General features: G+C 39.8%; 1 protein-coding gene across 2 annotated transcripts; it reads right to left on the bottom strand.

Moving 5' to 3' along the window:
• Nucleotides 1–15129: 15129 nt before the first annotated feature.
• TMEM45A (transmembrane protein 45A) lies at nt 15130–131223 on the bottom strand. 2 transcript variants are annotated; one of them, XM_061382524.1, is made up of 6 exons: nt 130877–131223; nt 42925–43116; nt 41441–41653; nt 39432–39616; nt 28976–29121; nt 15130–15556 (listed from the first exon to the last, which is right to left on the bottom strand). In XM_061382524.1, exons 2-6 carry the CDS (start codon nt 43112–43114, stop codon nt 15463–15465), a joined length of 828 nt encoding a protein of 275 aa, XP_061238508.1. In that variant the 5' UTR covers nt 43115–43116; nt 130877–131223; the 3' UTR covers nt 15130–15462. The 2 variants fall into 2 exon arrangements, with proteins under 2 accessions (XP_061238508.1, XP_061238588.1); XM_061382604.1 differs by lacking the exon at nt 130877–131223 and adding an exon at nt 99949–100027.
• Between the last annotated feature and the right edge of the window lie 3549 nt (nt 131224–134772).

Below are 134772 nucleotides of genomic sequence, written 5' to 3'. Positions count from 1 at the left end.
GACTGAGCGACTGATCTGATCTGATTATAATAATAAATATATCTATTATTTCTTCAATAATAAAGGGAATAATTTTCAATAAATAAGAAACATAAAAAAAAGAATACCAAGCATGGTGCTATGCACTTTACATAGTTTATCTAATTTATAAATATGTACAACAATCCCATGGAATGGATACTTTTGCCCATTGCATGAATGAAGAAATGAGACTTGGGCAGGTACTACTCTGAATAGGAGCTCTGTGGTTAAGGACATGGGTGACATTAGGTTACCCAAAGGTAACAGTTTTCTTCAATTATAGATTTCTCAGAGTCTATCATATGCTTGTCTGGAACCCCATGGACTATAGCACACCAGGCCTCCCTGTCTATCACCAACTCCCAGAGTCCACTCAAACCCATGTCCATCAAGTCAGTGATGCCATCCAACCATCTCATCCTCCGATGTCCCCTTCGACTCCTGCCCTCAATCTTTCCCAGCATCAGGGTCTTTCCCAATGAGTCAGCTCTTCACATCAGGTGGCCCAAGTATTGGAGTTTCAGTTTCAACATCAGTCCTACCAATGAACACCCAGGACTGATCTCCTTTAGGATGGATTGGTTGGACCTTCTTGCAGTCCAAGGGACTCTCAAGAGTCTCCTCCAACACCACTGTCAAAAAGCATCAATTCTTCAGTGCTCAATTTCTTTACATTCAAACTCTCACATCCATAAATGACCACTGGAAAAAACATAGCCTTGATTAGATGGACCTTTGTTGGCAAAGTAATATCTCTGCTTTTTAATATGATGTCTAGGTTGGTCATAACTTTCCTTCCAAGGAGTAAGTGTCTTTTAATTTCATGGCTGCAATTACCATCTACAGTGATTTTGGAGCCCAGAAAAATAAAGTCAGCCACTGTTTCCAGTGTTTCCCCATCTATTTGCTATGAAGTGATGGGACTGGATGCCATGATCTTAGTTTTCTGAATGTTGACCTATTAAGCCAACTTTTTCACTCTCTTCTTTCACTTTCATCAAGAGGCTCTTTAGTTCTTCTTCACTTTCTGCCATAAGGGTGGTGTCATCTGCATATCTGAGGTTATTGATATTTCTCCCGGAAATCTTGATTCCAGCTTGTGCTTCTTCCAGCCCAGCATTTCTCATGATGTACTCTGCATACAAGTTCAATAAGCAGGGTGACAATACACAGCCTTGACGTCCTCGTTTTCCTATTTGGAACCAGATAGGTTTTCTGTTGTTCCATGTCCAGTTCTAACTGTTGCTTCCTGACCTGCACACAGATTTCTCCAGAGGCAAGTCAGGTGGTCTGGTATTCCCATCTCTTTCAGAATTTTCCACAGCTTATTGTGATCCACATAGTCAAAGGCTTTGGCATAGTCAATAAAGCAGAAATAGATGCTTTTCTGGAACTCTCTTGTTTTTTTCGATGATCCAGCAGATGTTGGCAATTTGATCTCTGGTTCCTCTGCCTTTTCTAAAACCAGCTCAAACATCTGGAAGTTCACAGTTCAGGTATTACTGAAGCCTGGCTTGGAGAATTTTGAGCATTACTTTACTAGCATGTGAGATGAGTGCAATTGTGTGGTAGTCTGAGCATTCTTTGGTATTGCCTTTCTTTGGGATTGGAATGAAAACTGACCTTTTCCCGTCCTGTGGCCACTGCTCAGTTTTCCAATTTGCTGGCATATTGAGTGCCACACTTTGACAGCATCATCTTTCGGGACTTGAAATAGCTCAACTGGAATTCCATCACCTCCACTAGCTTTGTTCGTAGTGATGCTTTCTAAGGCCCATTTGACTTCACATTCCAGGATGTCTGGCTCTAGGTCAGTGATCACACCATCGTGATTATCTGGGTCGTGAAGATCTTTTTTGTACAGTTCTTCTGTGTATTCTTGCCACCTCTTCTTAATATCTTCTCCTTCTGTTAAGTCCATACCATTTCTATTCTTTATTGAGCCCATCTTTGCATGAAATGTTCCCTTGGTATCTCTAATTTTCTTGAAGAGATCTCTAGTCTTTCCTATTCTATTATTTTCCTCTATTTCTTTACACTGACCACTGAGGAAGGCTTTCTTATCTCTCCTTGCTATTCTTTGTAACTCTGCATTCAGATGGTTATATCTTTCCTTTTCTCCTTTGCTTTTTGCTTCTTTCTTTTCTCAGCTATTTGTAAGGCCTCCTCAGACAACCATTTTGCTTTTTTGCATTTCTTTTCCATGGGGATGGTCTTGATCCCTGTCTCCTGTACAATGTCATGAACCTCCATCCATATTCATCAGCCACTCTATCAGATCTAGTTCCTTAAATCTATTTCTCACTTCCACTGTATAATCATAAGGGATTAGATTTAGGTCATACCTGAAGGGTCTAGTGGTTTTCCCCACTTTCTTCAATTTAAGTCTGAATTTTGCAATAACGAGTTAATGATCTGAGCCACAGTCAGCTCCATGTTGTCTTTGCTCACCGTATAGAGCTTCTCTATATAATCAGTCTGATTTCTGTATTGACCATCTGGTGACATCCATGTATAGAGTCATCTCTTAGGTTGTTGGAAGAGGGTGTTTGCTATGACCAGTGCATTCTCTTGGCAAAACTCTGTTAGCCTTGCCCTGCTTCATATGCTCACATACCTTGTAAATTATCATGTTCGTCAGATTCTTTGACCACAGAATCCTCTTCCTGAGAAGAACCTTTCAGAGGTAGCATTCTTAGGAGTGTGCTTTGGAAGCACTGCCCTGCATTAACATCAGCAGAATGGTCTTAGTTGATCAGTGTGACTGTAGGCACTGGTCATGTGTATGGAATGCCACGTGTTAAAGGCATTCATCTTGTGTCCATTCCAGCTATTTTGAAGGGGTTGTACTTTGGTGGTTGAAAACCAGTTTTGGTGGTGCTCACTTTCTTTTCCATACCTGACAGAAGTGCTGGAATCCTGGGATCTTACAATAACCATAGCTTTTTAGTGTCTCCATGTTTTCATCTTTCCTAGTGCCTCAGATGGTAAGAATCTGCCTGCAGTGCAGGAGATGAGGATTCAATCCCTGGGTTTGGAAGATCTCCTGGAGATGGAAATGGCAACCTACTCTAGTATTCTTGCCTGGAGCATCCCATGGACAGAGGGCCTGACCAGCTACAGTCCAGGGGGTCACAAGGAGTCAGACACAACTGAGTGACTAACCCTTTCACTTTTATCCTATCTATAGGTCAACTATCCAGATGGGCACTCTAGAAATTCATGAAGAAATCCCAAGGCACAGAAATTTACATGTTAACATTTTCATAAGAGCATTTATTTCTATTGGTTATTGACAAATATTAATATAAAAAGTCATTATTTTATACCATATTAGGGTGAAAAAGGGGAGAAGGCAATGGCACCCCACTCCAGTACTCTGGCATGGAAAATCCCATGGATGGAGGAGCCTGGTAGGCTGCAGTCCATGGGCTCGCTAAGAGTCGGACACAACTGAGTGACTTCACTTTCACTTTTCACTTTCGTGCATTGGAGAAGAAATGGCAACCCACTCCAGTGTTCTTGCCTGGAGAATCCCAGGGACGGGGGAGCCTGGTGGGCTGCCGTCTATGGGGTCGCACAGAGTCGGACACGACTGAAGCGACGGCGGCAGCAGCAGCAGCAGCAGCAGCAAGGTGACAAAGAAGGAAAGGAAAAGAACTACACAGGGATCGATTCATTCATTCATTGTATTCATGCAGACTTCACTCTAGGTTCTGGGGATAAACCAGTGAACAAGAGAGGCAGGTTCTCTGCTCTCCCAGCTGCCAGGAAGACCTGGATTTGTACTGACTTTGTCTCTGTCTTGCTCTGTGACTAGGGACAAGCTACATTAGCTTCTGAATCTCTGTTTCTTCACACTTTTTTTTTAAGTAAGATTTTTCTCTCTATGTTTTAAAATGCATTTATTTGTGGCTGTGCTGGGTCTTCATTTCTGAATGCAGGCTTTCTCTCATTGCAGCCTGCAGGGGCCACTCTCCAGTTGTGATGCTTGGGTTTCTCTTTGCATGGCTTCTCTTGTTGCTGAGCATGGGCTCTAGACACAGGGGCTTCGGCAGTTGCAGCACATGGGCCCATTAGTTGTGGCACACAGGGCCACATTTTAAACAGCCTACTTGAGGCCTTTCCTTCCTGAAAATTTCTGTCCTAAGTCATGGGGATATAGAGGACCAGTAGCCCAGAGCAGATATTAGAATTCAACTGAATAAGGAGGGGATTTACAGTGGGGGAGTGCAAAGGATGGGGAGAGCCTGGCATGAGATGTCAGACCCCAAACAGCATGAATAAAGCATCGATGTGATAGGAAGAGGCAGCCTGGCATGAGGTATCAGAAGCAGGTGAGGAAGGTGTCCAGGTGAGAGACAGTCCCTTGTGGGAAATCAAAGCTAGAACAGAGAGAGGAGGGCAGTCCTTCAGAGATCAAGACGGGTCAGGAAGACATCTTCATGGTGGGCTGACTGATATGGGAACTCAGACCCATGGTTAGTGAGAAGGGTATCCATGCAGAGTGGCAGCCTAGAATAGGGAGTCAGACCCCAAGCAAGAATAAAAGAGTGTCTACACATGGGTGGAGGTGGGGATGAAAATCAAAGGTTAGTTACATATAGGATGATCAAACTTGGGAATGTTTAAGAATAATCAGAGCCAGTTTCCTTACTCAAGAGAGTAACAACAATGCAAAGGAAGAAAACTTGAATTCCATGAGAATTTCAAAACAAGTAATCAGAAACATGGAGAAAAAAAACAAAAACTGCATGCAATCAATTCTGAAGGAAGCAATATGCTCCAGGGAAAGTAGATGTCAGACAAATGCATAAACACAGTCATGAACTTCTCATCCAAAAGCTGAAAACTTATGGCTACAACAAAGACAAGTATTCAAAGAAAGTATGTGATATTCTCTTTACATTCTCAGTCGTTTCCAACTCTTTGTAACCCCATGGACTGTAGTTAACCAGGCTCCTCTGTCTATGGCATTTTCCAGGCAAGGATGATATTACTTATTTCTAATACTTGAACTAAATAATTTCCATTGTGTCTTAAACAGAACTATAGCACCAAGTTTGAATTGGATTGTATGTCAATACAAATTGATGGTTTTTAATATATATTTTAATAATATGTTTCAATATATATTTAATAAATATATTTATATATAAATAACAGAATTAAACATAAAAGTAAAGTCTGTTATACAAAAAAATGCATATATTGCACATTTATGATATATATTACACATTTACATACATATATCCTCTAGCTCCAGCCACTCATGGGGCCTAGAAGCAGTTATATCCCATTAGCAATAAGCACACCTAAAGCCCAGGTCCTGATTTCTAAACACAGTTTTCCACTAAAAGGAATACAGCTCCTTAGGAAAATGGCTAATTACAAGACTGGGGCATGAAAAGTCCAAGATGAGCCTAGAATATCTTAGACCAGAAAGAAAAAAGGTGTGCAAGGAATGATGGATACATATTAAATGGATACAAACTCCAGCATGAAGAGACTCCCTATTACCAAATTGGGGATAATTTGAGCATCAAAATGAATGATATTTATAACATATTATAATCCATTAAATAAAATAGGAAATCTACTGAATCTGAAACTCTGGTTGAGGCCCAGCAATCTGTGTTTTGACTTGTCCTCCAACTTGATGCTCACAGATGTTTGATAATCACCGTTTAGGGAGATTCTCCCAAAGCGGGAATCAAGTTGTGGTAAACTAGCAAATGGAGCCTATATTTTTGTCACATGTAAAACTACCATTCTGTTTTATCTTATTCATTTATTCAACTAGATTTTTAATGAGTTGATACCCAGAAGTGGCAAGCAGTTCTGAAATCCCTTTTATTTCCTTACCATCTGGACTGTGACCTCAACGAAGAGTTAAGTACATAGAAACCTGTTAACCTTACCTCCCATGGCACTGATGACAAAGGCCAATCTCAACTTCCCCACCTGTTATAATTTAGAGCTGAGCCTCTAAATTGTAAAATCTCCCAGTGGCATTAGCTACCCCTTAATTACTGAAGTCTGAGCTATTGCTAACAGAGAAACCTTGAACTTGTATATCTACTCAACCCTACCATCCTCTGTTTCTAACTGGTGGTCAATGAAGACAGGAAAAAAAGGTATAAAAAAAATTTTCTGGGCCAAGAGAAAGTTACCCAGTCATTCCCCTTGTTTACTTTGTGCTTTCCTGTCTTTCCTTGCTCTGTCTTTACTCATTAGGTGCCTCCTAGGCTCCCCAGAGCAAGGTGTCTCAGACAGGATCTCAAGGACTGATCGCTTCATAGAGGGAAGTACTTCGCTTACGACTAGTAGAAGTTTGTTGCTTATGAAACTCAAATGTATGTGGAAGATGCTGTACTCTGATTAATGTAACTCTGAGCTAACCTCTTCATGCCCCAGAAGATGCAAGAAAAGTCACCCTTGAACTCTTTTTAGTTTTAAATTCACTTCTTCGTCTTGCTCCACAGAACCTCAATTTCTCCATTTATTCTGACCTGTTCCTTTTAAATTTCTTTCCTGTTTTCTCCTCTTTTATTTCTTCTCTTTTTCATCCCCTACGTGTGAGCTGATACAGGTACGTGGTCAAGATTCAAAGCAGAGAGAAACGGTCCGTTATGGGTTAGGTTAAGAAACAATGTGGGAAAATAGTGTGGGAATAATTTTATTCTTTTCCTTCTAGAAACTCTGATGCAGGTGAAAGGCAAATCCAAAATTTATAGCAACTAGACAAGAGCTTCAGCCAGATAACACTAGTCCCATGTAAATGCTAGTCCTCAAAAGTAATAGTATGAATAGTTTAAAGTGTTAAGCTTAGTTGAGACAAGATGAGTTAATATTTTTAATGTCCTGTGTCAAATGATACTATAATTTATACCTTAACAATGTTCTAGATCCTAAATCTTGCCATTAGTATAATTATTTTACAGAAATCATTGGCACAAACATCAGTTTCCATTGTTGTGTAACTGGACGTTCCAAAGCTTAGCGATTTAAAACACAACCAACATTTCAGTTCAGTTCAGTTCAGTCCAGTCTCTCAGTAGTGTCTGACTTTTTGTGACCCCTTGAACCACAGCACGCCAGGCCTCCCTGTCCATCACCAACTCCCAGAATCCACCCAAACCCATGTCCATCGAGTCGATGATGCCATCCAGCCATCTCATCCTCTGTTGTCACCTTCTCCTCCTATCCTCAATCTTTCCCAGCATCAGGGTCTTTATCATTTACTTGCTTATAATCAGGTAATTTGGGCAGGACTCAGCAACGATGGCTTTGCTCCACATGATCATGTAGCTGAGTCATCTGGAAGTTTCACAGCACCTTCAAGGATCCAGGTTGACCTTTCTCATGTGTCTGGGATCTCGGCTGAAATAACCAGGGAGGCCAACTGCCTGGGATTGTCTCTACCTCGTGGTCTGTTTGATCCAGGGCCTCCTCCTTGAAGACTTCCCAACAGAATAGCCTTGTCTTCTTCACATTCAGGCTGGGTTCTAAGACATCAACAGGGTAAATTGCAAGGCCTGGTAAAGTGTAAGACCATAATTTACCACATATGCTCTTACCACATTCTGTTGGTCAGAGAAAATCATGAGGCCTGTCCAGATTCACTGTTGGAGGGAGCCACAAAAAGGCATGAATACAAGGAGACAGAATTCCCTGGTGACTATAAAGTTTCATTTTACGTGTAAACAAAGCTAGGTCTTGGCACCCTCTTGTTGGTCAAACGTTATTCTAGATGTTTCTGTGAAGGTATTTTTAGATGACATTAATGCTTTCGGCTGTAAACTTTGAGTAAAGTGGATTACCTTCATCCAAGTAGTTGAAGACCTCAATGAAAAACAGTGACTTCCACTGAAGAGGGAATTCTGCCATCAGACTACCTTTGAACTCAAACTGCATCATCATCTCTTTCGAGGTGGCCTTTCCAGCTTGCATTCTTAAAATCTTAGGAACTCAACCTGCAGATTTTGGGCTTGACAACCTTCATAATGAGTCAGTCTTTTAAAATATATAAATTATATATATATGCACATGTGCACACATAAGCACATATATATGGATAAATTAGGAGCCTGGGATTAAAATATATACACTATTATATATAAAATAGACAACTGACAAGGACCTACTATGTAGCACATGAATATATACTCAATATCTTGTAATAAACTATTATTAAAGACAATGTGAAAAAAGAATATATCTATTTATATATGTATACTGAATCACTTTGCTGTATACCTGATACTAACACAACATTGTAAATAACTATATTTCAATAGAAATTTATTTAATTATATACATATATATCTTATTGGTTCTGCTTCTGGAGAACTTTGGCTAATACAGAAGTATTTTGCAACAAACACCATGGATTTTCAGGATAGGGACTGTAATCCCCAGATAGCTTAATAATAGTGCATGGTATTCAAGGGGTTTGTGATCTAGTTAGACAACAGGCATATAAAAAATTAGAGAATACAAAAGATAATAATGCAGAAGTTACTTGCTGATAAATGATTTACTCTACAAGTGTAAACTCCACATACCAGAGGAATGTTGAACAAAAAGACTAAAGAAACCTGCCAACCTGAATAAGGCCATTAAAAAAAGCATAAATGTATAACCAAGCCAACTTGTCAGCAGTTTTCCCAATAAGGACAACGTATTTTATGGCTGGTAATAAAACGTAGATCATACTTTCACGTCTGGGATTGCCGTATAACCTTCAGCATGCCATTTCCCAGCTCAAACGCATGTCTTATTTTGAAGTCTAAAACATTAAACTTAAAAGTAATGTTAGAGTCCAGTATTCTAACATTAACATGTATTAGTTTTCTATGGCTGCTGTAACAAAGTACCACAAATAGAGTGGCTTAACAGAAATTTATTGTCTCATAGGTCAGGTAGCTTAGAAGTCCAAGATCAACTTTTTGGTGGGGTCATGCTCCCTCCCTCTGAATGTGCTGGGAAAGAATCTGTTCCAACCCTCTCTCCTTGTTTCTGGTGGTTTGCTGGCATCTTTGGCAGTCCTTGACTATGGATACATCACCTCGGTCTGTGCCTTCCTGTTCACATGGTATTCTCCCTGTGTATCTTTGTCCAAATTCCTTTCTATATGGACATCAGTCTATTGGGGTTGGGGGTTACCCTACTCCAGTATGACCTCATCTTAACTAAACTAATTATATCAACAACTGTATTTCCAAATAAGGTCACATTCTGAGGTGTGGAGGTTAGGACTTCAACATATGAAGTTGGGGAGATACAATTCAACCCATCACAATGGGTTAGAGTACTAATAAATTAAAATCTAAGATATTTTTAAATAACTCAAACTCTTCTAACAATGCTTGTGGTCTCATTTGTTACTTTGGTAAAGGAAGACCTCTTTTCAGATGTGAAAAATGGTATTTGGGCTTATGAGTTGTTTCCATGCTTTGTCACTAGAGGGTAGCATCATTGCTATTTTTTTCTGCTGCTAAGTACTCCCCATTCATCCACAATGGGGACACATCAGATAAGAAGTAAATGGAGACACATTTCTCCAAGGGGTTAGGAGTAGGGAAGGTTATCAGCTGGGAAGAATAGAGTGTTCTGGTCATCCTTGTATTGGTGATTCCTCTCCTGGATTTTTGCTATGGACTGAATGTTTGTGTACCCTCAAAATTCATGTGTTGAAACTCTAATCCCAGTGTGATGGTATTCGGTGGTGAGGCCTTTGGGAGGCAATTAGGTCATCAGGGTGGAGCCCTCACAATGAGATTAATGCCCATTTAAGAAAGAAACTGGAGAGAGAGGCTCTGCCTCCCACCAGGAAGTGGGCCATTTCCAGACACCAGATCTTCTGGTACCACGATCTTGGACTTCCCAGACTCCAGAATTGTGAGAAATAAACACTTGTTGTTTAAGTTACCCAGTTTATGGTGCTCTGTAATAGCAACCCACACTAAGATAATTCTGACCAGAATCAAATCACCAGTCATATTAGAACAGAAGCCAAAGTCTTTTCCCATGAATGGACATTTGTGTGGAAAGCAGGGCTGGGGGACAACAGGTCTTATGAATGAAGCAGGTCCCTTGAGGAAGGACCTGAGCCATTCACTGTGCAGTCATGAAGCCTCTTCAGTGGACAGAGCCCTCTGTCCCGGGGTCAGGAGATTTAAATCCCATCATGGGCTTAGCCACTAATTGACAGCACAGTCAGACAAATCACTAGATCTGGTCTCAGAATCTTCACCTATAGACAAACTTTGGGGGCCTGTTTCCTTTAAACCATATTTTCGTTTGATTTTTCTTTCTCCTTCCTACTCCTCTAGCTCACCTTTCAATGCTACCCATTGAGAAACATTCCTTAGGTGCTACAATAGGGACAAAAAACAAACAAACAAAAGAGTGTGGCTGCCTTTAGGGAAGTACAACATAGTAAAAGGAAAGCATTTCAGTGCAGAGATAATTAGAGGACTGAACAGCCTATGATCTTGTACTGCTCCGGGCTCCATACTGTAGGAATTTATAAACAGAAAAGGGTGGTATGAAGCAGCAGAAAAGAAAAGCTCTGAACTGGACCTTAAAGAATCTCCAGAAGTTAAGCTGCAAAGAGGAAGAGGGAAGAGGCAGCAGTTAATACAACATAGACATGGAAATTAAAACAAACAAGTTTTAGGGGCCCTCAACCCCTGTTTGGAGAAGGAAATGGCAACCCACTCCAGTGTTCTTGCCTGGAGAATCCCAAGGACGAGGGAACCTGGTGGGCTGCCATCTATGGGGTCGCACAGAGTTGGACACGACTGAAGCGACTTAGCAGCAACCCCTGTTATCAGTCTATGGTACGTTAGGAACCAGGCAGCGCAGGAAGGCTTCATCTGTATTTACAGCCACTCCCCATCACTCACATTACCACCTGAGCTGAGGGAAACAAGCTCAGGGCTCCCCCTGATTTTTCATTTATGGTGAGCAGCATAATTATTTCATTATATATCACAGCATAATAATAACAGAAATAAAGTGCACAATAAATGTAATGACTTGAGTCATCCCAAACCAACTCCCATTCCCTCAGGTCCATGGAAAAACTGTTCCACAAAACCAGACCCTGGTGCCAAAAAAAGTTGGGGATCACTGCTACAGGGGTTGTGTTGGATAATATGAAGTTCTATAACTACATACTGAAATAGATTCAAGCTGATTTTATTTAATTTAGGTGCAATTTTAGGCTATTTAAAATTGACCTGAGGCACCGAGGGAACCTGAGTCAGTTTCTGAGCAGATGAGAGAATTGTTCCAACTTAAATTGCTAAGCCCCTTGGTTACTTGGCTGAGCTTATTTCCGTGTTTTAGAGTCTATATGTATTTTGGCTTCACACACAAATTATTAGGTGGGGATTATATTGAGCTCCATCCCATAGTTTCTTATTAAAAATCTTTAATTCTCCCTTTTGGACATTTGAAAACAGGCAGAACAACTCAAGTTCATGAGAGGAACCAGGTAAGAGATTCCTCCATTTTAACCTTTTGCATTAATCATACCAATTCCTCCCAAAATTTATACAAGCACTGAACAGAGAAGGGTTGTCCTTGCTTTGAAAGTATTAAAAGCTAAGAAATACTGACATCCAAGCTTAGAGCTACTGAATTATCATTAAAAGAGGGTGACCTAGAATTCATTAGAATATCAACCTTAACATCTGTTAAAAAAAAAAAAAGTGGTCTCATCAGATAGGAAATATATGGGTTAAAAAGTGCAGGATTACATCAAATTCAGAAATTTTTACACTTAGAAAGAAATACAGTTAATATCTTAAGAGCTAAAGAATAATGAAATCCTGTCAAATGACATGACAATCTGGGCAGGGGTTGCAGGTTTTCATGAATAAGCAGAAAAGACAGGTAATTAAGTATGACTCCAGTTGGGCAAGTGCCTTCCCAGTGCTGTGCAAGTCTTGGAGACAGCCTGTGTGAAGAGCTTGATGTAAGGATTGTAAATAACAGGAATCAGCATGTGTCATTAGGGTCACTGTCAAGAATACTGCCCTCTTCAGGGCAGGATAGATCAGGTTTGATCAATCCTTAGTTGAGGAGCTAAGAGCTCACATGCCTCACAGCCAAAAACCTAAAACATAAAAGAGAAGCAATATTGTACCAAATTCAATAAATACTTAAAAAATGGTCCACATCCAAAAAAATATCTTTAATAAAAAGAACCACATCTCATTCAGTATCTGGATCCTTTATCTCAACAAGCAGACTAGATGTTCCTGGTATCATTTGTCATAAACAAATCATCTCCTTAACAGTAAGTCTATTTTAACATGTAAAGAGTCGAGCTAAGTACAGAATTGAGAGGAATCATAATGTTGATATTTGTGCCCTAAGGAACTATGAATGTGCAGCATTTTAGGTATTTATAATTTTATAAATAATTTTATCCATGCAGATTAGTCTAAGTGCAATTCATAAGTGTGCAACTGACCAACAAATTTACGCTTTTGAGTTTCAGTTACAATCTCATTAAGTTTATACAGAATTGGAATATTTAAGAAAACAAGTTTCACCACATTAATAAGCTTAACAAATTAGATTTGTAGTAATAACAACTTGAGGATATTTGTTGGTTAATTGAAGTGCTGAAAAATATAAAAATATTTAATTCATAAAAACAGTGAAGAAGTGTAAAGGGAAATCTAAGTAAGTTTAAAATTGTGCCCCAAACATTAAAGTCTTCTTAAAACTGAGTGTTAAAATTTTCTAGACTTAAAAATAGAATAATAATATTTATAAAATGAACTTAAAGTTATAAGAATGGCTTATCTTTTTTCATTTTTATTGGTTTGGTCCAGGAATCCAATCACTATTCTCTGTACATCTCTTGAAGCACCTCTCCAAACTTAAAGCAAACATCTCCCTTTATTGCCATTTATTTAGGAGAAGTTTTTTTTTTTTTTTTTTATTTCATTCATGTCCTCTATTCTCTCAATCTTCTCAATCTGGAAATCACATTAGATACAATATAGAATTTCTGGATTTATTCTCCCTGTATATGAACTTCTTTTTCATGCTTTTAAATCTGTTGACTCCTTGTACTGGGAGAGCTTGTCATTTCTCAGCTTTTATTTTGGCTGCTCCTGCAGTCCCCCATGACTCTTGCATCACCTTCTTAATCCACATCCGAGATATGATTACTACAACCTTAACTAATGAGCCCTGAGTTACATGATGAGGAGGACACCAAGATGGTCATAACCTGATCTCCTGCTTCACCAATGAGCTGGCAGTTGCTGCCATGCAAGGCTGCAGTTTCATAAGAAAAGGCAGTTACAAGTCACAAAAATAGCTGAGGAGGTATTACCACATCCACAGCCATGTTGATATTGCACTGAGTTATTTAGAGTCTCTTTCCGTTGGTTATGGCATGTCAAGCATGGGATACCTATGAATAGGTTTGGCAAAAGCTCAGGCATTGAGGCTGGTTTTTTGGAAGAGTCAAGATAAAATACAAACAAAAGTAATGGAGGATGCTCTTCCTTTATCCCTTCTTTGGTAAAGGTTCCATAAAATTATAATAATGGTGTTTAATTTATTGCTCATTGCAGGGACTAGAGGCAGATAGCTCCAAACTATGAACTTAGACCTAAACTAGAAGTTCTTCCTCTGAGAACTCACTTGTGTTCTCTCTGTGCAGAAACTGCAGGAATGGATATTTCTGCTCTCTCATAAAGACTCGTAGTATATTTACACTTAGTTTTCAAAATTCCAGCCTTAATCTCACTCATGCTAATCATCCTAGAGTTCCTGCTCCAGGCTAGGTACCAGGGATGCCATTTTCATGCAACTGCAGTTGACAGCTTACTCTTCTGAAATAAAAAGTTGCCAAAATCATAGAAACTTGCTGGGCTAGGGGAAGAAATCCAAGATATAAGACACACGTGGGGAAGAATGCCATGATCATCTGGGACCACAGTGTGTGAGCATTTCGCATGTCAGAGTGGTACTAGGGTCTACTGCATTGGTCAAGATAAACCTTTAGGCAATCACATCGGCTTTTTATTATTATCCTTTTCTTCCTTCCTTCCTCTCTTTGTTTCACTCTTATTTGCAGTATTCAGGACCACTGTGGCACGCAGGATCTTTAGTTGCAGCATGTGAACTCCTAGTTGTGACACGTGGGATCTAGTTCCCTGACCAGGAATCGAACACAAGCCCTGTGCATTGGGAGCATGGCGTCTTAGCCACTGGACCACCAAAGAAGTCCCCAGCTCTTTTCAGCCCTTACATGAAAAAAATAAATATATCTAGTTCTTTGACCTAAAGAATCCACTCACCTCCCTCCTTAGTGTCATTTGATAAGACCAGACTGAGGTGACTTTCAAGATTTGTCAGTGCTTGTGGAATGCCAGGGAGCTTTGGGTTGTAATTGCCCATGTGTCACCTCCAGCTATCTGCTAGACTGTCTCTTTTCCTTCATATTCAAGTTAACCGTCACAGACTCCTGCGGTGCTCCTTATCTTTTCTGTCACAGCACAGACTGGCCTTTCTAATACGTACTAAATTAGCTTTGATTTTGTCTGAGAGCCTCTAGATTCATAAAATATGCCAGCTGGAAACTGACTCATGCAATTCAATTCCCTAACTTCAGAGAGTTATGGTAACTGTTAAAACCCTACAGGCTGGTGAATGGTAAAGCTAGAATGGGAAAGGATTTCTGACTCTCCGCTGGGGGCTACTTAGTCTACTGACGAGGGAGGGGCACTGACTGTTTACCCTTGTATTCCATAAAAGGCTTCTCCTTGTTTTAACCCTTCAGTTATTTCAGCAGAGTGGATGGCGTGGTGGCCATACAAAGGCATGTGATGATTTTTTCCCTGCTGTGGATAACATCCTAACTCTCCTTTCCTAGATTTCCATGGCTTCTTCACCATGTGCCCTTCTGTAACCGTGGATCAGCCCTTTTCTCTTTAAGAGAGTGCACCACAGGATGACTTCCAGCTTGCTTTTTCCAGGGGAGAACACAGGTGCTACAAAAAGAGATGTCTCATGAAAAGGAATCATAACATAAGGGTGGAATACAGTTGAATGACAAAAACAAATATCTAAGGTGTTTGAATCAAGGTCCATGCATTCATTTATTTCTCAAGGTAGCAAGAAGATAAAACAATTGAAATTCCATCTATAATGAGTTACAAATGATAGTAAGCCCAGGAACCTTGAGCATATATATCTATAAGGCAAATAAAACAAATATTTTTCAGAATGTGGGCATCACACTTTAGCTAACCTGAGGAGAGCCACTCCAAGCCCCCAACACCGTGACACCAAGAATCATTCTCAACCGATCATTTTCCAAACAAAACGTGAAAAGGCAAATCTGTGACTAATAATAATAGAAGAAAATTTTCATCCAGAAAGACTGGATGCCCATCAAAGTCACATCTCTTCTTCTGATTCTTGTTCTCGTTCAGCATTTTTCAGGAGTCCAACTTCTGAGGGGCAGAACCTTGTAAATCGAGATTTAACCAACCTGAAGACAGAATGAAAATCATCTCATATTATGCTGTTTAAAATTAAACCCCCAAATTATCTGTATCTATAATACAACAAACTCCAAATTATCTGTGCAAATGGAAGAGGTACCCCCAAAAAGAAAAATCACTTTTATTTGTCTTTGGAGCTACCTGTGAACATTTTGTGGATTAAAGCTGCATAGGAGCAAACAGACACAATAAAGCTCTAATATGTAATGATTGTTTGCATCATATTCAAAATTTATAACTTTAATAATTTCTAAAACAAGCAAGAGAATCTCTGAAGTAAGCCCAGACAAAAGAGCTCAGGTGTGTGTTAAAGAAGCCCTCTCTAAGAAGGAAGCACACAAAGGCATCTCCTTCCCCACGTCGAGCCCCATGTCAAGTCTGGGCTGTACTGCAGCCCTTACTGCAGCCCTTACAGCTCTCTGAAGACTGCAGCAGTCTTCAGAGAGCTGCTTCTGTGCTGGCCCCAAGCTGCTCTATTGCATGTGATGGGCCTGGATGCATTCAGAAGTTGAAAGAAGTGACCTCTATTCTTCTAACTATTTGCATAGATTAAGAGAATCTGTAGGTGTGGTTGGGAAATTATCATTTTGGCACTGGAAGATATGAAACTTCTTGGTAGCAGAAACTCAGCAGGCTCTTTTGTTCTCTGATATAATAAAAACTAGGTAAAGCTTTTCCTGTACAGGATTATTTGTGAAGACATTTCGCTGTGACTATGTCAATAAAACATAGCTAACTTTCAGAAATATACAATATGGAAACAAACTCATAAATAAAATCATTCTCATTTTTTGAAAAAATGTCACTAGCCTATCTGTATCTATACACTTGTTTCCTGCCTTTCTTCTCCCACTGAAGGTCTGGCCCACCCCTCACAATATACCTAGTTTTTACTTGTGCTCTGGATCTCACTGGAGTATGAACTTCCTAAGAACAGAGACTTCATCTTATTTACTGCCCTAACTCTTGTCAGTGTCTAGAACGATGTCTGGTACACAGTGCCTCACCACATATTTAATGATTTAATGGGCTTGTGGAACAGTCTTCCAGGAGTTTATATTACTCATCTTGCTGTTGTTGTTCAGTCACTCAGTCGTGTCAGACTCTTTGGGACATCATGCACTACAGCATGCCATGCTTCCCTGTCCTTCACTATCTCCAGAGTTTTCTCAAACTCAGTCCATTAAGTCGATGATGCCATCCAGCCATCTCATCCTCTATCACCCACTTCTCCTCCTGCCCTCAACCTTTCCCAGCATCAAGGTCTTCTCTAATGAGTTGGCTCTTGGCACCAGGTGGCCACCAGAGGTAATTCTTCAGTCACTTGCAACTCACCATTAATTCCTCCAACACACAACGGAGCTGTATCAGTAACATCTATTGACTTATCAAGAGCCAAGAAAAACTACTCAAAATCACTTGGCTTGATAATTAGTTAACTATTGACCTTGCTCCCAATGTCCTCAACTCTTCAATGCACTATTATCATGAAAGGCTAATACTTCTAACTAAGGTGACAACTGGGACAGTGTGTCATTTTTAATCCCACACAGTCACCTCCATATTGCAGAACCTGAATATGCATTAAATGAAAGGAATTAATTAGTTACTTCATTCACTAGATTTATTCCTGATGACTCCTAGAAAATAAATAACTGTCTACTTATTACCAACTAATTGTTAACACAGAATCTAAGGACTCCTGCTGTTCCCCACATCTGCTCTCTGAGCTGTATCTGTTGCTGCTGTTGTTCAGTCATAAGTCGTATCCAACTCTTCGCAACTCCATGGACTACAGCATGCCAGGCTCTCCTGTCCTTCACTGTATCAGGGAGTTTGCTCAAACTCATATCCATTGAGTTGGTGATGCCATCCAACCATCTCATTCTCTGTCACCCCCTTCTCCTCCTGCACTTAATCTTTCCCAGCATCAGGGTCTTTTCCAATGAGTTAGCTCTTCATATCAAGTGGCCAATGTATTGGAGGTTCAGCTTCAACATCAGTCCTTCCAATGAATATTCAGGACTGATTTCCTTTAGGATTGATTGGTTTGATCTCCTTGCTGTCCAAGGGACTCTCAAGAGTCTTCTCCAGCACCACAGTTCGAAAGCATCAATTCTTCAGCATTCAGCTTCCTTTATGGACCAACTCTCACATCCATACATGACTACTGCAAAAACCATAGCTTTGACTCTACAGACCTTTGTTGGCAAAGTAATGTCTTTGCTTTTTAATATGCTGTCTAGGTTGGTCATAGCTTTTCTTCCAAGGAGCAAGCATCTTTTAATCTCATGGCTTTTAATCTCATTTTTTAATCTCATGTCACCATCCACAGTGATTTTGGAACCTAAGAAAGTAAATCTTCCATTTTTTCCATTTTTTCCCCATCTATTTGCCATGAAGTGATGGGACCAGATGCCATGACCTTAGGCTTTTGAATGTTAAGTTTTAAGCCAGCTTTTTGGGTCTCCTCTTTAACCTTTATCAAAAGGTTCTTTAGTTCCTCTTCACTTTCTGCCATTAGGGTGGTATCAGATTGGGGGATAGAGTAATAAAAGGAAATGCAAATAATTTTTAGTTCCTAGAATCATGCAAGTGCAGAAAATTAAGGTCAGGGTATGTCTGGGCTTTTGCTCCCACATGTTCTCTTCAGTTAATATAAGAGCAGAGCTGAGACTCTGGGTATACTTCCAGAGTCGATCTGGAAATCAAACTTTCAAAAGGCAAAGGTACAATCTGATATGAATTTTGTCATTTCTATTTTGTTCTTCAATATGGCTCACAAGAGTCGTCTCCTTGAAGACCAACCTGAAAATGGGTAATATTTCTCCATCCATCCAGAGGGGCTTTTGAAATAGTTCTGTACCACAGTGGTATTATATATGAAATACAACAAAGATTTCATAAAGATAGGTCTGTCCTATGAGCTGTCATGAGGACAACAGCAGGCATGGGACTAGATGAGGCAATCCTTAAATCATTATTCTGGAAGGCTGAAAAGCATGCCTTCATTTTTCAGAGATGTGGGAGGTAGGAGTTTCATAACCCAGTTTTGTTTCCATGGTGATCTTTGTGCTCTGTCAAATAAATTCTGATAGAATATCCTCAAAACCCATCAGCTGTGACTGAGTTACAATCCAATTCACAGTCAAACCATGATGAACAGATTTTCAAAACTCTTCATGACCACAGGAACTACATATGACCTCACTGAAAGTTAGTGTATATTCTTCATGATATTCTTTAAGCTACTGCTTAATGTTATATAAAAATACATTAGAACACAAGTTCTTGGCCTAATATTTCAAGAGCAATATGAGAGTGAAACTTAAAAGCACATAAAACGTGATTTCCAAACAACTGAACACTATTTGAGTAGTTCTGAAACAGATCTGTTAAAACAGAAATAAGTGTCTATTGAGTACCTATATAATTTTGACAGTATGACAAAAGCTGTGAGAGATATGAAAAAAGGTCTTTTCCTGCAGGTGAACAATCTAGTTAGCAGATAAGACTAACCTGAGCTAATAGTAAATATCACAAGATAGATCACAACTGTTAAAATGTGTATTAGAGACTAAAGTACTGCAAAACTCTTGAAGGGAGATAAGCAAAGACTAAAACAATCACAGAAGTTTTCACAGGAGAGATGAGCATTTAATCAGGATATGCCAGGTAGAGCTAACTATGTGGTCAATAAGTCAAAGGTTCTGGGTAAGGAGAGGCAACTGAAACAGTAAACATGGAGCTTCTGGTTTCTAGAAAACTATAGGTGGATAAGAGATTCATTAGTGGTCTGAAGGTTTTTGAAACAGGAAGAGACAATAGTCTTCTTTTGGCTCTGGATGGGAGCTGACATGGGGTAGAGAGATTGCTTGAATGCTGGCTTTATTCTTGGAGGCTGCACAGCCCCTAAGGAGATGAAGCCCAGAAGTCAGCCTAAAACAACAGACGAAGAAGTCAAGTTTCACTCAATGACAGAGTGAGTCTTAACCACCAGCACATACACATGCTTTGAGGGAACTGAAAAGGACTAATAGAAATCACTCAGGGAGAAGGTAGAATTTGCCAGCACCCATGGCACTTAGACCTCTGTACTATGCTGTGCTTAGTTGTTCAGTTGTGTCTGACTCTTTGTGATGCTATGGACTGTAGCCTGCCAGTCTCCTCTGTCCATGGGGATTCTCCCAGCAAGAATACTGGAGTGGGTTGCCATGCCCTCCTCCAGGGGATCTTCCCAACCCAGGGATCGAACCCCATGCCTCCAGCACTGCAGGTGGATTATTTACCATGTTAGCCATAAAGGAAACTTAGACCTCAAGTAGGGGGTAACTACAGATCAAGGTAGGCTGACCCAAAATATACAAGAGACATAATGGAAGCTAGACCAGGAAAAGATTTCCTCACCCAGAGACACAACACCAAAGCTCTTTAGAAGTGAAGCTCAAAGAAGCACAGAGCAGGAGAGATAACCTGGGTAAATGTCTAGAGAAAGGACTAGAAAGCTAGTTCAGGCAGAGTCTGAGACCCCTCTGGTCTAGAATCAGCTACTGTAATTTAGGGATTTAGAGAACATGCTAGATGTGTACTGTCCAATATGGTATCACTATGCATATATGAATATTTAAATTAATTAAAATTAACGTGGCAGTAGGCACATGTCCACCTGCAATGCAAGAGACCTGGGTTCGATCCCTGGTTGGGAAGATCCCCTGGAGAAGGGCATGGCAACCCATTCCAGTGTTCTTGCCTGGAGATTCCCCATGGACAGAGGAGCCTGGTGGACTACAATCCATGGGGTTGCAAAGAGTTGGACAGGACTGAGCGACTAAGTACAGCACAGGCACATGTCAAGTGCTCAATAATCACACACAGCTCATGTCTATACGATGACCATAGATATAGAACAATCTTCAATCAATGCTAAAGTCTGAAGGATTGGAGCCTGCATGATTAATAGTTGGAATCAGCCAGGCCAACTGTGGTTTGGCATTACCTACCATGCTAATAGAAATAATAATGAACCATACTCGCTTCTTTCATTCCAACAATCCTTCAGTTTAATTCTCAATTGTGAGGAGGCCTCCTCTGTGTTTCAATAGTGCTTTATTCTTACACTATTTCCATTTATCGTACTATATTTAAACTGTCTCTCTCTCCCCATAGGGTCTATACCTTATACACTTTTTGGTACAGAAGAAGGAGAACAAGAACTAGAGGAATAATAAAAAGAACAAGAGTGAGTGGGGGAGGTGGTTCAAGATAGCAGCCTAGGAAGGTCTTGAATTCACTTCCTCCCATGGACACAGCAAATCTACAGCTACATAAAGAACAATTCCCTATTTAAAAAAAAAAAAAAAACCTGAAAACTAGCGAAAAAGCTCCTCTACAACACAGGACAAGGTTCACAATGAGATGGGTAAAAGAGGCAAGACATGGTCCCGTCAAAGACCCCATCCCCAGTGTGAAGACTCACAATCAAAGAGATCTCACAGATACAGAGCTTCTTCCTGAGGAGCAAGAATTTGTGCCCTATATCAGGCACCCAAACGCTTGGGACTTGCATTGGTGAGATGAGCCCCAAAACATCTGGCTTTGAAAGACCAACAGGGCTGATGTCGAGAAGAACCAAAGGGGTGAAAGGAATAGAGATTCCATTGTGAAAGGGCTTGCATACAGCCTCACCCACTTGGCCATACAACATAATAGCCACAGTTGGAAAAGTGTCTAGACCATACATGAATGGAATTCATTTCCTAACCCTAGAGCATCTACTAGCAAGGAAGAAATCTGTTAGGATTCTCTCCAGGGATGGAAGCACTGGCAGGTTCCATTTTTGCTTTCTTCGGCCTCTACTTTGCTAGTGCCAGCACTAGCAGCCACCATTTTTGCACTCTTTTTCTAACTTTCTAGCACCAGTGTTAGAAATCAAAGGAGAAATTAAAAATTACCCAGAGATAAGTGTAAGTGGAAATACAACATACCAAAACCTAGACAGCAAAAGCAGTTCTAAGATGAAATTTATTTATAGCAACACAGGTCTACCTCAAGAAATAAGAAAAAATTCAAATAAACAGCCTAAATTTTACATCTAAGGGAACTAGAAAAAATGAACAAAGAAAGCCCAAAGTTATTATGAGGAAGGAAATAATAAAGATCAGAGCAGAAGTAAATGAAATAGAGACTAAAAAAGCAATAGAAAAGATCAATGAAACAAAACGCTGGTTCTTTGAAAAGATAAAATTGGCAAACTTTTAGCCTTACTCCCTAAGAAAAAAAGAGAAGGCTTAAATAAGTGAAATCAGAAATATAAGAGGAGAAATTGCAACTGATACCAAAAAAAAGGTACGAAGGATTAAGAAAGTATTATGAACTGTTAAATACCAACAGATTGAATAACCTGGAAGTAATGAATGGTGACTGCAGCCATGAAATTAAAAGACGCTTACTCCTTGGAAGGAAAGTTATGACCAACCTAGATAGCATATTCAAAAGCAGAGACATTACTCTGCCAACAAAGGTCCGTCTAGTCAAGGCTATGGTTTTTCCTGTGGTCATGTATGGATGTGAGAGTTGGACTGTGAAGAAGGCTGAGTGCCGAAGAATTGATGCTTTTGAACTGTGGTGTTGGAGAAGACTCTTGAGAGTCCCTTGGACTGCAAGGAGATCCAACCAGTCCATTCTGAAGGAGATCAGCCCTGGGATTTCTTTGGAAGGAATGATGCTAAAGCTGAAACTCCAGTACTTTGGCCACCTCATGCGAAGAGCTGACTCATTGGAAAAGACTCTGATGCTGGGAGGGATTGGGGGCAGGAGGAGAAGGGGACGACAGAGGATGAGATGGCTGGATGGCATCACTGACTCAACGGACATGAGTTTGAGTGAACTCCAGGAGTTGGTGATGGACAGGGAGGCCTGGCGTGCTGTGATTCATGGGGTCGCAAAGAGTTGGACACAACTGAGCAACTGAACTGAACTGAATGAATAAATTCCTAGGAACATACATCTTCCAAGATTGAACCATCATGAAATAAAATATCTGAATAGGTCAATTACTATGAAAAAGACTGAAACGGTAATCTCAAACAAAAACTCTCAATGAAGAAAAGTCCAAGACCAGGTGGTTTCACTGGTAAACAGTACAAATATTAAAAAAAGATTTAAATACCTTTCCTTCTCAAACTTTCAAAAAATGTAAGAGAAGAGAATGCTCCCAAACTCATTTCACAAGGCCAACATTACCCTGATGCCAAAATCAGACAGATATCACACAGGAAAATAAAATTATAGGCTAATATCACTGATGAACATAGGTGCTAAAATCTTCAACAAAAGATTAGCAGACTGAATTTAAGAATGCATTAAAAGGATCATGTACCCTGATCAAGTGGGATTTATTCCAAGGATGCAAGGATGATTCAACATCCACAAATCAATAATATGATACATCACATTAACAAAAAATAATTAAAATCATATGAATAGATGCATTTATGATTTAAAAAACCTCTCAACAAGTGGGTATAAAGAGAAAATACTTAACCTAATAAAGGCCATATATGACATGCTCACAGGTAACATCATACTCTGTGATGAAATCATGAAGGTTTTTTCCTTTAAATCAGGACCAAGACAATGATGCTTACTCTCGCCACTTTTAGTCAAAATAGCATTGTAACTCAGAGCATTTAGGCAAGGGGAAGAAAAGCATATAAATTGAAAGGGAAGAAGTAAAACTGTTACTATTTGCAGATGACATGATACTATATATATATATATATATATATGACTTCCCTTATAGCTCAGTTGGTAAAGAATCTGCCTGCAATGCAGGAGACCTGAGTTCAATTCCTGGGCAGGAGGATCCCCTGGAGAAGGAAATGGCAACCCACTCCATTTATTCTTGCCTAGAGAATCCCCATGGACAGAGGAGCCTGACAGGCTACAGTCCATGGGGTTGCAAGAGTTGGACACAACTTAGAGACTAAACCACTATATATATATATATATATACACACACACACACATTATATATATATAATGTAAAACTCTAAATACTCCACCAAAAAAAACAGAACCAATAAATTCAGTAAAGTTGCAGGGTTAAAAATTAATATGCAAACTCATGGTTTTATATACCAACAATGAACTATCAGAAAGAAAAGTTCAGAAAAAAATCCCATTTAAAATGGCATCAAAAAGAATAAAATATAAAATACATGCAAACAAATTTAACTAAGGAGATGAAAGATCTACGTACTGAAAACTATAAGACACTGATGAAAGTAATTGAAGAAGACACAAATAAGTGGAAAGATATTCCATACTTATGGATTGGAAGAATATCATTAAAATGTCCATATTACCCCAAACGATCTATAGATTCAATGCAATCCCTACCAAATTACCAAAGGTATTTTTCATAGACATAGAACAAACAGTCCTAAAATATGTATGGAATCACAAAAGATCCTGAATAGCCTAAGCACTCTTGCAAAGGAGAACAAGGCTGGAGGAATCATGCTTTCTGATTTCAGCCTATACTATGAAGTTGCAAAATCAAAACAGTACGATATTGGCATAAAAAGATCGATGTCACAGAACAGATAGCCTAGAAACAGACCCACACATAATATGGGCAGTCAATTTACAATAAAGAAGGCACAAATACAAAGTAGGGAAAGGCCAGTCTCTTCAAAAATAGTGCTGGGAAAACTGGATAGCCACATGCAAAAGAGTAAAACTGGACCACTGTCTCACATCATACACAAAAATTAGCTCAACTAAGATATTTATATAAGTTTATAATATTTTATGCTTTATGTAATAGAATATTACTCAGCCATAAAAAAGAATGGACTGGACCTTAAGGGTATTATGTTAAGTGAAATAAGGCATAGAGGAAGAAAAATTCCATATGATTTTAGTTATCTGTGAGATGGGAAAAACAAATGAACAAACAAAACACATAGATACAGGGAACAGACTGGTGGTTGCCAGAATGTGGAGAGGTGGGCATAAATAGATGCAGAGTATCAGGAGGCACAAACTTCCCAGTTATGAAATAAATAAGTCTTATAGTTTTCAAAGTATAGGTCTTGTGTCTCCTTCAGTAGGTTTATTCCTAAGTATTTTATTCTTCTTAATAAGATGGTAAATGGGGTTGTTTCTTGAATTTCTCTTTCTGATCTTTCATTGTTAGTGTATAGAAATGCAACAGATTTATGTGTACTAATTTTGTGACCTGCAACAACCAAATTCATTGATGAGCTCCAGTAGTTTTCTTTAGGATTTTCTATGTATAGCATCTTTAGGATTTTTTGTATATAGCATCATGTCATCTGCAAACAATGACAGTTTCACATCATCTTTTTCCAATTCGGATTCTGTTTGTTTTTCTTCTCTGATTGCCATAGCTAGGACTTCCAAAACTATGTTGAATAGAAGTGGCAAAAATGGACATCCTTCTCTTGTTCCTGATCTTAAAGAAAATGCCTTTACCCTTTCACTGTTGAGTATAATGTTAGCTGTAGGTTTGTCATATATGACCTTTGAGGTATGTACTCAAATTATGTTGAAGTATGTACCCAAATCCCAAAGAAAGGCAATGCTAAAGAATGCTCAAACTACCACACAATTGTATTTATCTCACATGCTAGTAAAGTAATGCTCAAAATTCTCCAGGCCAGGCTTCAGTAATATGTGAACCGTGAAGTTTCAGATGTTCAATCTGGTTTTAGAAAAGGCAGAGGAACCAGATATCAAATTGCCAACATCTGCTGGATCATCAAAAAAAGCAAGAGAGTTCCAGAAAAACATCTATTTCTGCTTTATTGACTATGCCAAAGCCTTTGACTGTGTGGATCACAATAAACTGTGGAAAATTCTGAAAGAGATGGGAATACCAGACCACCTGACCTGCCTCTTGAGAAACCTATATGCAGGTCAGGAAGCAATAGTTAGAATTGGACATGGAACAACAGACTGGTTCCAAATAGGAAAAGGAATATGTCAAGGCTGTATATTGTCACCCTGCTTATTTAACTTGTATGCACAGGACATCATGAGAAACGCTGGGCTGGATGAAGCACAAGCTGGAATCAAGATTGCCGGGAGAAATATCAATAACCTCAGATATGCAGATGACACCACCCTTATGGTTGAAAGTGAAGAGGAACTAAAGACCCTCTTGATGAAAGTGAAAGAGGAGAGTGAAAAAGTTGGCCTAAAGCTCAACATTCAGCAAACGAAGATCATGGCATCCGGTCCCATCACTTCATGGCAAATAGATGGGGAAATAGTGGAAACAGTGTCAGACTTTATTTTCTTGGGCTCCAAAATCACTGCAGATGGTGATTGCAGCCATGAAATTAAAAGACGCTTACTCCTTGGAAGGAAAGTTATGACCAACCTAGACAGCATATTAAAAAGCAGAGACATTACTTTGCCAACAAATGTCCATCTAGTCAAGGCTATGGTTTTTCCAGTGGTCATGTATGGATGTGAGAGTTGGACTGTGAAGAAAGCTGAGCACTGAAGAATTGTTGCTTTTGAACTGTGGTGTTGGAGAAGACTCTTGAGAGTCCCTTGGACTGCAAGGAGATCCAACCAGTCCATCCTAAGGGAGATCAGTCATGGGTGTTCATTGGAAGGACTGACGCTAAAGGTGAAACTCCAATACTTTGGCCACCTCATGCGAAGACTTGATTCATTGGAAAAGACCCTGATGCTGGGAGGGATTGGGGGCAGGAGGAGAAGGGGACGACAGAGGATGAGATGGCTGGATGGCATCACTGACTCAACGGACATGAGTTTGAGTGAACTCCAGGAGTTGGTGATGGACTGGGAGGCCTGGCGTGCTGTGATTCATGGGGTCGCAAAGAGTTGGACACAACTGAGCGACTGAACTGAACTGAACTGATGTACCCAAATTATGTTGAGGAATGTACTCTCTATGTACACTTTCTGAAGAGTTTTTTAATCATAAACAGGTGTTGAATTCTGTCAAAAGATTTTTCTGCTTCTTGAAATGATCCTGTCACCTCACACCAGTCAGAATGGCCATCATCAAAAAAATCCCCAAACAATAAATGCCGGAGAGGGTGTTGAGAGAAGGGAACCCTCCCAGACTGTCAGTGGGAATATGAATTGGTGCAGCCACTATGGAGAACAGTATGAAGGTTCCTTAAGAAGCTAAAAATAGAGCTACCATATGATTCTACAATCCCACTCCTGGGCATATACCCAGAGAAAAACACGGTCCGAAAGGATACATGTACCTCAATGTTCATTGCAGCACTATTTACAACAACCAAGACATTTAGGAAGCAACCTAAATGTCCATAGACAGAAGAATGGATTAAAAAATTTGTGGTAAGTATATATAAAGGAATATTACTCAACCATGCAAAAGAATGAAATAATGCCTTGTGCAGCATCATGAATGAACCTAGAGATTGTCATACTGAGTGAAGTAAGTCAGAGAAAGCAATATCATATAATATTGCTTATACATGGAATCTAAAAAGAAAGGACATAAATGAACTAATTTACAAAACAGACATAGACTCACAACAGACTTAGAGAAGGAACTTACAGTTATGGGGGGAGGAATGGGGGATATTTAGAGAGTTTGGGGTTGACATGTACACACTATTACGTTTAAAATGGATAACCAACAAAGTCCTACTATATAGCACAGGGAACTCTGCTCAATTTCCTGTAACAACCTAATGGGGAAAAGAATTTGAAAAAGAATAGATACATGTATATGTAGAATGGAATTACCTTGTTGTACACCTGAGAATAACACAGCCTTGTTAACCAACTGTACTCTGATATGAAATGAAAAGTTAAAACATGAAAATAAAAGAAATAAATCATGGGAATGTTATATATAGCATGGTGACTATAATCAATAATATTGTATTGTAGATTTGAAAGTTGCTAAGAAAGTAAATCTTAAAAGTTCTCATCACAAGAAAAAAAGTGTTTGTAAATTTGTATGGTGACAAATGGTATGCTGCTGCTGCTGCTAAGTTGCTTCAGTCATGTCTGACTCTGTGTGACCCCATAGACGGCAGCCCACCAGGCTCCCCCGTCCCTGGGATTCTCCAGGCAAGAACACTGGAGTGGGTTGCCATTTCCTTCTCCAATGCATGAAAGTGAATGGTATAACTAGACTTATTGTGGTGGTCATTTTGCAATGTATATAAAAGTTGAATCATTATGTTGAACACCTGAAACTTGTATAATGTTGTGGGTCAATTGTGCTGTATTTAGTTGCTCAGTCGTGTTCAACTCTTTGGAACCCCATGGACTGTAGCCCATCAGGCTTCTCTGTCTATGGGGATTCTCCAGGGAAGAATACTGGAGTGGGTTGCCATGCCCTCCTCCAGGGGATCCTCCCAATCCAGGGGTCGAACCCAGGTCTCCCACATTGCAGGCAGATTCTTTACCACCTAAGCCACCAGGGAATCCCCAAGAAATACTGGAGGGGGTAGTCTATGCCTTCTCCAGGGATCTTCCTGACCTAGGAATTGAACCAGGGTCTCCTGCATTGAAGGAGGATTCTTTCCCAGCTGAGCTACCAGAGAAGCCCCATGTCAACTGAACTTCAATTTAAAAAGAAATCTACCATAGGAACCAGAAAAAAAAAAAAAAAAAAACAAAGACAAGAAAAAGAAGAATCTTCATTGAGTTCTTATTATGTTGTAGGCAGTTTAAATACATGATTTTCATTTAGGTCTCCATTTTTTAAACAACAAAACTGATATTTAAGGTGATTAAATAATCTACCCTAATATAGCTGACAAGCAGCAAAGCTAGAATATGGGTTCTTAGCAATCTGTATATTGCTCCTCATCCATCATGAAACATTGTATCAAAGTCCTTGTAAAAACATGGATCATTTAACTGAATCTTACTGTTAGAGGTATTGCAGTAAATGTCAAATTAATCAGATACTCAAACTTAATGGGAGACATACATGTTTGTCAAGAATGACCACAAGCTTGGGAAATTCCGTAACTGAGGTATGCATGGGGAAATGGAGGGGGCTCACTGCAAGTATGGGGAGGACCATGTGGAAAAGAAAACAGCATATGCAAAGACATGGAGGCACAGAAGAGTGTGTTGAAGGGTGATGCATAGGTTAGGAGCACAGCAGAGACACTTTTTAGCTATTCCAACTTTAAACCAAATTTATTCTTTTTATTGGAAATGTCTGTGCTTATAGACAATTTTCTGCTATATTACTCTGTTTTGTGGAATGCTAAGGAGTGAAATACCTCTTTGAACTTAAATTTCAGTACTGTTGAATCTTTTTTTTTTTTTTCAGTACTGTTGAATATTAATGATCATATCCCAAAAAATAGAACTTCCACAAACAAAAAGCACTAACTTACCAGGTGACAAAGACATAAATTGCTCCAACGATGCTAATGGCTGTTGCATAATGCCAACAAAAGCATATGGAGAGAAACATAACGTTGTCATGATCCATTAAATCCCATGCAGGACCTCCACTGGGAGGATAAAGGATAAACCCAATCTGTAATTTAAAAAAAGAGCACACATTAAGAAGTACCAGCCATATTCCCAAAGATGGTGCAGTTCAAAATGTTTCATTTCAAGATTAATGGTAACATAACTCCCATTATCTGAGATGCTACAGATAAGAAACTCTACCTGTTTTACTAAAATGGACAATATCTACTAGTTAATTCTTTTGGAAAAATGTTAAGGATATTTATAGATCAATTTTCAAGATATGAATAGTAATCATCTCTGGATATTGGTGGACTTTCAGAGAATATACTAGGATTCCAAGTTGCTCAGCTTCACTAAATTATTTCAAAGTCAGAGTTTTGAAAAACAGGTTTTAAAATAAACAAAGCCTTTAATCCATTTGAGTTTATTTTTGTGTATGGTGTTAGAAAGTGTTCTAGTTTCATTCTTTTACAAGTGGTTGACCACTTTTCCCAGTACCACTTGTCAAAGAGATTGTCTTTTCTCCATTGTATATTCTTGCCTCCTTTGTCAAAGATATGACCCAGAGGGATGGTATGGGAGGGAGGTGGGAGTGGGGTTCAGGATTGGTAACATGTGTACACCCATGGCGGATTCATGTTGATGTGTGGCAAAACCAATACAATATTGTAAAGTAATTAGCCTCTAATTAAAATAAATAAATTTAAATTTAAAAAAATAATAAAAAAATAAAATAAACAAAGCCCATGGGTAACATTATATTCATACTGAAAGCTTATCTCCTAAGATCAGGAACAAGACAAGGGTTTCTTATTTTACCAATTCTACTTAACACTGTACTAGAAATTCTAGCCAGTGCAATTAGTCAAGAAAAATTGATAAAGCACATCCACATTATAAAGGAAGAAGTAAAACTATCTATATTCACAAATGACATGATCTTATATACATATAATTATAAAGAATCCACACAAAAAAAAACCTATTAGAGCTAATAAATAAATTTAGCACACTTGCAGGATACAAAATCAACACACAAAAGATGCAATGAACAATCCAGAAAAATTGTTAGGAAAACAATTCCACTAATAATAGCATTGAAAAGAATAAAATACTTGGGAATAAATTTAAGCAAGGAGGCTCAAGATTTGTACCTTGCAAACTACAAAACATTGTTGAAAGAGATCAAAGAAGATCTAAATAAATGGAGTATAGCCAGGGGTCGTAAGAGTCAGACACAACTTAGCAAATAAACCATCATTACACCATATATAAAAATAAACTCAAAATGAATCAAAAACCTAAATATGAGAACTAAAATCATAACTCTTAGAAGAAAACACAAGGAAAAAGCTTCATGTCCTGGGATTTGGTACTGATTTCTTAGACATGACACCAAAACACACCAAAATTTAAAACTTATGCACATCAAAGGACAGTATCAGGAAAATGAAAAGACAACCCTTAGCATAGGAGGAAATTTTGCAAATCATATATCTGATAAGGAATTGATATCTAGAATATATTAAGAACTCCTAAATCTCAACAAAAAGCCAAAAAAAAAAAAAAAGCCAAACAAAATTTTAATGGGCAAAGGACTTGAAGACTCATTGCCCCAAAGGTGTTTAAATCCTCAATAAGCTCAAGAAAAAAATTATAAACATCATTAGTTATTAGAGAAATGCAAATCAAAACCACTATGAAATATCACTTCACACCCCCTAGAATGGTATTAATAATAGTAAGTAACAAGTGTCGGTAAGGATATGGAGAAATTGGAATCCTTACACGTTGCTATTGAGAATGTAAAATGATACATATATGCGTGCCCAGTCTTGTCTGACTCTTTGTGACCCCATGGACTGTAGCCCTCCAGGCTCCTCTCTCCATGGGATTTTCCAGGCAAGAATACTGGAACGGGTTGCCATTTCTTACTCTAGAAGATCTTTCCAACCCAGGGACCAAACCCATGTCTCTTGCATCTCCTGCATTGACAGGCAGATTCTTTTCCACCGTACCACCTGGGAAGCCCATAAAAATGATACAGCCATGTGGAAAACAATTTGACAGTTTCTCAAAAAGTTAAAGTAGAATATCATTTTAGATACTGTATTTACCCAAAATAACTGAAAACAGGTATCCAAACATCTACACAAATGTTCAAAGCAGCATCATTCACAAGGGCCACAGTTGAAAACATTCCAATTGTCCATCAACTGATAATGAACAAGCAAAATGTGGTATTTCCATACCACAGAATATTATTCAGCCATAAAAATGACATTAACTTATAATGCAACATGGATGAACCTTGAAAACATTATGTTAGAGAAAGAAGATAGGCACAAAAGGTAATATATTGTATAGTTCTGTTTGTCTGAAATAACCAGGATAGGTAAACCATAGAGAAACAAAGCAAATTAGTGGTAACCAGGGACTGGAAGGAAAAGAAAAGGGAATGACTGGTTAATGGATCTGGGGTTTCCTTTCAGGGTGATGAAAATATTTTAGAACTAAACAGAGGTGAGAGTTGCACAACACTGTGACTGTACTAAATGTTGCCGAATTATACACTTTAAAAAGCATAAAATGTTGCTAGAGGGGAGAAGGTTCCGGGGATGAGAGAACTGGTGAGGGAGATTAAGAGGTACAAATTTCCAATCACAGAACAAATGAGTTCCAAGTATGAAATGTATACTGTTGGAAATATAGTCAATAATTATGTAATATCTTTGTATAGTGGCAGATAATAGATCCAGATACTACATGGATATTAGATCTGAGGGATCATGTTGAAATGTATAGAAATATCAAATCACTATGTTGGGCATGAGGAACTAACATAGTGCTCTAGGTCAGTTACATTTCAGAAACAAACTTGTAGAAAAAGAGATCAGATTTGTGGTTACCAGAGGTGGGAGGTGGGGGAAAGGGAATTGGATGAAGGCAGCCAATGGGTACAAACTTCCAGTTATAAGATAAATAAGTGATATAATGTACAATGTGATCAATATAATTAACACTGCTGTATGTTATGGAAGTTAAGAGAGTAAATCCTGAGATTTCTTATCACAGGAAACAATTTTTTTCAATGTCTTTAATTTTGTTTCTACATGAGATAATGGATAGTCACTAAACTTATTTTGGTAATCATTTCATTAAGTAAATGACATCATTGTGCTGTACATCATAAACTCATACAGTGTTGTATGTCAATTATTCTTTAATAAAACTGAAAAAGCAAGGAAGGAAGAGAGGGAGGGAGGAATTTAATTCTGTTATGTGAATTTTACTCCAATAAGAAAAGTAAGATAAATAAATGATACGTAGATAGACAGAGGAACAGATGTCAGGTTTGAGATCTAAATGAAATACAAAATCAAGATAATTACATGGATAATTGTACAAAAGTCTACCATATATTAGCTAACTATGTGTCAGTTACTGTGCTTAGGAGATTTCTCTACTATGGCCCTTCAATAATATATTATTATCCCAAGTTAATGTAATGTTATCCTCATTAACAAGACTGGAAAATTGGGTGGTTTAGTAATTTGCTTCTGATCATAAATCTAATAAATGTAATCTTACTGGGGGAAAAAAAAGCATTTTAGTTTATAATATTGAGTGAAACCATTTCTGTTGGAAATTTCCAGTAATATGAATAAATCAGGGAAAAGTAAGAGTTATGCCTTAATCACATGTTCCTATTTCCCATTTGAAAGGTTTCCCTTTAGGGAATTCCCTGGTGATCCAGCAGCTAAGATTCTGTGCTCCCAATGCGGGGGGTCTGGGTTCTATCCCTGGTCACAGAACTAGATCTCATGTGTCACAACTAAGAGTTTGCATGCTGAAACTCAGGATCCTGAATGCCCAACAAAGATCAAAGATCCTGTGTGCTGCAACTAAGACTCAGCACAGCCAAATAGATAAATATTTAAAAAATAAAGGATTCCCTTTAGTTGGAAGGAGAACTGCCACTGGTACTTCCTGGAAGATGTACCACCGTGTGTCAGGCACTGTAACCTCACTCAGGCACATAAACTTCACCCTAATTCTCATCCTCACAACCACCCCAAGAAGAGGGTGTCATCATCCCCATATCACAGAGGGTAGAACTGCAACTCAGAGACTTTGGTCATGTCCCCAGTATTACAAAACAGCTGATTGACTAACAGGGTTCCAAGCCAGGAGGGCCTGCCTCCAGAACTCTGTGTGCTCCTTCTTCTACCCAACATGCTCTTTCATCATTTAGCCTTTCTCCATGGGGCAATGTGGCTTGGACACAGTGGCTTGGAAGGACAGTGGCTTGGACACCAGGGTCTGAGTGAGTCATCTCAGCAGTTTGATACAGTTTGAACAATCGGTACTGAGACATAGTTGGTCCCATGAAGACATGGTACTGTCTCTCCCTTAAAACACAGATTATAGACTGGCAGATCCTGAGCCACATCTATATCACAGATGTGCTTTGCCTGCCCTGCACATTTTAAAAAATAAGTTGAATTAATTCACAATGCTTGAAAAATTAGGGAACTTCACGCAGAAGTCCATAGTCTCAGCTTACTTCTAAAAATAGAAATATCTGGCCACACCAGACCTGTATTTCAAAGCATGAACAGCAACATGTATTCTCCATTGATTCATCATTCAGGTTGGTAGCTGCCTGACCAAGTGGAGCAGTCCAGAGGCCTTCATTTTTACACTGGTGCTATGTACTTTATTTATTAACCAATGTCACATTCATAAATTTTTCTAAAATATCAAAGCTGACAGACTCCTTTTGTTGTGTCTATTTTATAGATAAGAAATCTAAGTAAGGTGCAAACCTGCCTCTGGGTCTCCAAACAGTCACAAAGGCACTTGCATCATTGCAAGAGCTCAGGACTCTGCATAAGGGCAGGGCTCCATTCTAAAGGGTTGAGTAATTAACAAAAGAGAGATCAATCATCAAATTAGAAATCTGAGCCTACAGTACCCATAAACTCCAGGAGGAGAATGCCACCCAGCTGCTTTGCCTGCTGTTTGGACATATCTGTGTTTTGTAATACCCCTTTATAATACTTCAAGGAAAGCTCACAGTGGAAACCAAAGTGATCAGAGCCCAGGTCCCTGAAGGCCCTGGAAGAAAAAGAGACTTTCTAGCTCCTCTGTGCTCACTGTTTGGAAATGACAATAAGGAAACTCAAACCATGTAGTCAATTCTCAGTTTAAGGGGCCCAGCCATTTCAACCAGGGTGTCAGAACTGCTTCTCATGTTTTCCTCTCACATCAATACATGGAGGTTGACAGAGAAATCTGTGTCAACCAAAGGCCTTTTGAGAGGTTGAGTTTAATGACCTAGTTAGTTTAAGGACTAGCTCTCCAGTTCCCACCCATCAGTCTCACTTGTGTTCCTTCAATGCCATTCACATTACTCACCTATCCCAGCCTGGGGAGTGATCAACTCCAGCTCCCAGAGGGAAGACGTAACAGTTGTTGTGGGTTAAATCATTCCTTCTAAAAGGGCGTGTTGAAGTCCTAACCCCTGATACCTGTGAATGTAACCTCATTTGGAAATAAGGTCTTTGTAGATAACATCCAGATGAGGTCATATTGGATCAGAATTGACCATAAATCCAGTGGTGAGTGGGGCTTCCGTGATAGCTCAGTTGGTAAAGAATCTGCCTGCAATGCAGGAGACCCTGGTTTGATTCCTGGGTCGGGAAGATCTGCTGGAGAAGGGGTAGGCTACCCACTCCAGTATTCTTGGGCTTCCCTTGTGGCTCAGCTGGTAAAGAATTCACCTACAATGTGGGAGACCTAGGTTCGATCCCTGGGTTGGGAAGAAGGCTGCCCACTCCAGGATTCTGGCCTAGAGAATTTCATGAACTGTATAGTCCATGGGGTCACAAAGAGTTGGACACAACTGAGCGACTTTCACTTTCCAGTGATGAGTGCCCTTATAAGAGGTCCATGTAAAGACACAGGTATACAGAAATACACAGGTGTGACTCTGGAGGCAGAGATTGGAATTATGCTACCAACAGGCCAAGGAAAGTCAAGGATTGCTGGCAACTGACAAATTCTCCCTTGGGGCCCCCAAGAAAGAACCAACCTGCTGACAACTTGATTTTTAGTTCTATCTCCCAGAACAGTGAAGTCTTCCTGCTTGTTGGAATTTGTTATTGCAGCCCTTGTACACTAATACAGGGGCTAAGGCTGAAATAAGCAGAAGAGTATCACCTGTCCTAAAGCTCAAACCTGGACACACTGGTGACTCTCACTTATCTTTCAAACCCCAACTAAAGTTCACCTTCTCCTAGAAGATTTCTCAACCCTCTTCCTATGGAATTAATAGTATCTCCTCAAGGCAGAGGCATTTTCAGGTTGGAACATTTCATTCAAGCAACAGTCTCATAAGATATCATTACTATTTTTTAGTTGAGGAATCTTAAGCACACAGAACAGTTAGTCTATGGTCATGTGATTAATATGGTAGATCCAGAATTCAGATCTGGGTCCGCCTGACCTGGACTCACAGACTTCTCCCTTCATGCCACAGTCACAACTGTTTTTTGAGTTTCCAAAATAAAATCCCTCCCACGTGTGTTGTCCTCTTTCCTTGATTCTCTCTGCACTGTGGTCCTCACACTGGGAATGACAAAATGCAAAAGTGAGCTTTAGAAATACTCATTCACAAACAGACTCAGAAAACATGATTCATGGAATAAATAAATGTGCCTGAGAGATTTTTTTTAACCTTTTCTAAATTGCCTTTGATTAGGCTTTTGAGAAAAATATATTTGGCTGTAATGTGGTTCAAGAAACCATTTTGATAGGTGGGGAGGGGAACTCCCTTCAGGTTTGTCTATAACTTAATCATTTATATATGAGCTATTTTAAATAATGGCCACTGTGGGTATTTTCCTCATTCTGTTCACCTCTCCATATTTATGGTTCCAAGAACCCAGGTGTACCTTTTCTCTAATCTGTCTATATATTGTTTATTAATCACATATGGGGAAGTAGTAAGAGAAAAAATATGCTGAAAAGCAAATCACAGTGTAATAGTACTACCTGAGATAGAGTTTGGGGCATAAACATTCATAGCAACAAAACATGGAAGCAAAATAAATTCACCTAAGCCCCTGAAACATTTTTGTTTCAGAGGAAACTAACAGGGAGAGGGCAGGGGAGGAGACGTATTGTTGTTAAACCTGCCTTTCCCGCCAGTGTGTGTGTTTGCATTGGTATCAAATGTTCATTTTCCTTTAAGTCCCAAACTAATCTAGGCATAATGACAGATGGAAAGTTTTTAAATGATCTTGGATTTATGCCCAAAGATTCTAACCTCAAATCTCTTCCTTAGAAAAGCTCTTGGGGAAATATGAAAATATTATTCCTCTGCCAGAAAGAACAATATTAAGCCAACCTATGGCCTGGAGAATCCCAGGGACGGGGGAGCCTGGTGGGCTGCTGTCTATGGGGTCACACAGAGTCAGACACGACTGAAGCGACTTAGCAGCAGCAGCAGCAGCATGGTCAGTTATGAAAGCTCACAGCTTCCTCCCTCAGATATTTAATCAAACATTAATGATTAAAGAAGCACTAAATAGTTTCATTCATTCTGAGCTTATCTTTATTATTCCTTTTTTCAACTCTGGGTTTCCCCCTTTCTCCTTACTTTCTAACTTCTTTATTTGCATATTTAGCTCTTTAAAAACTTGATTTAGTAGATATATGGAGAATCTTCAACCCAACAAAGATGGAATATACTATTTTTTCAAATACATGGAACATTTACTGCCAGTGACATTGGGCTACATTCCAAAGGCAGTCTCAACACATTTTAAAGGGAACACATACAAAGCAATAGAATTGCAAATAAACAATAAAAAAGAAAGAATATTTTGGGGAAACTGAAAAGTATGCTCCTAAATAACTCATAAATTAAAGAGGAAAGCACACAGAAAATGCAACATTCAAAATTTCCCAAGAGTGAAATCTCACAGGAGGTAGCTAAAGTAATATATAGAAAAGGAATTCTTTTTTTTTTTTAATTTTATTTTTTTTGTTTATTTTTTTTAATTTAATTTTATTTTTAAACTTTACATAATTGTATTAGTTTTGCCAAATATCAAAATGAATCCATCACAGGTATACATGGAATTCTATAGAAAGGTATGGGGCTTCCCAGGCAGCTCAGCAATAAAGAATCCACCTGTTGTGCAAGACCTGGGCTCAATCCCTGGGTTGGGAAGATCCCTTGGAGGAGGGCATGGCAACCCAGTACTCTTGCCTGGAGAATCCCATGGACTGAAGAGCCTGGCAGGTTATAGTCCATAGGGTCGCAAAGAATCAGACAGGACTGAAGCAACTGCGGACACATGCAGTCTTAGATGTATTATATGTGAAAATAAGAAAATTAAATATAAGTGAATATTCAACTCAAAAAACTAGAGAGAAAGAGAAGACAACCTTATGACATTAAAGAAAAAACTGAAAATAAGGAGAAATTGACAAATCCATAACTAATATAAAATTTTAACAGATCTCTATCAGAAAGTGAAAGATCAACTGAATGAGAAGCAATTAGAAACAGAGAATACATAAACATACAATTAAAAAGAGTTCCAAGAGCCTGCCTTTACCCCACATTGAGAGGAATTTTTAATTTCCTTTTAGTTTCCCTGGAGCCAAACAACCAGCCATCATATCTACCCCAGACCTGGAGTCCATAGGCCTGCAGTCCACATCTTCTCCAACTATGCATTCCTATTCTGTCTGGCCTGCCGGTGGCTTGCCCTACTTTGGGTTGTTTAATTGCAACTACATATTTTTTACCCTCTTACTTTCATTTAGTTTTCTCTTTTTTAATATCTTTTTAATTTCATAGGTATTTTTGATAGTTTATGTATCATTGTTATATGTTTGAATCAGAGGAGATTTGCTGAAGTATAAACCCACTTGTCATCTTGGTCAGAAGTTACCACTGTTGAATTTTTTTAAATTTATTTTTAGTTTTGATCAGCAATACATGCACAATATACAGTAAAGTATTCCCATCAAGAGATACAGAATGCATAATTATGTTTTACATGCCATTCTATTTAGCTTCCCAACAGATGATAAATAATCTCACAATGCAACTTCTGTATACCAGCTGGTTAAATTTACCGATTATAAATTTTATCACATGATAAGTAATTTTTTACTTTTTCTATATGATTTTTCCTTCAAAATAACCCTTGAATCTAGCTCTTTCTACTCTCCCACAAGCTTAAATATCACATCTTTCCTAGCTACCATTTCGACCATGATATTTCTCTGCCCCTTGCCCACAAGGGCATTGTTATCACTCTTCACTGAAATGCAAATCCCTGGAAGAACCTCATCATCCCATATCCTTGAACTTTAGTGACTAAAAATCTCCTTTAAGAAATCTTCTGTCATTAAACCACATTCACCTTTCATCCCAGACTTTCATTATATCTATATATGTATATTGGATTATGACTTATCAGTCTCTATAAAATAGTAGTCCCCAATCTTTTTGGCAACAGGGACTAAATTCGTGGAAGACAATTTTTCCATGAACTAGGGTGGAGGAAGTGAGAGTTTCAGTTCAATTCAAGTGCATTATATTTATTGTGTACTTCATGTTTTTTCATATTATATCAGCTCCTCCTCAGATCAGACATTAGATCCCGGAAGTTGGGGACCCCTGCTGTATAGTAGATGTTCACTATGTTTTCAACAACACTCCAAGCTTAGGGAGTCAACAGTAAAATGGAAAATGCCTGGGATTTGGAGTCAAACAGACCCACATTTAGAACCTAGCTCCATTATTGAGTGATCCTGGGAAAGTAACTTGCTCTCTCTGAGCCTTCTTTATCAGTCAATTGGGAATGATAATATCTAACTTCCAAGTTGTCGTGAGGACAAAATGAAACACAAGGACAAAATGAGAATGAAATAATGTGTATGTAAAAGTCGCGTCCAGCAGCCAACACACACTTATTCCTCAACACATAATTCCCTCCCTTTCCTGCCTTCCATGTTTCTCAAGCTTATTACTCATTAGGCTTTAAGTGACTTTAACATCAGGAACTGCTTCCAGCTAAGCACCAGCTCAGAGTTCCTACAAAATGGATATTCAGGTGTGTGAAGAAGGTGGACACCTCCCACCTCCTTTCCTGCTGCTCTGTCACTATTCCCACCAGGGTCACTGAGCCCCTCAATTAAGCATCACCTCTCAAAGGCTCACATTCTCACTGCCAGCAGAATATCAGAAGGGAGTCTCTGGGTTTCAGAGCACAACACCTACAATCAAAGAGAGAAGGCCATCAGTGCAGACACCAGGCATGTTGACTGGAGGCCCCAACTCACCTGCCAGAACCAGCTTCCCTGAAGCAGGAAAAGGCTTGTCCGCAGAAGTTCCACAGTTATACTGGTCTGTGCAAAGAGCTCCATGAAGGCAATCACGCCTGTCGAAAATACGACCAAGACCAGAAGCTTGTGCACAAAGATGTCCAACATTTCCCGGCCATGAATGTGATTGTAGAAAACAAAAGCTGTCAGAGGCAGAAAAAATTGTTTGCCTTTTTCAGTGAAACTATCTACTGTTTCCCTCAATACACAACTTTCATAAACACACACATTTATTTGTCCAAAATATCAGATGCTCACTGCTTCCTACAATATTGGAAACCTCTAGCATTTGGGGGGACTTCCCAGGTGGCACAGTGGTAAAGAATCTACCTGCCAATGCAGGAGGTGCAGGAAATGTGGATTCCATCCTTGGGTCTGGAAGATCACCTGGAGTGGGAAATGGCAGCCTACTTCAGTATTCTTGCCTGGAAAATCTCATGGACAAAGGAGCCTGGTGGGCTACAGTTAATGGGGTGGCAATAGAGTCGGACATGACTGAGCACACAGCATTTTTGGAGTCATCACTACCTCTTTAGGATGGAATCTTTGAAATTTCCTTTCCCCTTCCCCAGCTTTTATTCTCTTCTCCACTATATCATGACATTTTCTATAACTATATTTCAAAGCCATGTTTTATGCAAAAATAAGAATAATAAGCATGAAGGGAACAGTGAAACAGGTGTTGAGGTGAACAGACAGATGAATGAGACAAACCTTCACCTTAAGAAATTCAGTCCACTGAAGGCAGTAAATATACACACAAGTCATAAGAGTGGAATTTGATGGGTGTTATAAGATTCTCTGGAAGCTCCCAAGAAGTAGTAACTAACTATATTTTTTAATCCCATGGACAGAGATGCTGGCTTCAGTTTCATCCTTTTCATTTAGATGAGAGGGAAAAGATGTTCACTGAAAATATGGTAACACCCTCAGATAAAGAGAATCATGGCATCATGGCTGGTGCCCAACCAAAGCTCTTACCTTTGGATGTGGGAGGCAAAGTGGACATTAGGAAAGACTATCTCTTGATAATGGGGAGATTTTTCTAGTTTTACAAACAATCTATCCCTTATATATAAAATAAATGAAAACAAATCATTAAATACTTGTTTTCAGTGTTTCTGTACAGAGTAACAGGGAGGCTAATGGAACAAAGAATGTTAGGACTTCATTTTTATGCGACAGGATTTTTTGGACCCTGTTTATCATGTAATGGTGGAGTTTCACTATATCAATATTAGATTTGGAAGCTACTCTACTGTGAGTGGTGGTCTCCTTGTTTGAGGATATTTATGCTTCACTATTCTCAGCTCAATTTTATATGTCAAAAATGGAAATAATGATCATCTCTTGGATAAATCAGAGATAAACAATGGCTGTCATTATTGTTGATTCGTTGCTTAATCATAACAGACAAGTTCTGCAAGCCCCATGGCTGGAGCCCAGTAGGCTCCTCTGTCCATGGAATTCTCCAGGCAAGAATACTGGAGTAGGTGTTTCTTTAAGAAAATGTGAACTATGAATAAAACACATTGAATTTTTTCATGTGTTGTACTAAATGAGTCAGTGTGTGTGTGTGTTAGTATTCAGTCATGTCCAACTCTTTGTCACCCCATGGATTGTAGCCCACCAGCCTCCTCTGTCCATTGAATTCTCCAGGCAAGGATACAGGAGTAGTAGCCATTTCCTTCTCCAGGGGATCTTCCTGACCCAGGGATCAAACCCAGGTCTCTTGCATTGCAGGCAGATTCTTTACGAACTGAGCCACCAGGAAAGCCCAAATGAGTCAGTAGGGAAGGAAAATCTTTGGCATCCTGTCTAGGACATCTCAGTAGCTCACCACGGCCCAAACCAAACAGATGACCTTGTGGGCCAAGGCTATACCAGGACGCAAAAGAAATATTATTGTAAAGGGCTAGACAAATGTCCAAGAATAATGAAAGGTATATGAAAATACTCATACTTACCCTCCACAAATAAGGCATTTGATAACATTAACTTGCTAAAGGAGGCAGGAAGTGAAACGACGGTAGAAGATAAGATATTGGTTACACCCAGCAGCCCAAAGAAGAAGTACATGGTAAAATGCTGCCAGCTCAGGAGCTGGACCCATTGACCCTCTTTGTAGTCATATAAGGTCAGGTGTGGTCCTCCAGGATAAAACTGTTCTCCAAGGATGCCTGCAGAGGGATATATCACACTTTAAGCCATCTTTCCACAATTTTACTGAAAAAGGAAGATGAAGAAGAACCAGGCTACTTCTTATCCCAATATATTATCTTTTTATGGCACTGATTCTTCTATCTGGGCTGTTACCTAACAGCTGAGCACTGGTTCTTTAGGCTGGTTTTGAAGCTTCAAAGATTGGTTTGGATAATCATTCTTAGTCAAAGATAGTGAGTTTCATCAAACAGCTATTTCAGATCTTCAAAGCTAATGGTCTTAGTTCCACAGAGTTCCCTGATTAGTTCCCCTGATGGCCTTAGTTCCTACTTTAATCTAATGACTAGATAAATCCTGAGTAATTTTAGATTTAGATTTGTGAGGTTAATCCTATAGCATCTGATTAATTCTTCTTACATAGTACATCTTTGGGTAGTGAGTTGTGCTTGGTTCAGGATTAAAATGCTAGAGTTCAGCTTCTCCCCAGTTACGGATAACTGAGAAAGCACACACAGATATAGCATACAGTCTAGCCAGTTACACAAATTCTGAAAAACTTTCTTGAAGATGCTGCTTCATTTATTTATCTATAGAATTTGGCAAGGAAATTCCTCTCTTTGAAAAATAGTTGATCCACAGTTGGATGACCATCGCAAAGACCTCTCATCATGAACAAAGTATGAAGAAATCTGAAGGAAAATTAGGAAGTTCTGCCTTCAATAAAGGAGAGGCTGAAGTGGAACTCTAAAAACACAATGTTTTTACAGAATCATAGAACCAATGGAAAGGCTTTACAATCATCTGGCCCAACCTCTGTCTCTAATTTAGTAACCACACAAAAAGGATGAACACAGAAGATAAGGTTTTCTTCAACCTGAACCCTGTGGATAGCCTATCAGCAATAATTTATTATTGACACTTTCCCATAATCACTTGATTACCTTTGTGACATTTTGAAAAATGGTTTTGGATAGAGTTAACTCTTTCAGGCCTCAGAATAACTGACATAAAATTATCTTAAAGGCTCCAACTAAATCTAAAAAGAAAATTCACCTTGACTGGACAGGCAAGTTAATTGCTATGACTAACTCATAAGGAATAGCCCTTTGTATAACATGAAGTATAAGTTCTAATAAATTATACTAGGTAGAAATTACAATTAGAATAGGTATTCAGGTATTTTTAATGAAATATTTATTTTAGCAATTTTTTGTTTTGATATTGAATTATCTCTTTGCATGTGAAAATACCCCAAAAAGCAAACAGAACACAGAAAAGGGTCACTCACCCGTTAAAGTCATTCCAACTATTACAATTCCTTCCAACATTTCAGCTCGATGGAATAATGCTTTGGAATCAAGGTAAGAAGTCCGTTTCTGCTTTTTGAAGGCATATTTCAGAATGTACTTTATAGTCCACCAAATCCCCAAGATAAAGAAGAAGGATCCAGGGAGAGCATGGCCTTTGAAGTTCCCCATAACTACCAAAATAAGAACACAGAGAAGATGAAGGTGTTTCCTTTCCAAAACTTGGCCAAAACATCACTTATTCCCATGTACTATCTTCTGATGATGGTAGATATATACTGCTGGGTCAGAGGATCCAGTACAACTGTCGACAGACATAGACCAATTACAGGATCAACAATACCATCAAGTAGAAAGACAGACATTGGTTGAACAATTAACCTTATTCTAGGCACTGTGTCTACTGGTTTACATGTGATCTCTAACCTAATTTTCACAATATACCAACGAATCAGGGGTTAAATCATATTTTCAATTGGGATACAGGTGTAGAGAAGTGAAATTACTTATCCAAATCTCACAATTATTAAAAAAACTTTGATGGACGTGAGTCTCAGTGAACTCCGGGAGTTGGTGATGGATAGGGAGGCCTGGCGTGCTGCGATTCATGGGGTCGCAAAGAATTGGACACGACTGAGTGACTGATCTGATCTGGGTGTAGAGTGAAAGAGAAAAAGAGAGAAGTCTGGGATGGATGTTTTGGCCTGAGAACCTGGGAGAAGGGACTTGCCACTGTTTTTAACAAGGAGCTCAAAAGATCTCTTAAAAGTGATAGTGTGTACTCAGCCAAAACACTTTAATCATATTTGAAAGATAGTAATAGGAAAGTTCTATCTTTATGTTTAAAACTCAAAGTGATATGAAATTGCCTACAAAAAATTTTAAGTAGGTAATTTCAGAGTATCAAACATCAAGTGTGTGGAAGAGACCACTAGTGCTCATCAAATATCTGTGTATTCTTCCACGCACTTTTCCCAGCCTCCTCTCCATTTTAATCAGAACCATGTTTCTAGTTCTGTCCAGCAGATTGTGGCATTTGTCACTTTCATGTTAAGTCAGTTAAGAGCTTATGTGACTCCTTTAACTTGTTTTTCCCCCGCTTTGGCAACCTAGGCATGGTATAACTACAACATAGAAGATAGTCAACCAGATTGCATTAGATTTTTGCAGGAAACAACTCTTTATTGAGTTAAGTCATTAAAAGTTGACATTTAACAGCCTAATCCAGCAGATTGAGAGGGATACCAAGCCAAATCAAATTTAAATTCTGTAAACATAACTGCTATATGATCGAGCAATAAAAAACAGAAATATCCTCCTTTTTTGGTCAGTGCTATAGAAAACCAGGCTTGAATTGAATTGCTACATGATCAAGCAACAAAAAACAGAAATACTCTTTTTTTTTGGTTTTGACCAAATATGTCTTGAATTCAGTCTTACAGAAATTCAGTCTTGAATTTTTTGAGTTTACATGAGTAGTCCTTTGTTCAAAGCTAATGTACCTTCTACAGAATAACAAAGAGAGAACTCAGAATCATCCCTGTGGATTGGACAGTAGATCAGTGCAGAAGAACTCATGAGAGGGGGATTTCAGGATTCTCCCCAGCCCAGTAGGGCTGAGTGCTGGACCCCTTGGTTTGGGACAGATTCCTTTGAGTTACTTCCACATCCTCCTGACAGAACCGTGAAGTTTCAAAGATGAACTATGAAGCTGACTAAAACACTAAAAGTCTCTTAAATCTCCAGCTGAGATCCCAGACGGACATTCCAGCAGCCCCTGAATCATCCATACACTGGAGTGGGTTGCCATTTCCTTCTCCAATGCACGAAAGTGAAAAGTGAAAGTGAAGTCGCTCAGTCGTGCCGGACTCTTAGCGACCCCATGGACTGCAGCCCACCATGCTCCTCCATCCATGGGATTTTCCAGGCAAGAGTACTGGAGTAGAGTGCCACAAGAGACTAAAAAATACGTCTATATGGGATTGAAAAGTACACCTACACTGTAAATTTTTTTTAACTTTTCTGGAAAAGAATCTGATATATTCTAAAGGAATCTTAAAGATTTTTACGTTCCTTGGTACAGGGATTGCACTTCTAGGAATTAATCCTAAACATCTAACTGGAAATAGAAGTACCAAATAGAAATAATATACATCTTTAAAATTAGGAGATAGGGGATATATTTAGTTAAAATAAATAAATAGGATTTTTTTAAAAACTGAGGAAGATCTGAAGACCTAGAAAACTAGATCTGAATCCCAACTTTACCATTTACCCACTCCATGTCTTTGGGAAAGTTATTTACCCCTTCAGGGCCTCAGATTCCTCTTCTGTTGTGATCATGGGGCTCATGTGCTCAGTGGTATTCAACTTTTTGCAACCTGCTCTACAGTAGCCTGCCAGGCTCCTCTGGCCATGGAATCCTCCAGGCAAAAATACTGGAGTGGGTTGTCATTTCCTTCCCCGGGATCTTTCTGACCAAAGGATTGAACTCTCATCTCTTGCATCTCCTGCACTGGAGGCAAATTCTTTACCACCTGGGAAGCCCCCCTCTTTTCTTAAGTAAGACAAACTTTCTAACTGATAAAATGAGATATTTCAAAGCAAACAAACCACAGTATTATTAAACAAGCTCCTGCTATTCTCAACCCATCTCAAACTATGAAAGAAAAACAAAAGTAAAACCAGATGAGAAATTCTACTTGGATACCAGCTGCAGCAAAGCAAGAAGCACCTATACCATTCACCTAGCAATCATTCATGTATGGCCTGTAACATTGCTCCTGCTGCTGTCTTAGAGGGTTACTAGAATTTTCTGTGGTTATTTAACTCCTTGACTGCAATTAAAGTATAAGCTGCAAGTAGATTGAAAGCAGGAACCAATCTACTCTTCCATTCCCCACTGGACCTATGAAGCTCTAAGTTAACAAGAGTAAATAAGCCCTTCTTATAACACAGGATCACATATTTATTCAACACCTCCATTGAACTAATCATCTTATTTATACCACCCACTACCAGAAAATAATATTTTCTCCAGTTATCACCACTCATCCACTTACTCAAGCCCAAAAATATGAAAGTCACCCTAGAGTCCACCTGTGTCCCTGAAAACTAATTGGTTATTGATACTTACTGCCTCTACTTCCTTTGTCAATCCTCTCCTGCCCCAAACTTGGTTGACTTCCCCTAGCCTCTTGAATTTTATCTACTTGGAAAATCCTCCCTCATGGACAGACAGAAAAGAATCACTCTTACACCTTCTCAGAGTACTCAGTTCTTATTTTAATGAATTCTTTGTGTGATTAGTTACTGGAAATGTGCCTTCTCCATTAGCCTGTATGCTCATCACTATATTGTGAGAGCCTGTAAAGCAGGTAATTGAGGCCTCTCAGTGGTTATGAGCCTGGGTCATCCATTTTTTCTCTTTTTTTAGGTTCTTGGTATATGGGGGATAAAAAAGAAGGAAGTTCCAAACAAGAGTTACCAAAATTGTGGTTGCTTTTAAATATTCAGGTTTTCCTAATATATACTTTGAATACACACATAAAATATATTGCGTATTTTAGAAATGGCATGAAAATATCTGAATTGTAAAACTCTAAGCCAAGTCTACCTCCATGACCAGCTAACAGATTCTTGTACCCCCAAAGGCTGAACAAACCAGTATATCTCAGAACAGTCCCTGGGATGTGATTGGGAGGCAATGGGAATAGTTGAAAGATTTTGAGATGATCAGAGTGGGATAAGAAATGACTCCTTTTCCTATGTCAGTTATAGAACTTCTGTATCGTTAGCCTTTTAATCTGAAACATTCTAATGGTTCCAATCTTTCTGTTTAAAAGACCCAAACAAAATGAAGTCAAAGCAGTCTTGCTATATTTGCCTGGCTAAGGGACTCAACAGACCCAGTTGCTCCTAAAAACAAAAATGGCACTCACTTAATTTCACTTCCATTGTGGAGAGAGAAAACTCACTCAGAACCTCAAACATCACTCAAGTCAACTTCTAGAACACCACCACCTGTACATCTGTCTTTTGTTCCCTGGTTTCCTATTGCCTGCAAGTGCAATTGCTGGTAAAAACCTAGTAATCCAGAGTTTAATTAGATCTCAATCCAAAAGCTGACATGTTGCCTTTGGAAGGAGAACATGGGGCCCTCCTCCACAAAGCAGAGCACTCCCGCCAGACAGCCAGCAGAAGCCCCGGGGAAATCACCAGGCTAGCAAACCAGAACGTCCTTCATCAGCAACCTCCCTGCTTGATTGCACCACTTATAAAGGTTCAGGCGGCCCTAAAGTGGTGAGCTTCACGATTCAATCACTGGTTTCTAGCTTCCAGTCATCCTAAAAATTTATACACTTCCCCATCCAGAAAAAACCCTCTGCTCCTAATGACACCAAATATCACCCCCTAAGCTAAGACAAGAAACAATGCCTGAAACCCCTATTAGCTGTATTTTACTGACCAACACCTGCCATACACGAACACTCACTCACCACCCAAAAGGGAAATATTTTAAAACTCTAGCATTTGGGGATAATACTGAGCAAATCTCAAGTGCAAAATCAGGTGTTAGGTGTTCATTCCCATTAACCAAAGCCACTTAAACAATGACCAGGCCTGTGTACGGAAAGAGGAGAGAACTGAAAATAGTTGCGAGAAACAGGTTCTGAAATTTACTCATTGGATTCTGAACCAGATATAAATGAAAACCATGGAGAAAAATTTAAACTAAAAATTCATCTTCAGCCACCACCAAACTTCAAGTAAAAATTCATCTTGAGCCATGACCAAAATAAAATAGTACTAAATCTTATTTAGTGACTCATATCAAGACATTTATAAATCCAACACAATAAACCAATTTGAGCTATTTCTTGAGCTCACTTTATCATTTGCCTTCATTTTCAAAGCAATGTGTATACAAGCATATGTAGCTTTGATTTTTTTTTTTTTTGATTCTCCATCATTCCATATCAGTTCTTTCTCTCCCAAATTTCAACTGTTGATGTATGGAACAGTCTTATGGACTCTGTGGGAGAGGGAGAGGGTGGGAAGATTTGGGAGAATGGCATTGAAACATGTAAAATATCATATATGAAACGAGATGCAAGTCCAGGTTCAATGCACGATACTGGATGCTTGGGGCTAGTGCACTGGGACGACCCAGAGGGATGGTATGGGGAGGGAGGAGGGAGGAGGGTTCAGGATGGGGAGCACATGTATACCTGTGATGGATTCATTTTGATATTTGGCAAAACTAATACAATTATGTAAAGTTTAAAAATAAAATAAAATTTAAAAAAAAATAAAAGACATTCTTAGTTAAATTATCCTTACCTTCACACTTTCCTCAGTGTCAACTCCCATGCAATTCTCTTCTCCCAGAATAGAATTTACAATGGTCCCAGTCTCAAGAAGGAAAAGCAGATACTGACTGGCCTAAATCTAAAATTGTCCCGTTTTCCTCCTTGGAGACTAAACCAATGTGCTCACATTAAATCAATGTGCCACCTTGAACTTGAGCAGATAAATCTTCCGAATATGTCACAATGCCTGCGTTGTGTGTCTAAGGACCACATCCTTTTAAACACCCTACCTCCAGTTCAAACATTGTGCCACAGAATATTTCCCAATGAGACTCACCTTGACACCCCACCCACATGACCACAGTCCTGTCCCACCTGCTTTGAAAACCAGAGCCAGGAGAACATGTCTGATCTTTGGCCTCTGTCTTCCAGGCTATCAAGATGGACAAGCAACAAAAGGAAAGACCATGGCAGCAGTAATGTAATAAAGCCTGATTTTAAGTCTGATAAAGACAAACCATCTTCTTACAGGGCATCAAGCAAGAGACTGGCACAGGTGCTTAAGTTGGGAGTCACAGCCAAATCAAAGTTATAGGAATAAGAAAGTTCAGTTCAGTCACTCAGTTGTGTCCAACTCTTTGTGACCCATGGACTGCAGCACACCAGGCCTCCCTGTCCATCACCAACTCCCAAAGTTTACCCAAACTCATGTCGGTGATGACATCCAACCATCTCATCCTCCGTCATCCCCTTCTCCTCCTGCCTTCAATCTTTCCCAGCATCAGGGTCTTTTTAAATGAGTCAGTTCGCATCAGGTGGCCAAAGTATTGGAGTTTCAGTTTCAACATCAGTCCTTCAAATGAGTATGCAGGACTTATTTCCTTTAGGATGGACTGGTTTGATCTCCTTGCAGTCCAAGGGACTCTCAAAAGTCTTCTCCAATACCACAGTTCAAAATAAGAAAAGATGATGGGAAAACATTTAAGTAGGTCAACAGTGAAGGTCACTTGCCCTCACAGAACACACAAACTGATGGATAGGTGAATAAATAAGTTAGATTAAATTATTCTAAGCCAATATGAGGCTTGCACAAAGTAAAATGTGGACAAGAAAGAAGCAACAGTCTGACTCTAACCTGGAGAGCCAGCAACTGCTACCTATCTGCATTCAAGTCTTATTTCCTCCTTCAGTGTAAACTCTTGGTGAACAAGTGCCATGTCCCCTAGAATGCTTCACACCTAGTTAGCACTCAATAAATAGCCAATGAATGACGAGCTCCTGCCTGGGACCCCACCTCCCTGAAACACTGGTCTGGGTGGCAAACAGGATCAGAAAGAGTCAGGGTGCCTAATTAAAGGCAGACTGGGCTCACTTCACATCTACTAAATCAATCAGCAGGAGGAAGCCCAGAAGTCTGCATTTTTAAGAAGTACTCACCACTTGATCTTTAGGTACTCTTGAGTTTTGAGGAACAAAGGCTTAGAGTATGTGGGGGACAAGCAAGGTGGCACAAAGACACTCAGATTTAAATGTGGCTTCCCCATCACCATACCCCAGAGGTATTTGTCTTTCATAAGTACCTAAGTCCTGATGTGTTTGCTTACATCACACTTCGTATTAGGCAATGGTGTGTGGCTCAACACCTGCTCTTGAGACCAGACGCTAATCTGGCTCTGTCAGGTGACAATAACCATTCCAGAGTGCTGCCATTCTATTTATTTCACTCTATTTTATCATGCATTATTAAGACATCATTTTACTTTTATCTTTTCTATACCCCTGGTTCTAATTCCCATATCCTTCTCAATGTTCAGATAGCTAAAACCATCCATGTCACATGGATCATTCTTCTTCAAACATCCAGAATCACAAACAGAACACTCAACTTGAAACTATGTGACAGGATAAGGAAATCCAAAGACATCTTGAAAAACAAAACTGACAAATAGAAAGTAAGAATAAATGCCATGTTACATTATGTGCCTGTAGCCAACTCTTCAAATATAGAAGCCTAGATTGTTTCTGTTAGTAGTGTTGCACCTGATATGGGTAGGAAGCTGCTGCTGCTGCTAAGTCACTTCAGTCGTGTCCGACTCTGTGTGACCCCATAGATGGCAGCCCACCAGGCTCCCCCATCCCTGGGATTCTCCAGGCAAGAACACTGGACTGGGGTGCCATTGCCTTCTCTGGGGTAGGAAGCTAGCAGGTACTATAAAGTGCGAATAACTTTTGATGTATCTGCTTATTCTCTCTTTGAGAAAACCGAAGGAAATATTCTTTCCACCACAGTTCAGTTCAGTTAGTTGCTCAGTCGTGTCCAACTATTTGCGACCCATGGACTGCAGCATGCCAGGCCTCCCTGTCCCTCACCAACTTCGAGAGTTTACTCAAACTCATGTCCATTGAGTCAGTGATGCCATCCAACCATCTCAACCTCTGTTGTCCCCTTCTTTCCACCATAGGTATGAGGAAACTGATACTCCAAGAGATTTACTAACCAACACTATGGCACAGAGTTATTAAAGACCAGAGCCAGGATTTCAAGTTCTTTATATATCTGATTCCAAATCCCATTCTGTCCCCCTAGATCAGGGCAAAGACTAGAAAAGGTTTTTGAATAGTCCCATCAGAAAGTCTTCATCAAGTACATTTGCATAGGTTAAACATAGAAGGGAGAGGAATCGTCCCTCTAGGATTATCAATAACTGAATTATCAGCACCAGTGAAGGAGGTGAAGCTTTTAATGTAGCCACAATATTTATTTATCCACTAGGATAGTCAAAGTCAGAATGCACAAGGATGCCAACAAAAAAGAAAACCAGGCTGAGTAGTGTGCAACATCATTTGACAAAGGTCTAGACACTGAGATGAGTATTAGTGATGTGGTAAGAATCTAAAGCAGTCATCTGTATTTCCCGGCTTCATTCAGTTCAGTTCAGTCACTCAATCGTGTCTCATTCTTTGTAACCCCATGAACCGCAGCATGCCAGGCCTCTCTGTCCATCACCTACTCCCAAAGTTTACCCAAACTCATGTCCATTGAGTCAGTGATGTCATCCAACCATCTCATCCTCTGTCATCCCCTTCTCCTCCCACCCTCAATCTTTCCCAGCATCAGGGTCTTTCAAATGAGTCAGCTCTTCACATCAGGTGGCCAAAGTATTGGAGTTTCAGCTTCAATATCATTCCTTCCAATTAACACCCAGGACTGATTTCCTTTAGGATGGACTTGTTGGATCCTCTTGCAGTCCAAAGGACTCTCAAGAGGCTTCTCCAACACCACAGTTGGAAAGCATCAATTCTTCGGCGTTCAGCCTTCTTCACAGTCCAACTCACATCCATAGATGACTACTGGAAAAAACATAGCCTTGACTAGATGGACCTTTGTTGACAAAGTAATGTCTCTGCTTTTTAATATGCTGTCTAGGTTGGTCATAACTTTCCTTCCAAGGAGTAAGCATCTTTTAATTTCATGGCTGCAATCACCATCTGCAGTGATTTTGGAGCCCAGGAAAACAAAGTCAGCCACCATTTCCAGTCTTTCCCTATTGTTTGGCATAAAGTGATGGGGCCAGATGCCATGATCTTCATTTTCTGAATGTTGAGCTTTAAGCCAACTTTTTCACTCTCTTCTTTCACTTTCATCAAGAGGCTCTAAAGTTCTTCACTTTCTGCCATAAGGGTGATGTCATCTGCATATCTGAGGTTATTGATATTTCTCCCAGCAATCTTGATTCCAGCTTGTGCTTCTTCCAGCTCAGTGTTTCTCATGATGTACTCTGCATATAAGTTAAATAAGCAGGGTGACAATATACAGCCTTGATGTACTCCTTTTCCTATTTGAAACCAGCCTGTTGTTGCATGTCTAGTTCTAACTATTGCTTCTTGACCTGCATACAAATTTCCCAAGAGGCAGGTCAGGTGGTCTGGTATTCCCATCTCTTTCAGAATTTTCCACAGTTTATTGTGATCCACATAGTCAAAGGCTTTGGCATAGTCAATAAAGCAGAAATAGATGTTTTTCTGGCACTCTCTTGCTTTTTCGATGATCCAGCAGATGTTGGCAATTTGATCTCTGGTTTCTCTGCCTTTTCTAAATCCAGCTTGTACATCTGGAAGTTCACGGTTCATGTGTTGTTGAAGCCTGGCTTGGAGAATTTTGAGCATTACCTTACTAGCATGTGAGATGAGTGCAATTGTGCGGTAGTTTGAGCATTCTTCGGTATTGCCTTTCTTTGAGATTGGAATGAAAACTGACCTTTTCCAGTCCTGTGGCCACTGCTGAGCTTTCCAAATTTGCTGACATATTGAGTGCAGCACTTTCACAGCAATATCTTTTAGGATCTGAAATAGCTCAACTGGAATTCCATCACCTCCACTAGCTTTGTTCATAGTGATGCTTCCTAAGGCCCACTTGACTTCACATTCCAGGATGTCTGGCTCTAGGTGAGTGATCACACCATCATGATTATCTGGGTCATGAAGATCCTTTTGTACAGTTCTTCTGTTATTCTTGCCACCTCTTCTTAATATCTTCTGCTTCTGTTAGGTCCATACCATTTCTGTCCTTTATTGAACCCATCTTTCCATGAAATGTTGCCTTGCTACTTCTAATTTTCTTGAAGAGATCTCTAGTCTTTCCCATTCTGTTGTTTTCCTCAATTTCTTTACACTGATCTCTAAGGAAGGCTTTCTTATCTCTCCTTGCTATTCTTTTGAACTATGCATTCAAATGGGTATATCTTTCCTTTTCTCCCTTGCTTTTCACTTCTCTTCTCACAGCTATTTGTAAGGCCCCCTCAGATAGCCATTTTGCTTTTTTGCATTTGTTTTTCTTGGGAATGGTCTTGATCCCTGTCTCCTGTACAATATCATGAACCTCCTTCCATAGTTCATCAGGCACTCTGTCTATAAGATCTAGGCCCTTAAATCTATTTCTCACTTCCACTGTATAATCGTAAGGGATTTGATTTAGGTCATACCTGAATGGTCTAGTGGTTTTCCCTGTTTTCTTCAATTTAAGTCTGAATTTGGCAATAAGGAGTTTATGATCTGAGCCACAGTCAGCTCCTGGTCTTGTTTTGCTGACTGTATAGAGCTTCTCCATCTTTGGCTGCAAAGAATATAATCAATCTGATTTTGGTGTTGACCATCTGGTGATGTCCATGTGTAGCGTCTTCTCTTGTGTTGTTGGAAGAGGGTGTTTGCTATGACCAGTGCATTCTCTTGGCGAAACTCTATTAGCCTTTGCCCTGCTTCATTCTGTACTCCAAGGCCAATTTTGTCTGTAACTCCAGGTGTTTCTTGACTTCCTACTTCTGCATTCCAGTCCCCTATAATGAAAAGGACATCTTTTTTGGTTGTTAGTTCTAAAAGGTCTTGTCGGTCTTCATAGAACTGTTCAACTTCAGTTTCTTCAGCGTTACTCGTTGAGGGATAGACTTGGATTACCATGATATTGAATGATTTGCATTGGAAATGAACAGAGATCATTCTGTCGTTTTTGAGATTGCATCCAAGTACTGCATTTCAGACTCTTTTGTTGATTATGATGGCTACTCCATTTCTTCTAAGGGATTCCTGCCCACAGTAGTAGCTATAATGGTCCTCTGACTTAAATTCACCCATTTCAGTCCATCTTAGTTCACTGATTCCTAGAATGTCGATGTTCACTCTTGCCGTCTCCTGTTTGACCACTTCCAATTTGCCTTGATTCATGAACCTAACATTCCAGGTTCCTATGCGATATTGCTCTTTAAAGCACAGGACCTTGCTTCTTCACCAGTTACGTCCACAACTGGGTGTTGTTTCTGCTTTGGCTCCATCCCTTCATTCTTTCTGGAGTTATTTCTCCACTGATCTCTAGTAGCATATTGGGCACCTACCCAGGCTTCATGCTGCTTCACAACTCATGTCAATGAAAACTGTCTAAAATACTTTGTCAAAAATCATAAAATTACACACTTAAAATTTATGGCTAAATTTTATTATATGTAAATTATACTTCAATAAAGCTAATTGAAAAGGGAGAATGAACACTTCTGCACTTACTTCTCTCCTGGCAGTCTGGAACATGATTTTGATGGATAGAACCTTAGCAACTATTTTAGATAATAAGGCCCATGTTGAAGAGACAAAGCAGTGAATCTGAAAGAAACTTAATCTGGACAACTTTGTTAGGATCTATCCCATTCCTGAATACTACATTTCCATGAATATTTTATGCAATATGGAAATGAAATCTATCATGTATAAAAGCCAAAAATATTTAAATCTATTTTGTACAGCAACAATAACCTTAAAAACTATGTTTCATATAATAGCTAACATTTTGTTTGCTTTCTGTATACCAGTCTCCATTCAAGTAAGTGCTTTGCATTTTAACTTATTTAAACTTCAGAAGAAACCTCTTAAGTAGACACCAGTGGATACTCTTGTCACTCTGATTTTATACACAAAGAACTTGAGGCAAAGTTAGAACTAAGATGTCCACAATCACATAGGTGATAAGTAACAGTACTGGGCTTTATATCCAACCCTTGGTCTACAGTACCTTTACCACAATGTACCATAAATACAGTTAAAAAATACATGACCAAGAAGACATTGGCAATTAATGTAACTGACAAAGGCTGAGCAGCCAGAATGTAATTTTTAACCAGGAGTCAGTTAAAAAGAAAAAAAAACATTCTGTTCCCCTATATGCTTCTACCATGGGCAAGAATAAGAACAAACAATTCAACACAAGGCAAAACCTTAGTGACTGATAATCATATGAAAAGATGTTCAATATCACTAGAAATCAAAGAAAACTAAATTTAAAGTAGAGCTATATTTTCACCTATTACTTTGTCAAAATTAAAAACGATCTATTACATCAAGTGTTGAGGAGAGTGTGAGGAAACTGGAATGCTTATACACTGCCAGAAGTGTAAATGAGATTGCTGGCCACAGTCCGGCACTTCCATATGTACTATGTACCCTAAAAATTCATAGACTAGACATGTTCCCTTGAATATAAAAAAAAATTATTGCTTCATTGGTAGTAGTAACATGAAATTAGAAATAACCTGAATATCCATCAACAGAAAAATGGAAAAATAACATGAAGCAACATATATGTAGAATACTAGAGTTAAAAAAGACCTCTTTAAAGATAAAATGCACTAGATCTATATTTAGCAACATGGATGGATTTTTAAAGCATTAAGTTGAATGAAAATTGCAAGTTGCAAAACACAAGTACGGTTTGATGCAACTTACATATTGTTCTTACAAACCATTCATTGCTCACTCACATATATGAATATAAAAATATAAAGGCAAGGATAGTCACTATTTTTTTAAATTTCATTTTATTTTTAACTTTACAATATTGTATTGATTTTGCCATATATCGAAATGAATCCACCACAGGTATACATGTGTTCCCCATCCTGAACCCTCCTCTCTCCTCCCTCCCCATACCATCCCTCTGGGTCGTCCCAGTGCACCAGCCCCAAGCATCCAGTATCGCGCATCGAACCTGGACTGGTGACTCGTTTCATATATGCTATTATACATATTTCAATGCCATTCTCCCAAGTCATCCCACCCTCTCCCTCTCCCACAGAGTCCAAAAGACTGTTCCATACATCAGTGTCTCTTTTGCTGCCTCGTATACAGGGTTACTGTTACCATCTTTCTAAATTCCATATATATGCATTAGTATACTGTATTGGTGTTTTTCTTTCTGGCTTACTTCACTCTGTATAATAGGTTCTAGTTTCATCTACCTCATTAGAACTGATTCAAATGTATTCTTTTTAATGGCTGAGTAATACTCCATTGTGTATATGTACCACAGCTTTCTTATCCATTTATCTGCTGATGGACATCTAGGTTGCTTCCATGTCCTGGCTATTATAAACAGGGCTGTGATGAACATTAGGGTACACGTGTCTCTTTCAATTCTGGTTTCCTCGGTGTGTATGCCCAGCAGTGGGATTGCTGGGTCATAAGGCAATTCTATTTCCAGTTTTTTAAGGAATTTCCACACTGTTCTCCATAGAGGCTGTACTAGTTTGCATTCCCACCAACAGTGTAATAAGAGGGTTCCCTTTTCTCCAAACCCTCTCCAGCACTTATTGGTTGTAGACTTTTGGATCACAGCCATTCTGACTGGCGTGAAATGGTACCCCATAGTGGTTTTGATTTGCATTTCTCTACGAACAAAGCTAGTGGAGATGATGGAATTCCAGTTGAGCTATTCCAAATCCTACAAAATGATGCTGTGAAAGTGCTGCACTCAATATGCCAGCAAACTTGGAAAACTCAGCAGTGGCCACAGGACTGGAAAAGGTCAGTTTTCATTCCAATCCCAAAGAAAGGCAATGCCAAAGAATGTTCAAACTACCGCACAACTGCACTCATCTCACACGCTAGTAAAGTAATGCTCAAAATTCTCCAGGCCAGGCTTCAGCAATACGTGAACTGTGAACTTCCTGATGTTCAAGCTGGTTTTAGAAAAGGCAGAGGAACCAGAGATCAAATTGCCAACATCCGCTGGATCATGGGAAAAGCAAGAGAGTTCCAGAAAAACACCTATTTCTGCTTTATTGACTATGCCAAATCCTTTGACTGTGTGGATCACAATAAACTGTGGAAAATTCTGAAAGAGATGGGAATACCAGACCACCTGATCTGCCTCTTGATAAATTTGTATGCAGGTCAGGAAGCAACAGTTAGAACTGGACATGGAACAACAGACTGGTTCCAAATAGGAAAAGGAGTTCGTCAAGGCTGTATATTGTCACCCTGTTTATTTAACTTATATGCAGAGTACATCATGAGAAAAGCTGGACTGGAAGAAACACAAACTGGACTCAAGATTGCCGGGAGAAATATCAATAATCTCAGATATGCAGATGACACCATTCTTATGGCAAAAAGTGAAGAGGAACTAAAAAGCCTCTTGATGAAAGTGAAAGTGGAGAGTGAAAAAGTTGGCTTAAAGCTCAACATTCAGAAAGCGAAGATCATGGCATCCAGTCTCACCACTTCATGGGAAATAGATGGGGAAACAGTGGAAACAGTGTCAGACTTTATTTTGGGGGGCTCCAAAATCACTACAGATGGTGACTGCAGCCATGAAATTAAAAGATGCTTACTCATTGGAAGGAAAGTTATGACCAACCTAGATAGCATTTTCAAAAGCAGAGACATTACTTTGCCAACAAGGGTTCGTCTAGTCAAGGCTATGGTTTTTCCTGTGGTCATGTATGGATGTGATAGTTGGACTGTGAAGAAGGCTGAGTGCTGAAGAATTGATGCTTTTGAACTGTGGTGTTGGAGAAGACTCTTGAGAGTCCCTTGGACTACAAGGAGATCCAACCAGTCCATTCTGAAGGAGATCAGCCCTGGGATTTCTTTGGAAGGAATGATGCTAAAGCTGAATCTCCAGTACTTTGGCCACCTCATGCGAAGAGTTGACTCATTGGAAAAGACTCTGATGCTGGGAGGGATTGGGGGCAGGAGGAGAAGGGGACGACAGAGGATGAGATGGCTGGATGGCATCACTGACTCGATGGACGTGAGTCTGAGTGAACTCCGGGAGTTGGTGATGGACAGGGAGGCCTGGCGTGCTGTGGTTCATGGGGTCACAAAGAGTCGGACACGACTGAGCGAGTGATCTGATCTGATCTGATAATGAGTGATGTTGAGCATCTTTTCATGCGTTTGTTAGCCATCTGTATGTCTTCTTTGGAGAAATGTCTATTTAGTTCTTTGGCCCATTTTTTGATTGGGTCATTTATTTTTCTGGATTGAGCTGTAGGAGTTGCTTGTGTATTTTTGAGATTAGTTGTTTGTCAGTTGCTTCATTTGCTATTAGGTCCCATTTGTTTATTTTTGCTTTTATTTCCAATATTCTGGGAGGTGGGTCATAGAGGATCCTGCTGTGATGTATGTCGGAGCGTGTTTTGCCTGTGTTCTCCTCTAGGAGTTTTATAGTTTCTGGTCTTACGTTTAGAAGGATAGGCACTATTAATAGTGGTTTCCTTTGGGGAGAGTGAAGGAGACTAGAACTGCGGGATACCAGGGGGTGCTTCATCTGTAGTATTCTCTTTTATTTAAAAGAAAGAAAAACTTGAAACAAATAATACAAAATGTCGGTTTTGCATGGTCAGAAGACTAGAGACTGCCTTATTGTGCACTTTAATTATTTTTTTTAATTAATAGATTTTATTTTTTAGAAACACTTTAGGCTTATAAAAATTAAGCAAAAATTACAGAGTTCCATGTTTTCTCTCCCCAACCCTCACAGTTTCCCAATTAATAACATGATGCATTAATGTGTTACCTTTGTTACAACTGAGGAACCAATCATGATACATTTTTATTAACTGAAGTGCATAATTTACATTAGGGTTCACTCTTTGTGTTTACAGGTCTTGAGTTTGACAAATGCATCATGTCATATATCCACCAGTACAGTATCATACAGAATATCCCTCAAAACTTCCTTTGCTCCACCTATTCATCCCTTCCCTCCTGCCCCTGAGCCCCTGGCAACAACTAGTCTTTTTACTATTTCAATAGTTTTTGTCTTTTCTATAATATTATATAACTGGAATCATACAACATGTAGCCTTTTCAGGCTGAACCCTTTCTCTTAGCAACAGGCATTTAAATTTCCTCTATGTCTTTTTGTGTCTTGATAGTTCATTTCTTTTTAGTGCTGAATAATATTCCTGTAGGTCAAGAAGCAACATTTAGAACCAGACATGGAAAATGGACTGGTTCAAAATTGGGAAAGGAGTATGTCAAGGCTGTATACTGTCACCCTGTCTATATTTAACTTCTATGTAGCATACATCATGCAAAATGCCAAACTGAATGAATCACAAGCTGGAATCAAGATGTCAGGGAGAAATATCAACAACCTGAGACATGCAGATGATACACCACCCTAATGGCAGAAAGCAAAGAGGAACTAAAGAGCCTCTTAATGAAAGTAAAAGAGGAGAGTGAAAAAGCTGGCTTAAAACTCAACTTTCAACAAACTAAGATCATGGCATCTAGTCCCACCACCTCATGGCAAATAGATAGGAAAACAATGGAAACAGTGACAGACTTTATTTTCTTGGGTTCCAAAATCACTGTAGATGGTGACTGCAGTCATGAGGTTAAAAAACATCTGCTCCATGGAAGAAAAGCTATGACAAACCTAGACAGCATATTAAAAAGCAGAGATGTCACTTTGCCAACAAAGGTCTATATAGTCAAAGCTATGGTTTTTTTCAGTAGTCATGTATGGATGTGAGAGTTGGTCCGTAAAGGAAGCTGAGCACCAAAGAAATGATGCTTTCAAACTGTGGTGCTGGAGAAGACTCTTGAGAGTCCCTTGGACAGCAAAGAGATCAAACCAGTCAATTCCAAAGGACATCAACCCTGAATATTCATTAGAAGGACTGATTCTGAAGCTGAAACTCCAATACTTCGGCCATTTGATGTGAAGAGCTGACTCACTGGAAAAGACCCTGATGCTGGGGAAGATTGAAGGAGGGAGGAGAAGGGGATGACAGAAGATGAGATCGTCGGATGGCATCAATTCAATGGACATGAGTTTGAGTGAACTCCGGGAGATGGTGAAGGACAGGGAAGCCTGGCGTGCTGCAGCTCATGGGGTTGCAAAGAGTCGGACATGGCTTATTGACTGAACAAAAACAACAATATTCTATTGTATGACTGTTTCACTGTTTCTTGTTTTTGTTTTTTTAACCCATTCCCCTATTGAAGGACATCTTGATGCTTCCAGTTTAGGATGTTTATATTATACAGTTGCTATACACATTTAAACATTTATGTGCAGGTTTTTGTATGGACATCAGCTTCCAACTCTTTTGAGTAAATATCCAGAAGCACAATCCTGAATCATGTGGTATGAGTATGATTTGTTTTGCAAGAAGCTTCCAAATTGTCTTTTAAAATACCTGTATCATTTTACATCCCCAGGAACAAATAACAAAGAATTGCTCCATATCTATCCATTCTAGAATTTGATGTTGTCAGTGTTCTGGATTTCAGCCATTCTAATAGGTGTGCAATAGTACCTTATTGTTGTTTTCATTTCCATATCAATAAAGACATAATTTGTCATCTGTATATTTTCTTTAATGAAGTGTCTGCTCAGATCTTTCGCTTACTTTTTATTTGTTTTCTTACTGCTGACTTTTAAGAGTTCTTTGTATATCTGGATTTCTCTCCTTTATCAGACACTTGAATTGCAAGTATTTCCTCCCAGTTTGTGGCTTTTTTTTTCATTCTTTTAAAAGTATCATTCACAAATTGGAAGTTTTAAGTTATAGTGTAATATACATGTTTTTCTTTCATGGATTGTGCACTTGATGTTGTAGCTAAAAACTCATCATACCCAAGGTCACCTTGATTTTCTATGTTATATTCTAGAAGTTTTACAGTTTTTTTTTACATTTAGGTCTATGATCCATTTTGAATTAATTTTTGTGAAAAAATATAAGGATTATTTATAGATCTTTGTTTTTTTGAATGTGGGTGGGTATACAGTTGTTCCAGCACCACAAAGATTATTCTTTCTATGCACAGAATCTCAAAGATCACTTGACTATATGTATGTGAGTCTATTTATGGGCAGTCTATTGTGTCTCATCTATGTGTCTTTTCTTTCACCAGTACTACACTGTCTTGATAAGTGTAGCTTTAAACTATTTCTTGAAATCAGGTAGAGTCAGTCCTCTGATTTTGTTCTTCAAGATTGTGTTGGTTATTTTGGGTCTTTTGCCTTTCTATACAATGTTTAAATTTAGTTTGTCAATATCCACAAAAAAATTGCTGGGATTTTAAGTGGTATTGCATACATAGATCAATACAACACTGAATCTAAGAACTGACAACATTGGTTCATTTCACCCATAAACATGGAATATCTTTCCATTTATGTAGATTTTTAATTTCTTTCACTAGAGGTTTATAGTTTTCCTCATATAAATCTTGTACATATTTTCTTAAACTTGTATTTCTTTTCTTTTTTTGGTGCTAAGGTAAATAGTGTCAAGCATTTCTTTTAATTAATCATTGTAATTGAAGAATAGTTACTTTACAATATTGTGATGGTTTTTGCCATACATCAACATGAATTGGCCACACGTATATATGTGTCCCCTCGATCCTGAACACCCCTCTCACCTCCCTCCTTACCCTATCCCTCTGGGTTGTCCCAGAACACTGGCTTTGGGTGCCCTGGTTCATGCATCAAACTTGCACTGATCATCTATTTTACATATGATAATATACATGTTTCAGTGGTATTCTCTCAAATCATCCCACCCTCACCTTCATCCACCGAGTCCAAAAGTCTGTTCTTTACATCTGTGTCTCTTTTGCTGCCCTGCATATAAGATCATTGGTACTGTCTTTCTAAATTCCATATATATGTTTTAATATATAGTATGTGTCATTCTCTTTCTGACTTACTTCACTCTGTATAATAGGCTCCAGGTTCATCCACCTCATTAGAAATGACTCAAATGCATTCCTTTTTATAGCTGAGTAATATTCCATTGTGTATATGTACCACAACATCCCTAACGATTCACCTGTCGATGGACATCTAGGTTGATTCCATGTTCTAGGTATTGTAAATAGTGTGAAATGAGCATTGGGGTACATATGTCTCTTTCAATTTTGGTTTCCTTGGGGTGTATGCCCAGCATTGGGATTGCTGGGTCTACTATATTCCCAGTTTTTTAAGGAATCTCCACACTGTTCTCCATAGTCGCTGTACCAGTTTGCAGTTCAACCAACAGTGTAAGAGGGTTCCCTTTTCTCATGCTCTCCAGCATTTATTGTTTGTAAACTTTGATGGTGACCATTCTGACCAGTCCTTTATCGAGCCCATCTTTGCATGAAATGTTCCTTTGGTATCTCTGATTTTCTTGAAGAGATCTCTAGTCTTTCCCATTCTGTTGTTTTCCTCTATTTCTTTGCATTGATCGCTGAAGAAGGCTTTATTATCTCTTCTTGCTATTCTTTGGAATTCTGCATTCAGATGTTTATATCTTTCCTTTTCTCCTTTGCTTTTCACCTCTCTTCTTTTCACAGCTATTTGCAAGGCCTCCCCAGACAGCCATTTTGCTTTTTTGCATTTCTTTTCCACGGGGATGGTCTTGATCCCTGTCTCCTGTACAATGTCATGAATCTCATTCCATAGTTCATCAGGCATTCTATCAGATCCAGGCCCTTAAATCTATTTCTCACTTCCACTGTATAATCATAAGGGATTTGATTTAGGTCATACCTGAATGGTCCAGTGCTTTTCCCTACTTTCTTCAATTTAAGTCTGAATTTGGCAATAAGGAGTTCATGGTCTGAGCCACAGTCAGCTCCTGGTCTTGTTTTTGCTGACTGTATAGAGCTTCTCCAACTTTGACTGCAAAGAATATAATCAGTCTGATTTCGGTGTTGACCATCTGGTGATGTCCATGTATAGAGTCTTCTGTTGTGTTGTTGGAAGAGGGTGTTTGTTATGACCAGTGCATTTTCTTGGCAAAACTTTATTAGTCTTTGCCTTGCTTCATTCCATATTCCAAGGCCAAATTTGCCTGTTACTCCAGGTGTTTCTTGACTTCCTACTTTTGCATTCCAGTCACCTATAATGAAAAGGACATCTTTTTTGGGTGTTAGTTCTAAAAGGTCTTGTAGGTCTTCATAGAACCGTTCAACTTCAGCTTCTTCAGTGTTACTGGTTGGGGCTCAATAAAGGACAGAAATGGTATGGACCTAACAGAAGCAGAAGATACTAAGAAGAGATGGCAAGAATACACAGAAGAACTGTACAAAAAGATCTTCACGACCCAGATAATCACGATGATGTGATCACTCACCTAGAGCCAGACATCCTGGAATGTGAAGTCAAGTGGGCCTTAGAAAGCATCACTACGAACAAAGCTAGTGGAGGTGATGGAATTCCAGTTGAGCTATTTCAAATCCTGAAAGATGATGCTGTGAAAGTGCTGTACTCAATATGCCAGCAAAATTAGAAAACTCAGCAGTGGCCACAGGACTGGAAAAGGTCAGTTTTCATTCCAATCCCAAAGAAAGGCAATACCGAAGAATGCTCAAACTACCACACAATTGCAGTCATCTCACGCGCTAGTAAAGTAATGCTCAAAATTCTCCAGGCCAGGCTTCAGCAATATGTGAACTGTGAACTTCCTGATGTTCAAGCTGGTTTTAGAAAAGGCAGAGGAACCACAGATCAAATTGCCAACTCAGCAATATGTGAACTGTGAACTTCCTGATGTTCAAGCTGGTTTTAGAAAAGGCAGAGGAACCACAGATCAAATTGCCAACATCTGCTGGATCATCGAAAAAGCAAGAGAGTTCCAGAAAAACATCTATTTCTGCTTTATTGACTACGCCAAAGCCTTTGACTGTGTGGATCACAATAAACCGTGGAAAATTCTGAAAGAGATGGGAATACCAGACCACCTGACCTGCCTCTTGGGAAATTTGTATGCAGGTCAGGAAGCAACAGTTAGAACTGGACATGGAACAGACTGGTTCCAAATAGGAAAAGGAGTTCGTCAAGGCTGTATATTGTCACCCTGTTTATTTAACTTATATCCAGAGTACATCATGAGAAACACTGGACTGGAAAAAACACAAGCTGGAATCAAGATTGCCGGGAGAAATATCAATAACCTCAGATATGCAGATGAGACCACTCTTATGGCAGAAAGTGAAGAGGAACTCAAAAGCCTCTTGATGAAGGTGAAAGTGGAGAGTGAAAAAGTTGGCTTGAAGCTCAACATTCAGAAAACGAAGATCATGGCATCTGGTCCTATCACTTCATGGGAAATAGATGGGGAAACAGTGGAAACAGTGTCAGACTTTATTTTTGGGGGGCTCCAAAATCACTGCAGATGGTGACTGCAGCCATGAAATTAAAAGACACTTACTCCTTGGAAGGAAAGTTATGACCAACCTCAATAGCATTTTCAAAAGCAGAGACATTACTTTGCCAACAAAGGTCCGTCTAGTCAAGGCTATGGTTTTTCCTGTGGTCATGTATGGATGTGAGAGTTGGACTGTGAAGAAGGCTGAGTGCCAAATAATTGATGCTTTTGAACTGTGGTGTTGGAGAAGACTCTTGAGAGTCCCTTGGACTGCAAGGAGTTCCAACCAGTCCATCCTAAGATCAGTCCTGGCTGTTCTTTGGAAGGAATGATGCTAAAGCTGTAACTCCAGTACTTTGGCCACCTCATGTGAAGAGTTGACTCACTGGAAAAGACTCTGATGCTGGGAGGGATTGGCGGCAGGAGAAGGGGATGACAGAGGATGACATGGCTGGATGGCATCACCAACTCCATGGATGTGAGTTTGAGTGAACTCCGGGAGGTGGTGAAGGACAGGGAGGCCTGGCGTGCTGCAGTTCATGGGGTCGCAAAGAGTCGGACACGACTGAGTGACTGAACTGAACTGAACTGAATGTCTTCTTTGTAGGAATGTCTGTTTAGATCTTTTGCCCACTTTTCGACTAGGTTGTTCAATCAACCCAATTTGATTGGATTGTTCAATTTTCTGGTATTGAGCTGCATAAGCTGCTTGCTTTATTTTGGAGATTAATTCTATATCCGTTGTTTCATTTGCTATTATTTTCTCCCATTCTGAGGGCTGTCTTTTCACCTTGCTTACAGTTTCCTTTGTCATACAAAAGTTTTTAAGTTTAATTAGGTACAATTTATTTATTAATTTCCATTACTCTGAGACGTGAGTCATAGAGGATCTTGCTGTGATTTATGTCAGAGAATGTTTCAAACTCCAATTGTTCATTGCTGATATATAGGAGTGCAGTTGACTTCCATATATTAACCTTATATCTTGCAATCATAATCACTTACTAGTTTCAGGAATTTTTGGTTATTGTTGATTCTCTTGGATTTTCTACATAGACAATCATATCATCTGCTTAACAGTTTTATTTATTTCTTCCCAACATGTACACTTTGTATTTCCCAACCTGTGCATTTTGTATTTCCTTTTTTATATTATTGAATTAGCTAGAACTTCTAGTATAATGTTTAATATTGCTGGTAAAAGGGGACAAACTTGCCTTGATACCAGTCTTAGGGAGAAAGCATCCAATCTTTCACCATTAAGTATGACGTGAACTGTAGGTTTTGTGTAGATATTCTGTATCAAATTAAATAAGTTTCCCCTTCTATACCTATGTTGCTACTTTTCAGATTAAAAAAAAAACAAACCTAAGACAGTCTTTGTTGTTGTTGTTCAGTCACTCAGTCATGTCCAACTCTGCTACCCTGTGAACTGCAGCATGCCAGGCTTCCCTGTCCTTCACCATCTCCCGGAGCTTGCTCAAACTCATATCCATTGAGTCGGAGATGCCATCCAACCATCTCATCCTCATCCTCAGTCATCCCCTTCTCCTCCCGCCTTCAACCTTTCCCAGCATCAGGGTCTTTTCTAACGAGTCAGCTCTTCGCATCTAATGAGTCAGCTCTTGTGGTCAAAGTATTGGAGCTTCAGCTTCAGCATCAGTCCTTCCAATGAATATTCAGGACTGATTTCCTTCAGGATTGACTCCTTTGATCTTTCAGTCCAAGGGACTCTCAAAAGTCTTTTCCAACACCACAGTTCAAAAGCACCAATTCTTCGGCGCTCAGCCTTCTCTATGGTCCAACTCTCACATCCATACATGACTATTGGCAAAACCATAGCTTTGACTATATGGACCTTTATCAGCAAAGAAATGGCAAAGTAAGATGGTCTTTAGAACTAGAAAATAGAGAACCTTAAATGCCAAGTTAAGAACTTTGAATTTTATTCCATGGACAATAAGAAGTAACCAAATGTTTCGAGTAGGGGAAAAAAAAAAAAAAGGATGTGACAGAGATACGCATCAGACCCCTTAAAATCTTCCACAATACAAGAATCTAATTTCTATTTAAAGATGTCCAGACAACTCCTCCAACTTCCTTCAATACCTCATTCTGCTGACATTCAAATCTCATGCTCTGTTAGCCCTGCCTCATAGCCAACTTGAATCCCTTAGAGGTCTCAAGGAAGATGCAGAATATTCATCAGTCTTGATAAACTGCTTTCACACAAACCTTACTTGCAAACTCAGTATTTTACTACCTACTCCCTTCCCATAAAAGAAAGTTATGTTACTCTTGTTCAGAGCAGAGACACAGGCAACCCATGGCCCAAACTCACTTATTAAGCAATGTACAGTCAAAATACAGTGACTACACCTGAATCAACAGTGTCGACACAGTCATTTTCATCATACCTTCTAAAGAAGGAGTTGCTATTGTCAAGAGCTCTATTCATAAGGATATCTAGATGCCTGTCTACAGAGAACATCCTGTAACCCAGTTCTATCCACTGGGGACATAAGGTTAAATCAGAATCCTCATTTTAGCCAGATCTCCATGTGACTTACATACACAATAAAAACTAGAAATACTGGTCTGGTCTAGGGCAGAATTTCCCAACAGTGGCACTATTAACATTCCACGCCAAATTATTTGTTTATTGGTTCTCCTGTGCTTTCCAGAATGTTCAGCAACTTCCCTGGCCTCTACCTACTAGATTCTGACAGCAGTTTCCCCCTAACTGTGAAAATCAAAGATATCTATAGATATTGATAAATGTCCCCTGAGGGGCTAACTCATATCCCCTTCCCGAGTAAAAAAAACACTGGTTTAGAAGACCCTTGGTTCAAACCCCTTAACATAAAAATAGGTGGGTTTTTTTTTTTTCTTTCTCTTCAGAAAAAGACAAATATAACAAGTTTAGCTGTTAACTACTGTATCAAAATATGTTCAAACAAGATTATGTGCACCTTTTTCAGAAAGATAAAGTACATGTTATTGCAACTAACAGAACAAAACTTCATTTTGAAAGATAAGACTTGCAAAATTCCCATGACCTTTCATATAAACATTTTTGAAGTGTACTGTTTAATATTACTATTGAAGACAAAGGATTTGGCATTAAATATGACATACACGAGGTCCAAGGACCTATCCTTTCATGTCATCACTGCAAACATATTTGCTCTGCTGCTAAGTCGCCTCAGTCGTGTCCGACTCTGTGTGACCCCATAGACGGCAGCCCACCAGGCTCCCCCGTCCCTGGGATTCTCCAGGCAAGAACACTGGAGTGGGTTGCCATTTCCTTCTCCAATGCATGAAAGTGAAAAGTGAAAGTGAAGTCGCTCAGTCGTGTCCGACTCTTCATGACCCCATGGACTGCAGCCTACCAGGCTCCTCCATCCATGGGATTTTCCAGGCAAGAGTACTGGAGTGGGGTGCCATCGCCTTCTCCAATATTTGCTCTAGATGCCATCATATAAAAGTCTATCTAGAACATCTCCCCATTTTGAAAAAGATCATCTACAAGGCTAATGCTCTGTGTCCACCCTTAAATAGTGTGTGTGGTGACAAAGTAGGGGAAGTCATGTTCAAATTCAGTTTATGAGAAAACAAATAAATTGCAGAAGCTGAAGCTAGCATGGTGATATCTGAACACTGTACGATTTTGCTGGCATAGAGAAGGAAAAGGTTGCATAATAATTCTTTGGTCTCTTAGTCTCTTGGATTCAGGAAATTTAGGTCTCATATTTATTCTAATTAATTTTTTCACAGAAGCCATCTAGGAAATAATGGTTCCTGATTTGGATGAGTGTCTCTGGAAAATATAGAAAGAAACAAGACAATTTCAGCTATTGATAAACTAGCTCAGGGTATCCTAGCAGAAAACAAAGAAGAACTAAAGAGCCTCTTGATGCAAGTTGAAGAGGAGAGGGAAAAAGTTGGCTTAAAACTCAACATTCAGAAAACTAAGATCATGGCGTCTTGTCCCATCACTTCATGGCAAATAGATGGGGAAACAGTGGGAACAGTGACATATTTTATTTTGGGGGGCTCCAAAATCATTGCAGATGGTGACTGTAGCCATGAAATTAAAAAACGCTTGCTCCTTGGAAGAAAAGCTATAACCAAACTAGACAGCATATTAAAAAGCAGGGACATTACTTTGCCAACAAAGGTCCATCTAGTCAAAGCTATGGTTTTTCCAGTAGTCATGTATAGATGTGAGAGTTGGACTATAAAGAAAGCTGAGCACTGAAGAATTGATGCTTTTGAACTGTGGTATTGAAGAAGACTCTTGGAAGTCCCTTGGACTGCAAGGTGACCCAACCAGTCAATCCTAAAGGAAATCAGTCCTGAATATTCATTGGAAGGACTTATGCTGAAGCTGAATCTCCAATACTTTGGCCACCTGATGCAAAGAACTGACTCATTTGAAAAGACCCTGATGCTGGGAAAGATTGAAGGCAGGAAAAGAAGTGGACGACAGAGGATGAGATGGTTGGATGGCATCACCGACTCACTGGACATGAGTTTGAGTAAACTCTGGGAGTTGGTGATGGACAGAGAGGCCTGGTGTGCTGCAGTCCATGGGGTCACAAAGAGTTGGACAGGACTGAGCAACTGAACTGAACTGAACTGATCCTGAGGGGAGGATGGGGACATTGGTTGTGCTTGGAAGTTTTGAGCTGGGCTGAGCTGAGTCGAAGGGGCGAGGCCAAGGCAGGGGAAACATCTATGCAGTGGACGAGACCATCGGCCCAGTACTACCCTCAAATACGTATGGTCTTATTGATTCCATTACACAGAAGAGACAGCTAAGCTTAGAGACATTTGCCACTTGCCTGAATGTCTGTAGTTAGTAAGTGGTAGAGGGCAGAAAAGGAAGCCAAATCTCCCAAGTACTAGTGGACAGTGTTCTTTCTGTTAATACAACACCAAATACCCTTGTTTTAGTTTCTTGTTGCTGCTCTAACAAATCACCATAAATTTCAGCAAAATATTCAATATCTTTCAGCTCTGGAACTCAGAAATCAGAAACGAGTCGCACTCAAATCTCAGTCTCTCTCTCTCTGAAGCTGCTCCACATTCTTCTGTTGCTACGTGTCCTTTTTATTTCTCTGATTATCCTGCCTCCCTCTTGTAAGGACCCTTATGATTACATTGGGCTGACCGGGATAATCCAGAGTATAATCTCCTTATCCCAGATCCTTCACTTAATCAAACCTTCAAAATCCCTTTTACCATGTGAAGAAAAACAGAATACATCACCCCGAAGAATGGCTCTTTGACATAAAAATTATTTTTGAGCTGAAGGCTATTAAGAATGCAGGGAGGAGGCGGTCCTAAGATGGTGGAGGAAAAGGAGAGGGAGATCACTTTCTCCCCAACAAATACATCAAAAGAACATTTGAACACTGAGCAAATTTCACGAAACAACTTCTGAATGCTGGCAGAGAACATCAGGCACCCAGAAAGGCAGCCCATTGTCTTTGAAAGGAGGTAGGGAAAAAAATATAAAAGACAAAAAGAGAGACAAAAGAGGGAGGGATGGAGATCCATCCCAGGAAGGGAGTCTTAAAAAGAGAGAAGTTTCCAAACACCAGGAAACACTGTCACCGGCGAATCTGTAGCAAGCCTTGGAACCTCAGAGGGCAACATAACTGGGAGGAAAAATATATAAATAATTAAAACCCACAGATTACATGCCTAAGGCAACTCCCAGCGGAGAAGCAGTGCAGACATCTGCATCTGCCACTAGCAAGTGGGGACTGGACAGGGAGATGTGGGCTGCATTGCTTAGGGTAAGGACCGGGCCTGAATGCCCTGAGGGCAATCGGAGGAAACTAACTTGAGATAGCAAACCATACTGTGGGATAGCTATCCTGCGAAAAGCCCTAACCTAAAACACTGCCAGGCCCACTCACAGAACAAAGGACTGAGCAGAGCTAGCTGACTGCGGACCGGCCCATCCCCCGCTGGAGACAGGCAGGCGAGGGCAGCCAGAGCCAGAAGGAGGGGGCAATTGCAGCCCCAGAGAGGCATCATCTACCAAACTGCAAGCAGGCTTCATTGCTAACCAAGTCTTCTTGGGATTCTGGATGGTCGACATCTGCCAGGAGGGTCACAGCCAGAGAGAAGCTCCCCAGAAGAGACACACGGCACACCTGAGAAGGTGCGCTGGTTGTACACCCAGAAAACCGAGCAGCAGGGACGGGGGAGACGATAAGTCGCAGCGACCGTACTCGCCAAGCACCTGGTCACCTGAGCTGCTCAGACCTGGGAAGGACACAAAATGCAGGCCCAACTGAGTCTGCGCCTTTGTGGAGTATTTGAGTACCTGAACCTGAGCGGCTTGGACGTGAGAAGTGCATACAACCCAGGGCCGGCCTCAGACAGTCCCGTCAGAGAAACCTAGAGCCTGAGCAGTGTAAACAGGGAAAGCACACACTCCATAAGTGGGGGCAAACCCAGTGTGGCCAAGACAGTGTAAGCACGCCCCACACACGCCAGTGATATTTGTTTACAGTGTTCCTCCCTCCCCACAGCACGACTGAATAAGTGAGCATAAAAAAGCTGACCACCACCACCCCCTTGTGTCAGGGTAGAAATTAGACACAGAAGAGGCCAGCAAACAGAAGCTAAAATAAACAGAGGGAACCACTTTGGAAGTGACAGGTGCAACACATTAAAACTCTACAGTTAGCACCGACTGCATAGGAATGGGACTATAGATCTTGTGAAGTGTAAGCCAGATCAAAGAACTATTTGAAAATGAACTGACCTCACACTGTCCACAACAACACCAGAGAAAGTCCTAGATATATTTTTACTATTATCATTTTTTTAATTAAAAAAAATTTAAGTCCTATATTAACCTTTAATTTTCATTTTTATAACCTATTACTTTGCAAAAAAAAAAAGACCCTATTTTTTAAAGCAAACTTCACATATATATATTTTATAATTTTTGTGACTTTGTTTTTTTCTTTAATATTGTATTTTTCAGAATCTAACCTCTACTTTAGATTTTTAATCTTTGTTTTTTGGTATTTATTATCAATTTTGTACCTTTAAGAACCCAATCTTCAGTACCCATTTTTACTTGGGAGCAAGATTACTGGTTGGATTGCTCTCTCCCCCTTTGGACTTTCCTTTTTCTTCATCAGGTCACTGCTATCTCCTCCCTCCCTCTTCTCTTCTCTACCCAACCCTGTCAATCTCTTTGTGTGTTCCAGGCTGTGGAGAACACTTAGGGAACTGATTACTGGCTAGATCAGTCTCTCTCCTTTTGATTCTCCCTTTTATCCTCCTGGCCACCTCTCTCTCCTTCCTCCCTATTCTCTTTTCTGTGTAACTCCGTAAACATATCTGAGGGCTACAGACTGTGGAGAGCACATAGGGAAGTGATTACTGGTTAGCTTGCTCTCTCCTCTTTCGATTCCCCCTCTTCTCCTCCTGGTCACCTCTATCTCCCTCCTCCCTCTTCTCTTCTCCATGTAACTCTGTGTACCCCTCCGGGTGTCCCTCACTGTGAATAAACTTTACATCATTGACTTAGATGTTTTATCATTGGTGCTGTATAGATGGAGAAGTCTTGAGGCTACTGTAAGAATATGACTGAAAACCAGAGCCAGGAGGCTTAAGTTCAAATCCTGAGAACACCAGAGAACTCCTGACTCCAGGGAACATTAATCAGCTCATCAAACGCCTCCATACCTACACTGAGCCAAGCATCACACAAGGACCAAAAGTTCCAGAGAAAGACATACCACGCAAATTCTCCAGCAACACAGGAACATAGGCCTGAACTTCAATATACAGGCTGCCCAAAGTCACACCAAACCCACTGACATCTCAAAACTCATTACTGGACACTTCAGTGCACTCCAGAGAGAAGAAATCCAGCTCCACCCACCAGAACACTGACACAAGCTTCCCTAACCAGGAAACCTTGACAAGCCACCCATCCAACCACACCCACAGCGAGGAAACTCAACAATAAAGAGAATTCCACAAACTGCCAGAATACGGAAAGGCCGCCCCAACCACAGTAATATAAACAAGGTGAAAAGGCAGAGAAATACCCAGCAGGTAAAGGAACAGGATAAATGCCCACCAAACCAAAGAGGAAGAGATAGGGAATCTACCTGATAAAGAATTCCAAATAATGATACTGAAAATGATCCAAAATCTTGAAAACAAAATGGAGTTACAGATAAATAGCCTGGAGACAAAGATCAAGAAGATGCAAGAAATGTTTAACAAGGACCTAGAAGGAAAAAAAAAAAAAAAGAGTCAATATATAATGAATAATGCAATAAATGAGATCAAAAACTCTGGAGGGAACCAACAGTAGAATAACAGAGGCAGAAGACAGGATTAGTGAGGTAGAAGATAGAATGGTAGAAATAAATGAAACAGAGAGGAAAAAAGAAAAAAGAATTAGAAGAAATGAGGACAACTGCATAGACCTCTGGGACAATGTTAAATGCCCCAACATTTGAATCATAGGAGTCCCAGAAGAAGACAAAAAGAAAGGCCATGAGAAAATACTTGAGGAGATAATAGTTGAAAACTTCCCTAAAATGGGGAAGGAAATAATCACCCTAGTCCAAGAAACCCAGAGAGTCCCAAACAGGATAAACCCAAGGCGAAACACCCCAAGACACATATTAATCAAATTAACAAAGATCAAACACAAAGAACAAATATTAATAGCAGCAAGGGAAAAACAACAAATAACACACAAGGGGATTCCCATAAGGATAACAGCTGATCTTTCAATAGAAACTCTTCAGGCCAGAAGGGAATGGCAAGACATAACTTAAAGTGATTAAAGAAAATAACCTACAGCCTAGATTACTGTACCCAGCAAGGATCTCATTCAAATATGAAGGAGAAAGCAAAAGCTTTACAGACAAGCAAAAGCTGAGAGAATTCAGCACCACCAAACCAGCTCTCCAACAAATGCTAAAGGATCTTCTCTAGACAGGAAACACAGAAAGGGTGTATAAACTCAAACCCAAAACAATAAAGTAAATGGCAATGGGATCATACTTATCAATAATTACCTTAAATGTAAATGGGTTGAATGCCCCAACCAAAAGACAAAGACTGGCTGAATGGATAAAAAAAACAAGACCCCTATATAGGTTGTCTACAAGAGACCCACCTCAAAACAAGGGACACATACAGACTGAAAGTGAAGGGCTGGAAAAAGATATTCCACGAAAATAGAGACCAAAAGAAAGCATGAGTAGCAATACTCATAAAGTAGACTTAGTAGACTGGTCTACTAAGTAGAAAACTAATACAATTATGTAAAGTTTAAAAATAAAATTAAATTAAAAAAAAAAATAAATAAACACACACACACACACACACAAAAGAAATGGAAAGATATCCGGCAATCTTCAAATTTAGTGCAATCCCTATCAAAATACCCATGACATTTTTCACAGAACTAGAACAAATAATCCTAAAATTTACATGGAACCACAAAAGACCCAGAATTACCAAAGCAATCTTGAAGAAAAAAAGAACAAAGCTGGAGGAATAACCCTCCCAGACTTCAGACTCTACTATAAAGCTATAGTAATCAAAATATACTCATACTACTATGTAGAGGGCTTCCCTGGTGGCTTAGCTGGTAAAGAATCTGCCTGCAATGTGGGAAACCCAGATTCGATCCCTGGGTAAGATCCTCTGGAGAAGGGAACGGCTGTCCACTCCAGTATTCTTGCCTAGAGAATTTCATGGACAGAGGAGCCTGGCAGGCTTCAGTGCATGGGGCCACAAAGAGTCAGATATGCAAAGAGTCTGACTGAGGGACTAACATTTTCACTATGTATAAAATAGATAACCAACAAGAACTTACTGTATAGCACAAGAAACTTACACTCAATGCTTTGTAAAACCTATAAAGGAAAATAATCTGAAAAAATAGATATATGTGTATGTATAATGAATCACTTTGCTATACATATGAAACACAAAATCAAATATATACTTCAATAAAAAATTTTTAATAAAAAATTTAAGTTGCACAAAAAAACAACAACAACAAAAAAGATAAAGTAGACTTTAAAACAAAGGCTGTGAAAAGAGACAAAGAAGGACGCTACATAATGATTAAAGGATCAATCCAAGAAGAAGATATAACAATTATAAATATATATGCTCCAACATGGGAGCACTGCAATATGTAAGACTAATGCTAACAAGCATAAAAGGGGAAATTAATAATAACACAATAATAGTGGGAGACTTTTTAATACCCCACTAATACCTATGGATAGATCAACTAAACAGAAAATTAACAAGGAAACACAAACTTTAAATGATACAATAGACCAGTTAGACCTAATTGATATCTATAGGTAATTTCACACCCAAACAATGAATTTCACCTTTTTCTCAAGTGCACATGGAACCTTTTCCAGGATAGATCACATCCTGGGCCATAAATCTAGCATTGGTAAATTAAAAAAAAATTTTTTTAATCATACCAAGTATCTTTTCTGACCACAATGCAGTAAGATTAGATGTCAATTACAGGAGAAAAACTATTAAAAATTCCAACATATGGAGGCTGAACAACACGCTGCTGAATAACCAACAAATCACAGAAGAAATCAAAAAAGAAATCAAAATATGCGTAGAAACGGATGAAAATGAAACACAACAACCCAAAATCTATGGGACATTGTAAAAGCAATGCTAAGGGGAAGGTTTATAGCAATACCGGCTTATCTCAAGAAACAAGAAAAAGGTCAAATAACTAACCTAACTCTACGCCTACAGCAACTAGAAAAGGAAGAAATGAAGAATCCCAAGGTCAGTAGAAGGAAAGAAATCTTAAAAATTAGGGCAGAAATAAATTCAAAAGAAATGAGACCATAGCAAAAATCAACAAAGCCAAAAGCTGGTTCTTTGAGAAGTTAAATAAAATTGACAAACCATTAGCCAGACTCATCAAGAAACAAAGGGAGAAAAATCAAATCAACAAAATTAGAAATGAAAATGGAGCAATCACAAAAGACAACACGTAAATACAAAGGATCATAAGAGACTACTATCAGCAATTATATGCCAATAAAATGGACAACTTGGAAGAAATGGACAAATTCTCAGAAAAGTACAACTTTCCAATACTAAACCAGGAAGAAATGGAAAATCTTAACAGACACATCACAAGCATGGAAAATGAAACTGTAATCAGAAATCCTCCAGCAAACAAAAGCCCAGGATCAGATGGCTTCACAGCTGAATTCTACCAAAAATTTAGAGAAGAGCTAACACCTATCCTACTCAAACTCTTCCAGAACACCGCAGAGGAAGGTAACCTTCCAAACTGATCACCCTAATACCAAAATCTGAAAAAGATGCCACACAAAAAAGAAAAATACAGGCCAATATCACTGATGAACATAGATGCAAAAATCCTTAACAAAATTCTAGCAAACAGAATCCAACAACACATTAAAAAGATCATACACCATGATCAAGTGGGCTTTATCCCAGGGATGCAAGGATTCTTCAATATCCACAAATCAATCAATGTAATACACCACATTAACAAATTGAAAAATAAAAACCATATGATTATCTCAATAGATGCAGAGAAAGCCTTTGACAAAATTCAACATCCATTTATGATAAAAACTCTCCAGAAAGCAGGAATAGAAGGAACATACCTCAACATAATAAAAGTTATATATGACAAACCCACAGCAAACATTATCCTCAATGGTGAAAAATTGAAAGCATTTCCCCTAAAGTCAGGAAGAAGACAAGGGTGCCCACTCTCACCACTACTATTCAGCATAGTTTTGGAAGTTTTGGCCACAGCAATCAGAGCAGAAAAAGAAATAAAAGGAATCCAAATTGGAAAAGAAGAAGTAAAACTCTCACTGTTTGCAGATGACATGATCCTCTACATAGAAAACCCTAGACTCCACTAGAAAATTACTAGAACTAATCAATGAATATAGTAAAGTTGCAGGATATAAAATCAACACACAGAAATCCCTTGCATTCCTATACACTAAGAATGAGAAAATAGAAAAAGAAATTAAGGAAACAATTCCATTCACCATTGCAACGGAAAGAATAAAATACTTAAGAAGATATCCACCTAAAGAAACTAAACACCTATATATAGAAAACTATAAAACACTGGTGAAAGAAATCAGAGGACACTAATAGATGGAGAAATATACCATGTTCATGGATTCGAAGAATCAATATAGTGAAAATGAGTATACTACCCAAAGCAATTTATAGATTCAATGCAATCCCTATCAAGCTACCAATGGTATTCTTCACAGACAAAAAACCTCGAATAGCCAAAGCAATCTTGAGAAAGAAGAATGGAACTGGAGGAATCAACCTGCCTGACTTCAGGCTCTACTACAAAGCCACAGTCATCAAGACAGTATGGTACTGGCACAAAGACAGAAATATAGATCAATGGAACAAAATAGAAAGCCCAGAGATAAATCCATGCACATATGGACACCTTATCTTTGACAAAGGAGGCAAGAATATACAATGGATTAAAGACAATCTCTTTAACAAGTGGTGCTCGGAAAACTGGTCAACGACCTGTTAAAAAAATGAAACTAGAACACTTTCTAACACCATGCACAAAAATAAACTCAAAATGGATTAAAGATCTAAACATAAGACCAGAAAATATAAAACTCCTAGAGGAAGACATATGCAAAACACTCTCCGACATACATCACATCAGGATCCTCTATGACCCACCTCCCAGAATATTGGAAATAAAAGCAAAAATAAACAAGTGGGGCCTAATTAAACTTAAAAGCTTTTGCACAACAAAGGAAACTATAAGCAAGGTGAAAAAACAGCCTTCAGAATGGGAGAAATAATAGCAAAAGAAGCAACAGACAAACAACTAGTCTAAAAAATATACAAGCAACTCCTACAGCTCAATTCGAGAAAAATAAATGACCCAATAAAAAAATGGGCCAAAGAACTAAATAGACCTTTCTCCAAAGAAGACACACAGATGGCTAACAAACACATGAAAAGATGCTCAACATCACTAATTATCAGAAAAATGCAAATCAAAACCACTAAGAGGTACCATTTCACGCCAGTTAGAATGGCTGCGATCCAAAAGTCTACAACCAATAAGTACTGGAAAGGGTGTGGAGAAAAGGGAACCCTCTTACACTGTTGGTGGGAATGCAGACTAGTACAGCCACTATGGAGAACAGTGTGGAGATTCCTTAAAACACTGGAAATAGAACTGCCTTATGACCCAGCAATCCCACTGCTGGGCATACACACTGAGGAAACCAGAACTGAAAGAGACACGTGTACCTCAATGTTCATCGCAACACTGTTTATAATAGCCAGGACATGGAAGCAACCTAGATGTCCATCAGCAGACGAATGGATAAAGAAAGCTGTGGTACATATACACAATGGAGTATTACTCAGCCATTAAAAAGAATACATCTGAATCAGTTCTAATGAGGTGGATGAAACTGGAGCCTATTATACAGAGTGAAGTAAGCCAGAAAGAAAAACACTAATACAGTATACTAATGCATATATATGGAATTTAGAAAGATGGTAACAATAACCCTGTATGCGAGACAGCAAAAGAGACACTGATGTATAGAACAGTCTTTTGGACTCTGTGGGAGAGGGAGAGGGTGGGATGATTTGGGAGAATGGCATTGAAACATTTGTAATATCATATATGAAACAAATCGCCAGTCCAGGTTCGATGCATGATACTGGATGCTTGGGGCTGGTGCAATGGGACGACCCAGAAGGATGGTACGGGGAGGGAGGAGGGAGGAGGGTTCAGGATGGGGAACACGTGTATACCTGTGGCAGATTCATGTTGATATATGGCAAAACCAATACAAAAAAAAAGTCTTTGTTCTCAAAAAAAAAAAAAACTATTAATATATTTGTGGGGACTTCCCTGATGGTTCAGTGGTTAAGAATCTGGCTTTCAGTTCAGAGGACTTGGGTTCAATCTCTGGTCAGGGAACTAAGATCCCACATGTTTCAGAGCAACTAAACCTTCATGCCACACTGCTGATCCCATGGGTCAGAACTAGAGTGTCCATAAGCTGCAACAAATATCCTGCATGACACAACCGAGGCCTGAGGTGGCCAAATAAATAAATAGATATATTTTTTAAAAAAGAATCCAAAAACATATTTAAAAGATCATATATCATGACCAACTGGGCTTTATCCCAGGGATGCAAGGATTCTTCAATATCCACAAATCAATCAATGTAATACACCACATTAACAAATTGAAAAATAAAAACCACATGATTATCTCAATAGATGCAGAGAAAGCCTTTGACAAAATTCAACATCCATTTATGATAAAAACTCTCCAGAAAGCAGGAATAGAAGGAACATACCTCAACATAATAAAAGCTATATATGACAAACCCACCGCAAACATTATCCTTAATAGTGAAAATTGAAAGCATTTCCCCTAAAGTCAGGAATAAGACAAGGGTGCCCACTTTCACCATTACTATTCAACATAGTTTTGGAAGTTTTGGCCACAGCAATCAGAGCAGAAAAAGAAATAAAAGAAATCCAGATTGGAAAACAAGAAGTAAAACTCTCACTGTTTGCAGACGACTTGATCCTCTATATAGAAAACTCTAAAGACTCCACCAGAAAATTACTAGAGCTAATCAATGAATATAGTAAAGTTTCAGGATATAAAATCAACACACAGAAATCCCTTGCATTCCTATACACTAAGAATGAGAAAACAGAAAGAGAAATTAAGGAAACAATTCCATTCACCACTGCAACGAAAAGAATAAAATACTTAGGAATATATCTACCTAAAGAAACTAAGGACCTATATATAGAAAACTATAAAACATTGGTGAAAGAAATCAAAGAAGACACTAATAGATGGAGAAATAAAGTGTTCATGGATCGGAAGAATCAATATAGTGAAAATGAGTATACTACCCAAAGCAATCTGTAGATTCAGTGCAATCCCTATTAAGCTACGAACGGTATTTTTCACAGAACTAGATCAAATAATTTCACAATTTGTATGGAAATACAAAAAATTTCAAACAGCCAAACAATCTTGAGAAAGAAGAATGGAACTGGAGGAATCAACCTGCCTGACTTCAGGCTCTACTACAAAGCCACAGTCATCAAGACAGTATGGTACTGGCACAAAGACAGAAATATAGATCAATGGAACAAAATAGAAAGCCCAGAGATAAATCCACGCACCTATGGACACTTTATCTTTGACAAAGGAGGCAAGAATATACAATGGATTAAAGACAATCTCTTTAACAATTGGTGCTGGGAAAACTGGTCAACGACCTGTTAAAAAAATGAAACTAGAACACTTTCTAACACCATGTACAAAAATAGACTCAAAATGGATTAAAGATCTAAACATAAGGCCTGAAACTATAAAATTCCTAGAGGAAGACATAGGCAAAACACTCTCCAACATAAATCACAGTGGGATCCTCTATGACCCACCTCCCAGAATATTGGAAATAAAAACAAAAATAAAAAATGGGACCTAATTAATTAAAAGCTTTTGCACAACAAAGGAAACTATAAGCAAGATGAAAAATCAGCCTTCAGAATGGGAGAAAATAATAGCAAATGAAGCAACAGACAAACAACTAATCTCAAAAATATACAAGCAGCTCCTGCAGCTCAATTCCAGAAAAATAAACAACCCAATCAAAAAATGGGCCAAAGAACTAAACATACATTCCTCCAAAGAAGACATACAGATGGCTAACAAACACATGAAAAGATGCTCAACATCACTCATTATCAGAAAAATGCAAATCAAAACCTATGAGGTACCATTTCACGCCAGTCAGAATGGCTGCAATCCAAAAGTCTACAACCAATAAGTGCTGGAGAGGGTGTGGAGAAAAGGGAACCCTCTTACACTGTTGGTGGGAATGCAGACTAGTACAGCCACTATGGAGAACAGTATGGAGATTCCTTAAAAACTGGAAATAGAACTGCCTTATGACCCAGCAATCCCACTGCTAGGCATACATACTGAGGAAACCAGAATTGAAAGAGACACGTGTACCCCAATGTTCATCACAGCACTATTTATAATACCCAGGACATGGAAGCAACCTAGATGTCCATCAGCAGACGAATGGATAAGAAAGCTGTGGTACATATACACAATGGAGTATTACTCAGCCATTAAAAAGAATACATCTGAATCAGTTCTAATGAGGTGGATGAACCTGGAGCCTATTATACAGAGTGAAGTAAGCCAGAAGGAAAAACACCAATACAGTATACTAACACATATATATGGAATTTAGAAAGATGGTAACAATAACCCTGTATGTGAGACAGCAAAAGAGACACAGATGTATAGAACAGTCTGTTGGACTCTGTGGGAGAGGGAGAGGGTGGGATGATTTGGGAGGATGGCATTGAAACATGTATAATATCATATATGAAAAAAGTCGCCAGTCCAGGTTCAATGCAGGATACAGGATGCTTGGGGCTGGTGCACCACTGGGATGACCCAGAGGGATGGTATGGGGAGGGAGGTGGGAAGGGGAGTTCAGGATGGGAAACACGTGTACACCTGTAGCAAATTCATGTTGATGTATGGCAAAACCAATACAATATTGTAAAGTAATTAACCTCCAATTAAAATAAATAAACTTATATTAAAAAAAAAAAAAAGGGTGCTTGGGGCTGGTGCACTGGGATACCCAGATGGGGAGGGAGGTGGGAGGGGAGTTCAGTATGGGGAACACATGTACACCTGTGGCAGATCTATGTCAATGTATGGCAAAACCAATACAATACTGTAAAGTAATTAGCCTCCAAAAAATAAATAATAAATAAATTAAAAAAAAGAATGCAGGGAAAGCTCTACGTCTCTTTTTTTACCTAAAGGCAGAATACACATTCTTCTTTCACTGGAGACAGTCTTACCAGCCCAGAGATGGCCCCAGAGGAATCTGCAAATGAATATTAGCCACTAGTTCCCTGCCATATATTTTTCTTCCCAGTTTGCTGCCCTCAGAAGCCTAAGCTTGCTTTCTTTGTCCTGTCATTTCTCTCCACAGTTATTGCTCTTTGTTGAAGATGCTGTAGAAACTGTAGTTCTAAGCCACTTAGAAAAGTGAAAAGTGACTTTTCACTGAGGTTTCTCCCATGTGCTACGCACTGCAGGAGTTAATAAACTGTTTTCCTCTTGTTGATCTTTTTGTTACAGAGTCCGAGCTGAAAACCTAAGATGAGTAAAATTTTGTCTACCCTACTTCCTGACGACTCACATGAAACAGGTTGGGATGTCCCACTCTCTCCAGATCCTGCAGATGGGATCCTGGAACAAAAAGCCAGGGAAAGGTAAGAATTCCTACCCAAGTCAGGTCTCTCTGCAATTCCTGAGCAAGAAAGGAATGTAAAATTTTCCCTTATCCCTTCCTCTCCAAATGTTTTTCCAAAGAATTATTTATAAATTTTAGTTATTTAAACTGTGACTCTGTGGATTTGGTTTTCCAGGTACCAACAGCCTCTGGGGCTTCCAGGTGACATGGTGGTAAAGAGTCTGCCTGCCAGTGGAGGAGACACAGGAGATGAGGGTTCAACCCCTCAGTCAGGAAGATCTCCTGTGTCAGGAGCCATGTTAGGCATTACTGACAAAATGGAGGCATGGCCCCAACTCCTTCTCCTCATCTCACAGGCACAGTCCCGGGATGAAGGAGTTAGACCTTGTGATTCTGACTTGTTCTTTCCTTTCTTTGGTTGAGTTGGCTGGAAAGAATGTTAAGGTGCTTGAGAGAAGCATGAGAAAGCACAAAGCCTTCTACAGTTGTGCCCAGGAAATAATCTATAAAATAACCATTGACATTTGTTCAAGGATCTTTACAAAGAATGTCCCAGGATGAGCACATAGGCCACAGCTTGAGGCCATGGGAAGGATTGTTATCTGAGACCTGTTTGTGTGGGGAATGTTTATGGCAAAAGAAGTTTGCTGAGTTTAGTGTTTAGGAATAATTAAGAATAGCTAGAAGCCTTTTTAGGAAATAATGATCTTAAGATGCTAGGGGCAAACAGGATTTAGAAAGATAAGAAATAAACTGAGGAATGTGGCATGAATTACAATGTAATCACAAGTTAAGTATAGGACACATAAGAGAAAGTAGATAATAGATAGTAAAGCCAATTCTGAGAGAATCGCTGAAGCAGGAACTCTGTAGGACAACAATGATTTCTGGAGACAATAAATCTGGGTGGGGAAAACTAAAAATGTCAAACCTATGACCTAATGCTTTTGTCAAAGTATAAAAGAAAACCTGAAGCTTAAAATAAACATGTAGTTCCATACTATGAGTCAGAGGCTACATCCACCGACACCACTCACCCCTTCAGGCTGATTCCCTGGCTGCTGGAGCTGGACTCCGGCACTCCTGGAGAGAAATAGGCTACCAACTCCAGTATTCTTGCCTGGAGAATACCATGGACAGAGGAGTCCAGTGGGCTACAGTCCATGAGGTTGCAACGAGTCAGACATGACTGAGCAACTGAGCGCACACGCGCACGCACACATACACACACACACACACACACACACAGCCTCTCAGAAACAGTCATTAGTTTCCAGAATTGTCTCTGTCTTTTGTGGTGTTTCATAAGGAAGCCATAAAGGACCTTTGTCATCTCTCCCTTATTTGTATTATTTGCACTGGGAAATTTTTTAGCATAATCCCTTAGGTACTACACAGATTAGTGGGTCTGTGATTTAAGGTATCTCACTCTGTAAGAAACCAGAGCTTCTTCACTCCATGTAACAACAAAGGTCTTTACTTTCTTAGACAATCTTTGAGGGAAACTTTGCATTTCAAGGGGAACTGCATCTTATGTAGAATCTTTGGGGATGACTCTAAAACTGGACTGGAAGAAACACAAGCTGGAATCAAGATTGCCAGAAGAAATATCAATAACCTCAGATATGCAGATGACACCACCCTTATGGAAGAAAGTGAACAGGAACTAAAAAGCCTCTTGATTAAAGTGAAAGTGGAGATGGAAAAGTTGGCTTAAAGCTCAACATTCAGAAAACAAAGATCATGGCATCCGGTCCCACTACTTCATGGGAAATAGATGCGGAAACAGTGGAAACACTGTCAGACTTTATTTTTGCGGGCTCCAAAATCACTGCAGATGGTGACTGCAGCCATGAAATTAAAAGAGGTTTACTCCTTGGAAGGAAAGTTATGACCAACCTAGATAGCTTATTCAAAAGCAGAGGCATTACTTTGCCAACAAAGGTCCATCTAGTCAGACTATGGTTTTTCCTGTGGTCATGTATGGATGTGAGAATTGGACTGTGAAGAAGGCTGAGCACCGAAGAATGTGTTGGAGAAGACTCTTGAGAGTCCCTTGGACTGCCAGGAGATCCAACCAGTCCATTCTGAAGGAGATCAGCCCTGGGATTTCTTTAGAAAGAATGATGCTAAAGCTGAAACTCCAATACTTTAGCCACCTCATGCGAAGAGTTGACTCATTGGAAAAGACTCTGATGCTGGGAGGGATTGGGGGCAGGGGAAGAAGGGGATGAAAGAGGATGAGATGGCTGGGTGGCATCACTGACTCGATGGACATGAGTCTGAGTGAACTCCGGGAGTTGGTGATGGACAGGGAGGCCTGGCGTGCTGTGGTTCATGGGGTCGCAAAGAGTCGGACATGACTGAGCGACTGAACTGAACTGAACTTGTGTCCATGGTTAAGCCATAAAAGGCACATTGGTTTCAAGTCATGAAAAGGCTTATTCATTTAGTTACAGTCACATTAAAATAGGTATACCTTTAAAGATTTGAGCTTTTATCTTTAAAAAGATATTTGAGAGATTTCTCATTAGAAACTAGGCCCCAAGAACACATAACAAGGTTGTTTTATTGTTCTTTACTCTGTAACCACACCTCCTCAGCTCCTAGTCTTTCTGTATATGGGGGCCCACCACAAAACATAAATAAATAAAATTCACAGCCTATACTACACTTAAGAAATGTCTTAAATAATAATTGCTTTAAATTTCTCATAATAAATAAATATGCTCCTGATTTTTCTTCTTTAAAAAAAATTTCTAGTGACTTAGTTTCTGGTGATGTAAATTTTACCACATCTCTAAAATATAAACATCAGAAGAGTTAACTAGAACACTACCTACAACTACCTGAGACTGGATGGAAAAAAGAAGAGAGACTTTTTTTTTTTAAACAAATAGCTATGAAAGGTCCCTTGTTCAAAATCTAGTCCACAGCCTCTATGAGGCTATCTGTCAAGAGCAAATTTTAAAACCTTAAAAATTTTCTCCACAAATATTGGTAAAAATCTTTAGCCATCTAAGCAAATAACCTTACCTTGTTCCATCTGCCAGAAATGCAATTTGAATTGAACTTTCTTTTATAAAGTGGTCAGTTTTATATTCCATAACTTTTATTCCATAAAGGGCTAAAATTTTTAAATGAAAGGAATAAGATGTTTGTTTGCATCTGTGTGTATATTTATATATGTCTGGGCATGTGTTATTTATATGTGGTATTTTTGTACCTTTGGATAGTATTGCCAAAAATAACATCTGAAAGAGCTTAATAAGGATATGTATAAATTAAAATGTTCCTAAAATGCTCAGAAATATAGAAACGAACCAAAATGTTTTTCAAGTTCGATTGGGTTAATCTTTAGTAAATAAAAGCTAGTTTAAGTTTTAAAATTTAATAAAACAAGCATTTCTTCAGGAATTTCAACTTTAAATTTAACACATATATACAATTTTTTCTACCTGGACTTAATAGTCAAACAAGCATATGTTATCTCTACTAGATATTTAAGATTATAAAATTACAAATCAAATCTAAGAGAAATATACAACAAATTGCTTTATGTACATCAAGCACAACAGCAAAACAAGAAAAAGAAGCTATGTATTTAATTTTTTAAGTGCTTTGCTTCTATGATTATTAAGAATAACTTAATTAACTAAAAATAGGTGGGATAAGAGTTTATAAATTAACTTCTCAACAATGATTATATTTTACTTAAAAACGGCTTCCAAAATCTTCTTGGTGAAATAAGCCTTACTCTATGTTAAGTGATAGGTAGTCATTAACTATGTAGATTATTTCCAGAAGATACAATACTGAAACATTATTGCTAAACAGAAGTTCACTTTTGGCTTCTTATGACAGAGGGACAAAAGACATTTGGGTCTATTAATAACATGTTTTTCTTGCCGTGTTAAAATTTGTACCATGAATAAAAGTCGTATGTATCTAGAAGTTATGAAATGTTTAATTCATAATTTGCCAATCCATAAAAAAATGTTGGTATGTGACACTTCACAGTTGTCTGCTTCTTAATTCTCACTGAAAACTAGGGTTACTAGGAATTAAAATTTTTAACAATATATGTAATTAAAATTACTAATATAGAAAGAAAAAAACTCTGTATGTAAAGTATATAAGGAAAGTAAGATACAATTTTGGTAAGAAAAGATATGAGGTATGAAGATGCTTTTCTGTTATGGGAAATGTGGAGTAATTTTCTCCTGGTTTAGAGGTTAGGGTTAGGGTTAGGGTTGTTGGTGTGCTGCAAGTCATGGGGTCACAAAGAGTCAGACACGACTGAGTGACTGAACTGAATTGAAATGAAAGGTTGTTTCAGAACAATAAAGGAGGAAAAAAAAGGACAAAACTAAACAGATTTAGAAAGTTTGGAATATAGACAAAATCTTGTATAGTCAAGATGGCTCAAATTGAATAAATTTACCACAAAACCTTTTTTTTTTTTAAACAAGGGATTTTAAAATAAGCTTTAATATCAAAAGTGAGCATATGTAAAACTAAAATTTATTTTACACCAAGGAAACTAGAATTGAAAGAGACACGTGTACCCCAATGTTCATCGCAACACCGTTTATAATAGCCAGGATATGGAAGCAACCTAGATGTCCATCAGCAGATGAATGGATAAGAAAGCTGTGATACATATACACAATGGAGTATTACTCAGCCATTAAAAAGAATACATTTGAATCAGTTCTAATGAGGTGGATGAAATTGGAGCCTATTATACAGAGTGAAGTAAGCCAGAAAGGAAAATACCAATACAGTATACTAATGCATATATATATGGAATTTAGAAAGATGGTAATGATAACCCTGTAAGCGAGACAGCAAAAGAGACACAGATGTATAGAATAGTCTGTTGGACTCCAACCCTCTGTTGGAGAGGGTGAGGGTGGGATGATTTGGGAGAATGGCATTGAAACATGTATATATCATATATGAAACAAATCGCCAGTCCAGGTTCGATGCATGATACAGGATGCTTGGGGCTGGTGCACTGGGATGAACCAGAGGGATGGTATGGGGAGGGAGGTGGGAGGGGGATTCAGGATGGGGTACACATGTACACCCGTGGTGGATTCATGTTGATGTATGGCAAAACCAACACAATACTGTAAAGTAATCAGCCTTCAATTAAAATAAATAAATTTATAATTTAAAAAAAGAAAATAAAATTTATTTTCCTTTCTCTATTAAAAGAACTAAGTCTTTTCAGACTACTGATCTGCTCTTGGTAAGAGATTATAAAAGATTCTGGATTCTGGATTTTTTTTAACCTTTTAAGAAATCTTCCTATAAAACCAAGATTTTTTTAAATTTATTTTTTATTGAAGGATAATTGCTGTACAGAATTTTGTTGTTTTCTGTCAAACCTCAACATGAATCACCCATAGGTACACATATATCCTCTCCCTTTTGGACTTCCCTCCCATCTCCCTCCCCATTCCACCCCTCTAGGTTGACACAGTCAAACTAGTCCCTGTTTGAGTTTCCTGAGTGATACTCCCGTTGCCTATCTATTTTACATATGGTAATATAAGTTTCCACATTACTCTTTCTAAACATCTCACCCTCTCTTACCCTCTCCCCATGTACATAAGTCTATTCTCTATGTCTGTAAAACCAAGATTTTATGTCATCAAAATATTACCTGTGCTTCACGTTGTCTTTACCAGGTGTTCAATTAATTAAGAAAAAGGGTCTTATATTAAGAGAGCTAAGTTTTGCTTTTTTTTCCCTCAGGACATGTAACTTTCTGTATTCACCTTTAAATCTTTTTATTGTCACTGTGGATAAATGGATAATATATTATTTCACAGTGATCTGTGATCCTCGTAAATCAAGTGTTTCAAGCTTTTGACATTTTTTACAAACTTTTCAAAACCAAATTCTAAATGAAATCTTTTTGATTTGGAACTAACTTTGAGATTTTCCAGGGATATTCTGGAAAATCTCAAAGGATTTGTTCTCTAAAAAGAGAAAAGTTAAATTAATTAGGCTTATTTGATATGTTAAATTACATGGGAATAAGAAGGATTCCCTGGTGACTCAGACAGGGTAGAGTCAGCCTGTAATGCAAGAGACCCGGGTTCAATCCCTGGGTCAGAAAGATACCATGGAAAAGGAAATAGTAACCCACTCCAGTATTCTTGTCTGAAAAATCCCATGAATGAAGGAGCCTGGAAGGCTACAGTCTGTGGGGTCGCAAAGAGTTGGACACAACTGAGCATCTTCACTTCTACTTCTAAGAAATGACGCTAAATCATCTTTAGGTTCTGTTTGTATGGGTGTGTTAGTATTTTAAGTCATCCAGAAATCATAAAAAACTGACATGTCCTAGTATGATGTTAATAGTCATAATTCCAGCTATCATCTTAAAATGTTGTATGTCACAGATAGCCAATTTTCCTTGTCAGTTAAATTATAATGTATTCTCATCAGACTTTTAACCATGGCCATGCATACGTCTTTTGGAATTCACAGAAAGTTAGTTTTATTCTGATGCTGCCCTGAAAGCTTAATTTCTAGAACTGTAATAGAAAAACTGATTGATTTATAAAACTGTTAACCCATGATCAAGAAGAACAAGAATTAATTACATAGGACTAAATGAACTGATAAGGATGATTATAATTTTTTATGATTTTTTCCTTTGAAACATTACCAGCTCATTAATGTTTTGCTTTTCCAAATTTAAGGAAAACTTTTTCTCTTTTCTATCAAGCTACTCATAATTTATGGCAATTTGGTAAATTATATCTTTGTAAACAGAATTTTCTCTCTATCTGATCCCTCAAGAATTCAGAAACTTATTATTGAGTATTCTTATTTTCATGGCACTATCAGTTCTGTTCAATTGCTGAGTCGTGTCCGACTCTTTGCGACCCCATGAACTGCAGCACGCCAGGCCTCCCTGTCCATCACCAACTCCTGGAGTCCACCCAAACCCATGTCCATTGAATCGGTGATGCCATCCAACCATCTCATCCTCTGTCGTCCCCTTCTCCTCCTGCCCTCAATCTTTCCCAGCATCAGGGTCTTCTCCAATCAGTCAGCTCTTCATATCAGGTGGCCAAAGTATTGGAGTTTCAGTTTCAGCATCAGTTCTATGAATGAACACCCAGGACTGATCTCCTTTAGGATGGACTGGTTGGATCTCCTGGCAGTCCAAGGGACTCTCAAGAGTCTTCTCCAACACCACAGTTCCAAACATCAATTCTTCAGTGCTCAGCTTCCTTTAGTCCAATTCTCACATCCATACATGACTACTGGAAGAACCATAGCCTTGACTAGATGGACCTTTGCTGACAAAGTAATGTCTCTGCTTTTCAATATGCTTTCCAGGTTGGTCATAACTTTCCTTCCAAGGAGTAAGCGTCTTTTAATTTCATGGCTGCAATCACCATCTGCAGTGATTTTGGAGCCCAGAAAAACAAAGTCAGCCACTGTTTCCCCATCTATTTGCCATGAAGTGATGGGACCGGATGCTATGATCTTAGTTTTCTGAATGTTGAGCTTTAAGCCAACTTTTTCACTCTCCACTTTCACTTTCATCAGGAGGCTCTTTGGTTCTTCTTCACATTCTGCCATAAGGGTGGTTACATCGGAATAACTGAGGTTATTGATATTTCTCCCAGCAATCTTGATTCCAGCTTGTGCTTCTTACAGCCCAAAGTTTCTCCTGATGTACTCTGCATAGAAGTTAAATAAGCAGGGTGACAATATATAGCCTTGACGTACACCTTTTCCTATTGGGAACCAGTCTGTTGTTCCATGTCCAGTTCTAACTGTTGCTTCCTGACCTGCATACAGGTTACTCAAGAGGCAGGTCAGGTGGTCTGGTATTCCCATCTCTTTCAGAATTTTCCACAGTTTATTGTGATCCACACAGTCAAAGGCTTTGGCATAGTCAATAAAGCAGAAATACATGTTTTTCTGGAATTCTCCTGCTTTTTCCATGATCCAACAGATGTTGGCAATTTGATCTCTGGTTCCTCTGCCTTTTCTAAATCCAGCTTGAACATCTGGAAGTTCATGGTTCACGTATTGATGAAGCCTGGCTTAGAGAATTTAAGCATTATTTTACTAGTGTGTGAGATGAGAGCAATTGTGCAGTAATTTGAGCATTCTTTGGCATTGCCTTTCTTTGGCATTGAAATGAAAACTGACCTTTTCCAGTCCTGTGGCCATTGCTGAGTTTTCCAAATTTGCTGGCCTATTGAGTGCAGCACTTTCACAGCATCACCTTTCAGGATTTGAAATAGCTCAACTGGAATTCTATCACCTCCACTAGCTTTGTTCATAGTGATGCTTCCTAAGGCCCACTTGACTTCACATTCCAGGATGTCTGGCTCTAGGTGAGTGATCACACCATAGTGATTATCATGGCACTATAGTTATTTGCATAAGTTCTGTGAGAATCTGCTTTCTTTATAAAAGAACACTGTGGGCAATATTGATTATATTACCAAGACTTTGATTGGAATGTAGTATTTGAGAATGACGTACATAGACTCAGACATAACCAGACAATATTAAGAAACTAAGGCTGGCTTTATGGATCCAACAAAGCCTCCCTTCAAAAAATTACCAGGTATCTTATTTATAGGGTTCCCAGCCTAACCAATGAGAATGGAAAATCATTTCCTAGCAGATACAGAACCTCATGGCATTTTAGATCTCAAGAAGAGAAGAATTCACCTAAATCTATAGGACTTAGAAGTGAGTCCTTGGCTTGGCTTCCAAACTCTATCAAAAGTTCTAGCAAAGCAGACTTAAAAGAGCTTACATGATCGACCTCTATTCTTGCTGCATTTATATAAATAATCAGATCAAGTTTAATGAAATTAGACTTATTTGGCAAACAAATTAGTTTCATTTTGACTCTCTTTGGTAAAAATGGAGGTGACTAGAGAGAGAAAAATGTTGTTTCAATGGAAAACTATAACACACCTTTGTGGAACATTAGATCCTAGCCCTGTTCACTGTCACTGAGGTTTTGTTATTTGCATGTGAACTAGAGTGAATCCCAAATTCTTTCATTTCCAACACTATCTGGTCACAACTCTCCAAACTAGCATTTCGAGTGTTTTTCCCACCCTTCTGACTTGTAATCACTAAGAAATAAAACCGCCCTTTCCCCAAAACCACTGAAGCTGAACAACTTGATATAAACAGAAATATCACCCACCACAGTTCAGGTATGGACAACCTTGTCCTTCATGCCTGCTGCTGTATAGGTCACTGAGAAGGTTCACTGGAACACACCGATGACATCCTCAGAGACATTCAAACTGCAAAACATGCTTTGAGCTCAGTATCTTGAAATCTGTTCAGCTGATGGTCATCTGGATTCAGAAACCAGTTTTATAGTCAACTCCAACCATTAAACATCCTTTTCCTTTAGTTTCTATAGAAATGCCTCTTACTAAATCCCTGATTGCTCGCATCACACAGTTGCTTAATTTAGATGGAAACTAATGGGAGTCAAACACAACTGAGCAACTTCACTTTCACTTTTCACTTTCATGCATTGGAGAAGGACATGGCAACCCACTCCAGTGTTCTTGCCTGGAGAACCCCAGGGATGGGGGAGCCTGGTAGGCTGCCGTCTACGGGGTCGCACAGAGTCGGACACGACTGGAGTGATTTAGCAGCAGCAGCAAACTTAATTTAGATGGAAACTACCTACAACACCACCTTCTGAAATGGGACACAACTGTTGAACTGAAGGGACCTATTATCAAACTAAGAGACTGATTCAATAAAATATGAAACAATGTTCTTAAATCCATTCTTTTCTGCTTGTTCCTGTCTATATTCTTCTCCCCATTTGCTGATCTCTTACTTCACAACTTCTAACCCAACTCGACTTTTAATATGTGACACTTTCTAAAAATAAAGTTTCAAATTGGGAACTAAAGGAAATCAGAATAAGTCATCCCAAAATATGCCTCTTGGACATAAAAACAATTTTGAGCTGAAGGCAGTAGCAAGTGGAGGAAAAGCTCTCTCTACCTGCCTCCTTTCTGTCTAGAGGCAGGATGTAAGTTTTTCTTTAACTGGAGACAGATTCTTATCAGCCTGAAGGTGGGAAGATGAAACTGCAAACAAGTTGCCATTAGTTTCCTCCCATATGTTTATCTTCCCACAGTGCACCCCTTGAAAACCTAAACTGCTTTCCTCTGTCTTACCATTTCTCTACAAATTTATTGTTTTTTGTTGAAGATGCTCTATATCCAGAATTCTAAACTGCCACTTTGAGTTATTTTTCAATGAATTTTCTTTCACGTGATATCTGCTACATGCATTGTTTTTTGTTTTTGTTTTTAAAGACTGTTATTTTTCCCTCCTGTTAATCTTTTTGTTAAAAATACCACCTGAAAACCTAAAATGGATAGAGGTCCAGTTTTTCCCTTCCTGATTCATGTAGAGCAACTCGCTCTGTTTCCAGAGATTAGAACTTGGCCATTTTAGGGCTTCCCTGATAACTCAGTTGGTAAAGAAACCACCTGCAATGCAGGGCACCCTGGTTCAATTCCTGGGTCAGGAAGATCTGCTGGAGAAGGGATAGGCTACCCACTCCAGTATTCTTGGGCTTCCCTAGTGGCTCAGCTGGTAAAGAATCTGCCCATAATGCAGGAGACCTGGGTTTGATCCCTGGGTTGGGAAGATCCCCTGGAGAAGGGAAAGGCTACCCACTCCAGTATTCTGACTTGGAGAATTCCATGGACTGTGTAGTCCATGGGGTCGGGTCGCAGAGTCAGACACAGCTGAGCGACTTTCGCATACCCTTTTAGGTATATCAGTCAGATGGAGCGCCTCTGACAGTCATAAAAATAAAAACTTAAAAAATCTCCAACAGACGGTGGGGAGACAACAGAAATGGAAACTGGGTTTTTCTGCTACCAAGCAAGGGAAATGAAGGAATGAATAAATGGCTATAGAAATCTCCAGAAAAAGCCTGTAAGAGTTAAGCAATCCCAGTTTTTAGTTTGACTGTTTCTGATCTTTGGTCCACGTAACTACACTTGTCCTTCACAAAGTTAATTCCTTAATCACTCTCTGACCCGAGGCATCCTGCACCTGCATTCTTTCCCTCACACACCCTTGTAACAGTCTTTAGAAAGAAAGTCACAGGCAGATAATCTTGAGGATGACCAAATCCAGTGTTGTAGCTGTTATGGAACTTTCCAGAAGAATGAAAGACAGTCACTGCCTTGATCCTTACCACATACTTATGAAGAAGACACCCAGCTATAACACCTCTGCCTATTTCCCGGGGGACGGGGGGCACAGTTGAGGCGCTAGCCTGTGTTTCCTCTTTGCCAGGCAAAGGAATAAAACCACACTTTCTTTCTCCTTCATGACTCTGTATTTCTGCTCGGCATCCGTGCACAGAGAGCCAAGATTTTGGCAGCAGAAGGAGCCTCCTTAGACTCTCAGTTTCCATCACTGAAGAAAACTCAAGGGCCTAGTGTTATGTACTTCTCAATCCTGGCTGCACCACAGAATTATCTGAAGAGCTCATAAAAAATAACTAATGCCTGGACCTCAATTCCAAGAGTTTCTACTTCAAGTCTGCTTATATATATACATCTCCTGGCTCAGCCCCTATTTTTTTGGAGTACTTTCTCAGCGCTATTAAGAGGTTGTTTTCCAGGATACAGCCTCAGCAAGACCCTGAATAAAACTCAGACTCACAACTCTCCTGTTGTACAGTTTTAAACTCTCCAGATGGTTTTTGTTAACTCTCCAGATGATTCTCATTATCTAGAGGTGAACCCACTAAGCCCGTCTCTTATGCCTGGTATCTGAGCTCCATCAGCCTTGCTGACTGCTACACTAAATGAAGGAAGGGAAGGGAAAGAGGGGCTGACCATGGGTTCTGTCATGTGCCAACACATAATACATTTTACATATACCAGTTAATTGAATCTTCTTAATTATCATTCTCATTTTAAAGATAATGATAAAAGAGATAAATTTCATAAGGATTACAACATCAGTCACAATAATGTTGCAACAGAACCAAGATTCAATCCCAAGCCCATATCCAAAGGGGACAAAGGAGAAATAATATTTTTTGAGCACCCACCAATCTAGGAGCTCTATAGAATCCTCCCAATTCCATGAGGCATTATTTTCCTCCATTTCAAAGACATTTGACAAGTCAGTGACTTGAAAGGCTAACTAACTTGTCCAGGACAAATAGCTTGTAAACAACAAAACCTGGATCTTGATTGAAGTCTGTTCACTTCTAAAACCCCCTCCTCTATCCCATCCGTCTCTGAGCCTCAAAAGCTAATTCTAACCACCGTAACAAGAACCATTAACATTTATTAAGTGCTGACTTTGTATAAAAAATGGTACTCATAGCTTTATATGTGTTATCCAAGGAAAAATCAAGTAAAATGATTACAACAGAAAAAATAGTTTTCAGTATATGAGGTATGGGCCAGCAGCATCTCTTGCAACAATAGTCTCAGATAACTCATCAGCACAATGAAGTTGGATAAGACTGCTTCAGATGGGCTTTGGTTTTGCTTCTTATCTTTTCAAAGAGTTGTTCTGGTAATACATAGTCTGGTCTAAGGTTCTCCATTTACCAGATTCCACAGGCCCCAGTGAAAGATACATAAGGAGGCAGCTGCTTCCATTCTGTGGTTGAAGATGATGTTAGAAAAAAAAAAATACAATGTTAAAATACCTTCTTCCCAGTATGGCCATTTTTCTTTGAGCATTTCAGGGTATTGTTGTCTAGATACACATTGTTATCTCCCAATATCCACAGCAAGAGGTCACTCCTTAATAAAACAGATTATACTGCAGGTGGGATTACCTAATAGCCCTAGGAAAGCCAGAATGGGATAAAGCACTGTTTCTCAAACTGTCTCTAATGTACAGACATTTTAAAAGGAAATAAATTCCTTTCAAGCCAGCATGTTGACAAATTGTTTCTTAAATGTTAATAGTAAAATATATATATTTGGACAACTGTGAAAATAAAACCAATTTATAAATTAAATATAAGCAAACACTACAAAACCAACACAAATCAAACTAATGCAAATCAAATAGACAATTAATTCTTTCAAAATAAGTGGCCTTTCGCAGCTACAGCATATATTATTTTTGGTCCAGACGATGTATATTATTGTGTTCCCCCAAACTGACTCATATCTCTATTCAAACTAAAATCCACTGTAAGGTTGCCTGGCATTTTAAGCCCATCTTCTTTATTCATCAATCCTTAATAATTAAATCAGCACTACATGCCCTGCATCATGATCCAAAATACAAAAATGTCAGCTTCAGCACTGAAGTCACTGGCCAAACTCTAATAAGACACTCATCCAGGTAATGTAGAATATGCTTACATATTTCTCAGTAATTGCTGACATGAAAATGCAGTCAGATTATCATAATAAAAAGTTTGCAGACCCCCTTCCTCACCCTCCAAGAACATATCAGCAGACTCATAGCAGTCTATTGATAGCAACTTGAGAAACACTAGGATAAAGAATTAGGAAGAATTGTACCCAAATTCAACTCTCACATCCATACATGACTACTGGAAAAACTGTAGCTTTGACTAGACAGAACTTTGCTGGCAAAGTAATGTCTCTGCTTTTTAATATGCTGTCTAGGTTGGTCATAACTTTTCTACCAAGGAGCAAGTGTCTTTTAATTTCATGGCTGCAGTCACCATCTGCAGTGATTTTGAAGCCCGAAAAATAAGTCTGTCACTTTTTCCATTGTTTCCCTATCTATTTGCCATGAAGTGATGGGACCAGATGCCATGACCTTAGTTTTCTGAATGCTGAGTTTTAAGCCAACTTTTTCACTCTCCTCTTTCACTTTCATCAAGAGGTTCTGTAGTTCTTCTTCACTTTCTGCTATAAGTGTGGTGTCATCTGCATATAAAGAAATATAAAGAAAGCTGAACGCCAAAGAATTGATGCTTTTGAACTGTGGTGTTGGAGAAGACTCTTTAGAGTCCCTTGTACAGCAAAGAGATCCAACCAGTCCATCCTAAAGGAAATCAGTCCTGAATATTCATTGGAAGGACTGATGCTGAAGCTAAAACTCCAATACTTTGGCCACCTGATGCGAAGAACTGACTCATTTGTAAAGACCCTGATGCTGGGAAAGATTGAAGGTGGGAGCAGAAGGGGATGACAAAGGGTGAGATGGTTGGATGGCATCACCGACTCAATAGACATGAGTTTGAGTAAGCTCCAGGAGTTGGTGATGGACAGGGAAGCCTGGAGTACTGCAGTCCATGGGGTCACAAATAGTCAGACACAACTGAGCGACTGAACTGAACTCTACCCAAATAGTTCATGAGAGGAAATTTCTCTTTATATAAATATTTTAGCTAATAAATGCAGAGGAAATTATAGACTTTAGAATTTTACAAGCCAGGATGAACTAATAAATTCAGGCAGTGATAAACAAAGATGATCGACATCCAAGAAAGACAGTCCAACAAAATGTGCCTGAAGTATTCTTGCAAAAAAAAGTGAACCTAGGTGTGATCCAGCCTTGCTATGAAATTCTTAACTTACAGCAAATACAGGGGCAGAGGAGCTTATTAAGTGACATCATATGCAACCAGTAAAACCAAATGATGCAAAGTTCTACAGGGCAAACTAGCTTCTTCAACAAATAAACTGCAAGAAAAACCAACAGAAGCAAAGAGAGAACTTGTGTACTAACAGAGACTTCTGAGTCCTATCTATAATAGCAATGTATAAACTTTATTTAGATGTTAATTCATACAAAGGTATAGTTCAACTTTTAATTTTATAGGGGTGATAATAGTGATTATATTTAGGGGTTTTTCTTAATTTTTATTTTTAAAAGATATATATGAAAATATTATGGACCAAATAATGTGATGACTTGTTAGTTTAGATGATTATAGTTTCCAAACTGTGATGGTTAATTTTGTATGTCAAATTGGCTAAGCCCATGCTACTCGGTTTTTTGTCAAACACCAGTCTACATTGCTGTCAATGTATTTTTCAGATATGATCAACATTTAAATCAGAAGACATGGAGAAAAGCAGATTATCCTCCACAGGACAGGGGGGTAAGGCAGGGGAGCAGGGGGCAGGGAGGGGATGTACTCAGTCAGTTAAGGGCCTCAAGAGAAAAGACTGAGGTTCTCCAAGGAAGAAGCAATTCCGCTTCCAGATTTCCTTTGCAACAGAAACTGCAACATCAACTCTTCCCTGGTTCTTTAGCCTGTTGGCATATGCTACAGATTTCAGATTTGCCAGTTCCACAATCTCAAGAATCAATTCCTTAAAATCAATCAATCTCTTTCCCTTTCTCCATGTAGTCAAACACGCACACACATCCTTTTGGTTCTTTTTCTCTGAAGAATTCTAATACCAAAATTATCTGGAAGAAACGAGAAATGAATAAGGAAACAGATAAAACAAAATTGGCTGTAATTCAACAATTACTAAATTGTTGCTAGTTGACATATTATATACTACTGTCTCTATTTTTGTGTCTTCACACATTCTACTTAAAAAATTGGGAAAGCTAAAAAGAAACAAAAAAGCCAAGCCAAAAAAAATGCAAGACTTGTTTTGCTTTTGTTATTTTTTTGTCACAAGGTCTTGAAGGCAGCACAGCATACGGGAAACCAAGGCTGCCTGAGGCATCTGAGGTCCTGACAAGACTCAGAAGAGAGTCTTCCCCGGAAGGGCCTGGCCTTGGTAGTGACTCTTCCCTTGACCTTGAACTTCCAGTCTAATTTAGACTGCACCCTCTCTGTCTACTTTATAGAGGGAAAGAAAAATGCTGTGAGGGAAAAAAGACAGAAATTAAATTTATACTTCAAGTTCAGACAAGAAGAAGCTGAGTTTTGCAGCTCGCTATGTTCCATGGGAAATGCTCTGACTCCTGTACAGGAAAATGAGGGGTCAGAGTGAGTTGAAGTCTCCTGCCTTCCTGCCTCCTCCCTGTCCCCCAACTTTACACTTAAAGCTATTATTTCAGGGGAAAAAATCCTCCATGCTTCTGCCCCCATCTCATAGAAGGTCAGGTATGCAAGTGCATGAAAAAAACCTCAAGGTAAATGAGAATTAACAAAGGAAATATAGAGGAATGAGGACCTGCTGCTTGGGCTGCCTGGGTGTGAGCTGGCTCATGTGTCTGTGAACAGTAAGGTCCCTGAGAAAACCATACACGAGCCTTCCTTAGACAGAAATCTGAAAGGTCCCATGAAAGTATCAGTCACCAGTGTTGACAGCTTTACAAGTTTGTCAGCCAGGTTTTCAGTACCTACCCTTCAGCCCTTGGGTAGGCCTACTTGCCATATTTATCAACAACAACAAAATATAGGATACCAGTGAAATTAGAATTCCAGATGAGCAATTTTTGGCATAAATATATCCCATATATTGCATGTATTACATGAAATTCAAATTTTGCTGGGTATCCTGTGTTTTACCCAGTAACTTATGAAGGTATTTCCATGGAGTAAAGAACATTGCAACAGCTCAGTGTGGAGATTTCTCAAGTAATACTCATGAAGCTAGTGAAGAAACTGTCAGTGAAGTGCCACATGAAAATAAGAAGGAAAAAAAGAAAGAATATTTCTCTCTCCCTAAGAATGAAATCCATTAGCATGTTTCTCTGAGTAAGAGATCTCAGTTGACTTGGCTGTGACTTCTGAGTATATCCAAATGTCTATTTAAACATCCTATGCTTTTCTGAATTACACCGTGGCTATTTCTTAATCAAAAGTGCCCCTGTGCCTCATTTATACAGTAGCTCCATAAAGGAGTTGTTGAAAATTTAACTTTTTTAATTAGCTTTCATGTACTCTCACTTTATAAATTTTTATGTTGCACTAATTCTGGAAAAGATCCTGTATTCCTCTCTTGCTGACAATCTGCTACATACTACATCTTTCAAAAAGATAAATGAAAAGGAAAATGAAGTCTCTTGTTCAGTGATTCCTCATCTAGATAATACTCCCAAAGTGTGTGTGTGTGTGTGTATGCTTTTCAACCAACTCCTTTGGATCTACTTGGACACACGAGAGGGCCTCAGGGGTTCCACACTGGATGGTCTCTTGAAGTCCATCCAGCTTCTTGACACCACTGTTCAATGTCCCCATCCAGTGTTTCCAGCCCACATCACAGCTGCATAGAAGTCAGACTACAGCCCATCACCATTTAAAAAGAGGCTGCTAACTGGCACTAGGGATACAGAAAGAAAAGGAGATACCACTGTTAATCAGCACATCCATGGCTTACCACTCATTTAAACAATATGCATGGATTAAGGACTTCCCAGATCTTCCCTGGTGGCTCAGACAGTAAAGTGTCTGCCTACAATGCGGGAGACCTGGGTTCGATCCCTGGGTTGGGAAGATCCCCTGGAGAAGGAAATGGCAAACCTCTCCAGGACTCTTGCCTGGGAAATCTCATGGACAGAGGAGCCTGGTAGGCTACAGTCCATGGGGTCGCAAAGAGTCGGACACGACTGAGAGACTTCACTCACTTCTCATGGACTAGGCACCTGCAAAATCTTACCCTCCCATCCCTTAGGGGTACAAATTACAGTTAGGTTCCTGGTATTACTAAGAGGAAACTAAGGCTTAGAAAAGACAAAGCTTATTGGAGGTGTCCTCACAGCAAGTTAAATGGCAGAGCTGGGATTTGAACCTCATCTCACTGACTCTGAAATCCATGCTCTTACTGATATGCACCTGCCCTTACACGGAGACAATGAAACTCGGTGTGTGAAGGACAAAGAGGACTCCAGCTTGCCTGGCCCAGAGGGCGAGGTGGGGCAGGAGCAGGAATTATGTAAACTGGCTAGAAGTGAGGCTTCAAAGCTTACTTGAGGCCAGCTGCGCATCCTGCTGCAGGCCCTGCTTCTCTGAGCACTGTCATTATGCAGACAAGGAAAGATAAAGTGTGAAAAGAGAGACAGAGGTGCCCACAGCTCCAGGCATGCTGCTCCTCTGCCAGTATCTGGAAGCTAGTAAAAGCTTTGAAGCAGGGAAATTGCAGTCTAAATGTTATTTCAGGGTGATTAATTTGGTAGGAATGCACAGAAGATATTAAAGGGAGCAAGAGGCTGGAGGCGAGGAAACTGGTTAAGAGGCTATTGCAGACGCTAATTTCCAAGATGAGTCTGACTCAGAACAGGGCAGTGGAACGGGGGTAAAAGAGCAGAAGTGAGTGTTCCCTGCCAAAGGAAGAACTGACAGGCTCTGGGGACCTGCAAAGCTGTGGCTGCAGGTCAGTGATGGTCTGAGGCTGGGACAGACAGAGGAGGAAAGACACTTTCAGAGCCAGTACATGTCCCAGCCCTGAACCCTGACGTACCTGTCTCTTCTGTCTCCTCTCTAGACCACAAGCTCAAAGGAGTCGTGGAGCCTCCCTGTGTCTGGCAGCCCCACAGCTTTTCCCCATTGCCAACCACATGCTGCGGGTTTGGTAGACTCAGTAAATATTGACTGGCAGTCTGTTTCTTCCAGCTGGAATGCTGTGTTCCCACCTTTGCCTGGAAATGCCATGGGCAAATGCTTTCCTGGAGGCCCAGCTCAAACACCTCTCCCTCAGAGAGGCGTCCGGTCAATTTAAATTAGATCCTGCTGTTTTCCTCCCAGAGAAACTTCTCTTTACATACTTCTTACAATATGTACTTTTACATTTGTTACTTTTTTATTTTTCACTTTCTGTTGTTGCTTTAGCTGTCAGTGGCAGTTTTCTACTCCCCCCTAGGCATAAGCACTGCGAAGTCAGTTTGTCTTTTCACCACGGAGTCCCCAAAGCCCACAAAATGCTATCCCCTAAGAATAAAATGTAATTTTAAATTGCCAGTAGCTGCATTTTTTAAAAGTAAGAAGAAACTGGTGAAATTAATTTTGATAACATTTTTATTTAACCAAACATATATAAAATGTTATCATTTAAACATATGATCTATAGAAAAAATTATTAATGAGATTAGTTAACATTCCCTTTTTTGCATTAAGTTTTCAACTCACCACATATCTCAGTTGGAATTAGCCAAGCATTCTCTAAACACATGTGACTAGTGGCTGCTATAATGGACTATTAATATAGATCCTTGCAGGATGCTTACATGTACTACTTTCTTAGTACAAAGTTAATTCATGAAAAAAGGAGGTTGGGAAGGGTAGAAAGATGGAGAAAAGCAAGAGAGAAAAAGACAGGGAAGAGAAACTAACCTTTGCTGGGTATTTACTTTCACCTATCAATAAATTGTGTGATTTAATTCTCATATCAACCCTGGAGAGGTAGGTTGAGAACAGTCTATAAATGAGGACACTATCTCTGCCCACATCACATTCTCTTTTGAGCAAAAGAAGCAAGATTCAGAACCAGTCTCCCTTACCCAGCTGTGCTGCGTTACTCACACAAGCCATATCTAACAAGTCTAAACAGGCCCCACTGCTATCTACACTTTCTCCCCGCAGGTAAGACAGCCCAGGGCTCCTGCAAGGTATTATTTTGAATCTCACATACTCTCTCATTTCAAAAGTATAGTCTAACCATTGCAGGCTAATGTGGGAGTGTCTCCTTCATCCTCCAGACATATTTCAGAGGAATTCTTATCCCATTGCAGCCGTTAATTGTTGTTGTTGTTCAGTCTCTCAGTTGTGTTCGACTCTTTGTGACACCATGGACTGCAGCATGTCAGGCTTCCCTGTCCTTCACCATCTCCCAGAGCTTGCTCAAACTCACATCCAATATCCAGCCTTGACCTACTGCTTTCCTAATTTGGAACCAGTTCGTTGTTCCATGTCCGGTTCTAACCGTTGCTTCTTGACCTGCATACCAGTTTCTCAGGAGGCAGGTAAGGTGGTTTTGTATTCCCATCTCTTGAAGAATTTTCCAGTTTGTTTTGATCCACATAGTCAAAGGTTTTAGCATAGTCAATGAAGCAGATGTTTTTCTGGAATTCTCTTGCTTTTTCTATGATCCAATGGATGTTGGCAATTTGATCTCTGGAAATATTTCCTACAGACATGTTTCAGAGGAATTCTTATCCCATTGCAGCTGTTCATTAGGACTCTGCTATAACCAAACAACATGATGGCATTTAAAGTTCTCCAAATATTCCAAACTCCCTAACATGCCTCCTTAGCTCTATAGAGTTTTTCTGCTACCTGGAACCCTTCCTTCCTTCAACCAATAATACACATCCTGCATGACTCAGTTCAAGAAAAAGAGGAGGAAGAAAGAGAACAAAAAAAAACTCATCAGTAATCTCATCTCAACCAAGGAATCTCCCTAATTCACTCTGCAAGTGTGTGGAACCCTATTCTGTGTTCAAGACACTCTCACAGAGTTTTTTCTGAATGCCATCATTACATATCTAGGATCTCCCTCACTACACTGTGAGCTTCTGAAAAGCAAGAACTGTGTCTCTTATCTTTATATCCTCATTGCCCAGCATTTATTGAATGGGTTGTTAAGTAAATAAATGATGGATGGACTGTTGAGCATGCTTAGAGCCCTGTTTGAATATAAGAAGCAATACCTGGTACCACATAGTCTTAAAAGAGGACTAGAGTGCTCTTGCAACATCAGCATCCCAACAGACCAGCTGTCAGGGTATGGTTACAGTGATAGGAGCAGACAGCCTCTACAGAGGACATGGTGATGCCCTCACACATTTCATAAGAGGCAATATTCTAAGCCAGCAGTCCCTAACCTTTTTGGCACCAGGGACTGGTTTGATGGAAGACAATTTTCCCATGAACCACAGTGGGCTGGGAATGGTTTGGGGATGATTCAAACACATTACATTTATTGTTCTCCTCTGAGAATCTAGGAAATTCTATCTTACATGGCTCAGATGGTAAAGAATATGCCTGCAATGCAGGAGACCTGGGTTCAATCCCTGGGTGAGGAAGATCCCCCGGAGAAGGGAGCAACACACTCCAGTACTCTTGTCTGGAGAATTCCAGGGACATAGGAGCCTGGGGTGGGGGTGAGGGGCTACAGTCCATTGGGTCACAAAGAGTCAGACAAAACTGAGCAACTAACACACATGAGAATCGAATCTGCCAACAATCTGACAGGAAGCAGAGCTCAGGCAGTAATGCAAGCAATGGCGAATGACTGTGCATACCGATGAAGCTTCACTCACTCACCCACCACTCACCTCCTGCTATGCCGCCTGTTTCCTACCAGGCCATGGACCAGGAACTCCTGTTCTAAGCTGTGCAGAAGATTTAGCAAAGCTGGGGCTAGCCCTTATGTTAGCCTCAGGTTCAGTTCACTTCAGTTGCTCAGTTGTGTCCGACTCTTTGCTATCCCATGGACCACAGCACATTAGGCCGCCCTGTACCTTACCAACTCCTGGAGTTTATGCAAACTCATCTCCATGGAGTCTGTCAGACCAACCAACCATCTCATCCTCTGTTGTCCCCTTCTCCTCCTGCCTTCAATCCTTCCCAGCATCAGGGTGTTCTCCAATGAGTCAGCTCTTTGCATCAGGTGGCCAAAGTATTGGAGTTTCAGCTTCAACATCAGTCCTTCCAATGAACACCCAGGACTGATCTCCTTTAGGATGGACTGGTATGATCTCCATGCAGTCCAAGGGACTCTCAAGAGTCTTCTCCAATACCACAGTTCAGAAGCATCAATTCTTCGGCACTCAGCTTTCTTTATAGTTCAACTCTCACATCCATACATGACTACTGGAAAAACCATAGCTTTGACAAGATGGGCCTTTGTTGGCAAAGTAATGTCTCTGCTTTTTAATATGCTGTCTAGGTTGGTCATAACTTTCCTTCCAAGGAGTAAGCATCTTTTAATTTCATGGCTGCAGTAACCATCTGCAGTGATTTTGGAGCCCAAAAAATAAAATCAGCCACTGTTTCCCCATCTATTTCCCATGAAGTGATGGCACCAGATTCCATGATCTTAGTTTTCTGAATGTTGAGCTTTAAGCCAACTTTTTCACTCTCCTCTTTCACTTTCATCAGGAGTCTTTTTAGTTCCTCTTCACTTTCTGCCAGAGTGGTGTCATCTGCATATCTGAGGTTATTGATATTTCTCCCAGCAATCTTGATTCCAGCTTGTGCTTCTTCCAGCCCAACGTTTCTCATGATGTACTCTGCACAGAAGTTAAATAAGCAGGGTGACAATATACAGCCTTGATGTACTCCTTTTCCTATTGGGAACCAGTCTGTTGTTCCATGTCCAGTTCTAATTGTTGCTTCTTGACCTGCATATAGGTTTCTCAAGAGGCAGATCAGGTGGTCTGGCATGCCCACCTCTTTCAGAATTTTCCACAGTTTATTGTGATCCACACAGTCAAGGGCTTTGGCATAGTCAATAAAACAGAAATAGATGTTCTTCTGGAACTCTCTTGCTTTTTTGATGATCCAGGAGATGTTGGCAATTTGATCTCTGGTTCTTCTGCCTTTTCTAAATCCAGCTTGTACATCTGGAAGTTCATGGTTCATGTATTGCTGAAGCCTGGCCTGGAGAATTTTGAGCATTACTTTACTAGCATGTGAGATGAGTGTAATTGTGCGGTAGTTTGAACATTCTTTGGCATTGCCTTTCTTTGGGATTGGAATGAAAACTGACCTTTTCCAGTCCTGTGGCCACTGCTGACTTTTCCAAATTTGCTGGCATATTGAGTGCAGCACTTTCACAGCATTATCTTTTAGGATTTGAAATAGCTCCACTGGAATTCCATCACCTCCACTAGCTTTGTTCATAGTGATGCTTTCTAAGGCCCACTTGACTTCACATTCCAGGATGTCTGGCTCTAGGTGAGTGATCACAGCATGGTGATTATCTTGGTTTAGGAAGCTAAAGCTAATCCTTACCACACCTGTTTTCAACAAGATGGGTGGACTTTGATGGGATTAGATCTGGTTGACAGAGTGCCTAAAGAACTAGAGAGGGAGGTCTGTGACATTGTACAGGAAGCAGTGATCAAGACCATACCCAGGAAAAGAAATCCAAAAAGGCAAAATGGTTGTTTGAGGAGGCCTTACAAATAGCTGAGAAAAGAGGAGAAGCTAAAGGCAAAGGAGAAAAGGAAAGCTATACCTATCTGAATGCAAAGTTCCAAAGAACAGCAAGGAGAGATAAGAAAGCCTTCCTCAGTGCTCAATGCAAAGAAATAGAAGAAAAGAATAAAATGGGAAAGACTAGAGATCACTTCAAGAAAATTAGAGATACCAAGGAAACATTTCATGTAAAGATGAGCAAACTGAAAGACAGAAATGGTATGGATCTAACAGAAGCAGAAGATATTAAGAAGAGGTGGCAACAATACACAGAACAACTATATAAAAAAGATCTTCATGACCCAGATAACCACAATGGTGTAATCACTCACCTAGAACCAGACATCCTGGAATGTGAAGTCAAGCGGGCCTTAGGAAGCATCACTAGGAACAAAGCTAGTGGTTATGATGGAATTCCAGCTGAGCTATTTCAAATCCAAAAAGATGATGCTATGAAAGTATTGCACTCAATATGCCAGAAAATTTGGAAACTTTGGAAGATGGCACACTAGGGTATTACACTATTAAAAAGAACCAAACAACAATACCACACAAGAGTAAGCCCCATGTTCTCAGCAAAGGCACACTCCTGAAAAGCAAACAAATCAAGATGAATGACATGTCATCCCCAAATAGCCCAATTTTCCTCATCCTGAGAAGCAGGTCAGGGTCCAGGGCAGCCTACAACCACTGCCTGGCACTCATCCCCTCGCCTCCAGCATAGAGAAATTAGTCTTAGGAATCAGAAACTTTCATGGAATTTCTCATGAAAACTATCATTATAACATCATGGACCAGCCAGGAAGTGAGGGAGAAGAGGGCTTGATTATCAGGAAGCTGGTGGCTCAGTGGTAACAAATCCGCCTGCCAATGCAGGAGACGTGTGTTCAATCCCTGGGTCAGGAAGATCCCTAGAGAAGGGAATCGCTACCCACTCCAGTATTCTTGCCTGGAAAATTCCAGGGACAGAGAAGCCTGGTGGACTACAGTCCATGGGGACACAAAGAGTTGGACATGACTGAGCAACTGAGCGCACACACAGGTCATTACCCTATGCCCCATACTTACTCACCAGGCACTGTTTGCCTTTTCCTCTTTCTTGCTCTGCTTGCGGAATCTCAATTTCCAGATTAGGGATGAACCCAGGCCACCGCAGTGAAAGCACAGAGTCCTAACCACTAGGCAACCTAACCACTAGTCCTACCACCAGGGAACTCCCTGCCTTGGTCTTCTTGCAGGCAGATCTGAACCCAGGATTTGACATTGCTGGGCAGGTATCTAACCAGAGAAACACAGCACTGCCTGAGAGAGGACTAGAGGTGTTAGGAAAGCATGGCTTCTAATGAACTCCAGCTGAACCAGAAACAATAAATAATCGACAACAAACACCTTCTCCCTCATTACTAGGCTGATCAGAAATACTCTTTATATAAACTGGCTTGGAGGTATCCTGGAGCCAGGGTGCAGGAGCCAAATGTGGCAAGGAGGCTCTGGTCACTCCCCACAAGTGCCAGAACAGAGACTTTGAGTAATAATAATGTGTTAATGTAGGTTTGTCAGAATGTACCTCTCTAGAGTGAGACGTCAATAGTGGAGAGGGCTGTGCATGTTTTGAGGGAGAAGATGTATGGGAACCCACTGTACTTTCTGTTCAATTTTGCTGTAAACCTAAAACTTCTCTAAAAAATAAAATCTATTTTTCAAAAAGGCACTGCAGGTAGATGCCCAAGATAAGTAGCCATGCTTAGTTACTCAGTCATGTCCAACTCTTTGCAATCACATGGACTGTAGCCCACCAGGCTCCTCTGTACACAGGATTCTCCAGGCAAGAATAGTGGAGTATGCTATTGTGCCCTTCTCCTGACCCAGGGGATCTTCCTGACCCAGGGGTTGAAACCGGGTCTCCTGCATTGTAGGTAGATTCTTTACCATCTGAGCCACCAGGGAAGCCAGATTCCCAAGGTATTTGCTTAGTCATTCAGTCATGTGCAACGCTTCATGACCCTATGCACTGTAGCCCTCCAGGCTCCTCTGTCTGTGGGGATTCTTCAGGCAGGAATACTGGAGTGGGTTGCCATGCCCCCCTCCAGGCAATCTTCCCAACCAAACCAAGGTCACCCACATTGCAGGTGGATTCTTTACCGTCTGAGCCACCAGGGAAGCCCAAGGTACAACAGCACATAAACAACAGAGCAGACAGCATAACTTTCCAGAACCCAGCAGGGGCAGCTAAGAGGGGGCTCCACCAGTTTGTCCTGTGTGTGGCATCTACTAGCATCCTAACATGGTCCTAAAGGAAAACCAAAAATCATATTCTGTGCTCCCAAATCACTCATGATTTCCTGAGCCAAAAGTCATGAAGCCTCACTGAAGCAACAGGAAGGAAGTAGAGGAATCAGGAGATACTCTTGTTTACTGGGAATTGAGTCTAGTACCCTGCACGGGAGCTCTCCTGGTACCTCAACAAAAGCCAACTATATCCAAGCCAGATGAGTCATCCTGTGGCCCTAGCCAGGAAAGAAGTTTCCCTCAAACACGCCAAATTTCACAGTCACTTTTGAAATGTAGGTCAGCCTCTGCAGGATGAGACGAATCTTCATATCCCTAAAGGGCAAGAGCCACAGCTGACAAGCCACCAATATGTACTGATTTTTTTTTCTCCTTTCAACATCATGTCCTTCACTCTTGTGCTCTCCTCTGAAATCCCTCCGCTGCTGCTACGAAATCCCTCTAGTTTATCCCAAATCTTGCCCTTCTCTGCAACTATAACAAGACAGATGCTAAAACAGTTATTCCTGTGGCCTCACCAAGAAGCAATGAAAGCAACCTGCCCCCCCTCAAAAATCATGACCTGAATGCATCCTCCTCAAAGGGCCTGTATCATGCAGTGTGCATAGCTGTGCCTGCCCCCACTGCTCCACCCCCACCACCACCCTCAGGACCAGACAAGTGGCCACATTTCTACCACCAGACATGAAGGGAAGTAACAAGAAGCTCTGTACCCAAGTAGAGGCTCCCTCCTGTGGGAGCATCCCATCTTGCTGGCTTGTCAGCCCATTCCAAAAGAACTGAAGGTTGCTTACAAAGATTAACAGAGTTGGCAAAATAAAATAAAGAAAATCATAAAAATGGGAAGTTGAGGGGCTTGTTTCTTCTGGATTGGGAGTGAGGAAGACTGGTAGCAATTTAATTGTCTCTAACTTCATTTCTCCCTACCTCAACCTATCTCTTCTTTACTGATCTTACCTGATTCTAGCTCTCTTGTCAAAGTCACCAAAGATCCCAAATTGCTGCATTCAATAGCCAATTCTGTCCTCAGCTTACTTGAGCCACTAGCAGAAATTCAAAGAGTAGATCAGGGCCCTTTGCTGGAAAATACTCTTCCCCTGTTTTTCCTCCTCACTGGTACCTCCTTCTTTTCTGCTTTCTCCTATCTCACAGGTCCTTAAAATTAGCAAGTCCTCAGGCTCAGTTTTTAGAACTCTTTTCTACCTGCCCTCAGTACTGGGGGATCTCATTCTGCTTCACAGCATGAATACTATATCACCACTCCTAGATTTCTATCTTTAGCTCAGCCTTCACTGCTTAACTCTAGACTCCCATATCCAGCTTCCCACTCAGCATCTCCACTTAAATATCTGAAGTGAAAAAGTGAAGTTGCTCACTTCAAAAAAAAAAAAAAAGTGAGTCACTTGTCCGACTCTTTGCAACCCCATGGACTGTAGCCCTAAGAGGTTCCTCCATCCATGGAATTTTCCAGGCAAGAGTACTGGAGTGGGTTGCCATTTCCTTATGCAGGGGATCTTCATGACCCAAGGATTGAACCCAGGTCTCCCACATTGCAAGCAGATCCTTTTACCATCTGAGCCACCAGGGAAGCTCAGATGTCTGACATACACCTCAAATCCCAAACCATCCAAAACAGATCTCCTAACATCCCTCTCAGACCAGACCTGCTCTAGTTTTCCCCACTCAATGACAACTTCATCTTTCTGGTTACTCGCCCCCACCACAGTTAAGGATGATGTAGAGTCATCCTTAACTCCTTTCTTTCACTTCTTACATCTAACCCACTAGAAAATTCTGCTGGCTCTATCTCCAAAATATTCCCCGGGGCTGTCCACTCTTTACTGCACCCCTGTAAGCACTTTCATATAGGTCTGGGTTATTACAATGGGCTAACTGGACTCTGCTCCCACCTCTGCCCTTCACATTTTTCTCAACATAGGAGCCAGTGTTACTCTATTGAAGTATAAGTTGGGCCCAAGTTTTCACAAGAAACTTCATCAATTCAGTTCAGTTCAGTTGCTCAGTCGTGTCCGACTCTTTGCGACCCCATGAACCACAGCACCTGTGGCCTCCGTGTCCATCACCAACTCCCTGAGTCCACCCAAACCCATGTCCATCGAGTCGGTGATGCCATCCAGCCATCTCATCCTCTGTCGTCCCCTTCTCTTCATAGCCCCAAGTGATGTCACTCCTCCAGCCTCTTCTCATCCTCCCCTCCACGAGCCACACTGGCCTCCCTGTCTCTCCTTGCACACCAGGCTTGCCTCCACCTTACAGCCTTTGCACTTGCTGCTTCTCCTTCTTGAAATGCTCTTCCCCTTATCTCCTCTAAGTCTTTGCTCAAAAACTTTCTCAAGGAGTCTTTCGTGATCATCCTATTGAAAACTACTAAGTGCCTCAAACCCCATCCCCTTTTCTTGCTTTACTTTCCCATAATAATTCCCATCTAAACTACTACGGACTTCCCTGGCTATTTCATTGATTGTGTTGCCCCTCACTCGAACAAAAGCTTCATGGATGTAGGATTATTTTTTCTATTTTTCTTTTCTTCTTAATCTCTGGCTCTAGAACTGTGCTTGGCATATAATAATTTGGTACATAAGTGTTAGATGTCAATGTGAATGAAAAGTTCTTGCTCTTTTACACTAAAGATTACTATAGAAATGGTGAACTAATTTTTGACTGTGTCAAACCAATTCTCCCTTCATAGTCATTCATCATTCTTGGTCTGAGTAGCACCTTGGACTTGAGGCAGAAGGGTTAAGGATTAAGAAACAAAACAAAGCCTTGTTTTAAAGCCTTAAAACAAAGCCTTCATGTCTTAGTTAATGCTGAAAATTTGCCAAATTGAATAAAAAAATCAATAGACCATAACCCGACAAGTTTCTGTCAGTTTTACACACATACACACGTCCAGTTGCACACCAAAAGCAACTAGTAAGGAAACACAACGTTAAAACTTACGACTCTTTTACCTGTATCCACACTCCCCACGGCTCATGAGTGTTGAAGGTGTGTTGTTCAGTAACTGACAATCCTGGCAGATGCTGCTTTAATGCTTGAGAGAGACAAGCATCTTTCACTAGCATCAACCTTGGAACAGCTCCAGAGAAATCCTTTTTCTTCCTCCCACTCACATATTTCTCCCTGGGCATGGCATGCATTGCCAGTGGCCTCCATCTCCACTCAACCTACAGAACCCTGGCCCATAACACCCCTTAATTAATGTCATCAGATAAGCAAGACTGAGTATCACTCCACTATGCACACTCTCTGCTTAGCAGAAGACCCTGTCCTTGGCAATCAGGGAAGCACTCCCCAGCCACCGTCAGCAGGTGCTTCTCCAGGTCCTGAGAAGGACTTACAGCCTTTATGCCCACTCTCACCAAGTCTGCCTCCTGACTAATCATTTCTATGAAACTTCTCATCGTCCAACTTAGGTGGCCAGTGTGTAAGCACAGAAAAAGTGGAGGCTTCCACAGGGATAAGGCCCTCCCATGACCCTGCTTTTCTCTCCTGGGCCAGTCCACCAAGCCAGGCTACTCACACCCATTCCCACCCAAGGGAAATAGATAAAAAGCTGCAGGGTACACCCCTCACCTGTGTACAGCCTATGAAGATTAAGAAAACTCAGGAAAGAATATTCACAATCATTGCTGCTGGTTTCGGTATTTGGACCCAGTTGCCAATAAGAATATTTCTTAAATCTTGCTTAAAAAATAAATTTTACACATTTATGTGTAAAATGCACCCATGAAATTGAGGTTGTGCTATCTACCATAAAACAAAGTAAACCAAGGAGATGTAGAAAATCCTTCTTTTCCAAGTATGGAAGTACCACATGTTGCCCAGACCTGAATCATTCTTTTAATTAGAGGTTCTAAGTCAGTATGGATGGAGAAGTCAATGGCACTCCACTCCAGTACTCTTGCCTGGAAAATCCCATAGACGGAGGAGCGTGGTAGGCTGCAGACCATGGGGTCTCGAAGAGTCGGACACGACTGAGCGACTTCACTTTCACTCTTCCCTTTCATGCACTGGAGAAGGAAATGGCAACCCACTCCAGTGTTCTTGCCTGGAGAATCCCAGGGATGGGGGAGCCTGGTGGGCCGCCATCTATGGGGTCGCACAGAGTTGGACATGACTGAAGTGACTTAGCAGCAGCAGCAGGAAGTCAGTATGGAAATGCTTTTAGAAAGGGAAAAGAGATCTCTGAGAATCTCCTCTTAAAGGAGGTTAAATATGCCATCAATTAAGATCAAAGAACAGGTAGCAGTTTCATTAGGTGTTTATCTGGATACATAAACTTGGAGGAAGGTGATCAAACAGGTTCTTGATTTTATTTTCTCCCTCTTGTGACACCTGAGTGACCCTAGAAGAATGAGGCAGAAACAGCTAATAGATTTGTATGGCCAAAAACAAAATGAAAATGTGGGGTCCCTTGTTCATAAATTGTTGGGATGTTCACAACAGTGACAGTAGAGCATTAAACCAAGAATGAAGCTCTCTCATCTAAAACTGGACCCTGTACAACTGTACACATTGCATAACCATGAAGCTGGCTCTCAAGATAAAGCATTCCTCTTCTGGTTGTTCAGCAACCTCCATGGAAACTACAGTGGAAAGAGATGCTCTGGGCATCATTCAACCTAGGCAGTGTCTGGAACGCTCCATGTCCCTATGAAGCGTCACTCCATGCTGGTATGAATTGTACTCACAAACATGGCTGTTTCCTTAGAGATGCAAAAGTTTTCTTATCCGGAGACTAAATAGACATTTCTCCAAAGAAGACATACAATGGCCAATAGGCACAGGAAACCATACTCAACTATTAGATACTCAATTATCAGAGAAATACCAATCAAAACTACAATGAAGTACCACCTCACACTGGTCAGACTATCCATCATTTAAAAGTCTATAAAATAACAAATGCTAGAGAGGATGTGGAGAAAAGGGAACTCTCCTACATTGTTGATGAGAATGTAAATTGGTGCAGCCACTATGGATAATAGTATGGAGGTTACTTAAAAATCTAAAAACAAGTTACCATATGATCCTGCAATCCCACTCATGGGCAATATCCAGAGAAAACTATAATTCAAAAGGACACATGCAGCCCAGTGTTCATAGCAACATCACTTATAATAGCTAAGATATGGAAACAACCTAAATGTCCATCAACAAATGAATGGATAAACATGTATTATATATACACACCATGGAATACTAGTATAGCATTAGTCATTCAGTCATATCCAACTCTTTGCAACCCAGGGATATTCCCAACCCAGGGGTCAAACCTGGGTCTCCTGTGTTGCAAGAAGATTCTTGACCACCTGAACCATCAGGGAAGCCCCAGGTGGAATACTACTACTCAGCCATAAAAAAGAATGAAATAATGCCATCTGCAGCAACATGGGTGGATGTAGAGACAATCATACTAAATGATATGTCAGAAAGAGGAAGACAAGTACCATACGATATTACTTATTGTAGAATCTAAAATATGACACAAACGAACTTCTTTACAAAACAGAAATAGACTCACAGACATAGAAAACAAACTTATGGTTACCACAAGGGAAAGGGAAGGGAGAGATAAATTAGGAATTTGGGATTAGCAGATACAAAGTATTATATATTAATATAAAACAAACAAGGGCCTACTGTATAGGTGTGTGTGTATATATATATATACACATATATATGTATACATATACATACATATATACATACATATGTGTATATATATACACACACAGACAAAAATGTGTATGTATATATATACATATATACACATAACTGAATCATTTTGCTGTACACTAGAAACTAACACAACATTGTAAATCAACTATACTTCAATTTTTAAAAAAGCTTTCTCCGCCAGTAATTGGTATTTATTTATTTAAGATTGGGCCACAATTAACCTAATCAACTGGACTGATCTGAAAAGAGCAATCTTTCATGGTGGGCCCAGTAAGAGATTTGAGTGCCTGGAGGCAGAAGATTTCCTATAATTTTGGTTAAAGAAGAGATCTCTTTACCCTAACAAGTTGGAAGAGACTTCTTTGTCCATCAGCCATTGGAAATGGTTAGATTTTATAAGAATTAGTTACAAAAAATATGACTCAACCATATGGCTGTTGTTGTTGTTTAGTTGCTAAGTCACATCCGACTCTTTTGTGACCCCAAGAACTGTAGCCTTATGGGCTCCTCTGTCCATGGGATTTCCCAGGCAAGAATTCTGGAGTGGGTTGCCATTTCCTTCTCCAGGGAGACCTTCCTGACCCAGGGATTGAACTACGTTGCAGGTGAATTCTTTACTACTGAGCCACCTGGGAAGCCCAACCATATGGCTAAGGAAAGTAAATTAGTCTTCAAGAAGATTTCTGACAAATGTTTTAGGTTGGGTCAGTTGTTTCTTTTTTCTCTTTCTGTGTTTTTGCTAACTCTCCCTCTTCATGTTGTTCAGGCTCTCACTTGGAATAACCAGCAGGCCCTCCCTTTTCCATCCACCATCACCACCCTCAATCAATATTCACTCATCCTGTGACCAAACAGCCCCTCTAATACATTAATTTCAGAAACGTGGTTAATGATGAGATGGACTAGAGGTGGAGGTGAGCCTAACAGAAGGCCAGTGGAGAAACCTCAATTAAACCAGAGTCTTTCTGCAAAGGATACCACTGCTTTCTCCAATACTAGTCTAATGGCTCTATCTGTAAGAGTAAGATGCTCAGTGATGTAAACTAACTTGCTAATCATTTCTCCAATGACTTAAAACACCAAAAAATATTCATTCACCTTTATTCTTGCTTTCTTATTGGACATAGACTCAGAATTGCCAGTGATAAATTGCTTCTCAAATCATACCCACAGGAAAAAGAGAAAAGGATGTGTTTCAGTTTGAGTATGATAAAGAAGAAGATACTTCTCAATATTATTTGTTAACTAGAACTTGGAAAAATAAAGGGATTACGTGACAAAAAATGAAGTAGAAATTATATTATTGCAGATTTTCCTGAAATTGTACTTTTCAGGCCTAAGTTCCCTCATTAACAATACTCCATCCCCAAGTCTGGCCATGTGTTTTATGATTCAGCAGTATCAGTGAAGGATGTGTACCAAAAGGAAAATTCAGAGGTTTCACTGTGCTCAGTGTGAGAGTCAACACTGTTTTCCATGAAACATAGAACCACTGTGCTCTAAGTACAGGAGCAGGTGTTTAACACAACAACCCCAATCTTTTATTTTCAGAAGAACTAATTTCATCCCAGTGTCAGGATACCTCAAAATCCAAACATCCACCCAGTTGACCTTTCTCTGTTTTTAACTTTTCAAAAATATCTTTCAAGACAGGTAAACAATTCGGTCCTCTTAATTTATATTAAAAAAAAATATTGAATTCAGACCTAGAGACACATACAGACAGAAAGTGAGAGGATAGAAATATATTCCATACAAATGGAAATCAAAAGAAAATCAGAGTGACAATTTTCATATCAGACAAAATAGACCTTAAAATAAAGAATATTATAAGAGATAAAGAAAGACACTACATAATGATCAAGGGATCAATCCAAGAAGATTACATAACAGTTGTCAATATTTATGCACCCAACATAGGAGCACATCAATACATAAGGCAAACAGTAATAGGCATAAAAAGGGAAATTGATAGTAACACAATTATAGTAGGGAACTTACTTACTCCAAAAGACAGATCATCAAAACAGAAAGTTAATAAGGAAACACAAGCCTTAAATAACTCATTAGATCATATGGACCTAATTGATATCTTCAGGACATTCCAACCAGATGCAGAAGAATACACTTTCTTCTCAAGTGTACACGGGACATTTTTCAGGATAGACCACATCTTGGGTCACAAATCAAGCCTCAGTAAATTTAAGAAAAATTGAAATCATATCAAGTATCTTTTCTAACCATAACACTATGAGACTAGATATGAATTACAAGTGATTAAACAATACATTTCTAAATAACAAACAGATTACTGAAGAAATAAAAAGGGAAATCAACAAATTCCTAGAACTGACAACAAAAATGTGATGACCCAAAACCTATAGGACGCAACAAAAGCAGTTCTAAGAGGGAAGTTTAGAGCAATACATTCCTACCTCAAGAAACAATAAAAACAACAAATAGATAACCTAACTTTACACTTAAAATAACTGGAAAAAGAAGAACAAAAATAACCCCAAACTGGTATAAGGAAAGATAGCTCAAAGATCAGAGCAGAAAGAAATGAAAAAGAAATAAAGGAATCAATAGTAAAGATTAATAAAACTAAAAGCTGGTTCTTTGAGAATATAAACAAAATTGACAAACCATTAGCCAGACTTATCAAGAACAAAAGGGAGAAGAATTAAATCAACAAAATTAGGCATGAAAAAAGAAAGGTTACAACAGACAACACAGAAATACAAAGGATCATAAGAGACTATTATGAGCAACTATATGCCAATAAAATGCACAACCTGGAAGAAATGGACAGATTCTTAGAAAAGTTTAACCTTCTGAGACTGAACCAGAAAAAAATAGAAACTATGAACAAACCAATTGCAAGCACTGAAATCAAAACTGCTATCAAGAATCTCCCCAAAACACAAAAGCCCAGGGCCAGACGGCTTCATAGGTGAATTCTATCAAACATTTAGAGAACTAATCCCTATCCTTCTGAAATTGTTTCCAAAAATTCCAGAGGAAGTAACACTTCCAAATTCATTCTACAAAGCCACCATCACCCTGATACCAAAACCAAACAATGACATCACAAAAAAAGAAAATTGCAGGCCAATATCACCGATGACGGAGAAGGCAATGGCACCCCACTCCAGTACTCATGCCTGGAAAATCCCATGGATGGAGGAGCCTGGAAGGCTGCAGTCCATGGGGTCGCAAAGAGTCAGACACGACTGTGTGACTTCCCTTTCACTTTTCACTTCCATGCATTGGAGAAGGAAATGGCAACCCACTCCAGTGTTCTTGCCTGGAGAATCCCAGGGATGGGGGAGCCTGGTGGGCTGCTGTCTCTGGGGTCGCACAGAGTCGGATACGACTGAAGCGACTTAGCAGCAGCAGCAGCAGCATCACTGATGAACACAGATGTAAAAATTCTCAACAAAATTCTAGCAAAGAAAATTCAACAATACGTTAAAAAGATAATGCACCATGATCAAGTCAGGTTTATCCCCAGGGATGCAAGAATTTTTCAATATACACAAATCAATCAATGTGATACTCTATATTAACAAATTAAAAGATGAAAACTATGTGATAATCTCAAGAGATGCAGAAAAAGCTTTTGCCATAATTCAGCACCCATTTGTGATAAAAGCTCTTCAAAAAATGGGCATAGAAGGAACCTGTACATAATAAAGGTGATAGACAACAAACCCACAGCAAACATTATTCTCAACAGTGAAAAACTGAAAGCATTCCTTCTGAGATCAAAACTAGACAAGAGTGCCCACTCTCACCACTATTATTCAACACTGTTTATAGCTAGGAACACACATAGCTAGGAAGTCCTAGCTATGGGAATCAGAGAAGAAAAAGAAATAAAGAAGGAATCCAGATTAGAAAAGAAGACGTAAAATCCTCACTGTTTGCAGATGACATGATACTATACATAGAAAACCCTAAAGACATTACCAAGAAATTATAAAGTACTAGAGCTAATCAGTGAATTTAGTAAAGTTGCAGGATATAAAATCCATACCTAAAAATCATTTGCATTACTATACACTAGAAAGAGAAATTAAGTAATCAATCCCATTTACCATTGCAACAAAAAGAATAAAATACCAAGGAATAAACCTATCTAAGGAGACAAAAGAACTGTATACAGAAAACTGTAAGACACTGATGAAAGAAATCAAGGATGACATAAACAGATGGGGAGATATTCTATGCTCCTAGATTGGAAGAGTCAATACTGTAAAAATAATTCTACTACCAACTGTAATCTACAGATTCAATGTAATCCCTATCAAGTTACCAATGGCATTTTTCAAAGAACTAGAACAAAAATTTTCACAATTGGTATAGAAACACAAAAGACCCCAAATAGCAAAGCAATCTTGAGAAAAAAGAATGCAGCTGGAGGAATGCAACCTCCCTGACTTCAGACTATACTACAAAGCTACAGTCATCAAGACAGTATGGTACTGGCACAAAATCAGAAATATAGACCAATGAAACAATATAAAAAGCCAAGAGATGAACCCACACACCTAAAGGCACCTTATCTTTGACAAAGGAGGCAAGAATTTGAATGGGGAAAAGAGTCATTTCAATAAATGGTGCTGGGAGAATTGGAAAGCTATGTATAAAAGAATGAAACTAGAATACTTCCTAACACCAATAAACTCAAAATGGATTAAAGACCTAAATGCAGGACCAGAAACTATAAAACTCTTAGAGGAAAACAGACAGAACATTGTATGACATAAATCACAGCAAGATTCTCTATGACCCACCTCCCAGAGTAATGGAAATAAAAACAAAGATAAACAAGTGGGATCTAAATAAACTTAAACACTTTTGCACAGCAAAGGAAACTATAATCAGGTGGAAAGACAACCCTCATAATGGGAGAAAATAATAGTAAATGAAACAACTGACAAAGGGTTAGTTTCTAAAATATACAAGCATCTCATAAAACTCAATACCAGAAAAACAAATAACCCAATCAGAAAGTGGGCAAAAAAACCTAAACAGACATTTCCCCAAAGAAGACATACAGATGGCTAAAAAACACATGAAAAGATGCTCAACATCACTTATTATTAGAGAAATGCAAATCAAAACTACAATGAGATATCACCTCCTACTGGTCAGAATGACTATCATCAAAAAATCCACAAACAATAAATGCTGGAGGGAGTGCAGAGAAAAGGAAACCCTCTTGCACTATTGGTGGGAATGTAAATTGATTACAGCTACTATGGAAGACAGTATGGAGATTCCTCAAAAAACTGGGAGTAGAACTACCATATGATCCAATAATTCCCTTATTAGAATACTGGAGTGGGTTGCCATTTCCTCCTCCAGGGGATCTTTCCAACCAAGGGATCCAACCTGTGTCTCCAGCAGATCCTGCATTGCAGGCAGATTCTTTACCACTGAGCCACCTGGGAAGCCCTAGGCATATAAGCCCTAGGCATATACCCTGAGAAAACCAAAATTGAAAAAGGCACATGTACTCCAGTGTTCAATGCAGATCTATATACAATAGTTAGGACATGGGACATATCTGAGTCAGTTCTAATGAGGTGGATGAACCTAAAGCCTATTATACAGAGGGAAGTAAGTCATAAAGAGAAAAACAAATATTATATATTAAAGCATATATATGGAATCTAGAAAGATGGTAGCAAAGAACCTATTTGCAGGGCAGCAATGGAGATGCAGACATAGAGAAGAGACTTATGAACACAGGTGGAGGGTAGAGAGGAAGGGGAAGGTGAGAGGAATGGACAGAGTAACATGGAAGCATGTACACTACCATATGTGAAATAGCTATCTGATGGGAATTTGCTGTATGACTCAGGGAACTCAAACTGGGGCTTCGTAATAACCTAGAGGGGTGGAAAGGGGTCGGAGGTGCGAGGGAGGTTCAAGAGGAAGCGGACATATGTATACCTATGGCTGATTCATCTTGATATACAGCAGAGGCCAACACAATATTGTGAAGCAACTATCCTTCAATTAAAAATAAATAAATTTATTTTTTTTTAATCTTGAAGAAGGACTTCTAAAGTGGCATGAAAATTTGATTTCCAATCCCCAAAATAATATACACAGAAAACAGGAGGGGAAGAATCCCAACTTAGCCTCTACTGAATCCTGTGCAGTTTCTGGGTAAATGAGGTCCTGGAGAAAGCTGCCAACAGAAGGACAATTATGGGTTTTGGCAGAAGAGCATGAGAGTAGAGGGCAGAGACAAAAGTGGGAGATGGAAGCAGGACTGAGACTGAAGCAACTCAAAGGCTCCTGCCTGCTTCAAGGGTTTCCCATTATCAAGCAGATTCTCATCTCAGGGAAAAATAAACTCCCATCTGAGAGGCAATCAGAATGTAACTGCTTATCAGGGCACAGTACTTTGACCCACTCACTCTACCCTTTCTTACTCATCATCATTCAAGCAGAAATAAACAAAAATAAGCCAAAAGCAGAAAGAGTAAGGATCTAAAAGAAGCTGAAGAGATTAAGAAGAGGTGGCAAGAATACACAGAAGAATTGTACAAAAAAATGTCTTTATGACACGGATAACCATGATGGTGTAGTCACTCACCTAGGGCCGGATATCCTGGACTGTGAAGTCAAGAGGGCCTTAGGAAGAACTGTTACTAAGAAAGCTAGTAGAGGTGACTGAATTCCAGCTGAGTTATTTCAAATCCTAAAAGGATGCTGTTAAAGTGCGGCACTCAATATGTCAACAAATTTGGAAAACTCAGAAATGGCCACAGGACTGTAAAATGTCAGTTTTATTCCAACCCCAAAGAAGGGCAATGCCAAAGAAAGCTCAAATACCATACAATTGTGCTCATTTCACATGCTATCAAGGTTATGCTCAAAATCCTTCAAGCCAAGCTTCAGCAGTATCTGAACTGAGAGCTTCCAGATATACAAGCAGGGTTTCAAAGAGGCAGAGGAATTAGATATCAAACTGCCAACATTCACTGGATCATGCAAAAAGCAAGGGAATTCCAGAAAAACATCTACTTCTGCTTCACTGACTACACCAAAGCCTTTGACTGTGTGGACAACAACAAACTGAAGAAAATTCTTCAAGAGATAGGAGTAAAAGACCTCCTTTCCTGTCTCCTGGAGAATACTATATGCAGGTCAAGAAGCAACAGTTGGATCTAGACATGGAACAACAGACAGGTTCAAAACTGGGAAAGGAGTATGTTGAGGCTGTATATTGTCACCCTGCATGTTTAACTTAAACCCAGAGTACATCATGTGAAATGCTGAGCTGGATAAATCACAAGCTGGAATCAGGATTGCTGGGAGAAATATCAACAATCTCAAAGATGCAGATGATATCAGCCTAATGGCAGAAAGTGAAGAGGAATTAAAGAGCCCCTTGATGAGAGTGAAAGAGGACAGTGAAAAAGCTGGCTTCAAACTCAACATTAGAAAAACTAAGTAGCTTCTAATGTGAAAGGTTACATATTATGCAAATTAAGAACAACAGAGCACTCCCATTTGTGTGGCTTTCCTGGGCATCTTTCCTTCAAGCAAGGCTTTAGAAATTCAGATCACATTCCTGTTGGAGGCCATCTTCAACGCATGGACTCTATGTTCACCATAGAGGCAAAAGAGAGGTGGTAGAGAAGGCTTAACTGGTTTAAACCAACCAGATGGCCCTATCTATACACAAGACAAATAGAAAATACAGTTGTGTGATCTGAAAGAAAAAAACTAAGATCATGGCATCTGGTCCCATCACTTCATGGCAAATAGAAGGGGGGAAAGTGAAAGCACTGGCAGATTTTCTTTTCTTGGTTTCCAAAATCATCACTGATGGTGACTGCAGCCATGCAATTAAAAGGCACTTGCTCCTTGGAAGGAAAGTTATAACAAAACTAGACATCATATTAAAAAGCAGAGACATCACTTTGCTGACAAAGGTCCTTACAGTCAAATTAATGATTTTTCTTTAGTCATGAATGGATGTTGGTCCATAAAGAAGGCTGAGCACCGAAGAATTGATGCTTTCAAATTGCAGTGCTGGAGAAGACTCTTGGGAGTCCCATTGACTGCAAGGAGATCAAACCAGTAAAATCTAAAGAAAATCAACCCTGAATATTCATTGGAAGGTCTGATGCTGAAGCTGAAGCTCCAATATGTCGCCCACCTGATGTGAAGAGTTGACTCGTTGGAAAAGACTGTGATGCTGGGAAAGACTTAAGGCAGGAGAAGGGGGACCACAGAGGATGAGATGGTAAGATAGCATCACCAACTCAATGGACATGAACCAAACTCAGTGGACAGCAAACTCCAGGACATAGTGGAGGACAGAGGAGCCTGGTGTGTTGCAGTCGGTGGAGTCACAAAGAGTCTGAACAACAACAATAACAATATGCCAAAAAACAAAACCAGTTACACCTACCACAATTAACAACTGTGAGACTGTATCAAGTTCTTCTGTGCATTTCTCTCCAGAAACCACAATCTTTGTCCTTGAGTACATCTTGCAAACAGGCTGAAGGTCCCAGACATGTGCAGGAAGACAGGAAATGGTCCTAAGCTCATCAAGTGAAGACAGAAAGCCTCACCCACGCTCTCCTCGTCTCTCTCACTGGAAAACACCAGAGAGAAACGGATCCTCCTCTGATCAATGCTGATTGAAAGGAAATGAAAGTGATAGACTTTTTCCATCCGCCATCTAACGCTGCAGCTGCTGTTATTATTATCATTAAATACTGCAAGTAAACTGTTTCTGCCACAAGAACCATCATAGAGATCATGAGAATACTGACTAGTATGCATCCCTGTATTCCTGCTGTAGTAACCCAACCCAGAGTCCAGCCAACACTGGGAATAAAAGTAAGGTTTTAGAAGACTTCTGATCGGCCTCCTTTTCAGGTGAAAACGTGATCTTAAGACCTCTGCTTTAAAAGACAAACTGACTTCCAATTTTTTCTAAGACTGACCCTTTAGCCCCAATCCTTCAAAGAAAGGAACATTTTCATCAGATGATAGTAGTAATGTCTTGTCATTATCTTCAAGTAAGAGCTTTCTTACTTTTTTACAAATTGATCTGGGACACAACGTTTTAAGAAACATACACTTTTCCACCATCCAAGAGACTTATAAGTAGAAAAGTCACCTATCTGCTCAGGCAGAATGGGAAAGGATGGCAAGGTGCTTGGCACCAGCCAAACTAAAGAACACTTGTTTCTTCAAGTAGCAAAGCATTAAAGAAGAGATACCCAGAAGACAGGGTGTCAGACCGAACTTCTAGGCAGCAATGAATCAGCAAAACACACTTGGTGCTTGGTGACCAAATTAAAAATTACCTAATCTCAGAGGAGAAGAGACAGCCCAGGCTCAAAGTCTGGAGGTCCGTTATAGACCCGTAGAGCATTAAGCTCATGCATGACCCCAGAGTAATCTCACTAACCCAACCTCAAACTGCAAGTAGCAAAGTCAAGGTCTGACTCTTCAGCTTCAGTCCTAACACAACACTGGTACACTGCTGTTGAATTTCAGAGGCTGAAATTCACCCTGGCTGAACTCACCCCTTATACCTGTCAGCAGATCTTGGACTCCCTGGTTTGGCCCTTACTGCTCTCTATGGCATTTGATTCCAAGTCACCCATCAGCCTTAGAGAATTAGCCCCATTTCACCATCCATTGCTCCCAGCTCCAATGCTTAGGGCAGATACATGATGTACTGACTGAGCTTACCTTCCCATAAGCCAGGAGTTGGAGTTACCAAACACAGGAAACATATTTAAAAAAACAATAATGGACATGAAAGAGGAACTGTTATCTCAGAAGCCAAGATAAATATTAACGCAGACCATGGTTTAGCAGAGTAGGGCATGTTATGTACAAAATGTTACACTGATGGACTTAACTGTTTGACTGCATAATGGTACAAAAATGTGTGTGGAAATACACTTCTAGGTCAGTCAAGGACAGTGTGTTTCATTTTAAACACAATTGCTTTACTATTTTGGGGTGCCAGACATTGTGAATTTTGTCTTTTGGGGCACTGGATATTTTTTCATATTTCTAAATATTCTTGAGGTCTGTTCTGGGATGAGTAGGTGACCTGGGAGCAGTCTGATCCTCTCAGGTATCACTTTTTGATGATCTGTTAGGCATGTCGGGAGCAGTGATCAGTTTAAGGCTAAGTATTCCCCGTTACTGAGGCCAGACCTTCCTGACTGTTCTGTCCAGGGAACAAGCAATATTCCCAGACTTCTGTGACTGCAGGGAACTGCTCTCCACCCTCTCCCTCATCTTTGCACCCCTCCCGCCACCCTCCAGACTCCTGTAGTTGACTCACTTACTCTTATGAACACGTGAGGGGCCTTCCCGCATGTTTCCAGTGACCCCTCTCTGTGCAGGTCTCTTGGTTCTGGAACTCAGTCCTGTGAACTCTGGACACCTTGGTTTCCTGGGCTCTCAGCACCACCTCCTCAACTCAAGGAGTATGAGTTCCACCTGGGGCTCAGCCTGGACTGTCTCCCAGGGATCAGCTGGAGCAGTTGGAGTGTTCACGTCTTTGTAATTTCCTGGATATCACTGCCCTCCCATTGCCTGATGACCAGTGTTTCAAAACCCATATATTACTTCATATATTTTATCTGATGTTTTTTATTATTTCAGGATAAGAATAAATCTGGCCCTGTTACTCTATCTTGGGCAAAACCAGAAATTCTTTCAAATTCAGTCAACTTAGCACTCAACACCAATATTATTACACAGAAAAGATACCACTTTAACCTGAGTTTTTCAAAATGAGGATCTTGAGCCACTGACCCAAGAATCTCCTAGAAAGCTTGATAAAAGACACATTCCTACTTCACATCCTCAGACTACTGAATATATATATATATATATATTTTTTTTTTTGGCCACTAAAGGGATTCCCAAGTAGCTCAGTGATAAAGAATCTGCCTGCAAATGCAGAAGATGCAATGCAAGAGACATAGGTTCGATCCTTGGGTTGGGGAGATCCCCTGGAGTAGGAAATGGCAACCCATTCCAACATCCTTGCCTGGAAAATTCCATAGACAGAGGAGCCTGGTGGGCTATAGTCCATGGGGTCACAAAGAGTTGGACACGACTGAGCATCAGCAGGCACACACACACCAAAAAAATTGAGAATTGTTTTCATTACCATGCCAGTTCATTAACAAAAGACAATAAAATCCTCTTCTAAAAGTTGGAAATCATTAAAATAGGTAATGGGTTTAAAAGGCAAGGAGAATACTGGAAGTCCAGTCTGAAATGATGTTGACCCTCCAATACCTCTTCCAGCTATATAAGCATACTTTGTATAACCCATGTCTCTCCACGGCCACATGAGAAATTTTGGAGCCGCTGCCTTCTCATTCACTGCAACAGTAGTGCTCCATTTGGAAATTGGAAAACAACAGTGATATGGGGAAAGACTCATGACTCTCTCCACACAGACAGCCTCTGGATGGTAAGCACCCAGGCCAAAGCCAAAGCTTTTTCCCAGAAGATGTGTTTCTTCTCAACTCACTGAGTAACTGTCATGCTCTCCACCAATGAATTCTCATCAAAAATATCAACAATCACACTATCAATCTTTTATTTTCTAATCTCAAGAGCAATTGGAATATCCCCTGTACCATCCTGACTCACACCAGCCCCATTTCCGGGGAAGGAAACGAACAGCCTAAAAGGCTTGTATAAGGTGTAAATACAATCTGGACATCATGAGGCCAAGTTTATCAGAGGAGAAGTAGGTTGCATTATTCGAGCAGTGTGTGTGTTAGTCATTCAGTCATGTCCAACTCTTTGAGACCCCACAGACTGTAGCCTGCCAGACTCCTCTGTCCATGGAATTCTCCAGGCAAAAATACTGGAGTGGGTTGCCATTCCCTTCTCCAAGGGATCTTCCCAATTCAAGGATCGAACCTTCGTCTCCTAAATTGCAGGCAGATTCTTTACCATCTGAGCTACCAGGGAAGCCCTATTTGAGCAGAGTTGCTCACAGATCTTCTCTAGGACTTGGTATTGGCCATCTCACTCATTTCGAAACTAATGGCAAAGTTATTGCTACTGGAGAACATGAGAGAAGCACCAGTCCAAGCCTGAGCTTGTAGATGAAAGAACAAAACAAGTATCTCACACCTCAAATCATCACATGGCCTCTACCTGAACCTACTTTTTTATCCAAAGTCTGACTACATTTCATTAGCATTGGGAAAGGAGGGGACAAGGTGGAGATGGGTGGATAAAGGCAGAGCCAGATTACCTTTCAGGCCATGGTGAATATCAAAAAGTGGCAACCACAACAGGTGCTTCACTCCTGAGGATAATATTACACATGGCATAAAGCATTCAGACACTGCAAGGAGGTTATCCTGTGCTTAAATCCTGATTTCATCACTGTGTGACCTTGGAAGAGTTACTTAACCTCTCTGGGCCTCAGTTATCTCATCTCTAAAATAATAATAGCCTCTACACCATAAGGCATCCATGACGGTACAACGAGAAGAACCCTGAGAAGAGCTGACACCTAATAAACTGTCACTCACTTAGCCATCAGTTGTTTGTGCATCTTTCTGTGAAGAAAGAGCTTTAAAGTATGATCATGGTCACATAACCTCTCTCCTCCATAAAACACAATACAGTTCACGAAGCCCCATTACATACAGGACTTCATGAATCCTCTCTTAGAAGTAGAGGGAGAAAGGCCTGCTTTTCTGATGAGGAAAAGGAGGCTTAGTGTCTGTATGGGGTTTTCCCACTTGCCCCAGGAGGATGATCTCATTCATCCTCATTGATTCATTCTTCTGCTCCCCGCAGTGGAAACAACAGAGGAAAAGTCACACAAGCAACAAGGAAAAAACCAGATTACCCTGCTCTCCCACAATCTGTCTTCATGCCCTTGGTGTACACAAACTGAGGGCAGAGCAGGAGGAGGAGAAGCGACACCAGAGACAGAGACGCTGGGCTGTCAGTTCTCCTTCCTGCTGGCTTAAAGGTAAGAGCTTCTAGGTCCCTGACCCCAGTACCCCCCATTCTTTCTCAACAAAACCTTCTCTCTCCTCCTTATTACTCCCTCTTCCTCAGGCCTTTGTCCTCAAGGTTCAGCTACCACATGATTTTGGTGCGAGCATTTTTCACGATTTTTCCTTCTGCATTATTTTTTAATGTTATTAAATTTTCATTATTTATTTAATACACAGTGTTCCTAAATCTGTCCTAAATGTGCTTCTTACTACATGCCTCTCTCTATGCTGGTTTTTCCCCTCTTCCTGTAACAGCTGTTGACAATCATTTGTCTGAATTATTTCTGGCTTATAGAGAGAGGAAGCGAGATTCAAATAACTGGAGAACAACTCTCTGATCTAAAGGAAGACTTTATATTTGAGTCTTCAAATATAAAGGACACATCAAAAGAAAACAAGCTGTTAATTTTTTTTAAGTCTATACCTAGACATATCAAAGTGAAATTCAGAACTTTATACTTTGTTCATTTAAAGTGTGAGGATAGTAATTTAATACAGGGCTACCTGGAAATGAGGGATGTCATTTGAATTTTATGCAAGTAGTTGCTATTTAGTTGCTATGTCATGTCCTACTCTTTTGGGACCCCATGAATTATAGCCCATCAGGCTTCTCTGTCCATGAGATTTTAAAGCAATACTGGAATGGGTTGCCGTTTCCTTCTCTGGGGGATCTTCCCCACTCAGGGATTGAACCCACATCTCCTGTGGCTTCTGCATTGGCAGGCGGATTCTTTACCACTGAGCCACAAGGGAAGCCCTCATGGGGTTAAAGCCTCAAACCTAAAAATACCTTCACTAAATATCTAGAATAATGTTTGACTAAGTGTCTGGATACTGTAGCCTGGACAAATTGACACAAAAAATTAACTTTGCAGATGGAAATAACCCAAATGTCCATCAACATTTGTTTTGGAGAAACAAAATGTGATATATATGTACAAAGAAAAATTATTAAGCTTTAAAAAGAAATCAAATTATAACACTATAATCTGGGTGAACTTTGAAGACATATGCTAAGTGAAATAATCCAGTCATAAAAAGACAAATATTCTATAGTTTCACTTATATGAGATACCTAGAGTAGTCAGATGCATGAGAAAGAATGTAGAATGGTTGCTGCCAGAGGCTGAGAGGACAGGGGAAGGTAATAGAGAGTTAAGGTTTAATGAGGACAGAGTTTCATTTTGATGAAAAAGTTCTGGAGATTCACAGTGGTGATGACTGCACAAAAATGTGAATGTACTTGACGTCACTGAACTATACACTTAGAAATGGTTACAAAGCCAAATTTTATGTTATGCTTTTTACCACAGTAAAAAATGAACTGCTTACATGTATAGGCTTTAGTATGACGCAGACATCATGCTAAATGTTTTCTACTGATTTCCTCATTTAGTGGCTTTGATATCCCCATTTTATAGGTAATAAAACCTCCATGACAAAGTGACTTACACTAGTAAGAAGTAGGTATCAAGTTGAAACCTTCAGTCTGACTCCAAAGTCTGTGTACTCTGTCAGTGTGCTAGACTGAAAAGAGTGACTACATTAAGTTAATAAGATAAAAAGAAAACTAAACTGTTTTTCAAGAAATATTTTAAAGTTGATTCACTATATTAAAAAATTTAAGGTTGAATTCCCAAAATTCAAATCCAGACTGGGTATGACTAATAACAGGACCCCTCAAATAGTCCTACGTTGACCTTCACCACGTGAAGTTCTTATCCCAAAACCACAGTGTCTCTAGAAATAAGAAAAACAAACAAACAAACAAGGATTCACAAGTAACAGGAATAGAAAGTGTACCTGGCATCTGCCCCATTCTTCCACAAGCCTTCGGACATTTCATTGTTTCTCTGTATTTTCAAATAAAACTACTGTGGTTCTATTTATATTTTTAAATTATATTCATGTTTAGATCTACACCCATGAGTAGACTCTTGGAGAAGGACTGGAAGGATACAGACCAAACTATTAACACAATTACATCTGGAAAAACTAGTAGAAAGGGAAGAAGGCAGGTAAATAAAGGGGAAATCATTACTTTTGATGCTTGTATACTCTGTTTCAGCTTTTTAAAGGCAACAATGAGTCACCTGATATTACTGAAAGTCTACCGTAAGCCCAAGGTCTATGGTAGTTCTGTTCAATCAAGATGAAAAGACATATATGATATTATACATGTTTCAACTGAGTCGCCAGTCCAGGTTTGATGCATGATACCGGATGCTTGGGGCTGGTGCACTGGGACGACCCAGAGGGATGGTACGGGGAGGGAGGAGGGAGGAGGGTTCAGGATGGGGAACACGTGTATACCTGTGGCGGATTCATATTGATATATGGCAAAACCAATACAATACTGTAAAGTTAAAAATAAAATAAAATAAAAAATTTTTTAAATAAAAAAAAGAAAATACAGATGATTATTTGTAATGAGCTCCATCTAAAAAACAAGTAAAACATCTCCAGATGAGATGGCTGAATGGCATCTGCTGTAGTTCATGGGGTAGCAGAGTTGGACACAACTTAGCAACTGAACAACAACAAAACATGACCGGTCTGCACATGCAACACATCCGTACACAAGACTCATGTTGATATTCTGGCCACTCCTGGGAAACTGTACCAACTCCACTCCTCCAAATGGTCCCCCCACCTCCAGTGATCCTCCTTCCATGGACTTCTTGACTACCGTTGTTATAAACAAAAAAAGCTGTTTTGATGTATTATATCCAAGGCAGCACAGACTAGTGGTTAAGGCTTGGGCTCTAGGGGGTGCAAGAAGAACAAAAGAATCATCCAAGGGAAGAGGGGCCTTAGAGATCTTTTAACAGTTGATGGCACAGAGACGGCCATAATGGCTCAGTCTTGCCCAAGGTCACACAGGTGGTCCACAGCAGCATCAGGACAAGACCTGGGTTCCCTCTGACACAGCTCAGTACTTCTCAAGGAAGAGACAGCAGAGATCTCCAAACTGACTCTCCACTGAGGTGAATACTACAGGTCTTATCTTCTTCAACAATTGTACATCATAAGGTTATAAATATTACCATGTGAATGTTCGACTCTCTTAGCAACATGAAAAAGGGCTTTCCAGCACACACTGTGTGTGTAGGGAGTTGGGGACGAGTGCAACAATCACAACCATGTCAAAGACTTTAGAGTGTAGCCTGCATCTGAAATGCAGCCTAACAGTCCAGGATGCCAAACCACTTCAGCAGAGCTCCAAGACAGCCACCACAAGAGTGATTCCAAGAGTGGGACCCAGACTCACTGAGCAGTCCTTCAAGGCCCTGAAGGGGGTGGGCTGGAGGTCACTGAAGCAGTGGAACAGATGGGGAAGGTATGCTGGGCAAGGGGTAGAAACTGGACTCCAGAGATGGATCATTCCAGAGACACCTCCAACTATGCAACTGCTGCCAGTTCAGCTTGCCACTTCCTACCAATCTTACCTCCCAAGCCTCTCCTTCCCCACAGGCTCTCCCCACCACTCTCTCCTACCTCCCCCTTCCCCCACTTTTCATCTTTCCATCTACTGACTTCTCATGAATTATTCCTATCACAACCCAGGGTCCTGATGATAGAGTCACACTTTCTAGCCTCAATGCTTTTGTCCATGCTTTCCCTTCCTCCTAGAATGCCTGCCACCTTCTGTTTTAGGATCCCTTTCCCCTCAACCAAAGCTGTTTGTCAAAATCTTTCCCAGAAATGCCAACCCTTCTATAAAACCATCCTATAAGTTCTCTTTCCCAGAACTTTCTAGATCTTTCTAAGGTGTTTGATAAATTCTACCTCACTTTCCTCTCCAGACTCTCTCTCCCTTACAGCCATACACAAGGCCCCATTAACAACTGGTCTGCACTCAGTAAACCCTAGGTGGTAGTGTAGAGGTCAGAATGGTGGCTGGGAAAACAAGTGCAGCAGGGGAAGCTGAGAAGGGAGCCGGTGATAGGTAGTATTATCTCCATATACAGAGGATGGAACTGAGGTAAGATGGGCTGAGTAACTTGCTCAAGATTAAACAGGAGGGTTTTGAATTGAACCAGACCAGCTGGCTCTTTATACTGATCCCTGCAACACTGTTTCTTCTAAACCTCCAGCCCTGAAAACCACTTCAACTCTTCCACTCACAGTGTGCAATGCTTTTCTGAATCAAAAACACACTTTCAATTAAGGCACCTACTGCTTTCTAAGTCAGAAATTAAAGATTAATTCTGGCCACAATAGTAAATAATATCTGATAAAGCCTCAAATCTAAAACATTGCTTAAACAGAGACAATTATAGATGTCTAAGATGGAATGAGCCTCAGGCCATTCACCTAGCTCAATATTTGCCAACATTTCCATTTCTAAATCCTGAAATAAATATCAGAATTATGTGGAAGCACAACGATCTAACAACCACTGTGAATATTATTTTGATGTAATTATGGGATTAATACAGAACAGTGATGTTATTTACTGATGTACATAGGGATGTACATAGTGGTCTGTACATAGTGGTCATAATATAACATTATTGATGTACATAGTGGATATACATTATTGATGTACATAGTGGTACATAGTGCGATTAATATATAACATTATTGGTGTACATAGTGGATGTACAGCATCTCTAAACAAACATGTTTAATGTGTTTTTTAATGATCAAGGAAGAATTTGTGCCTACCACTATGAGCAGGAGAATACAGAAAAGACACTGAGCTTCATTCACATGTAACTGAAACAGTAACTACCTATAACAATTCAGGATTTAAATAATTTAATATTAAACATCTTATTATAGAAAGTAAAAGTTTCGTTAGTTGTGAATAACCCAGATAACTTTTCAATCCTCTACCAAAATAGAGTGTTGGGGATGGATAAAAATACCGGCTCTACAAATGTATACACTGTTTTCACTGAAAGAAAACAGAAAAATAAAGTTATCCATAGTTCAACTTTGAAGTTAGAAGAGGCTTTTAATAGGAAAGCAGTTAAATTTCGGTTCCCAGGAAATTTTTAAAAATAGCATACAGATGACCCCAAAACTAAAGTGTTACCAAAGAAGTAAAGGAAACGAAGTCTGTTCAGTTTGTGGCAGCAAGCGGTATTCTCTCCCTGATAAAGAGAGGGCTAGTGAGAATAGGAAAAAGAGGCAAGATAGAGATCATAGAGCGATAAACAGGATATCCAATACGTATCCAAAACTTACCCAAATCGGTCTTACTCAATACTACTTTTCCACTTTGCCAGTTTTAAATGAGACAGCGGCTGGGCTTTCGTTGTTGCTGTTTCTGTCCTTTGGATCCCAGAGCCCCAAGAACGTTTAACAAGTAGGATGGGATCTGGCCCCCTCTCGCATTAGAGGAGAAAAGTTTAAACTTGGATTCTAGGTTGCTTCATTGGGAAAATGAATAATAATAAGTGCCTGCAAGGAGAGAACGTGGGAGACGTGCTCAGCTGACGTCGGCCCGAGAAGGGGCAGCACAGTTCCCCAGCGCAGCTGTCCAGATGTGTCTCATCTGATTCCCCCGCGGGGCATGAGTCTAGGCGGCCGCCGCTAGCAGAAGCTCCAGCTGATTGGTCTCCGGGGCTCCTCGCTTGCCGCCTATTGGCGGGTCAGCCCGCCACTCCCGCGGGCCTCAAGCCCCGCCCCCCGCCCCCCGGGCTCGCTCGCTGCATCCTTGGTAAGAACCTGGAAGTGGAGCGCGGGTGCTGATGTGGCACTCGGCGGCCACTGCGGGCCCGGGAGGGGCCGGGGCCGAGAGGGGTCTTCCGCACCAGGGCTAGTCCCGGCCCTGCTTCCTTTTACTCCCACCCTTTCAGGTGGTTAGGCTGGTTTCTTTAAACAGTGTGATTTCAACCCGTTCTTGGGATGAAATTTATAGGCACGCCCCGCTCTGACTTAAATCCCCAACATTTCCGAGTGGAAGGGACTGGGGCTCCGAAATGCCCACGCCCCCAAAGGGCCTCAAACCACGTCTCAGAACTTCACTCTCCCCTCTTGATCCAGGGAGCAAAAAATGAAATTCAAGAACCTTTTTCATGGGGACAGTATTCTTTTGTTGGAGGAAAAAAACTTAATGAACCCTTCACTGAAGTCCTCATTAACTAGAGAAGTTGTTCTTTCTGCAGAAAAGCCCAGGGTTGATTATGGGAGAGATTTGGAAGACTTGGTTAGTTTCAGCTGGGTGATGGTAGTTGTAGGAAAATGAAAAACGTTGTTTTGTGAGAATGTAAACAGGACAGCAAAACGATGCTTTGATCCTGGGGAAACTGTTGAAAGATTGATTAGTTGGGGGGAGTGTCTGCAAACCAGTCACCTTTACAATTTGAGGATGTTGACAACAATGTGACCTCATTGAAACATTAAGATGGCAAAAGCTACATTCATTGGGCCACACGCCATGAACTGTGCCAGGTCTTCACTAAATTGCTTTACCTGCATTATCATGTTTAATTCTTACAGCCACCCTATGAAGTAGACATTAAAATTATCTCCACTTTCAGATGAGGCTACCAAGACAGAGACCAGGCAGTCTATCATAGCACACCACCAAGTTTTCCAATATGTGTTCACATCATGCGTACATAAATTTTCATGCCATTTGCCAGGAGTAGTTGGGTCAGAGTTTATTATTATGAGTGCCTCTGCCTTCTGATGTCCAAAGCTTTCACTCTGTAGATGATGTATTCTTGGTTGGTCTATTTGTTACCTATTGCTATTTAACAGATTACCACAAATTTGGTAGCTTGAAACACCACACATTTACTCTTGCAGTTTTTAAAGGAAAGAAGTTGAGGCATGGCTTAACTGGGATTCTCTGCTCAGCATCTCACAAGGCTGCCCTCACAGTGTCTGTCAGGATACATCCTCATCTGGAGGCTCAAGGAGGGAAGAATCTGCTTCCAGGCTCTCTTGGGTTGTTGCAGGCTTCATTTCTTTGTGGCTTTAGCTCTGCATCCCCTGCTTCTTTCTAGATGTCAGCTAGCAACTGCCCTTGCCTCCTAGAGACTAGCCTCGATCTCCTGAAGTTCCTGGATGCCAGGAGGTGGAGAGCCTGGGGTCCTCCTTAGGGTCTGTCTGCCACAATGGACTAGTCAGACACCGCAAGTCTTTATAGCCCTGATTTCCATGTTATCTCTCCTCTGCAAGCCCTCCAAAATTCAGGGTCCCATTCACCAAGGAAAAAAAAATACATGAGTAGATTCACAATACTCAATCACTCTAGCAGTCAAGAAAACTCACGAAGGAAGCTTGGCCCTTGAAATTCATCATGAGTTCAGCTTTCTGGAACATTTGTAATCTGATAATGGTACACCTGTAATTCAAAAGTTATTCAACAATGGCCTGACAGTCAAGGTATATGATCAACCTTCTACACTCATTACAATCAACAGGCACCTGACATTGTTAACCACTGACATGGCTTCCTCAAAAATCTACTAAAAAAAAAAAAAAAAGATTTCCAGGGAGGAAGATGGAGTAGATACAATTTTCCCTGTTTCTCCTGCTAGTACAACCACAAACCCTGACTTTACGTATAAACAAATACAAAACAACTTTGAAGGGTTGAAAGAAGAAGGCAGAGAGGCTTAGAATCTAGGGACCAAAGGAATGTCATGATCATGAGTTCCTTGATCCAGACTTGGACCCCAGCAAAAGACTGCTGTCTTTTGTTTTTAGCCAAAGAACCAGGAAGGAGGAACCTAGAAAGACAAGATGAGTTTAGACGATAATGGGTATGCTCTAGCCAAACACCTCAGACAAAAGTGTGGCTTCCCCCACATCCACCTCAGCAAAGGCTAGCTGGGTCCTAGACTTCCACCTTTAGCAGGCTATAATAAGGTAAAAACTAAGGGCTGGTTCTTTGAAAAGATCAATATAATGAACAACTGGTAGCATGACTGACAAAAAAAGTAAAGAGAGAAGACATCAATTATCAACGTCAGGAACAAAACCAGGGATCTCACTATAGACCTTGCAGACATCAGAAAGAAATAAGGGAACATTCCCAACAACGCTACACACATAAAATTTGACTTAAATAAAATGAACCAGTTCCTTGAAAAACACAAATTCCCACAACTCACTCAATATGAAATAATTTGAATAGCTCTGTAACCAATTAAGGAAATTGAATTCATAATTCAAATACTCCCAAAGAAGAAATCTCCAGGCCCAGAAGTTTTCACTGAAGAGCTCTACCAAATGTTTAAGGAAGAATTAACACCAAATCTACATAATGTCTTTCAGAAAATAGGAAAGAACCCTTTCCAACTGATTTTGGCAAGACAGAACTTCTCAGATGCAAAACTAAAGAAACAAAGCATAAAAAAGAAAACAGACCAATCAATACCCCTAATGAATACAGATGCAAAAATATTAGCAAATAGAACTAGGCAATATATAAAAATTATTATACACCATTAGCAAGTTGGGTTTTTTCCCTAGGGATGCAGGGCTTATCTAATTAAAAAATTAACCAATATGACCCATGACATTCATAGACTAAAGAAAAATTACACAAATTTATCAGTTGATGCATGGATCACAACAAACTGTGAAAAATTCTTCAAGAGATGGGAATACCAGACCACCTGACCTGCCTCTTGAGAAATCTGTATGCAGATCAGGAAGCAACAGTTAAAACTAGACATGGAACAGACTGGTTCCCAAATCGGGAAAGGACTATATCAAGGCTCTATATTGTCACCCTGCATATTTAACTCAATGGCACCCCACTCCAGTATTCTTGCTTGGAAAATCCCATGGACGGAGAAGCCTGGTGGGCTGCAGTCCATGGGATCGCAAAGAGTTGGAAGCGACTGAGCAACTTCACTTTCACTTTTCACTCTCATGCATTGGAGAAGATGGCAACCTACTCCAGTGTTCTGGCCTGGAGAATCCCAGGGACAGCGGAGCCTGGTGGGCTGCCGTCTATGGGGTTGCACAGAGTCTGACACGACTGAAGTGACTTAGCAGCAGCAGCAGCAGAGTACATCATAAGAAATGCCAGGCTGCATGAAGCACAAGCTGGAATCAAGATTGCGGGAAAAATATCAATAACCTAAGATATACAGGTGACACCACCCTTATGGCAGAAA

The sequence above is a fragment of the Bos javanicus genome, chromosome 1 (assembly GCF_032452875.1).
Source record: "Bos javanicus breed banteng chromosome 1, ARS-OSU_banteng_1.0, whole genome shotgun sequence".
Classification (NCBI taxonomy): domain Eukaryota; kingdom Metazoa; phylum Chordata; class Mammalia; order Artiodactyla; family Bovidae; genus Bos; species Bos javanicus.
Note: the sequence above shows the minus strand (reverse complement) of the source record. Positions and strands in the feature narration are given on the sequence as shown.

Coding starts and splice junctions, on each gene's coding strand:
- TMEM45A (XM_061382524.1), bottom strand. CDS start 43,114: ATGGGGAACTTCAAAGGCCATGCTCTCCCTGGATCCTTCTTCTTTATC. Junction 39,617..41,440: donor AAATGCCTTATTTGTGGAGG/GTAAGTATGAGT, acceptor TGCCTCTGACAG/CTTTTGTTTTCTACAATCAC. Junction 15,557..28,975: donor ATTTATGTCTTTGTCACCTG/GTAAGTTAGTGC, acceptor TTCTGTCTTCAG/GTTGGTTAAATCTCGATTTA.